At 42.8% G+C, this 144,179-nt stretch overlaps 1 protein-coding gene and 1 long non-coding RNA gene across 2 annotated transcripts; both read left to right on the forward strand.

Annotated features, from left to right (window-relative positions):
• The first annotated feature begins 48,821 nt into the window (after positions 1–48,821).
• LOC126177151 (uncharacterized) lies at positions 48,822–74,444 on the forward strand. The gene is made up of 3 exons (XR_007535758.1): positions 48,822–48,912; positions 62,784–62,876; positions 74,385–74,444. It is a non-coding gene; the product is annotated as an uncharacterized LOC126177151 (long non-coding RNA).
• A 24-nt stretch (positions 74,445–74,468) lies between these two features.
• LOC126176431 (serine/threonine-protein phosphatase 6 regulatory ankyrin repeat subunit B-like) lies at positions 74,469–116,732 on the forward strand. The gene is made up of 2 exons (XM_049923588.1): positions 74,469–74,582; positions 116,460–116,732. The coding sequence occupies exons 1-2, from the start codon at positions 74,469–74,471 to the stop codon at positions 116,730–116,732; spliced, it is 387 nt and encodes a 128-aa protein (XP_049779545.1).
• The last annotated feature ends 27,447 nt before the right edge of the window (positions 116,733–144,179 follow it).

Genomic DNA, 144,179 nt, shown 5'->3' on the forward strand with positions numbered 1-144,179 from the left:
TGGTATAACCCTGCCTCCTACAAAAAGAGTAAACAAATAATATGTATCAATATATTTTTGACTTTGGTTTGAATTTCGTGTTGTGAGATTATTCTTGTCCAGCAGAGAGTGAGTCTTTTTCCTACGTATGAGAAAAACCCGGTTGCCACACTGTCAAACGTCGCTGCTGAATCTACGTACGGTCCTAATACTGCTGACATCAAAAGTTCCTTCCGTTTTCTTTCCTTTCTCCCCCCCCATCACTTTCAATTAACATAATGCGTATCACTGCTGCGGATTCTACGTGGTGCTTGTTCTTTCGAACATGTCGGAAAGAACATTCTCCCAGTTATTAAGCCACACCACGTATACTTTAAACTTATGCCATCATACTGGAACCTCACCGATCGTACTTGGTATGGAAATAAAGAGCAACAATTCTAAATACTCATTTATTTTCGTTCGACAAGGTTCTATAAGGGGCGATCAAAAAATTTCCGTTCCAATGCCACTCTAATCCCTAGTGTACACGAAAGTGCTTATGTACGCGCATACCCGCACTGGAATCGCAGAAATCTTCAAATGTGTGTGAACTCCTAAGGGACCGAACTGCTAAGGTCATCGGTCCCTAGACTTACAAACTACTTAAACTAAAAGTAACTTATGCTAAAAACAACACACACACACACACACACACACACACACACACACACACACACACACACACCTATGCCCGGAGGACTCGAACCTCCGGCGGGAGAGGCAGCGCAGTCGATGACATGACGCCTCAAACCGCGCGGCCACTTCGCGCCGCACTGGAATCGCACTGGTTTGCATATAAGCTGCGGTAGCGTCCTCAGAGAGAAACTTTTTTGTCGTCCTGTATTACCATAATCAGACCAAGATCCTGAAATTCAGTATCGTCAAGACGGGTCACAGAAGCAACACTGAATTTTGGTCCGTCTCTTATGAAAACAACTGCTCTTTTTAAACACTCAAACATGTTCCAACATCATTGTGCCATCTTCCGTGAGCACTTATATTCAGGTGTGAAATCTACAAAATTCTTTAAGTAATTATTATTCTAACAAAAATAGCATTGAAAAATGTTTGTTTATTGTGATCATTACGATACTTCCTAGAATGTTAGTTTGTGTAGGAATGTTTTTACATATGTGGATACTGATAGCTTGCAATATGCAGACAGATTATGTTATTTGGGATTTGACTGGCAAGTTAATAAACCAGTTTATCTATAAATGCTATTTTGTTGCTCGGAAAGATTTGGTGACTATAGTTTGGATTTTTCTACTGTCATGTTTGCAATAACTGTACTCAGTATCTGTACTCATCTATACGCTCATGTGTTGGGAGAAACACACAGTAATACGATGTAGGTTTTGAAGGAACTCCACTCTCAAATTATAGTTTTGATCTTCAGAAAACACAAAACAAGATATTTATGTAGCTGCTCTTCTCTATAAACCATATATTTAATATCCCCTGTTAGTGCTATCTGGTACAAGTCGCATAATATAAGGTTGGTCGGATTAGTGCCTTGTAAGCAATCTCCCGTGTAGACTGATCACATTTTCCCAGTATGCTACCAAAGCATCGCCTACGACTTAGCATATGTGAACATTGCGTATCATATCCCTGCAAACTGTTTCGCCCTGGCATAGGCATGAGTTGACTGATTCCATTCGACACTCACGGATATATTCACATTAAACTAGGATTTTTGGGTTTGTAAAGTGCATAGTTTTACATTTATGAATATTTAAAGCCCATATTTGCACCAGATTGATATAATTTTCATAGTCTCAAATTTTTTGTTTTATTCTTCATGTTACATTACTTATGAAAGAAGATGGTGAGCAAATTTCTTTGATATCATCTTTTTATGTCGAAATCCAATTATCGCAATTCAAGGACATATCATTTATTCCTAACATACGATGACTGAACTGTGTTACTTCACACGGGATGCTAGAGCTACCATTTATCACGGTGTGGATACAAACCCCTGAAACACTTACGTAATTTGTAGGCTGTATTGCTTTTACAAGTATTTCATACACTCTGTATTTGTTGCCTGTCGGTACGAGAACAACAAGTTCGTTTTAGTTATCAATTGATTTACCAACACTTATGATTTTATCTTACAGGTCATAAGTGCACTGTTGGATGCTGGAGCGGAAGTTGATGCGCAGGACACAGAAGAGTCAACAGCACTGCATGTTGCTGCAGCCTACAACAAAGTTAAAGCTGTGAGGCTACTACTGCAACATGGCTGCAATGCGGATATCGAAGATTACAGAGGAGATACCCCACTTGCTGTAGCCGCCAGAGAGAAGCATTTCGAAGTGAGTTCCCTGTCACAGTAATCCAGGAAGTTTTGTATAGAATGAGAAAAAACTGGAAGCACATACAAATTCCCTTGTTTACTTACCAACTAATTTGCCTTGTTTCTTTACATATACGCCCACAGTTCAAAAATGGTTCAAATGGCTCTGAACACTATGGGACTTAACTTCTGAGGTCATCAGTCCCCTAGAACTTAGAACTACTTAAACCTAACTAACTTAAGGACATCACACACTGTATTTAGTGATATTTCCTGTTTGATACATTTAAAGGATGCTTCTTCTGTCTGATTTTGTGGAGAAACCCTCTAAAAATCCTGTAAAGGAAAGTCCACGTCTGCAGATGGTATCTATTTCGTACTCTCATTTCAGCAAGCATCTGTAGAGATGAAAATATATGTGCGAAATGTATTTTTGTATCTTTAATAACGGATATTTTACAAATGTTAAAGTATCCGTCCAAAGCTGGTGACATAAAAGCTGCGAGCGCACTAGAGAGTGATTTGTAACAATTTTAAAAGCAACCAGCAGGGTACATATGAAAAGTGATATACATTAGGACCCATGCAAAACAACCGTGGTGAGTGGCGCTGTGTCACTTGGGATTTTACAATTATCGGCGGACACAACTACCTATGAACCGCAAGGGTAAGATACACGCAACATCTATCTGTTGCCTAAAGATAAGGTCATGTGAAGAACGAACATAACCCTCCGGGCATCTCCGTCCGAATTCGATCAGTTAACAGTATCCTAAAGGGTGCCCACGCTGTGGGCCCTGTAGTCTTATATGGTGCCCAGAAGCGGTGTTTATCTTTCGTCTCACACTCCCACAGCAGCAACTGCCATTTCCATAACGTACTACTGATTTCCATATAAGTACATTAGAACCGCACTAACTTCGTGGAAGTAGTTGCCGACGTGTGTGGCCGAGCGGTTCTAGCCGCTTCAGTCTGGAACCGCGCGACCGCTACAGTCGCAGGTTTGAAACCTGCCTCGGGCATGGATGTGTGTGATGTCCTTAGGTTAGTTAGGTTTAAGTAGTTCTAAGTTCGAGGGACTGATGACCTCAGATGTTAAGTCCCATAGTGCTCAGAGCCATTTGAACCATTTGGAAATAGTTCCTTGGAACATTAACGAAGCAACAGCAAACGCAAATTGTCTGCCTGTGCGTCATGTTCATGACCATTTGCAATTTATTTATTTATTAGTGCTAAAATCTACTGAAACATCTTTTGTATCTATGAGAACCAAGAACTTTTCAAACCTGCATCTACTGCCTATTGCCCCTTCATTGCTGAGATACTGCTGATCTGGGAGTTTTCAACTAGGACACGCATCGAAATGGTAGAGAACTTGTCCGCGAAGGGCTAAGCTCCCGAGTCCGCTTCTCGGTCCGGCACACAGTTTTATTCTGTCAGGAAGTTTCATATCAGCGCATACTCCGCTGCAGAGTGAAAATATCATTCAGGACACACTTGGCTTGGTCTGTTCTTACATTTGTGTTTAACGTGGACATGCTGAACAGTAATGGCTCCGAATTTCTTATGTAAAAACTCTTAAGGTTTTGTTAAATATAGCAAATATTATTAAAATTCTACGTATTTATTCCTTATGTCTAAATATTTACTTAACAACATAGTCACCCTGGCGTTGAATACCTTTCTGTCAGCAAGAGATCAGTTTGTTGATACCGTCACTTCAGAATGCTGGACTTTCTTGACGGAGACACATTCTCGCCTGTGTTTGCACCGCTTCTTCACTATCTAAATGAAGTCACAGAAAGTGTTCTTTAAGTTTTGGAAACAGGTGAAAATCGAATGGGGCCAACTCGGGACTGTATAGAGGATGATCGACGATAGTGAACCCGAGGCATCACTTTGTACCAGATCTCGCTGCGCTCATATGCCGTCTGTCATTGTAATGATGAAGGAGAGGGTGCTCTATGTGTGGATGAAGTTTTCGAATTCGAAATTAGTTTACAACACGCTGTTTCTCACGAACCGACAAAAGCACGTCACACACCGCCATGTTACACGCAACAGTTCAGAGCCCTTCAGCGGCAGAGGGTTGCGGATATATGGACATAAAGAGTGAATATGTGGTATATTAATAACGTTTGTTTTTTTTAGGAGGAATTACACATCGAAAATTAGGAGGCATTAATTTTCAGCACACCTTCGTACACTGGAAACTATGTGCTTAATCATCTCATCTGTATAGCATCTAATTTATTCAAAGCATATTGCTATGAATTATATACGGTGTTTTCTTTCGGGTGGAAAGATTAATACGTTTCGTGTGGTCCAGTACTTAATCATGCTACGTATATCTGTTCGTATGAGAAGTGCGATTCTTTCAAACTCACTTCCCAGCACTGGAACGTTTTCCCTTGTGCTTTATTGATAGTTGCTCTGTACGCTAATCTTGACTGAAAATGGGGTCTTTTATATTTGAATATTAGTTGAAACGAGTAGAACCTGTGGTAACAATCCTGACTCTCATTTTTCTTTTCTGGTTAATAACTCCACTTCTGTGATGTTTTAGCAGTCTTTCTGCGATGGCATACCAGGAACATTGAGTGAATTTTGGAATTCTGTTGTGATGCTTACACCTTCTTTTTGGGTCAACGTTGTACCAATACATTTCTATATTTTTTATTCGTCTGGTATGAAAATCTGTATTTGCCGATTTGTTTGTTGACTTACGCCAATATTTATTTCTAAACTCGTTCGCTCACATAACAGTTCTTCATTTATGTAGTTTCTCTATATATGACTTTCGTATTTACTCTGTTGCGCAACCCACAAATTAAGACGATTGCGCTGGAATGCTGATCAATGCGACATCTGCCGTCTCCGAGTTGTAGACTACAACGTTCCAGTAAATTGTAGAATATTCGAAAACATTCGATGACATTCGAAAATATTCGTAAAATCTCGGGAACGTTATAGGAAAATCTCAATTTTTTCCCTTGAAATGTATGAGGAGCGCTGAACAAGTAATACACCAGGTTTTTTAAAAGCAGGTTCGTTTTATTCAGGATTCCAGTACACCATAATATTTGTCTCTCTTTTGACTATGTTTCAACATAATCTCATTTCATACGACGGCCTTACGTCACATTACTGGGAGGGAGATTTTTTTCTAACTGTTGCATCCTTGATCCCCCGGTTCGCGATGTACGCTCACCGGTTGATGGCTGACGCTACAGATTTCACTTTATTAATAATTATAGTACAGGGTTACATCACCAGTTAGAGTTACATTCTCAGCAAGTACACCAAGTCCTTTCATCCATATATGTATTTTTCATCATTACTAACTTTACGACAGGAGCGGGTATACGATGTAAAAGGCATATTACTATATACGTAACTAAGTCTAGACTGGGACTTAGCATCTATTCCACAATGGCAGGTCTTGTAAGCGATTACATCTCGGTCGGCGAAAGATTCGAGTCCAGGTAAAGACGCATTCTCACATCGGACGATAGCTAGAGTAAACCATCCACTTCCAGTACTCCCTGTGCCAGCGTCAAGACTGAAATTAACTCGACATCCACGGAAAAAAATTTGTCCATTCAGTATAACACTTTGTGCGGTTCCATTTGTGCCAAGTTTATTTTCGATGCTTGTTATGTGTTTGTAGACAGGCATGCGGTGGCGACGTTGACGATACACACATCGACGAGGCACAGTGCTTCAATGCTGTTGCAGATAGAGCTCACAGCGGAATGATTCCGCTGGCGTGCACTGCCCGCTTATATAGGGAGCGAACGACCTTGGTTACATAACGCCAGCTTCTTAGTGCATCTCGCCACCATCCACGTACTGCTTGCCACTTAGTGCATCCTTCATGCCAAGTTGGTTAAATAGGCGGAAGTCGGAAGGTACGAGGTCCTGACTGTGAGGCGGATGAGGAAGAACGGTTCAATGAAGTTTCGTAAGCTCCTCTGGGGTTCGCAGACTTGAGTGACGCCATGTGTTGTCATGGAGAAGGAGAAGTTCGTTTTAAGTTTTATGACAAGGAACACGCTTAAGTTGTTTCTTCAGTTCCCTGAGGGTAGCACAATACAAAACAGAGTTGATCGTTGGGCAATGAGGGAGAACATCAAAGGGAAGAAGTCCTTCAGAATCCCAGAAGATCGTCGTCTTGACTTTAGCGGTTGAGCGTGTGACTTTGAACGTTTTCTTGGTGGAGAGATGATGTGGCTCCACTCCATGGATTGCCATTTTGTTTCCGGTTCAAAGCGATTAACCCATTCTACAAAAAATTGTCACGATCTGCTTCGTAGCGCACAAGCAATTCCGCACAGGTGGTCCTCCGTTGCTCTCCGCGTTCTTCAATTAGGCTGCTGGGAGCCCAGTGGGCACACACCTCTGAGAACCCCGACTGGTGGACGAGTGTGTCAGCACTGCCAACAGCTGAGCTGCGAAGTTTATGACTGTGATCAGTCGATCAGGTCGATTAAGTGTGTGTGCACGTTCCAACACTGCACGTGTCGCAGTTCTTCGCGGCCGGCCGGTACGCGCGAGATCGGAGTGGATTGCGCGACCTTGATGCCTTGATGACAGACGCCTCTCCCAAGGACTGACCGTGCTTTTGTTGACTGACTACAGGCGCCTACGAATATCTGTGACATTCCAGTTTTCCGCCAAAAGAAACTGACGACAGAAAATAACACCTCTCTGTCTGGAAAGAAACCTACGTTACAGACGCCATTTTGAAGGCGACATATAGCGCCACCACATACCGGAAATGATGCTATAAGGGCTAAGATGGGAATATTCCACGATGTCTCATAAAAAATTCCGGATTTTTTCAATAGAAACTGGTGGATAAAAACATGTTGCATTACTTATCGAATGTCTCTCGTACATTGATTCGAAAGAGTCAGAAGATGTCCTGGTGACTTGTACGGTGTACTGCCAACCATATCAAACAATCGTACCATCGTAGACAGAATACCAACGACAGCATAATCACTGCACTGTACAAAGGAAGCACCAAGACCAGTACGAGACACAATAGCTAAGGATTTGAAGGTACATAAACTTCACCCACCCTTCATCCCTCTTCCGCTCTAGCTGTACTCCTCATTCTCGTTGCCACCTCTGAATCATGGAGTCACAGGGTCGATTTCCGGCTGGGTTGGGGATTTTCTGTAGCTGAGGACTGGGTGTTCCTGTTGTCCTCATCATCGTATCATCACTCATGAGTGGGGCTACACTGGACTGTGTATAGCTTGGAAATGTCCACGGACGCTGAAGACCGCGCAGTTGAGCGCCCCACGAACCAATCATCATCATCATAATCCACCCACTCTTTCAATCTATAGAGTTTATATCTAAAATCCTATCTGCTTGGTTGTTATAATTAAACTTTCCCAATTTAACATGTTAGAACACAGAAGGTAATTAATGTATGAGGACCAAACATGGTAGCATTAATGTCAAGGACACTAAGAAGAGAAATAATGCACAATCAATTAGATTGAAGCACCTTTAATTTGCTGCTACAGTACATCATACCATTACATACCGGTGCCATTAGTGCTACAAAATGGGCTCAATATTGCGCACATCAGTGCTCGGAAGGTCTGAAAGCGCAGGTTTGCATTCTGCAGAGCAAAGGGACGAATGTCCGTAGGTATGCTGGCTACCTCTCTTGATATGTTGTGCTTCAGACCAGCACATGTGTGAATGTTCCTTAGGTAAAACCTGTCCTTCAGGTAGTCCCACAAACAGAAATCACAGAGAGTGAGATCAGGTTATGGTGCCTGCCAAGCATTTCGAAACTATCGGCAGATAATTCGATCGTTTCGAAATCTGTTTCGGAGAAGCAGGTGAACTTCTCGAACGATGTGCGGTCTGGCTCATCTTGCATGAAAACTGACGAGTTTAATGCGTCTCTCTCCTGTGGGGTGGGTATAACGTGTGCCAACGCATACTGTGGTAACGTTGGCCAGTCACTCTGGACGTCTTTGGTCCCTGAGCTCCAATCTGTTCAAAAAAAGAATGGCTCAATGATGAATGTAGCCGTGCAGCCACACCGTACGGTGACACGTTCACCATACAGAGGAACGTCGTGCACAGTGACTGGCTGTGAAGATTTCCACTCTTGGCCATTCTGTGCGTTCACCTCACCCGTCATAGAAAAATGAGCTCCGTCTGACCGTAGGATGGACCAGGACCAGCCCTCGTCATCTCCAATCCTTGGGAGAAACTGGACAGCGAAGTCAACACTTCGTTGTACAGTACGATATGGGTCATGTACAAATACCATTTCAGAATGGTTCGAAGCACCTCCTGTACAGTGGACCACGGTATGTTCAACCGTGCACTGCCTGACGATCGGGAACTGCACGCAGCGTTGTCTGCCATAGCAACAGTGGTTTCATCAATCATCTGTGGCGCAACCGGTCGTCGGCCTCTTCCCGTGGCGACGCCCCGTTCTACAGTTGATTCGAACTTCATCATCATGCTCCGCACAACAGGTGGAGAGAGAGGACCCTTCCGTAATTCTTTCAGCTAGCGATATTCTCGAAGTGCAGCTGCCGCGTTACTGTTGTTTTGATAATGGAATTTTACCAATAATGCCCTGCACCTTTTGTCCAAGCTAATGTTAATACATCAACAAGCGCACTGCAACTGGTCAGATGTGTGAGACTATGAATCACGATTACTGATCACGGCACCTGGTGGCCATAGTTGTAACTTGGCAGTGGCGCTGTGACGCATGGGCATCAGGGACCCCATACGCTGGACATTAACTCTATCAAATCTGGTACTCGTACGGTATTTAGTTTACGTGTTATAATGTGTTAAATAGGGGTAGTTTAATGACACACATCAAAAAAGTTTTGCATCACCCCAGTTTCCAGAACTCCTACAGATAGATGTTGACTGTGGATACTTTATCACAGACACAGTCCCTTTGACTGTTCAGAGATGTAGCTAAACCCAAACAAAGATGTAAACAACCATACATGAGCAGCGCCTATTAGACGGAGGAGTCCGACAGCCGATCAGTCCCAGTCATTCCACCAGGAAGGATGTACACGGCTCGTGTTGTCTGTAATTCAACCATACGGTCAATACTGCAGGTCGATCGCGTCCGCAGTGAACCAAATCGATGTTGTTGGGACATAGAGGAGATACAGAAAGACAGGAACTGTCGATGAAATGTCTCGCTCAGGCCCCCCAAGGGCTACTACTGCAGTGGATGACCGCTACCTACTGGTTATGGGTCGGAGGAACCCTGACAGCAACGCCACCATGTTGAACAATGCTTTTCGTGCAGCCACAGGACATCGTGTAACGACTCAAAGTGCGCGCAATAGGCTGCATGATGCGCAAATTCACTCCCGAAGACCATGGCGAGGTCCATGCAGCGCGGTACAGATAGACCCTACAAAATGCTGAATGGACCGCTCAGGATTAGCATCACGTTCTCTCTACCGATGAGTGTCGCATATGCCTTCAACCAGACAATCGTCGGAGATGCGTTTGGAGGCAATCTGGTCAGGCTAAACACCTTAAACACACTGTCCAGCGAGTACAGTAAGGTGGAGGTTCCCTGCTGTTTTGAGGTGGCATTATGTGGGCACGACGTACGCCGCTGGTGGTCATGGAAGGCACCGTAGCGGCTGTACGATACGTGAATGCCATCCTCCTACTGATAGTGCAATCATATCGGCAGCATATTGACGAGGCATTTCTCTTCACGGACGACAATTAGCACACCTATCATGTACATCTTGTGAAATACTTCCTTCAGCAGACGGCCGAAGTGGCCGTGCGGTTCTAAGCGCTGCAGTCTGGAACCGCGAGACTGCTACGGTAGCAGGTTCGAATCCTGCCTCGGGCGTGGATGTGTGTGATGTCCTTAGTTAGGTTTAACTAGTTCGAAGTTCTAGGGGACTGATGACCTCAGCCCATAGTGCTCAGAGCCATTTGAACCATTTTGACCCACCAACCACTCTGAGAGATCTACTCCGAATCGCCGTTCAGGAGTGGGGCAAACTGGACAAACAGTGCCTTGATGAACTTGTGGATAGTATGTCATGACGAATACATGCATGCATCAATAAAAGAGGACGTGTTACTGGGTATTTGAAGTACTGGTGTGTACAGCAGTCTGGACCACCACCTCTGAAGGTCTCACTATGTGGTGGTACAACATGCAATGTGTGGTTTTCGTGAGGACTGGAAGGGTCGGAATCATGTTTATGTTGATCTCTAGTCCAATATTCTACACTCCTGGAAATTGAAATAAGAACACCGTGAATTCATTGTCCCAGGAAGGGGAAACTTTATTGACACATTCCTGGGGTCAGATACATCACATGATCACACTGACAGAACCACAGGCACATAGACACAGGCAACAGAGCATGCACAATGTCGGCACTAGTACAGTGTATATCCACCTTTCGCAGCAATGCAGGCTGCTATTCTCCCATGGAGACGATCGTAGAGATGCTGGATGTAGTCCTGTGGAACGGCTTGCCATGCCATTTCCACCTGGCGCCTCAGTTGGACCAGCGTTCGTGCTGGACGTGCAGACCGCGTGAGACGACGCTTCATCCAGTCCCAAACATGCTCAATGGGGGACAGATCCGGAGATCTTGCTGGCCAGGGTAGTTGACTTACACCTTCTAGAGCACGTTGGGTGGCACGGGATACATGCGGACGTGCGTTGTCCTGTTGGAACAGCAAGTTCCCTTGTCGGTCTAGGAATGGTAGAACGATGGGTTCGATGACGGTTTGGATGTACCATGCACTATTCAGTGTCCCCTCGACGATCACCAGTGGTGTACAGCCAGTGTAGGAGATCGCTCCCCACACCATGATGCCGGGTGTTGGCCCTGTGTGCCTCGGTCGTATGCAGTCCTGATTGTGGCGCTCACCTGCACGGCACCAAACACGCATACGACCATCATTGTCACCAAGGCAGAAGCGACTCTCATCGCTGAAGACGACACGTCTCCATTCGTCCCTCCATTCACGCCTGTCGCGACACCACTGGAGGCGGGCTGCACGATGTTGGGGCGTGAGCGGAAGACGGCCTAACGGTGTGCGGGACCGTAGCCCAGCTTCACGGAGACGGTTGCGAATGGTCCTCGCCGATACCCCAGGAGCAACAGTGTCCCTAATTTGCTGGGAAGTGACGGTGCGGTCCCCTACGGCACTGCGTAGGATCCTACGGTCTTAGCGTGCATCCGTGCGTCGCTGCGGTCCGGTCCCAGGTCGACGGGCACGTGCACCTTCCGCCGACCACTGGCGACAACATCGATGTACTGTGGAGACCTCACGCCCCACGTGTTGAGCAATTCGGCGGTACGTCCACCCGGCCTCCCGCATGCCCACTACATGCCCTCGCTCAAAGTCCGTCAACTGCACATACGGTTCACGTCCACGCTGTCGCGGCATGCTACCAGTGTTAAAGACTGCGATGGAGCTCCGTATGCCACGGCAAACTGGCTGACACTGACGGCGGCGGTGCACAAATGCTGCGCAGCTAGCGCCATTCGACGGCCAACACCGCGGTTCCTGGTGTGTCCGCTGTGCCGTGCGTGAGATCATTGCTTGTACAGCCCTCTCGCAGTGTCCGGAGCAAGTATGGTGGGTCTGACACACCGGTGTCAATGTGTTCTTTTTTCCATTTCCAGGAGTGTATAAGGGTTCCTCAATTCTCGGAACCGAGGTAATCCACAACTTTTTTGATGTGTGTATAACCACATGGTAGTACAAAGATGAAAATAACCTGCTTTAAAAGCGCCCTATATCTCTTACTACAGACGACGTTAGTGTTTCATAGTCATCAAAATTTTAACTCCAAAATGTTGGTTTTCGTAGCACCCGTTGCAGTAAAAGACGAAAGTAAAAAATAAGCACTGTCATTGACCTCACATCCATATATTCTAAATTTCACCATGAAACTGTTCCGACGTACCTTCACTCTCAAACTGTAGCAGACCACGTCTAGAGTCTGCAAGTTCTTTGTCAATCCACTTGTGAGGCACGTAAACAGCCAGTCAGCAGTCTAACGCCGATACACGTAGACCAGACTCGCTCATCCCAGACTAACTGAAAAACACTGGTCGTATCTTATTTATAGGTATCAAACGTGGGTATTTTCAGTAGTATACAGAAACAGAATAATAATTAAATAAACAGTTTAAGTACCTGCAAAATCTACAAGAAAACTCGAAATATAGCGCGTCTTTATGGTACAAGAGAGAAAAGATGAGAGTTCCATTTCAAAACACATACGTAAAGGTATAGTCAAAGTTTTAACTATCAAGTCAAGAACTTTGAATTATACGTAACTTTTAATTCACAAAACTACGATTAAATAATGGTTTTAACAACGAACAACATGAAGTCTACTTTATTTCATGTACTAAATTAAAATCAGAGGAATGATACAGTGATCTATCTTTGAGTAACAACAAATTCCCTAAAAGCTATGTCTATTGGCTTCAGTCTCCGGAGAAAAAAGGCTAGGTTCCACGGCTTTGTCCCAAATAGTTCCTTTCATTTCAGCTTGGAAGTTTATGAAGTTCTCAGTACTTGGTTGTTGTTACCGACCAGCCCCAACAAATGGCTCTGACGTGGTACCATTATAAAACCCGATATATGTGATGTATTCAGACTTCCATTTCTCATCCCGCAACATTTACCCGTACTACAACAAAATATCAACAAAGGTGTTAGTATTTTCACACAGAATACTGTAAAATAACATTGCGTTATTGTAACTTTTTTGTGACATACGTTTCACCCTTTCAGACCCACTGGCTACAATTATGTACATTAAATTTTACTTTCGCTTTGTTGAAACAGAAACATTTCTCCCCAGTGGAAAACTCATGTACACATTTCTGAATGTTCAGTATTTTTATCATGTACAAGTACTGCCAACTGTTGGGCTTCAGTAGAAAAATATCAGCTAGTCAGTGTAGCAGCACACAGCAGATTTTAAACGCCAGAATATACAAGAGTGGTTGGTTAGCTAGATTTCACTGTATGAATGAATATTATTATTATTGCTGTAGTGCATGATAATGAATGAACAGTTTACTTATTAAAACAATGAATATTTTAAAATAAGTTATTTTAGTCCATAAAAAGAATCCAAGTGTACAAGCATAGTTTGAGAACCGTTACATATTTTTTGTAGAAATCTAGCATCTAAAATTATTTAAAAAAATCACCCAAGGCAATTACAGCATGTAAGAAAAATTTTCTTCCTCCAGAAAAATTCAGGTCTGAAAGAGTTACAAAAATTTCAAAGCTCAATCAAGTGACTTACTCAACAGCTTCGGGGTGTCACAATTAGTCTGTCACAGTTGCGAGTATTATGGTTATTCTGGCATTCGAGAAATTCAGCCGGATGTCTTTTTCCAGTATAGCTGTTTCTCTTGCAGATTGTGGAAGCAATGGCCGCCGCAAACCTGCGAAGTCCGCGGAATGATGATTGGACATGTCTGCAGTGGGCCGCTGCCTGCGGAAGTACCAAGGTAAGTCGGCTTCGGCCCACTGCCTACCACTCTAGACAGGATTTCTTGAGACGCTGCGTCCTACTTCCGATTTATATTTTCGGTAAATTTCATAGTACATAACAACCTATCGCGTTCTGATGCGGCTGAATAAGAGGATGATGACAATATTGCCCTAGAGATACCAGGGCTTGGATGTGTTTAGTCCTCCCGTAATTTCGTCCCCGGCTAGAGAGTAGGATTTCAACAAGAATGCAAGAATGCGATGTTAGGATTTGGAAGTATGAGGCCGAGTAGATGGTAGTTCACCATAAATGCTCTTTACAATCATTTTGCAGTGAATATCACTAAATTTACTATTTCGCTTGAACTGCCCGTCGTAGCGGCTGGCTGTGAGAGTTGGCAGTTAAATTTTGCATTCAGGCAAAGCAACGGAAAAACTGTCTCGGTAACATTTCGGCAGTCAACAGTCGTGACGTCATTGGTTCACTCTCACAACTGCTGCTACTCGATCGCTGAAGGAGCTGTCTAGCAAACATGGCGACATACTGCTGCAATAAAATATTGTCAGCGTTATACCGTATTTGAATTACAATGCCAAATAGACATAAAAATCACCACTTCAGCTGTAGGGCTTATTACTTTTTAATTCACGACCGGATTCGGGCTTACAAATGCCCATCACCAAGTGCAATAAATGAAAGAAATAATGGAAGTGAGTAGTAGGTAGGGGGTTCCCACCCCAATTTTGATATCAAATTGATATGCTAATTAATTAAATTGACTAATTAATTACCCTCTCGCCCCAACTCCCACCCCCCGATGACGTCGTGTTTTTCCCTTAGCTGGTACGTGGGCGCCCACCCCGTTTCCCCCCACCCATATCCTTCCCCCTTCTCCACCTATCCTAGTGGCGGAAATTTCGAATTTTGGGGGGAATTCTTTGTCCCAGGACTGTGCTGATGTCCCGTCACATCCTTCCCCCGCCTCCCCCCACAACTGGGAATTGTCGGTAACTTGAAATTTCGGTGGTAATTTTTTTCCTCCGCTCACGTAACCAGAATTGGCGGCAGAGGTTCAGTCTATGATGTGCTGCTGTTGTGGAAGCATTGCGATGTGTTAGAGCAATGGCATGAATATGAGGGATAGAGCAGCTTTCAGTAGCTGTACCACACACACACATTTGAAGGAGGACTGTCTTCTAGGGGATGGAAGAAGTATTCAGTTCAGCATATTCTGACAATGCAGAGGGAAGGAGCCAAGATGCATGTTGCAACCTATGAATGCTTATGTGCATGCGCAAACTCCCGAGATTCCACATTAAGCTTTCATTCTTCCAAAATGCAAGAGGTGGGCAGTTGATGCTAATTCGCTTCAGTGGATGCATATTTGTATACATGATATGTACCATTGAAGAGCTCCGACTGCTCATCTCTATCCAGTTCTTCCTCCGGCAGCCCATCCTCGGTGCTGGGCGGAATGTGTTCTATTGAGGAGCTGTTGGTGTCTGACTGGGAGGACTTTAACAGATATGTTGCCCGTAAGCAAACAGCCGAGGACTGCACCGGCCATAACCTGATACTTGCAGAGTGGAAGGGAGTTACACTGGATGAGTGCATGGAAAAGAAGAGGATTACTCTTCAGCAGATAATGCTTATACAACGGAATGGTATCAAGGTGCATTCTGCAAGTTGGACAGACCGATGCTGCTGTTGTAACTGCCTGTCAGTTTTTAAATTCACAGTCGGCTTTCCACCTCACAAGAGACATCTGCCTCTGATCCAGAGGACCAAGCGACTGATCCTGTTCACAATTATGCTACCAGAGGCCCTTGAAATTGGCAGCAACCAATAGGAAAGCAGCATCTCATCACATTTGGGATACAAGGCGGCCCCGCAGCTCTGCAGTCTCAGTTGTAATCAGCATGAAGCTACAGCCAAGATCGTCCTGTGCTCCCCAGCCACAACAGGAGCAGAACAGCACGAAACCGCGGAAGCTTATGTACCTCTTGATTAATGTCTGTGTGAGGAAGATGAAATCTTTGTGCTGCTATTATCGCTTGTGACATTTTTATTCTTTGCTCATCAGTGGATGCGACGTCTTCCAGCCTGTCAGGGTCTGAAACAGCGACGTGTCCCAGCCAGTTGACACTCACAGCAGCAGCAGCAGTACCCTCTGATCCTGTCGCGCACCTGGTCAGCTTGATGGAACAGGACAATCAGCTGTTTTTGGCGGTTGAAGACACCCAGCCAACCCCTGACTCGCTGAAGTGCACTGGGGGTCCTAAACAGCATGACATAGGTCGGTACTGGACGCCATTATACGCGCCATCGCTGAATATTCCATTGATACTGCATGGGCAAAGTAATGATGCAGTGGAAGAGAAGATACCAATTAAGCTCTGTACACCACTGATCTTCACTTTTGTGTACAATTTAACTGCTAGTGGTTGTAAGCGTTTACGTACTGGTATAGAAGCAACCACAAACAGAGACTCGCATCTTCTGGTAGAGATCGAGAATGCAGCTGAAAGTGTTAAACTGCGTTTTATGGAGGTTGGATGGGTTGAACTGTGTTGGACAAAAGCTTTTATCAAACAGCAGGTGATCGCTGGGTGTCAACTGAGCTGTCCTCCTCCGGAGATTTACTGTGCTGCTCTAACCTTATCCATCGCAACAGTGTACACTGACTCTGCACTCTGTATGAAATTGGGTGACATATCCATTCATCTACAGTGCTCCACCTTTACTCACTTTTTCGGTCTACACATGGTGCTATCCATCCTGTTGGAAAGATTGAACAGATGGCTGCCTTGTGTTAAAACTGTGTGTAGAGACATTGCAGAGTGTCTAAGTATGAACAGTATGCATGTAGACGACTTCGAACAGGGGTCAGTATGGCACCAACGAAAACAAATGTACTGCCAATAAGTTTGAGAACAAAAATTGCTGAATTTTGTGCTAAGAAGAAGGCTTCATTTTCTATATTCTGTACTGGTGACAAGATCAGGAAAGAATCTGTTGTTTTAGTGCATCCAATCTATGATTATTGAATAAAAATGTATATAACTATGTACGGGTTTTTATTTCTTACCTCGCAATATACTGAAAGTACTAAAGCTACTGCAACCAGTCTTATCACTGCAAACATGCAACAACAGATAATTATCTCATTTAACTAAATTCTCTGAAAAAAAAAACATTACACACAAGTACCTGACCTATCAGTATCATGGTGGGGCGTATTGTTAATTATTTTATATAAAAACCCACTGATCGCCTGTACCTGACGTACGTAGTATGTATCGTGGCTGGGAGAGTGAAGCGTGAAGACTTTGTTGTAAGCGGCTGTAGCTGTGAAGGTGTCCAAGAAGACCGGAAGAACAATGGCGTTCTTCTTCCCAAACACATACGTGCAATAATTGTAGGTACATCCAACAGAAGCAAGACAAATGTTCTCATGTCGCTGCTAACAAATGCGGATGGAGTCTGCTTTGAGCAGAGTATTTTCAAAAGTGTTGCTTCAGCCCACCTATTACCTGAGATATTGCGGTATGTTGATGGTGTGACATACACGACATTCGATGATAGCAGTGATATCCCTCCACAGTAACAATAAAGCCAAACACACTGTTCATATTCGGCGATGTTGCTGCGGAAAATAAAGCTCAAATTCGACGATATTTCTGTATCGGGCTGTTGACGTATTTATCTGAGTCAGACATATCCCAGAATTGCAAAACAGCTGGTGAGTGGTAATGCAAACCTAATTATAGTATTCAAACGGGACAATCTGATTTTAAAACACATCAACCAGGCTCATGTAGGAACTGATATGTCGTTCAATGGTTTTGTAAAGACGTGTGCAGATTGCTGGAATTACTCAAAGTATGGGTTTCTCTTTATTGATAAAACAAGAAAACTGAACGACTGCAGGTACAGGCGGAGCTTCCAGGAGTTCCTATACACATAGCCATGGAAAGAGGTGAGTAAATCAGTGTAGGCATCACCATGTATAAATTTACATGCATGCAGAAAGCTTAGTATGATACGATGGGTGTGCATAGACAAAACACTCGCTTATACTTGGACGCGAAAGTTCAAACTCTCGAACGTATAGTTGGAGGCGAAAGCAAGGAACTAGAGACGTATTGTTACACTCTTCTGTGACTGAACAATACATTGAACGATCGGGTTGATGCAATTGAGAAGAAAGTAAACGAATTAACTGAAGGGGAAAATACCTGTTATGGAGAAGGTGACATTGTATGAACGGGTTAACGCAATTAAAAAGTAAGTACGTTACTTAAATGAAGGGAAAATAGCTGTTTTTCGAGGAGGGGGAGTCATACAAGAAGAAGAATAGCGGATATATAAGACCTCAAGCTGTACAGAAGTCCGATTAGTGTACAACGCGAAGAGGCACGCAAGGTCGTTCGAGAGAAGTTACAGTTGCTGAGGTCAGAGCATGTGAAGTAGGAGCAGACAGTGCGAGATACCTTTAAACAAGTTACTCAATCTCTCGATGAACTCTCAGCGAATTTCCACAACGACGAAGATGGTATTGCTGATTTCATTATTGCTGATTTCATTACCGTCACAGTATGATGGTAGTAATACAGTGGGATCAAAGCTTACACATGATGCTCTGGCATTCCTGTTCCAGCAAATACGATATGAACTTAATGGGGTAGAGATTGATCGTACACGTAATGTTGGCATAGCATCAACCGTTAAAACACATGTCTCATCTTCACACTCGGATACGAATGGCTTAGAAAATGCAGGATGCTCCATAGACGAGCCTTTGGACTGAACAGCAGAAGAGTACCGCAAACTTACGGCATGCATAGCTCTAAAATTTCTTATGGGGTACTTTGAGGACTTGCAGCGAATTAATATCAATGATAAATAGGAGATTATTCTGCTATGCAGTGCAACGGCTAACAACTTATGCATTCAAGGAGCTCAAGCGGAGAATCAGATCATTATAAATTAAATTATATGGAAAATACCACACATCACTGTGGCACACGAGACCATTTGAAGCATTTAAAAGTTTTGAATACTTGTACATATCTGCCATTAACTTTCCGCTCATGGGAGGTTTTTGAGTACCTGGTGCTACAGACAATGAGCAGACAAACAGCGACTATTAAAACCTCTGTGCAGCTGGAAACACCGAAGTTCATCATACTCGCATTTCAGACCAAAAGAAGGAGGAATTTATCAAATGACTTTACCGTATTTGACAACTGTAATTTAACTAACACCAGAGCCTACTTGAATTCAGAATTCTATACATACGACAATTTACTGCTGCAGTGGGGTCAGAATATACAAGGTGAGTCACTAACTACTGCCACCTAGAATAACTCTGAAAGTATGATAGTAGTTGCGAAGTTTGTGGGACAAATGTTGCATGGGACACCTGGGACCATAATATGACGTTGGTTTCTTGTTGCTAGGTGGGGTCACGTCAGAGATATCAAGGTCAACTTTGTTTTTTTAAATAAGATGCTACAGATTGGTCCTTGTTTTCTGATAGCGACAATCGAGACGAATCCAATGATGTGTAACAGTGAGGTCTTTGAAGGTCAATGAAGATCAAATAGGTGGCATGAACGTCCATTTACAGAAGGTGTTCGAGGTGATGACGAGTGGTATCAATGCAGTGCTACAATGTCCTTAATATGGACCGAGTGTTATTCCTAATAACTTCAGCACTTATCGAAGCACATGCTCTGACAATTCTCTCTCGTATATTGTGCAAATAGTAAATATTTGCCGAATATCCATCTAACATGCCATTGACATGTAAACACCATTCGATGGTTTTGCAATACAACACTAATAAGAACGGTAAGACTAGTATCGTCGAATCAAACGAATGTGAATGGTGTATTCCTTCGAGGAACAAGTCGATATGCTTCTCATTTACAGAGAATGCAACGAAATTCAGAGACTTATACGCTGAAAGATACCCTCGATGTACTCACACTACACGCCGTACATTTAAATATGTGTATGATAAATTGAGAACAACTGGATCATTAACGCATCGGAAACATATACTGCAAAGGAAAGTTACTAACGAGGAAACGGAAATTTGTACTCTTGCCACTGTGGTTAGAGGTCCTTGTGTTAGTTCACGTCAAATCTCAAGGGAATCTGGCATGAGCCAGATTAGTGTTGTTCTTGCTCGGCATCGCTGTATACGTCACCCTTACGGTACCAGTCTCCAAAAAAATTTGACTGGTACGGATTGTATGCATCGCATTGAATTCTGCCAATGGGCTCCACTTCAGATTCAGAGGGATGACACATCTATTAATTTGATTTTATTTACTGACAAGGCTACATTCAAGAACCATGGAAATGTTAATTTCCATAACATGCATTATTGTGCAACTGAATATCCATGCTGGCTGCAGCAAGTTGCACACCAAAAACTGTGTTCGGTCAGTGTATGGTGAAGGATTCTGGAGGACAGAATTATAGACCCCTATGTCATGGAAGTAAATCTTAATGGTAGGAAGTACATCACATTCCTGCAAGAAACATTAGGTTATGTTATTGGAAGAAATACCTTTACGAACAAGGAACAGAATGTGGTACCAACACTATGGGTACTCGGCACATTTTTCGCTGATGGCTAGAAATGAGTTGCAGAGACAATTCCCAAATCATTGGACTGGACGCGGAGGAGATGTGTTGTGGCCAGCTCGTTTGCCAGACTTGACGCCTATGGATTTTTTCTTGTGGGGATTTGCAAAAGACATTGTTTATAAAGACATTCCAACTACACCTGAAGATATGCGAGAGAGACTTGTCAGAACATGTGTTTCGATAAGTGCCGATGTGATAAGGAATACTACTTAATCCATGATAAGAAGATTGCAGCACTCTATTGATACCATTAGTCAGCACTTCGAACATCTTCCGTAAATGGATCCTTCAACTAATGGGACTGACTGAACGAGATAGACTGGGTGATTCTGCCTAGCTCCCTCCCTAAGCTGAGACACTGCTGGAGGTTATGCCTAGCTCACTCCCTAAGCCGAGACACTGATGGAGATTATGATAATTTCTACTTGTGTCCAACAGTGGTCACCTGTTTAGGGATAGTGCTTCCTCACCGAACTTGTTGCTCTGGACATAATGGCAAGTGCCCTGTCATTTCATGCATAATGGCAGGGCGTAGAAGGTCTGTATCTACCACATACCCTACATCAGAATCAGCCACCTGATCCATATTTTTCCACCTTATACCTCTAATTTATTTTCGGGCACCCATTGAAACCCACCAACGGCAGTGGCCACATCATGGCGTGCCTTTATAACCTATTTACATCCAAAATGGAATATTACTTGAATCAAGGGATGCAGTGAACTTCACACCCAAATGTGAATTATTTGCCTTGGCGTGTCTATAGACACATTGGGAAAGTCCTCCATGGATCCCGTGCTCAAAGAAAAGAAGAAATGTATCAGCATCAGTCAAAATTTTGATGCTGTACCTCGTTTTCTTGAGCACTGCGCCTCAGGACAATCCAGGTGGTGTGTAACAAAAGACAGGTTCCAGAGACTACGTGGCCATGCATACACTCCGAAACTTTTCAAAAATATCTGCAGGTAAGCAGACGTCAGTGTCTATCTATAGTCTTGTGTATTCGTCCAAATTGGGAATGTTTAATTCCCGTCATATATTCAAGGCATGCTAGTAATCTGCGGTAGTTGTGGCATCGCCTGTGAGAGTACTGGCAAATGTAGATATGTCAGGTAGCCTGATTTCGTCGAGTTTCGCCTTACTATCCAGATACTTATAAGGGAAAACTTCTTTCCTAGTCAAAATCTGAAACTTTTCCTCATCAGGGTATGCAGATTGGGTGATACGCATATCCTCCAGAGTTTCAACGAGTTTCTGAAATGGCGCCTGCATAAAACATAGGGTTTCAAGGAAGCAGAGCGTAATTTTTTGCCTCATTAGTTCGGAGAATGAAATTTATTCTCAACACTCTAGGGCGGGATAGTGACCTGATCTTCCTCGCCGCCGAAATTAATCAATTGCTTACGAGAAAATGAGTGTCATACTCACTTAAATTATGGAAGAATACGGGTATGTGCCTCGGTAACTGGTACTTCAAATTCCATGTGTTCTGTGTTTCACCACAGAACTTCCCCGTAAGATGACTATGATCTCTACAGGGAGTTTCAGCTTTTCTGTCTAACGACAGCCTACAAATATGACAGCTAACTGCATCGTGGTATAATTTTTTATCCTCCTCTGGGTTGGTCATGTGGATGTTGGTACGGTAAAGCCTGTCAACATTCCATGAGAGTTTTTCAAAACCAGGGAGCAGTCAAATCTCACAATTATCCCCGACATCACATTCTTAGCGGTTAAGACTTGAATCATAAGAATGTGCAATTTGGTACACTGCCGCATATGGTACGTGTTTTTGCATGAAGGTGGTATCTGACACTACAGGGTTTCCTTCACAGCAGGTGATAGAGGCAAGGAGACATTCGAAGCCTGTGTATACAACAAATGGATATCGTTCCTGGTAGTGAGCATTATTGAATTTAACAAGCTTGTTTTCTTGTGTGTGCATACAACATTTACCAGTTCCTTGGATTCACAGTCTGTCAAATGTCTTTTTAAATACTTTTTTGCGAGAAGTTATTTAGACACATGAAGCATATTTGCCATTTACATTTGTGTTCATTGAGTTGGGAGTTACAGAGGTGGGACATGTCTTTGATCATACATAATGCTGATTATCACCTTCAGGAAAGAGTAGCATGTTTACTTGAAAATCATGTTCACCTGCAAACAAAGTGGTGCAACTACAGTATGCTTGCCCTGCTCATCTGGCGTGCTTTCCTGCTTCTTCAGGACATAAATGTGAACCGATTTTCTGGGAATTTGTGCTTCAGATTTTGGTATTTTCTGAATCGACACCATCGAAATCATACCCTCTGGGGATTTTATTCTTTGGTACATAGTATGTTGTCGTGCGCTCGGAATTGTATCTGTGATGATAATTTCTCTCAGAAGTCACGACTGATCATGCAAAACAAGCATTATCTTTCTCATTTATGACATTAATACATGCCTTCTTAGCCAGCTTATGCTTCTGGAGTTTGATATAAATTGATCCTCCACTTAACTGAATACACACATGAATATGGATGTCGAGGTGCAGTATTTGGCTGAGTGCTGTAGCTGACCCTCTTACTTCCATTTCGAGAAACTGGGCCAGTATGGCACCCAAGGTGGACTTACGATACTACTCGGCGATTGATGTAGTTCGAGATATAGCGCCATTATCACCCCAGATGGTGGAGGCTTTACTCCTCAACACCACCCTGCTGTTTGGTGGGGCTGAGTCAACTCGGAGCAGAGTGCAGCATTACATTTAATAGAAATACATCTCAGATCAACTAGGGCTTTGAGGAGCTCTGTCTCCAGCACTGGGAGGCATGCTCCAAGAAACTTGGCTGGGTCACGACACCCCCTGGCCAGATTCTCAGTTCCAGTAAACAAGATACCCCCTTCAAAGGCTCTGACAACCACCAAGCATTCTATAGGGGTAAGATGCCTCTGATCTGATGTCCTTCACTGTCAGGACAGGTAGAGAGCACTGCCACTAGCCACAGTTTCATTATCATTAACACTGTAACAAGGAGTCGATTGTATTCACGCAGTGGATGATGCTGTTGGAGAGGAGGCGCCTTTAGGCACACATACTCTTCACTGACGGTGAGGGCGAGCAACCAAAATCGGAATTGGAGGAGGTGGCGATGGTGAGCTGGATGCTGCTGCATGTTGGAGGCCAACATCGCCAACCTGGGGGATGGCAGATCACTGCTCTGACTGAACCTCCCACAGACGCCAGGGGCTATGTGATGATGAGGGGGCTGGCACTGCAGCAGCTGCGCCTGCTTCGGCCACATCTTGCGTGGTAATGGGTGGCGTTTTGCATGGCACTGCTCATTGCTCGGGTGCATGTTTGATGCCTGCCTCCACAACCACTGCTCTAGGTGCACGTTCCACAGCAAGCTGTTGTTGAGGTGGGGTTGGGGACACCTCACTAACCTACTAATAATAGGAAAAATTAAGGACTATTTTTAAGTATTGGCTCTGAACAAATAAAAACAATAATGTCAGCAGCCCAAATTAATGATTATGCAATGTAACAATGACAGTTGCATTATGATCACCTTTTACACTCTGGGTCCCAGGATTGAGCAGTTCAGTGGATCTTTCTGCTAGTTCTTCCACCAAGTCAACTATCTTCACCTCCACTTGCAGAAGGGCGAAATCACACTGCCCTTCAGCAGGCACCATCTCACATTTCCACTCCGGTATTTCACCCTCGCTGGAATTGTTGCTATTATGGAGCCACTGATCCATCTCACATAAGTCGTCTATAACCAGATATTGATTGTAAGAAACAACAATAGAAAGGAATCTGTACTGAATTTACCTACAGTGAGATACTGACTACACATAACTACGAAAAACCAAAAATTCGTACTAGTTGGAAATGACTGCTGGTCGTCATTCTCGATGGACAACGCTACTACATTCTCATCCTCCTCTTGATCATTAGCAACATCTACAACAACGTAGAATGTATGCCTCACACAACTGCATGTGATAAAAAAAAGCCCAACGGCAATATATTACAAATGAACTTGTGTCGTTGCTGCATTTCGGCCTCCAACAGCTGCTCAATGTCCATCAGCTGCCGCTCTAATGCTAGAACAGTGATATCCAAAATTTTATAAACACTTGTTACGATCTGAATACATCAAGCGCTGTTTTCTGAACATGTAAACTATCAAACGAATTTGGAGATGTACTTACATGATGATAGCACAACCTCTTTGGATAGCTGGCGACTTTCGGCTTCCAACGGATGTTGTAATTCAGCCAACATTTCGTGAATGAATGCTGCAGTAGCAAGAAAAAAAAAAGAACTTGTATAACATAAAATAAATTTCCTTTGCTTTACGTGTGTGGTCACAAATTTTTTGTCATCAGACTACTGGTTTTGGTCTATAATGATCATATTCAAAGATGTTCTATAAAAAAGATTTTAGAATAGATTTGATGATGGTCAGATCTGAAGATGGTTATGTAGTGATAAACAATTTGTGACCACAACGCAAAGGAAATTTATTCTATATTCGGGTCACAGTTTTATTCGCGACCATGTCACAGCTTGTAAAACTTTTATAACCACTTGTTACGATAATGTATCACAATGTCCAAAAATCTGAATACTTTGATACGAAATTTTATAACTTTCGCTGTATGAACTGATATTTTTTTTTATAAACACATTCATGGCAATTGTCCCAAGTTTGGTCGTTTCCCATCACCATTGCTGCTGGCGTCACTAATGGCTGACGGTTTCATATTGCAATAATCACATGGACACAACTAGACACTGTAAAAGTCTGATGATGATTTTGGTGGGATTGGACTTTAAATACCTCCAGACTCCACACTCTATTTTGCAGAGGACCAATAGGAACACAGAATGCCATACCAGCAAGTTATAATTTGCCTTCTTTGCCTTCAAGCAAGCTTGGTGCAGGTGTCTGAGGAACAGAATACAGCTGTGAAGCAGAAAAAAATTCTGAGACTAACATACTTTGTTTGCTGGCTAATGGCTGGAAAATAGTATGCAGCTCCTAGTTTTAGAAAAACACTCTTTTATTTATTTTGAGTGAAACAGATAGCTTGATACTTCTGACATCAGCTACATGCCTCAAAATACATGTTGTTTTCGTTAGGGTTCAAATGGTTCAAATGACTCTGAGCACTATGGGACTTAACTTCTAAGGTCATCAGTCCCCTAGAACTTAGAACTACTTAAACCTCACTAACCTAAGGACATCACACACATCCATCCCCGAGGCAGGATTCGAACCTGCGACCGTAGCGGTCGCGCGGGTCCAGTCTGTAGCGCCTAGAACCGCTCGGCCACCTCGGCCGGCGGAAAATGTACTTTATGGTAGATGCCCACCACTGTATACTATGGGACTGATGGCCTTTTACACTCTAATCATGTGCCAATTTCCAACTGTTGGCTGCTGCCCCATGTGGTATGGAAGCTGAGTGCTGGAAGCCACTAGGTTGGGGGGCATCGGCAAATGGTCTCCGTGCAGACTGCCAGACATGCAGCCAAGTGGCGAGTGGGGTGTGTCACCTCCAGCTGCCAGAGTTATGAGCTCGTGTGGCACAGCGCCCTGTCATCTGAAGCTCCCAGAGCAGAGCAGGGAGTTGTAGGCAAGTGTGGTAATGTCCGCTGAGGAGATGCAGCTACAGCAGCCATCATCAATACGGTCTGGTGGGGGCAGACCGAGCCCCCAAAGTTATCCGATGGGACTGCAGTCTGAAGTGGGGAGGGGAGGGGGAGGCGACACGGAGCCGGGCACACCAGTAGGGTAGTCGCGCCCAGCAGTGCAGCAAGGAGAATCTTAATCACGCAGCGATCAGAAATTAAACAAAAGTAACCCTACCCTACGCACTGCAAATTATGTTCTTTTTAGAGCACAACTCACCGTTGTTCTGTTCTCTGAAATTTTTTTTCATTTCTTTCACATAGACCCGTTTTAAAACAATTTTTTTCAACATATTCAATTAATATTACATCCTCTGCACTGACCATTGAATTGTACAGCGAAAAGTCGAGATTGCCGCCGAAATTCGAAATTTCCACCAAAAGGATAGGTGAGGGAAGGGGAAGGGAACCCATGTTCAGGCTGAGGAAAAATATGACGTCATGTGGGGTGAGGGTGGGGTGAGCGTAGATTAGTGGTGGGGGTAGAGGTAATTAATTGATCTATTTAATTAATTTGCATGTCAATTTGAAATAGAAATTGGAGTAGGAGCCCTATTACTCTAATACCGAAGTGTGCTAAAAATAATTTTTACATACACTTGAATGCATAGACCAGCCGGTTCTAGGCGCTTCAGTCTGGAACCGCGCAGCCGCTACGGTCGCAGGTTCGAATCCTGCCTCGAGCATCGCTGTGTGTGCTGTCCTTAGGTTACTTAGGTTTAAGTAGTTCTAAGTCTAGGGGACTGATGACCTCAGTCACCCGGCCGGCAACAACCGCATCATCTGCGAATGTCTTAAAGAGCTTCCGATCCTGTCTACTGTATCACTTGTGTACATTCTAAACAGTAAAGGCTCAATCACACCTCCTGAGGTGCTCCGGAAATTACCGTTACACCTGTCGATTTTGTTCCTCTAAGAGCGACATGTTGAGTCCTATCTGCAAGAAAGTCTTGAATCGAGTCGCACATCTGCCCCGATACCTGGTGAGCTCGTATTTTTTTCACTAAACGGCTTTTGCGGGACAGTGTCAAATGCCGCCCTGAAGTCAGGGAACTCGGCGTCTACCTGAGCGCTGTTACCTCCAGCGCTGTGGATCTCACGGAGGAACAGAGCGAGCCGAGTTTCACAAGATCTGTTTGCAGAATCCAGGTCGATTTTTATAGAGGAGTTTTTCGTTCTCCAAATCAGTTTTGTCGGTGGTCCTCTGTATGGCTTCCCAGGCGAATCCTCACGATCTGAACGTGTTGTAACATCCTCTTCTGTGATGAACCTCACATGTAGCCTCTTCCGTCGAATGTAGGCTGGGATGTCAAGCGGTCATTTCCGTCCCATCATATCATATTTCCTCAGATACACTGTTCCGTTTGTTAACTGGAATCCTTTGATCATTTCCTCATTCTTCAAGGCTTCTACGGTTTCCAGCAATGCTGGATTTTTCTCTGCTTCAGCAGCAATATCAGTTAATGCAACAATGAGTGCATCAAAGGATTACTTGAAAGGCAGCCGCGTGGGGTAGCCGTGTCGTTTAGGGCGCTTTGCCACGCTTCGAGGGGCTCGGAGATCGGAGGTTCGCGTCCTCCCTCGGCCATGGGCGTGTATGTTGTCCTTGGCGTAAGTTAGATTAAGTAGTGTGTAAGCCTAGGGTCCCATGACTGCAGCAGTTTGGTCCCATAGAAACTTACCACAAATTTCCAGCTTTCCTTGAGAGGCAGTCAGCGACCTTCGGCTTTCATCCGTTATTGTGTGCCATTTTGACGTATTCCTCATTGAGCCTCAGTCCTGCATCTCGCTAGTAGACCCGACAGATTCTTCAGGCAAATAAACCATTTGCGACAATGGTGTCCATCACTACAATGATTGCTCTGCGAAATTAATACTGCCGGAAGTTGTTGAAGATCCAAACAACTTCAAAGCACTCTTTCTCGGTCGTAGAGTTTTGCAGCACGTTTGTTCTGGAACAGCCTCTGTCTCAAAACCTGGCGCTGGAGTGAATTTCTGTCTCAGCATTCTTATCGTTTGGACTTTTTTCTTTTCTTTTTGAGTCACCAGTTTTCTGATTGGTTTCATACGGTCCGCCTCGAATTCCTCTCCCGTACCAACCTCTTCATCTCCGAGTAGCACTTGAAATCTAAGTCCTCAGTTATTTGCTTGCTGTATTTCAATAACTTTCTTCCCCTACGGTTTATACCCTCTACAGTTCCCTCTAGTACCACAGAACTTATTCCCTGATGTCTTAACAGGTGTACTACCATTCGTTCCCTTCTTCTTGCCAGTATTTTCCATATATTCGTTTCTTTCCAATTTTGGGCAGAATCTCCTCATTCCTTACCTCATCAGTCCACGTAATTTTCAACATTCGTCTGTAGCACCAATCTCAAACTTTTGTTCTCTTCTGTTCCGGTTTTCCCAAAGCCTACGGTTCACTACCATACAATCCTATGCCCCAAACGTACATTCTCATAAATTTCATCCTTAAATTAAGGTCTATGTTTGATATTAGTAGTCTTCTCTTGGCCAAGAATGCCTTCTTTGCCAGTGCTATCGTGTTTTTGATGTCTTCTTTGCTCCATCTGTTAGCCTTAACTTCATCCACCTCGTGACCATAAATCTTGATGTTAACTTCCTCGCTGTTCTCATTTCTGCTACTTCTCCTTACTTTCGTCTTTCTTCGATTTACTCTCAATCTGTACTCTGTAATCATTAGATTGTTCATTCCGTTCAGCAGATAACGTAATTCTTGTTCACTTTCACTCAGGACAGCAATGTCATCAGCGAATTGTATAATTGATATCATTTCACCTTGAATTTTAATTCCACTCCTGAACTTTCCTTTTATTTCCATCATTGCTTCCTCGATGTACAGATTGAATAGTAGGGGAGAAAGGCTACATCCTTGACTTACACCCCTTTTAATATTAGCACTTCGTTCTTTGTCGTCCACTCTTTTTACTCCCTCTTGGCTCTTGTACATGTTGTGTATTCCCCGTTTCTCCCTATAGCTTACTCCTATTTTCATCAGAATTTCCAACACCTTGCACGCTTTTTCCAGATCGATAAATGCTATGAACGTGTCTTGATCTTTATTAATTTTGCTTGCGTTGTCAACAACAACGTCAGAACTGCCTCTCTGGTGCCTTTACTACTCCGAAAGTCAGACTGATCGTCATCTAGCAGATCCCCAATTTTCTTTTCAACTCTTCTGTATACAATTTTTGTCAGCAACCTGGATGCGTGCGCTGTTAAGCTGATTGTACGACAGTTCTTGCCCTTGTCAGCTCTTGTCGGATGGTATACAGCCAAACTCATACGTTCTACTCACCAACGTGAAAGCACACACTCCACTGCTGAGTGGACGTGGATAGAGTGCCACTTCCACCAGTGATTTTAGAATTTCTTATGGAATGTTACGTGTCCCTTCTGTCTTATTTGATCTTAAGTTTTTCCATGCTCTTTTAAAATCCAATACTGGATCCCCTATCGACTCCTTTTTCTTCTGTAAACACATAAAACAAGTCTTCCTCCTAATAGGGGCCTTCAATGTACTCTTTCCACCTACCTGCTCTCTCCTCTGCATTAAACAGGGTAGTCTTATTGTACTCTTAATAGTAACAGCGTTGCTTTTAATGTCACCAAAGATTATCATAATGAGTCAGTCCTTCCGATAATCGTATCTTTTTCGAATTATTCACATTCTTCATGCAGGAATTTTCTCTTCCCTGCATCCCTTATTTATTTCATTCCTAATTGACATGTATTTTTGCATTCCTGAATTTCCATTAAGATTTTTGTACTTACTTCTTTCATCTATCAAGTATTTTCTCTTTTGGCCATGGTTTCTTCGCAGTTACCTTCTTTGTACCCATGCTTTTCTTTGCGACGCAGCTATTCCTTGTCTGTTCTACAGCCTTACGGAATTTCTAGTGTACTTCTTCATACCTTAGTACTTCTGTAACCCACTTTTTGCGCATCGCTTCATCCCTACTACTCATTTGAATATCAGCTTACTCCTCATCATTTCTAAATTGTGATCTTAGTTTGTGTATGCTCCTGGGTGTGTCTTACAATCCAGTACTTGATTTCGAAATATCTGACGGTTATGTAATTTAACTGACATCTCCCCGTATCTCCCGGCCTTTTCCACTTATACCCCTTTCTCGTGTGATACTTGACTAGAGTATTCGCTATTACGAACTGACATTTGTCGCAGAACCAATTAGTCTTTCTCCTCTCTCATTTCTCTCGTAAACATTTCTGATACTCCTTCCCCAACAACCACATTCCAATCCCTCATACTACAAGCTATTCATCTCGCTTTATGTATAGAATTACCCGGTCAATATTTTCATATACTTTCTCTATCTCCTCATCCTCAGCTTGTGATGACGGCATGTATACCTGAACTATGCTTGTCGATGCTGGTTTCCTGTCTGTTCTGACGAGAACCAAACTATCACTGAAACGTTCACAGTAGTACACTCTCTGTCCTACTTTCGTATTCATAGCGAATCCTACTCCTGTGATACCATTTTCTGCCACTGTTGATGCTACAATATACTCACCTGAACAGAAATCCTTGTCTTCTTTCCATTTCACTTCACTGACCCCATTGTATGTAAACTGAGCTTTTGCATATTCCTTTTCACATTTTCTAGCTTCCCTACCACGTTCAAGTTTATGACATTACGCGCCTTGTTCTACAATGCTAGAATTGGAGAAGTTGTTAGCGCCTCTTTAAGGACGTGGACAGAATTTCCTCACACGTCATTCCAGGGAAATTTGATGCATCTCTGCTGTAATCTTGCAATCTGCATGTCCTGGTACACAAGTGCTTTATGAATCGCCAGTGCTACTAGCACATTCCGAGAAAATGTCTCACATCACATGAGCCAAGGAGTTGGGAAATCTGTGACTGGTATTATTTTCTCTGGGTCCGAATACGAGCCGACCGGTGTGGCCGTGCGGTTCTAGGCGCTTCAGTCTCGGAACCGCGTGACCGCTACGTTCGCAGGTTCGAATCCTGCCTCGGGCATGGATGTGTGTAATGTCCTTAGGTTAGTTAGGTTTAAGGAGTTCTAAGTTCTAGGGGGACTGGTGACCACAGATGTTAAGTCCCATAGTCCTCAGAGCCATTTGAACCATTTTTTTCCCAAATACGACTCCATTTACGTTTACCAGAAGCCTCAAGAGTTTTATTTCTTGGGTGCCAAAAGGGCACTTTTTTCGATTCAGGTGAAGGTCTGCAATCTGAACACACTTCAACATTTTTGTCAAACAGCATAGACGTTCTTCAATTGTCTACAAAAAGTCGCCGATGTCGTACAGATAGCAAAGACATATCGTTCATGTAAGGTATTGGAGCAAGTTTCCTATCACACATTCGAAGAGTACTGGAGAAGTACACAGTCCGGACAGCATCGCCTGAAAGTCATAGAGGACGTGAGGAGTTATGAAGGCACTTTATCAGTCATTCTCTTCATGAATTTGCCAGTAGCCGTCTCATGTCCACAGCTGAGAAATACTTTGCTGCTATCACGCAGTCTAGGCTGTCATCAAAATGATCTTTATGATTCCGTCGAGTCGTCGGTAGTCGACATAGAAATGCCATGTTCATCCTCCTCCTTCGTGAGGTCCACGCGACCCTTTAAAGCTGCAATGCTGTCACCTTGCAACATGTTCTGCACTTACTGCCAGATTATCGTTCGTTGAGCTAGTGACACTCTAAGGGAGCGCTGTCTAATTGGTGAATGGTCTACACATTGGCACGATTTTTTCCATATGCTACTAGGACTATCTTTTCTCCCCTACAGATCTAAAAGTATCAGAAAATTGACCCAGAATTGTTACTACTCGCCGACGTTGTCCTCGATAAGGCCAGCTCCTGTTCTCAGTTCGATAGTAGCTTCCTCCCCTGCGTTATCTCTAGTGGTAGCGGAGCACAATTCTTCAGCCAATGATAATAAAACTGCCTTTCCTTGACTGGTTCGGCCGCTCTTCCGCACATAACTTTAGGGGGATGAGTTGTAGCTGCTCTAGGCAGTTAGTGATCCAAAGATCTGCTTGACCATCTACTGGGGTTATAATCTTCACTGGCGTATAGATTTCTTTTGTGAACGTGAGTGGCACTTTGCAATCGATAGGAATTCACTCTTCAGTGAGCATCTACGCTGAAGGCCCACATAAACTGGCATAGGCATGCGTATTCAAATACAGAGATATGTAAACAGGCGGAATACGGCGCTGCGGTCGGAAACGCCTATATAAGTCAAGTGTCTGGCTTAGTTCTTAGCTCAGTTACTGTTGCTACAATAGCACGTTATCAGGATTTAAGTGAGTTTGGACGTCGTGTTATATTCAGCGCACGAACGGCGAGACTTACCATCTGCTAGGTAGCGATGAAGTGGGGATCTTCCCGTAGAACCATTTCACGAAAGTATCTTGAATATCAGGAATCCGGTAAAACATCATGTCTCCGACATCACTGCAGCCGTGAAAAGATCCAGCAAGACTTGGACCAACGGCGACTGAAGAGAACCGCTCAACATGACAGAAGTGCAACCCTTCCCAATTTGCGGCAGATTTCAATGCTAGGCCATCAACAAATGTCAGTGCGAGAACCATTCAACGAAACATCATCGACATACACTTTCGGAGTCGAAGGCCCACTCGTATACCTTTGATAAATGCACGACACGATGATTTATGCCTCGCCAGTACTGTTGATGAATGGAAACATGTCTGGTGGGACAAGCCTCGTTTCAAGTTGCATGGAGTGGATGGCCGTGTATGGGGATGGAGACAACTTCATGAATCCATGGACCCTGCATCTCAACAGGGGACTGTTAAAGCTGGTGGAGGCTCTGTAACTGTGTGGGGCGTGTGCAACTGGAGTGATGTGGGACCCTTGATACGACTCTGGCAGATGAAACGTGCGTGAGCATCCTGTCTTATCACCTGCATCCATTCATGTCCATTGTGCGTTCCGACCGACTTGGGCACTTCGAGCAGGACAATACGACACCCCACACATCCAGAGTGCTACAGAGTGGCTCCAGGAAACCTCTTCTGACTTTAAACACTTCGCTGGCCACCAGAAATTAACTCCCCAGAAATTAACATTATTGAGCATGTGTGGGATGCCTTGAAACTTGCTGTTCAGGAGAGATCTCCACCCCCCCCCCCCCCCTTTCTCTTACGGAGCTCCGATGATTTGTAGTATATGACTGTTTGTGGTGACTGCCAGAAATCCCATCTAAGGTAACAGCCTGACTACGTTCTGTTAAAATGGCAGATACGAAGTATGAGACTTTGTCGACTTCTATCATATTCAGATTCACAATGTTACATAGGGTCAGAACATTTTTTGTGTAAGTGTCCTTCTAATAAGCAGTCTTGCTACTTATTGTCAGTCAATGTTTCCTTCAGTTCAGCGTGGAATTTGTTTCAGTTATTGAGCTTCTCTGCCTTGTTCTGGAACCATTGTTGGGCTGTGCCATCCAAGTAAAAGTACACATTTGTCAAGCACGTCATGTCGGCTCACCTGTTGTATTTGGAAAATCAATCGAATCCTTTCGGCCATTTCGTCTTGTCTGACATGAGTCCCTGGAAAACACTGATGGGCGCCTAATGTGCAGCTGACTTGCTGCTGGCTTGGAATCCATATAGACAACTGGAACCATGTACTACTTGTATTGTGATTCCTGTCCGGGTACGCGTTAGGCTTTACTTTGCTTAATTGAAGCCTCGGCGATGCATATGTTATGAAGTACGCTGCGCTCCTTCAAACAATGTCACCTCGTAACCAGAATCGCGTCCACGTAGAAAAGCAAGATCGTAGATGCAATAATATACATGTCATTGAAAGGTCGTTTATTTCGAACTGACCTCCTAGGCGCAGAGTGAAGCTTAATTATACGAGTATCGAGTAGTTCAGGAAGCAGGCCTATAGACAAACATCGAATATTCCAGAATATACGAACATTACAAAAATAATATATTTCAATAATGTTCCGGAAATGGTAAACACTAAATAACCCACAATTGCTGGTTTGTATGAGCAAGACGGAGCATGCCATCCAGTGAGATTAAGCTTGATGCCACGTTTCATGCGACACAAATCGCAGCAGTATGAAGAAAAGGTCCAAGATGCAATAGGAAATGGTAGTAAATTTATTTACAGGCACTCATAAATTATGATACTGCGATACATTGTTTCTCAGTCTTCAGGTTTTAATAGCTGTTAATGGAAGTAACAATACGTTGTTACTGTTGCATTGCTAAACTTTGAGTTAGTTGCTTTCCCGGTTGTAATCATTGGTTTGTATGACCAATGAAATAATTCTTGTATGTACCTCGCACTTAAAACCCTTCAGCTTCGGAGATGCCTTCCCTTCGATAACACGGAGCAGTGTTTCGGTGTTAGTTGGTATCTGGATCAAGTTAATAAAACGGTTGTTTTCATTTCTCCAGATAGGTGCCTGTGAAAAAACTGTGTAGATGTAAAAAGCTGCAGCGAATTTATCGCAAGTGTGGAGTTCTAGATTCACTGCTACGTAAAATGCGCGATAAGCGTGACACAAAAATTAACAGAAACCGGTGCGTTGCCCTTCACGGCGAGTATCGTATCGTCAGTAGTGTGACAGGATCGCTGTTAATCTCTAAATGCATGATCGTCTGATGGAGAGGGTGAGCGGCAAAGTGAAGTTGTTGGCTGATGACGTTGTGGTGCACGGGAGGCTGATGAGAGACTGTAGGTCGATACAAGATGACATAGGAAAAATTTGTAGTTGGTGCGAAGAATGGCAGTTTTCTCTAAATATAGAAAAAACGTAAATCAATAGAGACGAGTAGGAAAATCAGTCCCGCAGTGTTTGAATGGACTGTAGCATTAGTAGTGTGCTGCGAGAGACAGTCAATTCCATGAAATATGTAGGCTTAACGCTACAAAGCAATATGAAATGAAACGAGTACTTAAGGACGGTAATAGAGAAGGCGAATGATCGACTTCAGTTTATTAGGAAAATATTAGGAAAGTGTGGTTAGACCATACATAGGCCGCATACAGAGCAGTAGTGGGACCCAGTTCTTGGCAACTGCTCGAGTGTTTGGGATCCCCACCAAGTCGGATTGAAGGAAGACATCGAAGCAATTCAGAGGCGGGCTGCAAGATTTGTTACGGTTAGCGTCGATGAATTTGCGGGTATTACGTTAACTCAGTTGGGAGTCTCTGGAGGGACAGCAGAGCTCTTTTCGCAACAGTACCGCCACCAATGTACATTTCGCTTGAGGACCACGAAGGTAATGGAAGTTAGGGCGCATAAGGAGGCATACACGAGTCGTTTTTCCCTCACTCTACTCGCGATTCGGACAGGAAAGGGAATGATCAGTAGTGGTACAAGGTGCCCTCCGCCCTACACCGTATGAGTGGCTTGCGGAATGTGTATGTAGATGTAGATATAGATAAGTTACTGCTCAGTATCATTCTCTCCTTTAACGACTTATTAAATATGCCACTGTCTGCCTGTTTCCCTTGTGAGCCGACATCTACGGAAACAAATTTAGACTAACCTAGTTAATGATACATGGAGAAGTAGCATTTTTTAATAAAATTTTTCAATTTTGCGGTCTTGGATTATAGTGTTAGAGCTTTATCTAATTAGCATAACAATGATATCTTCTCCTTCCTTCTCCAGCGAAATCTAGAATGACATCATAAACCGTGTTGTGAACTTGTGCGTATGTTTCTTTCGCGAACAGGGTTGTGTCAGAGCTGCAGTGAACAGTTTCAACGAAACACGCAAGCAGTAGCGAGTAGCAATCAAGTCTGGCAGTAATTGGCACTCGCTGTAGCGAGCAGTTAAAGCGAAATAGTACCTGAAAACGAAAGAGTACTTCTATTGAATTCACTGCCGTTACTAAACGCACACAGAAAATGCCCAATTGACTCGATTACAATGACCGCAGAATAAGTTCCATGAAATGTCGGGTGAACTGCCTGATGTTAGTAACTTGCTGCCATGCTATTTCGCCGAAGATTTTCAGATGAAAGGCGCCGTAAAAACGCGGCCTCGGCAGTCATTTATCGCTTGACAATGGCGGAGCAGAGCTCCGTGCAATGCTCGTGGGATTTTAACAATCTGACGAGGGAGGAATCCATGGATATTATTAATTCATATCGCTGTGACACTATGCATTCACACAGTATCATTGTTGATTGAAAGTCTGTATCCCCACCAGCTATGATGCGTCCTCACCTTACCAAACTGATCTCTGTACATGTCGTTACGAGAGATGAAAAAGTGTTGGGTCTCTTGCCTAGTGGCAGTGTAGAGATACAGCGTGTTTTCAGTGAGTGTCATGCTCATCAACGTCTCGCAAAGTCATTCACACATAGCAGTTACCACTTTTGTCTAAGCGGATTAGTGACGAGAATACGTACGCAAACTGAAGCGGGATGCACCAGTTCGCTCATCATCACAAAATTCATAGATCCCTCTAAACACTTCTGTGAATGGCTCATGCACTGTCGCATGTCTAACATAATACCAACACGAGCAACTTGGGCACGTTCGGCACCCAACTAAAACTCATGGTACAGTTGGACAATCGGCTCAGAATATTATAAAGGACTCTGTTGTGCATTTAAGGTCAGATAACGGTTTATAGTGAAGTGATGATTCTTAGTTGTTCATATTCGGTACTATGATAAATATATCTCATGTTTGGAGTGTTCTCTAATTTTATAAATGACACTTATTGCATATGTATTTCAATCTCCAATTTGTGTCCAATTTTCTTCAAAGAATTCTTAAATTTTACTCTTCAAAAAATAGGTACGAATGTCATCTTCTTGCCATTTTGAGTATAAGTCCTCATGAGAATAATTCAGATCAAAAGGGAAATACGGTTCAATAAGGATAACTGAATTGAGTGTAATATGTTCGTTCACACTTAATCTACAAATTTTTCACTGTGATATGGTAATTGTTTCGTGTATTAAGAATGACCTAAATGTTTAATTGATTATAAAAATGAAAAAATAGTCAATAGTTTGTTGATATTATTGGTTATGTGACTGCATAAAATAATATCCTCTACCTGTTTAACAAATTTTTCGTTGCCAACAAATGACACTGCGATACTTAGTCGAGTGGTGTGTATTTTATCAAGATATTTGCACATACTGAGTCCAGTTACACCAGAAAGTGTGTCCACATAAACCCTCAGCTACATTAACTTCAGAAAAGGGTAAGCCGGCCGCGGTGGTCTAGCGGTTCTGGCGCTGCAGTCCGGAACCGCGGGACTGCTACGGTCGCAGGTTCGAATCCTGTCTCGGGCATGGGTGTGTGTGATGTCCTTAGGTTAGTTAGGTTTAAGTAGTTCTAAGTTCTAGGGGACTTATGACCTAAGATGTTGAGTCCCATAGTGCTCAGAGCCATTTGAACCAGTTTTTTGAAAAGGGTAATACATGGTACGTGCATAATCATGAAACTTAACGGCACTAAAATCAGTGAGTAAGAAATGACACACACGTTGTCGTTGGTAAGTTCAAAAAGCTATTTGCTGGCAGGAGGATAACATGCAGGCTACACAGAAGCATGGAAAATGATGAGAATAGGATGTAAAACGTTTCCGATAATTGAAAAAAGAAGTAAATGTAATCATAGTACAAACACACACACGTTAGATACAAACTTTTAATACAGATGACTTGCTGGATTGAGGATAAGAGATGGCACTGAAGTGACAGAAGTACTAGAAAAAGTGTGGAGAACAAGTTAGCCTTTGAAAGACTGACTTACCTGCAATAATTCTGCTTCAGCCATCGTTGCAGACAATCCCAGGAAAGTGATCAGTCGGTACGTACACACAAAGAAAGGTGAAATATTTCATCTCCTTCAGGCACATGGATGGATGCAATATGGTGAAAATGTCTTATTTTAGTTGTAAGATTTTTCTTTCAATATTTGACTTGTAAATGCCAAATGAATAAATACCAAGAATAGTAGTAATAATCACAAATATTAGTAACCTAATTGTCAAAATGCGCTATTCTTTGTTATTAGGAAAAGAAGTCACAGAAATGAAGATGCTGCTGAGCATCGGAATTCACATGGACACATGTGAGTACTGAGAGAATGGCACGCAGTGGTGGGAACCATCGTGTAGTATTATCGTACGTGAGCATTTAAGACCTTATAAATCTTAGAATCAAGCAGCGGTCAGCTATCATTGTTTCGCTCCTGGGCAGGAGGTCAAAGGGCAAAACGCTCGTTCAGCCTACCACACCGTGCACATGGATCTCTGTACCACTGTAGCCTCCTTGCACTTGAATTTTCATGGAATTCTACCCTGAATAGAGAGTAGATACCTTTTTTTCACTTGCCGGCATAAAGTGCGCAAATTACATTACCTTTGAACTTCCTCACCAAGAACTTGTCGTCATCTTTGAGGTGCAAAACACGAGCGTCGATGTTGCTCATATTTTCTTGGTTTAGCGCTCTACTCGCAACTACCTGGCACACAATTATCGAACGCAACTTCCAAACTTAAACCAGCTTCCAAGCCGATAATGCCAAACTGTCGATGCGTAACGGCGCAGCAGTCGGATCGCCATGCTCCCGCTACCAACGATCACAAAGTGGTGCCGAATCATGCTGTGGAGCTCGTACAACAGAACGGGTAGCTTTGTTTGTTTTGTGTGGCACTGAGATCAATAACTTGTGAACTTCAGTTCTTCATCTATTCGGCTAGAGTTCTTTTTGAAACTTTATGTCTCTCTACTGGGTAACATAGTTTTATCAAAGTCCTATCATTACTATACTAGGATGGACACCGGGGTCATATAAATTCACAAACACAAAAATACCATTAATAGACGAGAACAGGACTGTAATCAGGTGGGTTGTTGGCCTTAGCTCTAAACAATGCTAACTGCTCCAGATCTTCTCCTGCACAATTTCAGTAGCAGACATCAGCGCAAATATGCAATATTCCGCAGCAGTTTTAATGGCCTTACAACCCGAAGGTTGAGTGGTTATCTATGAAAAATTCGATACTGTCGCCCTGCAGAGCTTGATGTTTGAAAATTAATTAACTTCGTCGTTATAGTCTCTGTGGGTGTGTCCAGCATTACGGGACGAAACATCAAGCAGAGAAGCGTGCCTTACAGCACAGCTTAACGCCCATAAAACTGAAAACTCAAGAGTGAAAAATATCGGCTGTGGAAGCCTGCATTATGTGATTGGGATTTTTTCAGACTCGGCTGCTGAGATCAGTAACTGTAAATCGTAGATCGCTCGCGCTCAGTGTGCTCGTCATCGATACTTCCTTCTGCGGTCTCCGATGCGAGTGTCTGTCCTAATAATGAACCATCTGATAGGGTCCGAGTCTAGTCTTTGAATGAAAAAAGACAAGGAGTGAGCTGATGGCGAATTTAGATCAGCGCTACGCTCTATGTTCTCCAACCCCGTATGACGGGTCCAACTTCACGTTTGTCTGTAGGAGAAATCAGTGCTGCTGTGTTCAGCCGCTGCTTCTGTGTGACACAGCGACCTGCCAAGAAGTCATCTGATGCGCTTTGAGGTCCTCGTTACGCATGTCTCATTAAGCACACTCGACTGTCTTAGTCTTTGACCAATTACATCTACGTGGAATAGAAACCGAGTAAGTGTTAGTAGTAGCTGGCGGTTATAGCTTTACTCGTAAGCCTGCGAGCGTGCCACAGTTTCTGTTTGATGCAGGTATTTTCAAAACGTGTTGCCTGACTTACGAGGGACTGCGAATATATGACGCGCACCTAATTGTATGCATTACATCCCTGGTTGTTGTTGAGGGATATTTACCACACAGACTGATTCATTGCAGTGCACTTTATGTTATCTTTTACTGGCATCGAAAGAAAGTACCGCCAAAGTATCCTTCAGCTGGACGAAAAACATTTTGTTAAATATATTACACACTCAGTGTTACAATAAAGCCGTTAGCGCTATGAATATTGTGTGAGCAAACTTATCTAAAAACTCAACAACAGAGCATGACTTGTCGTTTAATAGCCTTTTCTACCCTAAAATGCTATAATACAAGTGTTGGCTATTTTGTTTTGGCACAACATTACCGAACTATCAGTTTAATAAGTCATGGTAGCAAAATACTAACACGAATTCGTTACAGAAGAATGGAAACACTGGTGGAAGCTGACCTCGGGGAAGATCAGTTTGGATTCCAAAAAATGGAAGGAACACACGAGGCAATACTAGCCCTATGACTTATAAGATAGGTTAAGGAAAAACAAACATACATTTGCAGAATTTTTAGATTTAGAGAAAGGTTTTGACAATGTTGAGTGGAATACCCTGAAATTCTGAGGGTGCCAAGGCTAAAATGCAGGGATCGAAAGGCTATTAACAATTTCTACAGAAACCAGATGGCAGTAATAAGGGTCGAAAGGCATGAGGGGGAAGCCGTGGTTAAGAAGGGAGCGAGACAGGCAATCCCCGATGTTATTTAATCTGGTCCTTGAGCAAGCAGTAAAAGAAGCAAAAAAAGCTTTACAGTGGAAATTAATGTCCAGGTAGAATAAACGGAAACGGAAGGAAGGATGATTGGGTTTAACGTCCTGTCGACGTCGAGGTCATTAGACACAGAGCGAAAGCTAAGATGGTATCAAGGATTGGAAGGAAATTGGCCGTGCCGTTTCGAAGGAACCATATCTCTGGAGCGATTAAGGGAAATCACGCAAAACCTAAATCTGGACGACCGGACGCGAGGTTGAACCGTCGTCCTTCCGAATCGAGTCCAGTATGCTAATCACTGCGCCACATCGTTAGGTAAGAGATAGAAACTACCAGGTTTTCCGATGACTCGGAAATTCTGTTGGAGATAGCAAAGGACCTGTAAGAGCAATTGAACGGAATGGACAGTGTCTTGAAAAGAGGGTACAAGATGAGTATCTACAGACCGAAAACAAGATAAATGAAATGTCGCCGAATTAAAGTAGACGAGGCTGAGGGAATGAGATTAAGAAACGAGATATTTATGCTACCCCCCGGGGGGCAAGGGGCACACTAACATAAAGGTCAAAAAATGGTTCAAATGGCTCTTTGCACTATGGGAATTAACATCTGTGGTCATCAGTCCCCTAGAACTTAGAACTACTTAAACCTAACTAACCTAAGGACATCACACACATCCATGCCCGAAGCAGGATTCGAACCTGCGACCGTGTTGGTCACCGTAGTGGTGACCATAAATTTGCCCGCCCAGTTAGCCGTGAGGTATAAGGCACTGCTTTCTGAGCTGGAAGGCGTGCTGGTCCCCGGCACGAATCCTCCCGGTGGATTAGTGTCGAGGTCCGATGTGCCGGCCAGTCTGTGGATGCTATTTAAGGCGGTTTCCCATCTGCCTCGGTCAATGCGGGATGGTTCCCCTTATTCCGCCTCAGTTACCCTTTGTCGGCAGTTGCTGCGCAGGCACTTTCTCCACGTACGCGTACACCATTATTGCTCTACCGCGCTAACACTGGGGTTACACTCGTCTGGTGTGAGACGTTCCCAGGAGGATCCACTGGGGGTCATACCACAGAATAACCCTGGGTTCGATGTGGGGCAGCGGTGGTGTGAGTGGACTGCTGTAGCCTGTTATGAGGTTGTGTATCACTAAGGCTACGTCGAGGACGAAGCTTCTCCGTAGTTTCTAGGTCTCCAGTTCAATACCGTACAATACACTACAATACAAGCACAAATTTAAAATTTATCGAAAATACTCCTTCACTGCCACATTCAACCTGGCTTTCTCCCAACATCCTGCAGCCTACAGACATGCCCCATTCCACCACATGATCCACCGTCTCCTTTCCATCCCTATGTCCCGAGAAGACTTTGACCAGAAACTTAATACTATAAAAACAACAGCCACAAATAATGAATTTAACCCCAACATCACTGATAAAATTCTAAATAAAAAGATGAAGAAGCACACCAGGTCCCTACTGTCCCCAATGAAAAACACAGACAAACTGGAAAGAAAATTGTGCAGATTACCCTTTGTAGGGAAAACATCAAATAGGATAAGTAACTTTTTGAAGGCCAAAGGTTTCTCTGTATTTTTCTATGTCCTTCGGACAATATGTAGCTCCTTGGTCGATGCAAAAGACGAACAACCAGCCACCACAAAAACTGGATTTACAAAATCACATGGCATGAGTGTCAATCTTGCTACATTGGGCAGACGGGGAGGTCAATCTGCACCAGGCTTAAACAACATCATAGGAGCTGGAGATTGAAGAAGTCTGATTCAGCCTTTGCGGAACATTGCCTGAACAATAACCACAAATACATAATAGATATACAACCTAACACTCAGAGGAAAATTAGAAATTTTATAAATTAAAAGACAGATATCCCCACACCTATTATTAAACGAACAAACCCAATTCAATTGTTCACCTCGTTTAGACGAATGTCAACTCCAGGATAGAAGCAAAACTTTAGGAACTCAGTCCATCAGTAGATAAAACGTTCTTGGCTGATGCATAACTTTAATCCTGCCATGTTAGTGTAATTGCTGAACTGCGTAATTTCGTATGTAATTTGTTAAAAAAATTGTCATTGAAGTAATTTTGCATTAAGCCAGTTTTCAGAAGTTGAGATGACTATCTTTGCCTTATCATCATGATTGTCTGTGTATTATCATCTTTGGGAATCAGTAATGTACCTGAAATGGGCTTATGACACGAAACCTAGGTCGTGCAGAAACATTAAGAATAATATTTGTCAAATAAGGCAAAAAACAGTGTTTATTTAGTTAATGGACAGAGGTTAGGAAGTATTGTTTTGCTTAATTTCTGTCAGGAAATTAGACGGTATGGTTCACTCATATACCGAATCAACATCATTAACATTATTCAGATCATTTACCTACAGTTTACAGGAAGTTATAATTACTTAGAAAACTTGCCGGCCGCGGTGGTCTAGCGGTTCTAGGCGCTCAGTCCGGAACCGCGCGAGTGCTACGGTCGCAGGTTCGAATCCTGCCTCGGACATGGATGTGTGTGATGCCCTTAGGTTAGTTAGGTTTCATTAGTTCTAAGTTCTAGGGGACTGATGGCCACAGATGTGAAGTCCCATAGTGATTAGAGCCATTTGAACCATTTGAACTTAGAAAACTTGGTGTTGTGAATTAACATAATTTCACAAATTTCAGAAAAACGTATAATTTTATCTCGTGATTGCATTATTACATTCCCATAGAAATGTTAGGAGAAATATCTGTATTTTAATTAAACCAGTAATGAATTAGCAAGATTCGTAAATTTCAGCTTACCTAAAAACAGACTTTGGGAATATTTATCAGTCACCTGATGTATTTAACGTGACTTGCACACTTTGTGTATTATATCAACAAAGGAAAAACAGTTACATAATGTGTAATTAACTTTTTCATTAACGATTCTCGAACATTTTGTTGTAAAAACCATTGATTTTCAGTCATTTTGATACTATGAAATAATCGTGCAGAACTTTAACCTGAAATTCTGTTTTGGCGTTTTGTACTGTACCCCAATCAATGTCAGGAATAGAATCCACAGGGGCCGTTACCAACACCAGGATTCAAATCCCATCTACGGCAACAATGCGTTGTCATAAAAATGTTAGCCGATGTGAACTGGACTTTGGGATATTTGTCTGGTTCAAATGGCTCTAAGCACTATAGGACTTAACATCTGAGGTCATCAGTCCCCTACACTTAGAACTACGTATACCTAACTAACCTAAGGACATCACACACACCCATTCTCGAGGCAGGATTCGTACCTGCGACCGTAGCAGCCGCTTGGATCCGGAGTGAAGCCCCTAAAACCGCTCGGCCACCGCGGCCTACTTTTAGGGTATTTCATTAATGTCCTTCCGGAGAAAGGGTATTTGTTCGTTGGAATGAAAAGAGTATTGACACAGCCACATAGAGTTCATAGTGATGCACAGCCATTCGGGAAATACAACATTTCTCAGCTGTTTAGTAGAGACGCTATGCGCATATGAAAGCCCTGGACAAATCGAAATATCGCCATAGCATACAAACGCGACTCACCTTAGCATTAACGCCAGCACGTTACTGCGTAGGCCTCTCAGTCTCCAGCAGCGGTTTCTCCAGCGGAGGAAGCCGCACAGACAGCGCAGCACTGTTTCTGCCTTCGGCACAGCGTGCTACGTCATCGAGGCTCGCCCACGAATCCATGGAACAGCACCAGCTCCCCTGTCGTCGGTCTGCTACATAGGTTGCGTGCGCCTATGCACACAAAGCACGATCGGCGCCTATACAACCTGCGGCGGGTTGATTGGGCCGCTGCCCCGGCTACATTTAGCTTCGTCTGTTTGCACCGTTAGTACTACTCTGCGTACAAACTTGCCGCACCTTTAGCTGGACTCTGCTTTGGATTTTCTGTCATTGGATTACTAGTACAGTCTGTGATGGGACTATTGGTGTCAGTATAAGAAGTGCTTGTGTTGTAGCCACTACAACCTTTAGTCGGCCAATGATGGTCGGAAATCTCTGGAAAAAGCGAGAATTTATAGGATCCCATGTAGCTGTAGAGCTGTGGGGCTACTTACTACGTAAACAAAGGTCGAAAAGCAAATGGAAGAAAATGTGGGTAACGTTTGAAGGGCAGAGGCCGACACACCAGCTGCTGCTGAACGTGCTTTGCAGCCATGAAATCGAAATCGAAGACAGTTTTATAAGACTCAGGTCCTGGCTGCAATGAGCCTATACTAGAGTAAGCTTTGCATAGAGAGGGCAGACATTACTAAACACGCCAGTAATTTTAATCTGAAGGAGGAAGGTGTAGAATATCTAGATTCCTGTGCAGAAGAAGATGCGTACCAGACTTTCAGCATGGGTTAATAGCAATAGCAGACTACAGAAGCAGGCAAAGGTGCTCGAGTTTTTAAAGCACGAAGCATTATGCCTGTGGGCGGGAGCACCCAGATAAAAATAATTTACGTCAATAAGTAGCGAAACATAGTGTGAAATATCAGTCATACAAGCTGCATGTCCTCGTCAGACTGGGGACAAAACGTTGGGTTTCTTCCATGAACTCATTTGACCACGACACGATAGCCCAAAATAATTTAATTAGTATGCAAATGTAATTTTAGAACGTATATCATTACTTCGTTAGACAGTGTTAAATACTCAAATAAGACCTGTGGCCTTGGGACAAGGTCTTGGAAATGCAATGAAATCTTCCTGAGCCCAGCATTCTATCTCAGCTACTATTAAATTCTGAATAAAATTCGCCGTAATGGTAGCTAAAGGCTCACAGCATAGTAGTCATCCTCTTTCTACCAATGGCCGCATTTTCACAGAAGGCAGTAGAGTGGAGAGAGTTTCAGGGCAACCACTTACCTTTCGGAAAATGCCCCTAAAATGTGGAAGAATCAGCAATAATTAATGGCCTAAGGATTCACGAGGAGATGGAAACCACTGCAGTAATGACACATAACGTGTATCCATTGGACATGTGATTTGTAATCGAAAAATTATCATGATGATCTCTCCATTGAAAAAAAGATTGTAGATTAGTTACCCATTTGGACGTCTATGAGGAAACTAAAAGTGTCGAAGCAATAATGAGATAAAAATTTTAATAACTAAAATGAAGAGAAACATACTAAGAGTTGGAGCATGGAATGTCAGATGTCTGGATGTGGTAAGCAAGCTAAAAAGCCTGAAAAGGCAAATTCAAAATTTCAATTTAGATATTGTCATTGACAGTGAAGTGAAATAGAAAGAAGACAAAGATTTCTGGTTAGCCAAATGTTGGGTAATATCAACAGAAGCAGGAAAATGGCATAACACGAGTAGGACACGTTATGGACAGGAAAGTAGTACTGCGAGCGAGTTACTGCAAAGTTCTGTCATAGGGTTGTTTTCATTAGAACTGACAGCAAACCAATTCCATCAGATTCACAAGCTGCGACATCGTCGCGAAAAAACAGTGACCCGTATATGTAATAAGTTTCCTTTAATTTACGTCTATGGTCACAAACTGTTCGATAACAGATTACCGGTTTCGGTCTTTAATGACCATCATCAGATCTGTTTCATAGTGGCATCGTCAAATGTTAAATGCCACTATGGCTGCAGTACATTAGGACTTTGTTTTTATGAAACAGATCTGATGATGGTCATTAAAGACCGAAACCGGTAATCTGTTATCGAACAGTTTATGACCATAGACGTAAATTAAAGGAAACTAATTCCATCAGCTATAATTTGGGTATACAGGACGATGTCACAAGCATGTTACATAAAGAGGTAAAAGGACCAGGCCTGGAAGACGAAGCAATAGTGGACTAATCACCGTGCCTTCCTCATTAATTCAACAACAGAGGTGGTATGGAAGGGTATTGGGTCAGGTCACCACATTCCCAGCCACTGACGGCGATTCGACCTTGAGAAAGAAGACAGAGATATTAAACGGGTAGATCAGTATCTAAAGGTAGGTGACAATCTAATAATCATGGGGTATTCGAACAGTAGGAGGGTAAGGAATACAAAAACAAGTTATGGGAGAATATGGGCTTGGTAGTGGGAATGAGGGAGAAGAAATATCAGTAGAATTCTGCAGTAAACTCCAGCTGGTAATAGCGAATACTTCGTTCAAACATGGTACTTAGAGAATGTCTTGTGATATTGGATGTTTCCATCTGAATTACATAATGGTGAGACAGATTCAGAAATGAGATTATTAAATTGTAAGGCTTATCCAGGAGTAGGTAGTCTCAGATCAAAAGTTACTAAAGATGAAGCGTAGGCTGAAATTTAAGAGACCTGTCCAGAAGAATCAATGTATAAGGAACTAGGATACTGAACTGCTGAGAAATGATGAGATGTGTTTGTAGCTCTCTTCGGCCTTAGGTATTGCGGTGATGAGTACCACAGTGAGCAGTTCAGTCAAAGAGTAACAGACATCTCTAAAATCGGCCACCAGAGAGGTTGGAAAGACAATTATGGGATCAAAGAAGGTAACTGCATAGAAATATTTGGTAACATAATAAATTGAGGGACGAACAAAGGAAATACAAAAATAATTGAAATTCAGGAGTACAGAAATGTAAATCACTTAAGGATGAAATAAATAGAAATTGCAGAGAAGCTAAGGAAAAGTAGCAGCAGGAAAAATCTGATGAAATTGAAAAAGATATGGTGGAGGGAAGGACAGGTTCAGCGTACAAAAAAATCAAAACATCCAGCTAAATTAAAAGTAAGGACGCCGAAATTAAGAGTGAATGTAAATTCCACTGTTAATCGCAAAGAGAGAGCAGATAGGTGGAAGGAGTACTGTGAACGCCTATCAGAAGGGGAATACTTGTCTAAAGATGTGATTGAGGAAGAAACGGAAGTCGATATGGAAGACATAGTGGATCAATAATTACAGTCAGAGTTTACTAAAGTTTTGGGAGAGTTGTGGTCGAATATAGCAGAAGGGACAGGTAACGTTCCTTCGGAATTTATAAAATAATTATGAGAAAGTGGTAACCAAGTGACTCTTCAAATATTAATTATAAATGTTTAACCTTTCTCTTCATAATTAGAAGTCGAGAGTATTCTATTTTTCACAAAGGATTCAGATGTTTTGCTTCTGATATAATATAGGAAATGCTTAATGAGTCCTCTAGCATCGATTTCACCTGTCTCGTCCTTTGCTGTTGGTGCTGTCCTGTCAGCTGGGTGTTCGGGGGGGGGGGGGAGACGACTATATTTTGTTGTCTGTTGCCTTGAAATTTTACAGCCTTTACTCCCTGTGTAGTGCGTTTGTCCAAGTCAAATTAGTATAGATTCTCTTCTTTGGGACGCTAAAATCACAGCTATGTGCACTCAATGAATCAGCGTGTAAATGTATGGTAGCAAGCACTGTGAGGATCAGTTATTTAATATTGGTGATTTTCACCAAGTGGAATGATTAGTAGCCGGCCGGAGGGACCGTGTGGTTCTAGGCGCTACAGTCTAGAACCGAGCGACCGTTATGGTCGCAGGTTCGAATCCTGCCTCGAGCATGGATGTGTGTAATGTCCTTAGGTTAGTTAGGTTTAATTAGTTCTAAGTTATAGGCGACTGATGACCTCATAATTTAAGTCGCATAGTGCTCAGAGCCATTTGAACCAACGATTAGTTTTTCACATCGAGACGTCGACGTTTTTTCGGTAAATTATTTTCAGTACTGCATTATTAATCACTGTCACTATTATTTGTCATTGAATGTTAAAATCTTTGCCAGAGCAGATTGTGCATCTAATGAACTTAATTCATTGATGGTGTATGGTTCTATAAGCACCACACTGCCGAACTGGATGGGAAGGGATGAACACCAGGACATGTTTTTCCTACAGCTCAGTTTCGTGTATACCAATCTATTCTGGTAAAGAAAAGTGAAGTGATATCACGTTAGACGATTAATCGCTTCTCGTGTCATGTTTACGATGACACTCATTGTGTTTCAGATGCTGAGAGTGCTGGCGTCAACCGGTGGGGATATCTTTGCAGCGGATGTCGAAGGCTGCACGCCTCTCCATCTTGCTGCCAAGAATGGCCACGAAGAGGCCGTTAAGCTGCTGCTTGAACTTGGGGCCGAAGTGCGACCCGAGGACTGCCACGGACATACTGCTCTCGCTCTAGCTTGCATGTCAAAACACGAAAAGGTGAGGGACAGACATTAGTAATAGAGTAGTGACATATACTCCACACGTTTTGTTTCTAGAGTTCAATTTGAGATAGGACGTACAAACGTTTTCGAATTATTGTAACGTTAGTTGAACATCTGAAAGCTTTTCGACGATAGCTAGGTGGAGTCATTGACATTTTCGTACCAGAAATGAGCCAGAGTGCCCTTAATAAATCAGGTTCTTAACGGGTAAACTACCTTGGATTTAATGTATTTAAGTGACTACTTATCCATTAGTGTCCTGTATCTGCATTATTACACGCAGTTCCTCTCCTGTCCATCTAGCCACACAAGGATTGCGTGTAACTTAAACATATCTTTCAGGATATTCGCGTGTCAGCATGACATGTTTGTTGCCACTGTTATCTTGTCAGCCACAGGATTTAGCTACAGCAGCAGAACGAGATATAAATGAAGGTTTCCGCGATAAGGCTTTATTCCCATCGGCGGGCGTTGGCTGTACTGTCACCGTGATACTGACTTCCTGGCTCACATTTTTGGTGCTTATCCAGTGCTCCGTTGACGAGACAACCTTGGCTTCTTTCACTGATCATGAGTGGCGCGGAGTTCATACCCTGTTGCGTTTACTATGTTGTGTTCACCTTCGTTTCCTGTTAGTGGCTCACCAGTCAGCAGACACAGCAGCAGCTACAACAGCAATAGTTTGCGGCTCAGCAGGAAAGGCATTCCGCTCTTCTGCAGCTTCTGTCTCAGCAGCAACAGCAACAACCACGGCAGACCGATGTCGCAGCGGCATCACCACCGACGTTCGTTTCTTTCGACGACGCTTGGAGAGCTGGGGCGCCTACTAGTTTGACTAGCATTGTCTTGCGTAAGATGCGTGCAGTGAGTGGAAACGCGATTTACTCATGTCAATTTGTAGCTGTTTTTATTAATTTATGAGGAAACTGCAGCCACACTTGTGAGCTAGTGAACTGTCTTTTGTGATCTCTGTTCTGTTAACCGACTACTACGGTCTGCTGACACACACTGCCCCTAGGCTTCAGTTAGCCAGCATGGAGAACCGTACGCCGCTTGGGTCTCGCACGCAAGTATAGTTTTGGATGCCACAGCTGAGAGTTTCATATGAGAAATCATTGATTTATGATGTGATTGTGCGTCTTCCCCTAACAGGGAGATCAGAGATAAAGCTTTAGCCCAATCCAAACCTAGTCTTGCTGAATTTTTTATGCCTGTCAAATACTTCTAGGCTGCCATTTGTAGTGTCCTGTGATCGGCAGGAAAGAGCTAACAGTCAGTTTAAACACACATTATTACCATTAAGGAAAAAAAGCCTTCTTGGCATACACTTAGTTTTAAACGCAGAACAAACAAAGAAAACTCCAAAACACCAAAGAAAACAAGACAATGGAAGAAAATACTGACCAAAACTACTGTACAAAATACAACGTGCTACTACGACACCATGGTGAGTGAATACAAGGCGAGGGCCGGCGTAAGTACTGGCCGGAGTTGTTCCTAGCGGTTGGTAAACACTGCTGGTCTGACGGTGCTTATAAAGCTAGGTCGGCGGAGGGCTATAGCAGTCGTATGTGTTCCGATTGGTGGAACACTGTCAAATGTTTTCCGGCAAAATAGTTCCGTGTTTATTTGGAAAGTCTGTTACTGTTGGTCCGCTGGCGATGTTTCTCTCCGCGCTGCTGAAAGGGTGTTAGCAACCCATCTTGCGTGTCTGTTTCGCGGGCCCTGTAGCAATAAGAGGCCGCTACGACTTAACTCAGCCTCAGCACGTTTTTACAATTAATGACTTACAAGTTTTTCAGCTTGTTTGTTACTATCGTAAGCTGCAGTCTGATGACTCTGCCTCACAATACTCTGCCTCAGAAGTTCACGCTCATTCTGTCCGCCACCCCCCCCCACCCCCACCTCCAAATCAGCGTCGTGTACCTTTATTGTAACGCTAACCGGAGAGGTCAGAAACGCTCTCACTCCTCGCTGTCGCATGGTCAGTAACGCACTTCACAGATGCTAATGTTGTCCTGAGTGGGGCAGCGGGCATAGCACAAATTGATTCTCGCTGTTGCTGCGGAGGCTGGGCTTGTGGTAAGGGTGATCGTTTGGCTGTCATGTGCGAACATGGGGTCTGCCATTCGCGTACACTACTGCGACAAGTGGACAACGTAGCCGTCCACTCCATCACTGATTCGGGATCAGCAGTTGCCCTCCCCTCACGGGTGCTCACTTCAGACTTAACACTACTCGGCCTGTCCTTGAATCTCTGCAAGACACCTGCTCCGCCGTGACCTTAATAAACAACGAGACATTTTGCCAACTCGATTGGACTCTGCTGCAAATGGCCCTGTACTGCGTACTATCCTCCTGTCGCAGGACTATTCCTCAGCTCGGCGAACTGTCACTGTCGGTAAATACAAAAACATCGACATATATTAATCTTGTTAGATGTGCACTTCCTTACTGCTACAAACATATACTAGTTTTTGGTTCACCTGGAGGACCAGGTTAATTCTGTGCCCGCTTCAGCGCCTTTTTCTGCTCCTGACGCACAGTGAACGACTAATAAGGAGCTTTTGGAACAAACTCTTAGGTCTGCCCGTGACATTTTTGGTCAGATTTCCCCGCGGACTCCTGTGGTGCTTAAATTTTGTTGAGCTCGCCTGCTTCTCTTTGTGGTTTATCAGGAAATTATGAGGCTTCAGGGCCAAGGCATAATCTCCACATTTTCCATCAGTAAATGGGCGACACGTGTCATGGTCATGATCCACTTGGTATCTGTGGTGATTGTAAGTCCTTTGTTAACTCACACTCTAATATTGATTTATATCCACTGCCTCGTCCTAAGGAGCTGTAGTTTAAGCTGGCTGGAAGATTGGTTTAAAGGATGTGTGCCTCCAACTGCCGCTTGTTGAGTTCCCATCAGTTGTTGGTTTGAAATACACCTTTCGTCTTAATGAGGGTTTAATATTTCGGGTTACGAATGTACCTGCCATTTTCCAAAAGTACTTACAGCAATTGATTCAGGATGTTCCACACTGTGTAAGTTGGATGAAATTACTGTTGCGGAGGTGACTCATGCAGAACTTTACAATAATTATGAGTCCTGTTTTAAGCATCTCCAGAAAAATGGATTACACAGTCAGAAAAATGCTGTTTAACAATCAAGGACGCATATTGCCAATTCGAATCGACTCTGCTACAAGTGTCCCTGCACAGCTTACTGTCCTACTCTCGCAGGGCTATTTCTCCGCTCGGCGAATTGTCACTGGGTCCCAGAGTCAAGTAACTGGGCCACGTTAGGGTATTAGGATAGTTTTGCACTACAATGCAACAATAAGTCGCAGGAGGCTGATTGTTGCTGTGTTCTCAGAATACTTCATACTTGAATTGTAGCCTCTGAGCCAGGTGTATGGCACAGTCGTTCACTAGCAGGTTTAGGTTTAAGAGCTTGCTATGGCATCGCGGTCACGAAGTGAGATTCGGGCAGTTTTGCGGTACAACTTCGCGAGTGTTCTAAACACAGACCAGTGCTTTGAAGAAATGACTGTTGCGTTCGATTTAGAAATCTCTGAATATAGTTTAACGGTGTCCACTCCGTAACACTGTATTCAGAGAATTCTAAAGAGGGAATTTCACTAGGGAGAGTGCTTAGAGCACGGGAAGGCCACGACCATCGGTTACGGAGGAAAACGTTGATGCTGTGAGGAAAATGCTAGACAAAGACAGGCGAGTAACCTATTAGCAGATAGAGGATACCTTAGGGCTAAATGCACCAGCTATTCACTCGATTCTGGATGAAAATTTGCAAATAAAGAATTTTTGTTGTCTCTGGGTGCCCCACAGACTGATGGGAGATCAGATGACATGATGTGTGACTTGATGCCAGGAAATGTTAAAGAATTGTTCTCAGGGACAATAGCAGTATGTGAACATCATCGTGACCGGTGACGACACTAAGACTCAAAACAAAGTTCGTATCTTTGAAGATGACAACACACCCGTAGCTGTCAGAAAATCCCGATCAGTAAAGAAGAAAATGATAGTTTTTTTTTCAAATGGAGTGGAATTGTAGAGCATGTTGTTTTGGATACACATAAAATAGTCACAGTTAAGTGGTACACTGAGCAGTGCCTGCCAAAGTCATCCAGTCTTTGAAGAACCTGCGACTGAAGTAAAGAATGGACATTTGATTCCTACATCACGACAACGCTCCATCTCACCTTGCCAAAGCATGCACCGAATATTTGTGGGGTACAGGACTGTAACGTCTTGAGCACCATCCTTACAGTACAGTCTTTACTCCTTATGACTTTATGCTGCTATTTCATGTGAAAGTGAAGCTGAAAGGAGTGCAATTTTCAAGTGATGAGGATCTCCTGAGGGCTTGGGACGATGAGTGAGCCTTACTCCCTACAGAAACTTGGGAGAAGTGGTTTAGTATGTAAAGATATATTCAATGTAGTGGAAATTACTTCGAAAAAATTAAATAAATGAAACAGTATTGCCAAGCTTTCCTAGTAGTCCTTGGTATCAAAAAGTTTCATATGTATATTTGTTTGGCAGCAAAAGTCATCTGTTGACTGATCACAAACCCTTGATTTGATTAACTGGACATCAGTGTACGCTGTCAGATGAGATGGTACAGCGTCTGCACCGCTGGGCATTGTTTTCAAGTGGATATCATTACGATGTCTATTTTTGCTCCATTACCAAACATGCCAACACAGATACTCCGTTCCATCTCCCTCATGGCTCCAATATGTGATTCTATTGCCATGAAGCTGTCTGTTTTCACTGGATCAACAGCAGAAAACCATCTTGGACGAATTCCTACTGACGGAATGCAAGGTCGCCATGGCGATGTCGTACAAACAGGTCCTGTGAAAGATTTGTTGGTAGTCCATACAAGATGGCCAGAGCATGTTCCCCAACAGGTCGAAGCGGTTTCTCGAAACTTTTTCAGGCTGTTTTACTGGCTCAGTGCCTCTCAGCTCATCTTGACTTCAGCCACAGAGTATTCTGACTACTGGAGAGTCGTTTTGCCCCTGTTTTCGCAATGTATCCTCCCAGCTTCTTCATGTGTTCCATTGGAGGGTGATGCACATGAAGGCATTGACCAGGCGACACGTTTACAGTCCCAGCATCGATGTCTACATTGAAAACATGTGGTGTTTCTGCCATGTCTCCTGTCTCAATGAGGAAACCCCAGTGTAACATTTTTTGCCGTGTCCCAGGCTAACCTCCCGTAGGAGAGGGTTCACATTGATTTCTCTGGAACATTTCAGGGAGCTATGTGGTTGTTTGTTGTGGATGCCTTTTCCAGTTACCCTGGGCGTGATGCTCATGATGTCCATAATCATCCTCCCCACCATCCATGCCGTTCAAAGGATTGTCGCCAGTGAGTGGACACCTTGCACCCTGGTATATGACAATGGGCCCCAACTAACGCCAATTCAGTTCAAGATTTTCTGTCACGAAAACAGCATCGACCATCTGATCAACGCACTTTTCCACCCCACCTCCAAGATGTTTACTGAACGGATGGTCCACATCTTCAAGACTCAGGTGCATAAGCCCTTGAAAGTATAATGAATTGAGGATGCCTTCCACAACTTCCCTGTATCTTATCGTTCCATCCCTGTCAATGAGGTTTTTTTCGGCCAAACAGGCACATGCATCACATCCTATTAGATCTTATGTGTGCTGTTCAGCGTGGTCGTCTTCGGCACAGCTACTAGACATCTAGGTCTGGGCTACTTGCTGCTCCACCACCGTAACCATCCCACAGAACGGACAACTGGATCACCTCGTGCCAGGTCCCTCAACTATCTCTCACGCCCTCTTTCTCTCGCCTGCTGCGCAATGGTATGACTTTTGCCCCTGCAGCCCCACTCGCTCGTGGGTGGGTGACGGATCACAGTTTTAGAACTTTTGGAGATGTAGATGCTCCCTGTACCCAAACTGTTCCCCACCATGATGGTACCACATCTGTCTCAAGCTGCAGACGCACTGCTGCCTATTCTGTCCCCACAGCTCTCGACAGGGTCTCCTGCTGCTGTTGACCTCGAGCTAATGGTCCTTGTCTGCTGGCGGCGGAAGATACCTCTCCCGCCTTCTGCCCCCATTTCCGTCGCACCATCTGTTTTTTTTTCCCTATGTGCTGGTTTCTGGGGGAGAGCTGTAATATCCGTGCCCGGACATTTACCGATAGTCGCTCCGAGGCATCAAACTCAGTTATGGATCACCAGGGGCACGGTTGCTGAGACACATGGTCTGACCCATTGATGGTTAAGGGGTCAACTAGCTGCAGCGGCTTATTCTTACCTAGTACACTGCATAAGTAAACACTTGTTCCGCCTAGCTGTTATCGGATGTCGACCTCGCTTTATGCTTCGAATTTCTGGCTTACGTTCTTGGTGCTTATCCCATGCTTCGCTCACGATAACTTCGGTTTTGTTTATGGATCACGAGTATTATGTATCAGACGCCAGTTATTTAAAGTCAGTAAAATAAATCGACTCCGATTCTTCCCACGTCAAAACAAAGTGAGTGTGCGCCGTTTCGGAAAGCATATGCCCTCCGTCCATCTCTCAGGGAAGATATATAGGCATCACATTACACTTGCATAACGCAACTGGGTGTCTGCATTGCCCAGTAACAAGAGTCTGCTAAAGCCTGAATTTTTTGAGAAACATATAGAACGAAGCGTGAACCGCTGTTCCAAGTTGTAAGGAGTGATTAACATTTGTATGCAGAAGAGATCACCTGTATTAAAATTTTAATCAAGGTTTCCATTGAAAATTAATAGAAATTAATACGCTAATTTCTTGGCAAACGAAATGATAAAAATTTTACCAGCCAGTATCAGTATGCAACTAAAGAATAACACAACCATTTTATAGGCAGCTGCACTGCTCTCAAACCACTTTCACGTATTTAATGCATTAAGTAAGACGGCAGAGAGCTCACTCGAAAACTCTTGTCTCTCTTGGGCACACCAGAACACGACCAAAATTATTTTTGGGCGACGGGATCTCCAGGCATATTTCTGATAAACAGAGGTGGCGTGAGGTCCCCTAAGTAATCCGCAACCAGTCGGTCTGCCTTTGTGTTTCATATCTTTAGAAAGCAGATTCACCCGTACCCCATCTATATAAAGGAATGAGAGTGCAATTTCCTGCTGTTCGGCAGTTGCTTCAGAATCGGACACGATATACGAAAGGACTACTTACGTGACTCCTCCAGGATCGGGGTTTTGAAAGAACTAATTTCATTTGATTCTCCCTAATTTACCTCATTTGGCTTATTTACCTCTTTTGCCCCTTTTTTCTCATTTCGCTCATTACGTCTCAGCTCATGTTAGCGCACTCTGGGCCATGTACGTCCTGCGGGCCCGAATTTAACTTAGCAAACCAATCCACGGCGTTCCGAAACGCTTCGAGTATATAGAAGCGATCTTAAGCATTAAATTGGTATGTTACCTGCTTTATTGTGTCCTCAGGATACGAAATCCATGGACTGATATTTACGCTATCAAAGTCTTCCCTTGAGACCGGTAAGCGGTGCCCCGAGATATCGCATGGGCCGGGCCGCTGATGTCATGCAGGAAATAAAACTTCTTCCGTGCCAGCTTGAACACTCACTTTGTCTCATGCTTTGCTCTAGTGTCAATGTTGTTGATAGTCTACATACGTGGCTTGGTTACTAGTAGGATGTCACCTGAAGAAATCTTTGGATTGTAAATATTGGGTGGTCCACTGATAGTGACCGGGCCAAATATCTCACGAAATAAGCGTCAAACGCAAAAGGAACAAAGAACGAAACCTGTTTAGCTTGAACGGGGAAACCAGATAGTGCTATGGTTGGCCCGCTAGATGGCGTTACCATAGGTCAAATGGATATGAACTGCGTTTCTTTATATAGGAACTCCCATTTTTTATTACATATTCCTGTAGTACGTAAAGAAATATGAATGTTTTAGTTGGACCACTTTTTTCGCTTTGTGATAGATGGCGCTGTAATAGTCACAAACATATGACTCACAATTTTAGACGAACAGATGGTAACAGTTAGGTTTGTCAAATTAAAATATAGAACGTAGGTACGTTTGAACATTTTATTTCGGTTTTTCCAATGTGATACATGTGCCCTTGTGAACTTATCATTTCTGAGAACGCATGCTGTTACAGCGTGATTACCTGTAAATACCACATTAATGCAATAAATGCTCAAAATGATGTCCGTCAACCTCAATGCATTTGGCAATACGTGTAACGACGTTGCTCTCAACAACGAGTTGAGAGTGGATCACGAAAGCAAATATACTTCAAATTTCGCCACAGAAAGAAATCCGTGGGCGTCAGATCCGGTGAAGGTGCGGCCCATAGTATGGTCCTCCGACGACCAATCCACCTGTCATGAAATATGCTATTCAATACCGCTTCAACCGCACGCGACCTATGTGCCGGACATCCATCATGGTGGAAGTACATCGCCATTCTGTCTTGCAGTGGAACATCTTGTAGTAACATCGGTAGAATATTACGTAGGAAATCAGCATACATTGTACCATTTAGATTTCCATAGATAAAATGGGGGCCAATTATCCTTCCTCCCATAATGCCGCACCATACATTAACCCGCCAACGTCGCTGATGTACCACTTGTCACAGCCATCGTGGATTTTCCATTGCCCAATAGTGCATATTATGCCGGTTTACGTTACCGATGTTGGTGAATGACGCTTCGTCACTAAATAGAACGCGTGCAAAAAATCTGATTTCGTCCCGCAACTTCTCTTGTGCCCAGTGGCAGTAATGTACACGACGTTCAGAGTCGTCACCATGGAATTCCTGGTATATAGAAATATGGTACGGGTGCAATCGATGTTGATGTAGCATTCTCAACACCGACGTTTTTGAGATTCCCGATTCTCGCGCAGTTTGTCTGCTACCGATGTGCGGATTAGCCGCGACAGCAGCTAAAACACCTACTTGGGCATCATCATTTGTTGCAGGTCGTGGTTGAAGTTTCACATGTGGCTGAACACTTACAGTTTCCTTAAATAACGTAACTATCCGGCGAACGGTCCGGATACTTGGATGATGTCGTCCAGGATACCGAGCAGCATACATAGCACACGCCCGTTGGGCATTTTGATCACAATACCCATACAGCAACACGATATCTACCTTTTCTGCAATTGGTAAACGGTCCGTTTTAACACGGGTAATGTATCACGAAGCAAATACCGTCCGCACTGGCGGAATGTTACGTGATACCGCGTACTTACATGTTTGTGACTATTACAGCGCCATCTATCACCAAGCGAAAAAAGTGGTGCAACTAAAACATTCATATTTCTTTATGTACTACACGAATATGTAATAAAAATGGGAGTTCCTATATAAAGAAACGCAGTTGATATCCGTTTGACCTATGGTAGCGCCATATAGCGGGCCAACCATAGCACTGTCTGGTTTCCCCCTTCAAGCTAAATAGGTTTCGTTCTTTGTATCTTCTTCGTTTGACGCTTATTTCGTGAGATATTTGGCCCGGTCACTATCAATGGACCACCCTGTATATTGATGCTTATGGACTTGCTTGACCACAGGCTGTCTGGATTATTCCCTTATGTGTATGTCTACATGTACGATGACTCAGCACGTACTGGTTTTGTGAACTGTCAATCGATAATTTTGTATCCATCTTCACTGTCCAATAAAGACTCATTCCATCACATTAGAAGACGTAATAATGATGACAAGGAGGCGAAAATCACGTGTATGTTTCGACATAGTAAGTCCCTTGGTAATGGATCCAGAAATGATAAAACTGTCGCAGCAACAGCTATAACTTCAAATGCAACAACAACACAACAAGAACACCAACAAAGGCACGAAGTGCAAAATAATAAAAAGCAGAAGTTTGCGCCACTGCAGCTCATCGCGCCAGAACAAAATCCACCACCACCAATTGCTCCATTTAAGCCATAAAAGGAGGACTAGTACTTATGGAACAAACATCTGCTGCTCCACTTCCAGGTGACTACATAACCGACGTTATTAAACAGCATGCTTTTCTGCAGTCACCTAAGTCGTAAGTAATGCGTCATTTACAAGGGTAGGTCCCCTCAGACGTTTCCTGGAGCAGCTGCACCAAAATATTCTGAATCCTATCTAAACAGTACATTAGTGAGTAACGCTACAAAACACAAATATCGTAAACAAATACATCTAAATGTTGCAGACGCTACAACAAATTGCACTAAAGTCCAATCTACAAAAGTTTGAGTTCATTCAAGAGCAAGTGGTATACTCGGGCCACATATTGAGACGTCAAGGGTTGCAACTAATTTAGCAAAGTGTGGAAGTCAAAGAAAAGCTTCAAGTGTCTGATAATCTAAATAACAACCTTGTGACCTCTACCTTTACTATATGAAAACTCATACCTTTCGCCAACCGTGTTAATAACTTACGTAAGGTAGGCGCAAAATACGCTCTCTGCATTGTCCATTTTAAAGCTATATCTACCGTCCACGCTGCACCTGTCGGCCTGTGACACGTTAATACGCCTTCTGATAGCCACTAACGCGGCTGAACGTGGCATCGGGGTAATCGTTTCTCATAAAAACTCCGATGGGCATGAGCAACACGTTGCATACACATCTAAAACGCTAACTTTAACCCAAATAAAAATTCTGAAATTGAACAAGAATCCCTTCTAATCATATTTATCAATGTGAAATTTCATACATGTCGTTACGGAACTCTTATTTCATCTCATTTCTCGCTATTGAAAATTGAATTCCTGAATGAAAGACCAAACACCTCCAGGGCTATATCATCTTCGTAACCAATTATAGTTCATTATTGACAGACAGAACAACACGCTACATTGATGCTGTATCTATATAACGTATTCAGTACCTAAAATTTGTCTACCAGGAAACATTGTTTTCAAATCTATTACTCCCCACAAAATAGCCTACAGTATTTTCTCCTCACAGGATTTGTAAGTGGAAAGGACATATCTGGGGACCCTCTTACAGGCAAGTTACGAGACAAATTCGAAAATGTTTGCCAGAATGCCTCCCATCCCACCCTCTTCCATGGCTCTTCACATACAGCTGTCTCAAAAATAGGAGAGAACAGGGAGAACTAATGCTGACAAGAGACAACAATGAATGCCCAGTGGTCATCCCAATCCCACGTCGTCAGCGTGTCATAAACCTCTTGCATGCTGACCACCGGGGATGAAACATAGAAAGCAGTGCTCAAGGCAAATGTAACTGCTGAACAAGCGTCACACAGTACTCCAACGGACAGCTCGCTGCTGTGTGACCTGTGCAACTTGTACAGCAAACCAGTCAACACCTCTGCACCAGTTTGACGCCTAACCAACGCTGCATCTCCGGCATCTGAGGTCATCTGTCGCCTAGAACTAAGAACTACTTAAACCTAACTAACCTAAGGACATCACACACATCCATGCCCGAGGCGGGATTCGAACCTCCGACCGTAGCGGTCGTGCGGTTCCAGATTGAAGCGCCTAGAACCGCTCGGCCACAGAGGCCGGCTACACAAGGTGGTCCTTTCTCAGTATTACCTTAAAACCTGAAACAATAACAACCAACACAATATCGCGCCACAGACACAACCGAAACGAAAGTGAAGCCGACCGCAGCTCGGTTGGTAAGTAAAAGCGCAAACCACGCTCTGCTACCAGTGAAACGCCCGCTAAATGACGCAGGGATCGTGAAAGGGACCAAGGGAGTTTCGGTCGGATTCATTTCACAATTGTAATTTATTATCATTTAGTTCACAAATACACTTTAGAAATAATTAATTTTCTCGGTTGAAGGCCTCCAAACACATGCTTTAGAATAAGTTCAATTTTGAAAAGACATTACACACAGTTAAATTTACGATTAAGATAATTCATATACATATATGAGATCAGCTTGCTGAGCGGCTGAAGGCCGCCGGATTAAATCTTGAACATTCCAAATATACTACGATGATTACTGAAAGAAGAAGGACACATTGTTTTAAGATGCTAAAAGGGCTGATTGCCCGCAAGGAGCACAGAAAGAGATAAACAAACGCAATAAGATGGTTGAAGGCCGCAAAGTTAAATTCTGAAAATTAAGGAAATATGTATAGGCAACAATCGGTAAAACAATACAATAAGTTTACAAATTTCCTTTTGAAACAGCAACGGTGGAAGGCCCACAGTAACTTGTACAATCTTTCAGAAGAAATTACAATAATCTTTCAAGAGTAGAAGGCAATGATGTTTGGACTTGCAGGAAACTCTGAGAGCATGTTTCCAGGGCTGAAGGCTCTCGATTAACCTTGCCCAGTTGAAAATATAAAATACAGTAAAGCCCCAAAAAACCTTTTAAAATAAATTACAAAGAATGATTAAGGGAACAACACTCACGAAAAGACACTGCCTAAAAATTACGTTAGTGGCCAGGGCAGGTAACCAGAACACTAACGGCCACAAGGCAGGAAATTCCGTAGGTGAACTTAACTATGGATAAAGTAATGTAACGAAGTACACCTGACGACAGCTATCTCGAACACTTCACTCGTTGTTGCTCACAGGAAAACCTTGCAGGGTTCACTGCTGCTGCAAGCCAGCAACTGGCTGGCCCGGGCTGCGATCCAGACGCGTTACAACTCCCTGGCAGGGCCCAAATCTCGACCCGAACTGCCGCCGTGAACTCTCCTCCTCGTACGTTCCGACTCACTCAACGACGGATGACAACAGATGAAGTCATAGCAGCTGAGCAAAGATCCTATGAGAGGGGATATATCGGTACGCACTACTAGCGCCGATGACGGTCAGGCAAAACAGCAACTCAGTAACGCCAGTAATTTAAATCAACGTGGTGAGATGGAAATACGTTAAAACAGGGTGTAAAATACCAAATGGTGGGACGGCGGGCCATGCACGGCTTAGACTGCCATAAGCGAAGAATGACTTCTTAACAGAAGAACTCTAAAGTTGCAAAATGTTGGAAATGAGAGAAACAAGTTGCTTAATGTGCAAATTCCTGGAAGTATACTTTCTGAGCATAGAAGTGAATGGTAGCGAAACATGGACCTTAGTCAAAAAGTAACCAGAAACTCAAGAAACTTAAAAATTAAAGGGACAATTTATATACATTTGGAGATGAAGATTGTTATCCAGAATAGGCTAGCATAGACAGCTGCATCAGAGCAGTCTTCAGAATGAAGACCTCAACGACAAATAATACAGAATGGAGAAAGTCTGTAATGAATTGATGAAGAAACCCTTGTTAGTGAGCTGGAGGCAAGATTACGAATAAGAGACCTGTTGCTCTGCCTGAAGGTGTGACAGGTTAGTGAGATAGCTGCTACGGCACCAAAGGTTGGTTGGCCTGGGGCTGGAAGATCTGTAGACGGGAAATGTTCGTACTAATGGAGCAGGGCTAAAATACACTAAGCAGATTACACAGTAGATGGAGCACGGTACTAAACAAGTCGAAGGAAACATGACTTTGTAATATTAAAATAAACTGATGATATTAACAACATGCACAGAAAATATATCTAATCTAGAAACGGTTAAATTCTGGAGGAAGACTAACTTTCACACTCAGTAAGTGAAGTTAAGTACAAATACACAAATAAGAAGTACTTTGGAGATTAAATTTAGTGGAAAAGTAAAGTTTTATTCTGCAGCAGAGTGCAAAGATACCTAAATTAGCATAAAGTATTCACCTCACGTACCTTTGGTTAAATAACACAGTTCGTGGGAAAGATTACGCCTTTAACCGAATGTCTCATAATCGACTCTCCATAAGTACTGCCTAAAATTAATTAACTCGCTTTGTTACAGGTGGTGAGCTGTCTGGCAGAAGCAGCATTGGGAAAATCCCTTCACGATGGATGGAGTTACCTGCATCTCGCTGCTGAGTCAGGAGACACGCAGGTAATATGAATTATAAATTCAGTAGTTGTTGTCACATGCTAGAACAGAAATGGTATTCTCACATCTGAAACATGAAGAATCGTAGCGAAAGCTACCAGCTGTAAAATAAAAGTTTATTACTTGATAATAGGTCATCTGAAACGGTTTTTCGCTTTTTCCACACCTGTTCTGCTTGACACAATCATGTCTTCTAAATATTTTGGCGTAACGTTGTAAAGTGCCATGCGATGGAACGACGACGTGAGGATTGTGGTAGGAAGGGCGAAGGGTCGACTTCGTTTTATTGGAAGAATTATAGGAAAGTGTAGTTCCACTGTAAAGGAGAGCGCATATAGGACGTTAAAGCGACCTATTCCTGAGTACTGCTTGAACGTTTGGGATCCGCACCAAGTCGTTTTAAAGGTAGGCACCGAAGCAATTCAGAGGTTGGTTGCTAGACTTGTTACTGGTAGATTCGAACAACACGTAAGTATTACTGGGATGCTTCTAGAACTCAAATGGGAATTCCTGAAGAGAAAAAAAAATTGTTCAAATGGCTCTGAGCACTATGCGACGTAACTTCTAAGGTCATCAGTCGCCTAGAACTTAGAACTAATTAAACCTAACTAACCTAAGGACATCACACACATCCATGCCCGAGGCAGGATTCGAACCTGCGACCGTAGCGGTCGCCCGGCTCAAGACTGCAGCGCCTAGAACCGCACGGCCACTCCGGCCAGAACAATGTTGAGAAAATTGAGAGAACCGGCACTTGAAGCTGACAGCTGAAGGATTCTATTGCCTCCAACATACACTGCGCCTAAGGACCATGAGGATAAGATACAAGAAATTAAGGTTCATACGAAGGCATTCAGACAATCGTTTTTGCCTCGTTCTGTTTGCCAGTGGAACAGGAAAGGAAATGACTAGTAGTGATGCTGGCTATCCTCCGCCACGCGGCGTAAGACGTAAATAGAGATGAAGATCGCTGGATCTTAGAGTTTGATACCGTATTGCATGAGCTAATGTGCAGTTTCAACGGGATTTTTCCGGCGCTCATAACACGGGATGGGTCAAGTGTTTTTGATATCCCTTGGATTAGGGACCACTAGTATACCAGACAGAAGGAATGTCTTATTGCAACTATCCTACAGTGCAGGATCAAAGTTTGAATATCACACACTTCCTCCAGCTTAGGCAAATGGAGGAAATAGGTTGGTTCATTTTGCATTGGATGAGGTCTACGTTGCGCATTAAGGGGCTTGTGGAGGCATTATTTATTTAAGCTGGGGTTCGTGGAAAAAAAACGAAAAAAGCGGTCTTCACCAGTTTTTCGCCTACAGCCGTAGTTATCGAAATAATTAACTGCAGATCATTGTTCAAATTGTAATGGTGTATTGTCTAGGCATTTATGTAGGGGAGCCATCTTATGGTTTCCAAAACTCTGTATCTGCTGTCGTGAAACACTCCTGAAACGTGGTTGTTGGATATCAAAATCTAGCAGTTGATTTCGACATGTCTACTTACAGCAAGTGGCTGTAATTTGTGCGCGATGTTCCTAAGATCCACATCTCGGACAACCGTGAACATTTCCTGGGTATCTTTATCCGTTCCCGAGATACAAAGCTTCAATGTTACCCCATCTGTTCACGTTAAATACGCACGTAAAATCTAGTGCGAGGCGAAAACATAGTTTACAAACTGACGCAGCTGTTAAGTATCTTCTCTGTCATCAGAAGATTTCTGTTAACACCATGTTGTTGAAGTACCTTTCTCTGCCTCGTGAGGACTGAGTGTTGTGTGATGTTCTTAGGTTAGTTAGGTTTAAGTAGTTCTATGAGACTGATGACCATAGATGTTAAGTTCCATAGTGCTCAGAGCCATTTGAACCATTTTTGTTGAAGTACTGATGCTCTTGTAAAATTTTAGTGCACGTAAAATCCGCTCTGAGATATAAAATTAGCTGTGTATTATTTCAATTGTACTTAACTAAACTATCAAAATTTTACTGAAGTTTAGTTCATATGAATGAAATACCATGCTGTAACTGGGCAAAGAACGGAATTATCAAAAAAATATTCTCATCGGAGCTAAAAATGGCAATTCGTCCTATTTAATAGAGGGACTGGAAAGTGGTACCAGCTGCCTCATTCTACTTTTCAGAAAAATTTTACATGCGAAAACATTCGCACTTTTTTATGCTCAGGGGAAAAGGATACAGTGGCACTGGGAAGGAATCAGTAAGATAGACGGAGTAACGGAGGGCACAGGGATACGCTGATAATCAATGGAGATACTAGTTGTAGGACAGCGTGAAGCAGACTAGCTGTGAGAGAGGAGACAGTGAAAGTTAAAAAGAGACAAAGAGAGCCGAAAGGAGTTGGGCGGAATGAATGAGGAAATGGGAAAGTGGAAAAGGATGGGTATGAATCAGTGGTGTATACAGAAAAACCTCAAGGATGGGGCCCTAAAGATATCTTAAGCTACCTTTAGTTTTACCATAATAAAATATAATCAAGTCACACGCAGAGTTTAAAAAGTTTTATTTAATCTGATTACACACATACACAAGACAATGCCGTCTTAGGATATAAAAAAGTTACAATTGTAGTTCTCTTCCTTAAATGATGAATTTTATGCGCCTATTCTTCCTGGCAGATTGGTTAATTACATCGACAATAGGACAGTCAATGTCAGGGTGAGCGTTCTATAGAGCTAGCAATTAAGTCGATCCTCCTCCATTGTCGACATCAGCCATGTCTTTGTACGCCGCAACTGTGAAAAACTTCTTTCTACTGTAGCAATAGATGCAGGTAGACAAGCAAATATTTTGTACAGCGTGTGCAAAGTAGGACAGTCAGATCCAGGACAGACAGACAACGCTTGCATAACAGAATCACGATCATTAAGGGCACTTATGCTCGTTATCTTGTATTGAAGAAACTCTCGCACTAGTCTCTTTTTAATCACAAAACTTTTCTCGAACAAATGCCAGACAGAGTAACGTATCGAGTTCACACCAGAACGGCCGCTACTTTCCTCTTAGGTATGTGTTAGCTATCTATGTGCCAAATAGAAACGTATAAAATATGACGTCGTGGTCGCACGTGCTACATAGGAAAGTACAAGCACTCCATAACTCAATTCAGTGGAGCCGGCTGACGAAAGAAACGAGCGATTAGCTTGCGGGCTGACTGGCGGGGGCGGCGCGGATGGCAATGCGGGTGGCCCCGCAAGAACGGGAGGGGGGGGGGGTGCACCCCCCATATGCATCCGCTACTAGTATGAACGAATAATGGGTATGAGCGAGTTACAGGTAGAGGAGCTTGCAGGGATGAGAGGTGAGACGCATGTTAAAAAAAGAGCGCGAATATGATCGCACGCCGAAATTTTTAGCAAAATTTTTAAAGGTGTTGAGGAAGGTAGGATGAGGAAGGTGATACCCCACTTTCCAATCGGAGTCTTTTATGCAGGCGCATACTGACCTTCTTGTGCTACGATAGGATCATTTTTCCGCTGGTTCATAATTTATGTGCAGTTTCTGGTTGTGAACGATATATATACATGTTTAATAAATGCAAATATTGACCTCCTCCGTGGGTGAGTGGCAACTAAAAAAATAATTTAATGATCTCGTCGTCTGTAGAGCATCGACCCACCGCCCCCTTTTCCCAAAGAAATAAATATGCTTACAAACTTATTGAAAAATCTTTCAGAAGATATGGAACACAATCAACTGGATTTTACGCCAACTTTGTCTAATCTGAGTCTGGGCTCCAGTACTCCTAATTTAATCATCGACAGGACACCTAACCCTAGTCGTCTTTCCTTCCCTCCTTCCTTGAAAACAAATCTCTGCTTAGTTTAAATATTATGCAGCACTATTTAACACAAACGCTAAGGACCACCACCGTGAGCTCTTTTACTTCATCGCCAAACCTCCTCAACACACCATGACAGGCACTTAATTTTTTTAGTATTTTGGATCTGCGACGAAACCACCGTAGGGTGAAAACCTCGAAGCAAAAGACTGATGACTGGCAGACGTTTCCATTTCCGATTAAAACCCCGGGCATACAGCGATTTGTAGGTAAAGATGAGATTCAACACACGGGGAGAAAATGCACCAAAGATTAGTCCCGTAGAATTGGGAAAAGATGTTTGTGTATCAAGTTATATAAAATATGTGTACATCCATGATCAAGTAGAAAAATACAAGCATAGTTTTTTTGTTGTTGTAATTTTTGACTTCAGAATGAGTGACGTATAAGCAAGCGAACATTATGTAAGTAAACGTGATTAATCAGAATGAAAACGAAAAGGGAATGAGTCAATCAGAACGCATTTGACAATGTCTCCTACAGGCGAGGAAACCTAAGCAGGTCTCATTAATAGTCGCGGGGAGAAGTCTGGTTGTTATGGCAAGTGTCCTTTTCGATGGAGCCATTCCGACTCATACGTTAATCGGTTTTGGAAAATTAGAAAAGCTGGTAGGGGAATTAAACCTTGCTGCTTACGATCGCGAATACTGTGCCACAACCACTGTGACGTCTACTTGAGTGGGGCTCTGTAAGTACATCCTCAGCCTAGTCCAGTACGCTGTGCAACAAGAAAGAAAACGTCTTACATGAATCTGTAGAAAATTTAACGAAACCTCAAGTCTGTGTTCCCATGCACAAGTGACAGCCTGAGGACGACAAAATATGAGTATAAGGTTATGTGAATACAAGTCTTTCAAAGAGATGAGGAAGCTGGTGACACATTTATCTTAGTTTCTACGAGCCTAGAAATCTTCATGCTGTGTGGTATTTACGTAATTCCAAGATATCACGTGATCATGTATAAGAAATCAGACCTCTAGTTTTTAGTGGTGCGGTTGTTAAGATCACTGTGAGAAGCTAATTTATTTGGTCATGGCTTCATTATACACATTCGGTGGAGGTAGTTGATGATTGAAATTGCATAGGAAGATCTTGCCCCAAGGAAAACCGTATGAGTTTTTATGATTGCGACATCACTTTGCTTGTCGTATCCGTGGCACTGTCTCTCTTATGTCGCGATGATACAAAAGAATCAGACCTTCTGTGAATTATTTATATGTACTCCGTCAAGCCTACCTGGCGCTGATCTCACACTGCGTAGCAGTGCTTCAGAAGATGGGGGACTAATTTAATGTAGGCAGTCTCTTTAGTAGACCTGTTGAATCTTCTAAGTGTTTTATCAATAACGTGCAGTCTTTGGTTCGTTTTCCCTACGACAGGTTGCTATTCGAGAATCATCTATCACTGACATTGAAGTTAGCTGAGACTGACTGGGACAAAGGCGACAAAATAACGTACAAGCAAGCCAACATGTCGAATGAAGCAGTAAAGAGCCGCACTGGAGAAACGGAGTACTCAGCCAAAATTGGACACGTCTCGCACTCTGGTGAGGTCGTTAACACATACCATAAGCAAGGCAGCTACAACTGTGCTGTGTAAGGGTTTCAGCTTTTCTGTGACGCCCCATCGCCTATCGGCAGAGGAAATTCTACAGGGCATTGAAATGTCGCTTGGAAAATGCGTCAAGTAGAAGCAAAAGGATTCGCCAAGAAACAGAATCCTACAGCATACGAAGTCTCCGCAGCAGAATATCTCACATGAAGAAAGTGCCGCCTTAAGTAAACTCAGGAATAACAAAGACATTACAATTCTACAGGTGGAATACTGGGAACTACATCATATGAAGCCAAAATGAGCGAGTTGCTGAATGACCTCGTATAAAAAGAACTGAAAAGAGACCCTACTGCGAAGATAATGAGACTCAAACCCTGCTTAAGAGTTATAGAATCGATTTAGATGCAGGTAGGGGACTCAAATCGAAAGCTGCAGTGTCACCAGGAACATATTGAGTACCTAATGTCCAGAAGGAAGGCTGTCACTTACACCAGTTGTCAATGGGATCAAGTCACCCACATATCATCTGGTAAAATATATGGCCCAAAAATTACGCTTCCTTGTTGGCCATACGGAGTCTTGTGTTAAAGATTCTGCGCATTTCATCCAGTGCGTAATGGAGCAGCAAGTGGTAGCTACATATCTCATAGCCAACGTTAAGATAAAATACCAAAATACTTGTAGCTGAAACCATTGGTATCACAAAGGAGCAAATAGCGCCAGGCATCTGCAACCTGGTGCAGTTGTGCGTGTCATCAAGATTTTTAGTTGGTAGGGAAAATTTTATGAGCAGAAAGACGGAAAGGCTATGGGTTATGGGCTTTACAGCAGCTGACGTAGTCATGGAAGCTTTCGAACAAACCGAGCTAAATTCCGCGCCATTGCACCCACGCTGCTGGCTGAGGTACGTGGACGACACATTCGTCATATGACAGCATGGAGAAGTAGAACTATGTACATTTGATGAACGCTTCAACTGCTTACGTAAGAAGGTACGGTACACGCTGGAAATGGGGTACCACGGAGTCAGACCATCAAGTGGCAAACTAGGCCATAAAGTTCACTGGAAGCCGACGCTCACTAACAGACAGCTGCACGCTGATTCGCACCACCATCCAGCGTAAAAGAATGCATTGCTACGTATGCTGACAGGCTGAACTCAGCGGATTACTGACGCCAACCAAATACAGGCTGCACTAAACAAGCTTAGTACAACATTCCGGGAAAATGGGTACAAAGACAGATACGAGCAAGGAGGTACAGTGAAGACAAGATATAGGTAAGGAACAGACTCTTCCTGTTGCTTAAATACCCTATGTGAGAGCTTCAGCGAACCGTGTAGGGAAAGTGTGCGTCGCGGAAGAATCAAACCCGTATTTCAAAGTGGCCGCAACATGCGTGATCTATTGAGCCACACTAAGAATGCCATGAATGCTCTCCTCACTGTACACAACTTCGATGTGAATGCGGTGAAGTCTACCTTGGTGAAACCGGGAGAACTATTATCACTGATTCGTCGGAACATAAACGCTACGTACGACTGGGACAGAAAAACAATTCAGTCGTAGCAGAATATCACCAGGAAGAGGAGATTCTGTCAGGTTTCAAGAACCTCATGCGCTTGCTCGACAGTCGTAGATGCAGTAACGTAAGGAATTAGATATTACTGAAAAATTAAACGCCCGATTATGAATAGGGAAGATGGCTAACAGTTACATACCGCCTCGATGTCAGCCATTCCACTCCGGCGGACCATGCGCGTTCCTCAAACTGCAGCACGCTTTTACCGGATTTGACAACATAAACAGCGGCCACAAGAGAAATACTGCGCGACCTTAACACTTCACTGATGGAAAACGCTTCCCTCTGGGCACAAGCTGCAGATATGGTACTGACTTACATTCACCAAGGAGAGACTGCCTACCAATCAGCAGAGTGACACAGACTAGAGCCAGTCGATACGCTACATGCTACCAGTTACCTACTAGAGTTGTCTTCCAATCAGTCAGCAGTAAATAGACCACCGTACGCCACCCCCTCAGTAACATCCTGTCTTCAAATTGTGCAGTGACATGCAAGATATGTAACGTCGGTAGCCAAAATATAAACGGAATGGACAGTATATAACGGAAGAACCCAGCAGTGAATCGATACGAAGAAGACTGCAGCAAGTCTGTCGAAATGTTGACAAGTTAGTGCTTTAGCAGTTTATAATTGAACAATCCCCCTCTTTAATAACCAAAGGATTTAAAAAACTATATATACACTCCTGGAAATTGAAATAAGAACACCGTGAATTCATTGTCCCAGGAAGGGGAAACTTTATTGACACATTCCTGGGGTCAGATACATCACATGATCACACTGACAGAACCACAGGCACATAGACACAGGCAACAGAGCATGCACAATGTCGGCACTAGTACAGTGTATATCCACCTTTCGCAGCAATGCAGGCTGCTATTCTCCCATGGAGACGATCGTAGAGATGCTGGATGTAGTCCTGTGGAACGGCTTGCCATGCCATTTCCACCTGGCGCCTCAGTTGAACCAGCGTTCGTGCTGGACGTGCAGACCGCGTGAGACGACGCTTCATCCAGTCCCAAACATGCTCAATGGAGGACAGATCCGGAGATCTTGCTGGCCAGGGTAGTTGACTTACACCTTCTAGAGCACGTTGGGTGGCACGGGATACATGCGGACGTGCATTGTCCTGTTGGAACAGCAAGTTCCCTTGCCGGTCTAGGAATGGTAGAACGATGGGTTCGATGACGGTTTGGATGTACCGTGCACTATTCAGTGTCCCCTCGACGATCACCAGTGGTGTACGGCCAGTGTAGGAGATCGCTCCCCACACCATGATGCCGGGTGTTGGCCCTGTGTGCCTCGGTCGTATGCAGTCCTGATTGTGGCGCTCACCTGCACGGCGCCAAACACGCATACGACCATCATTGGCACCAAGGCAGAAGCGACTCTCATCGCTGAAGACGACACGTCTCCATTCGTCCCTCCATTCACGCCTGTCGCGACACCACTGGAGGCGGGCTGCACGATGTTGGGGCGTGAGCGGAAGACGGCCTAACGGTGTGCGGGACCGTAGCCCAGCTTCATGGAGACGGTTGCGAATGGTCCTCGCCGATACCCCAGGAGCAACAGTGTCCCTAATTTGCTGGGAAGTGGCGGTGCGGTCCCCTACGGCACTGCGTAGGATCCTACGGTCTTGGCGTGCATCCGTGCGTCGCTGCGGTCCGGTCCCAGGTCGACGGGCACGTGCACCTTCCGCCAACCACTGGCGACAACATCGATGTACTGTGGAGACCTCACGCCCCACGTGTTGAGCAATTCGGCGGTACGTCCACCCGGCCTCCCGCATGCCCACTATACGCCCTCGCTCAAAGTCCGTCAACTGCACATAGGGTTCACGTCCACGCTGTCGCGGCATGCTACCAGTGTTAAAGACTGCGATGGAGCTCCGTATGCCACGGCAAACTGGCTGACACTGACGGCGGCGGTGCACAAATGCTGCGCAGCTAGCGCCATTCGACGGCCAACACCGCGGTTCCTGGTGTGTCCGCTGTGCCGTGCGTGTGATCATTGCTTGTACAGCCCTCTCGCAGTGTCCGGAGCAAGTATGGTGGGTCTGACACGCCGGTGTCAATGTGTTCTTTTTTCCATTTCCAGGAGTGTATATATATATATATATATATATATATATATATATATATATATATTCTCTGTGCAGCAGAATAAGCTAACAATAACTCACACAGTTAAAAGGCATTTCATGAAGTAATTATCAAAACAGGAGAAAGACAACGTTCGAAATCATGAGCACTAGGACCATAATCCGGGGGCCAAAAGATTCCCAAGCGGTTCAAATGGCTCTAAGCAATATGATATCATCAGCAAAATGAGGTCATCAGTCACCTAGACATATAACTACTTAAAACTAACTAACCTAAGGACGTCACACATGTCCATGCCCGAGGCAGGATTCAAACCTGCCACCGTAGCAGCAGCGCGGTTCCAGAATGAAGCGCCTACAACCGCTCGCCTACAGCGGCAGGCTATTGGTTTTCTGCCCTTCATGAAGCCATGGTGAAACCGAAACAGAAGACTAGCCTCTAAAGTATCGCATCTATCTTCAGGCTGATACTGGTACAGAACAACATGATGACAAAGCAGAACTAACACAGTTGGATATAATACTTACTTCTACACAGTGCCACGAACTGAAATACAAACTCTAAGCTAGCAGGTGAACACGCTTTTCACTATGTAGACCGCACTGCAGTAATACACTGTAAGTTCACTAGCAGAGCAGATAACATATATGATTACACGTGGAGTTGCCCACAGTACCTCAAGGCTACCACTGAACAATCTACCAGGCGAGTTCCATCAATTTCACTTTCCCGTCTGAACACCGAATGCTTCGAGACATTCCACGTCCCTTCGCTTTAAGCCTGCGAGCGCTATCCCCATCACCTAATGGCAAGCACACCTTGTACACAAGCGGTAAACTATTTGTAATCGACAACGACCATGTCAATAATGAAGCTGCCCAGTACCCTGAATTATTTTATTCAAGATGACACTATCCATGGAAGCTTATGGACGCATAGTTGTGTTTATGTTTTATTTCATTGTGATGGTGAATCGCTCCTGCATCTGACACCAACGCTATCTCCCTATTCTTGTTGTGGCGCTCAGTATTTAGCACCTCATTTTGAGAAAGTGCGCAAAAGAATACCTGCTATTCTCTTTTGAATAGTTATAGGTTATATGTCAAAACTAATGTTTTGTAGCGGCTAGTCACCTCACAAAACAATCGCCTACTGTTATGTAGAGAACACATTTGATTAAGTAAACCATGATGTAGCAAATTAGAATGAGAAAACTACTTTGAGACATTAGGGCAATAAAAAGGGTGACTGTTTAGTCCATTAGCTGGAGGTACGCTGTTCAATCCTGACAGCCCGGCGCCAGGACCATAAGCAAAATACTGCTGTGCTGCTTTTGACACTACATAACCACATTTTGCCCAGTTTTGGGGATGAACACCCTGGTTTAGGCTAGGGAAGAGACCAGATTCGTTTTCTCCGGCCATTCTCATTACAGTTTGTATGTGGAGCCATTTGGTGGGGGGTCTACGTCAAAGGATAAATTGAAACTGCAAATCTATAAAACCATGAGCATCCGTTGTTCTCTCTCACCTTTGCCCAATTTTTTACAGTCGTTAGTTAAATCACATGATCGTCTGTGCTTCATGTTTCAGACTGCTGGCGCATCGACTCTACAGGTACTCCTACATGATAACCGTTTCATCATTAATCGCCACTGTGGCATACTGTAGCATCAATCCTAGCGTTAGGTCCGTCTTAAACTGGTTCCTTTGGAGACTAGCTGTAGTAGATCAATGTGCTGCATCTACGTTTGATGTATAATGTGAGCATGCGTGCTTCTTGGTTTTGTTTCACGTAATTTCAAGGCAACCTTTATTCAGGGCTAGGCGTTAGTTTGAAAATCCTGAACATGGGTCTGATAGTCCAACGATATGTTCCGCTAAACTCAGTAATAAAATTTCGGTACACGTGTATCAATGACAAATTTATTCTATTATTGTGTTCAGTAACAGTATTAGGGAGGAGTTCCATATTCCTTACCAGACACAGTCACCATCAATAAAACTGCTGAAGACGAACTTTTGATGCAAGTACGAAAAGAAATACAAATTGAGTGTCCAAGGCATAACTTTACTCGTAAAACGTCTCCAGCTGTCCCCTCATCATCCCTTTCCGCTTAATAAAAATGGTTCAAATGGCTCTGAGCACTATGGGACTTAACATCTATGGTCATCAGTCCCCTAGAACTTAGAACTACTTAAACCTAACTAACCGAAGGACGTCACACAACACCCAGTCATCACGAGGAAGAGAATTTCCGCTTAATACAATTACGATTCTAATCATAATGCAAGCCTAGAATAAAGAATAAATAAAGCCATTTAGCTACCAGTGATAGAGTCATTAGCAGCTTAAGCAAAGTGATCTTGCTGGATAAATGTTGGGTATCAGCGGTGTATGGTTCGCAGGTGCTGAGAGACTTGATGTGCGGCTTTGCGGACCCGGCCGCCACGGACGACTGTGGCTGCAGCCCGCTGCACACGGCAGCGGCCATGGGGCAGCTGGAGTGCGCCGCTCTGCTGGTGGACGCCGGGGCAAGCCTTGAGGCAAGGAACAACCAAGGCGCGACGCCACTGCTCATGGCAGCCACTCAAGGAAGGGACACGGTAAGCCCGAAGAATTAAGTAGCACACAAAAGTGATCTTCATACACGTTCATCAAGAAACGAAAATGACTCACCTAATGCCTATTATATACTAGGAGGCAAATGGTGATCACACTGAAATTTGTAGGACTTTATATTGGAGCTGCTTTTTTCAAGGCTACTCATCCTATTAGACAGCTGGTTGGCGTGAAAGATATTTTTGCAATTAAGGGATATCTTTATAATTAATCTGAATATGGGGAGTAAAGTGTGGTCTCCTTACAAATGTCGCGCAAACGGAATTCAGTAGGATGTGCCGTACATCAATGCTGGGTGAAGCATGGAGTACACAAAAATTCTGGCAAAACAACACTTATTATGTTGGTAAATTTAATTGCACACATGAACGTTTGTAGTGAGTAATATGATGGTTGCTGTTGCCAGCAATCCATTACGTCGCATAATTAACCCTCGTACTTTGGAGTCCCCAGCAAGGTCTGTGATCTATGGAAGAGGATGATTTAATCATAAACACTTACATTCACACGCACTTGAGAGACTAACACGAAAGAAAAGAGCTAAATACCTTGACCGCAGCACACATGGGTAGCAAGAGGGACTGTTCCATTGATTTGAAGGTGCAGGAAAACAGAACCAAATTTCTGTTATAGTGAATTGCTGTAAAAATGAAGCATAAATAAGGGTCCCAAGTAATTCAAATATTCTATAGCGGAAGATTACTGTGGCCTTGGCACTATAGACTCCCTCATTATATCATGACCACGTGGTCATGACAAACAAAAGCGTGCACAAATAAAGTTATCAAGTGAGACGAATTGCACAAAATTCAGTCATACAACCATGGAAATCATAGGCAATATACACTCCTGGAAATTGAAATAAGAACACCGTGAATTCATTGTCCCAGGAAGGGGGAAACTTTATTGACACATTCCTGGGGTCAGATACATCACATGATCACACTGACAGAACCACAGGCACATAGACACAGGCAACAGAGCATGCACAATGTCGGCACTAGTACAGTGTATATCCACCTTTCGCAGCAATGCAGGCTGCTATTCTCCCTTGGAGACGATCGTAGAGATGCTGGATGTAGTCCTGTGGAACGGCTTGCCACGCCATTTCCACCTGGCGCCTCAGTTGGACCAGCGTTCGTGCTGGACGTGCAGACCGCGTGAGACGACGCTTCATCCAGTCCCAAACATGCTCAATGGAGGACAGATCCGGAGATCTTGCTGGCCAGGGTAGTTGACTTACACCTTCTAGAGCACGTTGGGTGGCACGGGATACATGCGGACGTGCATTGTCCTGTTGGAACAGCAAGTTCCCTTGCCGGTCTAGGAATGGTAGAACGATGGGTTCGATGACGGTTTGGATGTACCGTGCACTATTCAGTGTCCCCTCGACGATCACCAGTGGTGTACGGCCAGTGTAGGAGATCGCTCCCCACACCGTGATGCCGGGTGTTGGCCCTGTGTGCCTCGGTCGTATGCAGTCCTGACTGTGGCGCTCACCTGCACGGCGCCAAACACGCATACGACCATCATTGGCACCAAGGCAGAAGCGATTCTCATCGCTGAAGACGACACGTCTCCATTCGTCCCTCCATTCACGCCTGTCGCGACACCACTGGAGGCGGGCTGCACGATGTTGGGGCGTGAGCGGAAGACGGCCTAACGGTGTGCGGGACCGTAGCCCAGCTTCATGGAGACGGTTGCGAATGGTCCTCGCCGATACCCCAGGAGCAACAGTGTCCCTAATTTGCTGGGAAGTGGCGGTGCGGTCCCCTACGGCACTGCGTAGGATCCTACGGTCTTGGCGTGCATCCGTGCGTCGCTGCGGTCCGGTCGCAGGTCGACGGGCATGTGCACCTTCCGCCGACCACTGGCGACAACATCGATGTACTGTGGAGACCTCACGCCCCACGTGTTGAGCAATTCGGCGGTACGTCCACCCGGCCTCCCGCATGCCCACTATACGCCCTCGCTCAAAGTCCGTCAACTGCACATACGGTTCACGTCCACGCTGTCGCGGCATGCTACCAGTGTTAAAGACTGCTATGGAGCTCCGTATGCTACGGCAAACTGGCTGACACTGACGGCGGCGGTGCACAAATGCTGCGCAGCTAGCGCCATTCGACGGCCAACACCGTGGTTCCTGGTGTGTCCGCTGTGCCGTGCGTGTGATCATTGCTTGTGCAGCCCTCTCGCAGTGTCCGGAGCAAGTATGGTGGGTCTGACACACCGGTGTCAATGTGTTCTTTTTTCCATTTCCAGAAGTGTACATGTTCTCGCGAAAGGGATACTAAACAAAATGAACTGAATCACAATAAGCTCAACACGGCTCCAAGTGTTTGATTGACAGTTGGACAGAACAATAGCCCACATCGTCCTTGGATTTTAACGCATTTAACACTCTCAAATTAGCAAGTAAAATTTGTCACACACGATAATAAACTATGAGCGATGAAATGAATCATCTACTTTGACTAACTTTGAAAAACCTACATTAAACACAACATTAACTTCTCATCAAAAAGACACACTTACAGCCAGTAGGTCTCACCCATCTCGCGTCACTCTGAACGCACCGCAAGCATTCGCTCTCCAACCAGATCCGTTCCCTGTGCCTACGGAAGTGGCCAGAGGAAACCTTATTGTGGTGCCAAACAACACAAAAGGTTCGTCCAAAGCAAAGAGAAACCTCTTTGCTACTTGGTACTTGTTTCCTACAGTTGCTTGTTCTGACACAGTATCAGACTACTACAATCCCACAGATCTACTCACTGAAATCTGTGCATACTATCTTTCATACAGTCAATTGATCGGACAAGAAGAGGAAAGGAAAGATACATTGAAGTACGGCACTTAAATGTATCAGACATGTGGGTGGGGCTCCGACAAGCACCAGCAACCTAATGAAATATTAAAACGAAATATGGATAGTATGCTCTGTCAACCAAAAACACACTCAGTTCCTCAGTTCTTTCCCTTTTCTTCTTTACATCTAGGGCAATGGAGCATTTGCACCACCAATTGAGGTCCCAGAGACAAACAAATGAAGCTGTGTAGTATGAGAAAATCATGAAGAGGCTCATGCAGAGACCCAACATAAAAGGCTGTGCAGTGTTTTGCAGCAGAGTTAGTATGTGACATGGCCATTTTCACAGGTGGCACGGCCTCTATTTGGGTAGGATAAGCCTGGATAGGAGGTACTGAGTGAGTTGACTTGGTAGGCCTCACGCTCTGTGGTAAGCGGTTATGAGTGGGGGTGGCCTAGTTCTGGACTAGGATGTTATATATATTGGGTGGACATTGGAATACCACTTTAGGAGGGCTGGGATGGGTCTTGGATAGGGTGCCCCTCAGGGCAATATGAGAGGTAATCAAAGCCCTGGTGAAGGACATGGTTCATTTGTCTCGGACCAGGGTGATATTTGGTGAAGAGGGGTGCTGCCTTGTTATCTGATTCTTGGAGATGATGGGAGGAGTGGGGTATGTGAAGATACAGAATGGGAAACCTGTTTGTGGACTACGTTTTCGGATGAGGGGTGTATTTAGTGTCTGTGAACGCCCTTGTGATGCCTTCTGCGTACTAGGGAAGGGAGTTCTCGTCACTGCAGGCCTGTCATCCATAGGTGGCTGTACTGTACGGGTGGGATTTTTTGGTGCGAGAGAGATGGCAGCCCTTGAAATACATGTTGTACCATTTTGCTGGTCAATTGTATTATCATATATACGTAGCTGGTAACTATCTGCATGTCTGTTATTGTGTCACGAAGTTTTTTGAACTGACTTCATCACAATAATTGATTGAAAATTTCTGTCTCATACACAGACGTCTGCATGACCACAGAATCTCAACACTTTACTTTATTAGTCAAATTTTATTTGCACCCACTCGATTGTATTGCTATTGGCGGATGTTAGCTTTGCAGTGATGTCAGCAGTAATTCTGATACCTCTCTTCACTGTGTGAGTGTTGGACTGCTATAGGCAGATGAGCGCTGCATAGTGGTGTTAGCGGTACCTCCCGTAGTTGAAGTCTCTGCGTACTGGAAGCGTCTCTGCATACCAATTAGTTGAACTACAACTGTGTTTCCTATTGGCAACTTGTGCTCAGTTGTTCGAAATACACGCTGTGTTGCACCGTAGTGTTGTCAGTTTATGATTTGATTGTGCATACTATTAGTGGGGTAGCACTAGCTCTTTTGTACCGTACTGGGTTACTTCTTATTAGTCTCTTCTTTTAACGACTCAGATTAGTGTCGAAAGGTCTCAGTTCTGCTTTTATGTTCCACTTCTTTTAATAAATCATTGTGATATGTTACCATTTCGTTACAGTCTGTTTGCTTATTCTCTCAGAAAAGATTTCGTTTATTACGTTGCTAAACAAAATCTCCTCTCGATTTAACTTCCAAGTGAATTGTAAGTATCACATAAACTGTATAATTCTTGTAAATAGTCTTTAGGGGTTTGCCGACGGATCACGTTGTGCAAATTTCACAATATTTCCTGGGAGCAACTGTCTCACATTTTCAGGTGGTTCAACCTTGCTGGTATCTAGGTGCGCCTGACGCGATTCGCACGTCGACGCTGCGTTTCTAGAACATGCGCGCGAAGAGTGCGTAGGCGCGGAAACTGCACATGCGCAAATATTTGCAGGTGGATAATGCCAAACTCAAAGTCTCTCTGCCGAAACTCAAAGAGCGGCTCTCCTGCGCGTGCGCTGAACGCTGCGTTTACTAAAGTTACGTTGTGCAAGACGCGACAGTTGGCTGCGACTGCGACGCTGCCCCCTCCTCTTTTCCCACCATGGCAGACGGCGACACGGCCGCAATACGACAGGAGTCGTCGCTGTTTCCCAAGCTCCGGTCGGCGGCGGCGGATTCAAATACATAAGAAAAATAAGAATTCCGATTTTCTTGCTGTAAAATATACTGTATGTAAATGCAACAAAGTTACATCGGCTCCCAGAGTTAGTTTTCCGATACAGATTCTCCTTTTACTTTAAAAAATTGAAAATTATTTCTTCCGGTTTTGCGTGTGTTTTTCGCTGTATATTACTTCTCTATCAATTGTGAGGAAAGTAAAAGGCACAAAACATTGATGTTTGCGTATCTTACAGTTTCACATCGCAGCTTGATAATGAGGTGTCTATTTTTCCGATATTCGTCACAGTTATTCCGATACTTAATTTACAAGTAACCTACTGCATAAAATTTGAATTGTGTATAGTGAAAAATGTGGTGGCTGGCTACTTTACATCGTTGCCGATGAAAAGAAGCTAACATATCGAAATTATTTTTAAAGTTGAGATCAGAATGATATCGATCTCCGTTTCCGAGATTTGGGCTCATATATCTCCGGGAGCGTCGCGACTAGGCGCCAGTTCTGTCGACGCGCAACGAGAATCGTGTGGTCATCACACGATAGAGAATGCATTTGTTTTGTTTCGCTGACACATTTGGATCTAATGAAACCATTTTATGTCATATATTTCTCCGGTATGAGTTACTAATATTTCTCCATATGCTCTTGACAATTTCATTTAAAATGCCACGAAATGTAGGTTTCTTAAAGCCAAGTGATCAAGCAGAACCCATTTTCTTGGTTTTGCTGAGGCATCTGAACCTGTTCCAAGCTTTCTTTTTCGTTTATTTCTCTTATACGAGTCCAGAATATTCCTCCATCTGTTTTTGCACATTTCACCTAAAATTTCAATGAAAGATAAGTTTATTAACAATAAGCGCATGCTAGCGTCATTACATTGTTTCAAGTTCTTGGCAACAAGATAGGGTTACACCTTAAACATCTCTAGAATTTTCATTCTGAACGTCTACAGTATACAGTATACAGTATAGTATGGAAGAAATAATGTCTGTGCTTGTTCACAAAATTTCCCCAAATTATACTTGTCAGTTTCTCCCATGCAGAAACTTTTGGAAGGCAACTTTCATAGCCGACTGACTCTTTATTCCCATCCAAATGAACTTTCACATTCTTATATTCTGACAGCATACATCGTTATGGATGACATGAACATTTAATCTTGCCAAGCTGCACTCAAAAGATGACTCCAGGATTTACAAAAGACGAATTTCAATTGTGAACTGTGTCAGAAGGGCCTTGTAAAACAGTAGTGCACTTTTGGCACAAGTTTTTTGAGCAACATCTTCTACCAATGAATTGAAGTGAATGTGACAAATTATTTATTGCAGCATACTGTTTGCGCAATCTGTTGAGAAACGCCTTCCTCAAAAACGAACATCTGTTGATTACAGAAAGCTGTACAACAATCTGGTGGTGGTTTTTCACAACTAGAAGGTATCATCAAGACACCAATCTACCGTTTACTTTCAAAGTGAAGGTATTGTAAAATGTAACTTTCTCGTTGTACTTTAGATTGTTTATTTTATAATGTACTTGCCTTTTCAATTTTTATCGTCACAGAAAAGAGTAATGCGAAAATTGACCTTCAAGTTCATTTTCATCATTCTAATTCTATATCTGTATGGATTATACTGATTTTCATAACAGGCCTGAAAAATTTGCATTAATGGGAAAATATTATATATTTCACTCACCTGCCAGTTTCAATTGTGCACCAATTTCTTCCCAAATTCTGTCTCTGAACATAGTGTCTCTATATTTAGGGTTCTTCAAATCGTAAAGGCAAGGATGTTGCGAGACCAGCTCACAGAGCATCACATCCTGTGAGTGGCTCATTTCAGTTTTCCTTGACTGGCTCGACATCTCGACTGCTCACTGGTGCAGTGCTGCGGCAGCTGCCGCAACAGTCGCGCGTCGCATCCCAAACTCGAACTGCGCATGCGCCAGCAAGCAACTTCTGACGTCACGTAGCGACCCGTCGCAGTCGCTAGTGTGCGTCGCGTCTTGGACAACGTACCTTAACAGTGCGGCCAGACGTTACTCATCAAAGATCGTACTAGACAATGTTATGATTTTCACGTCGTGATTCAATAGCAGCCAATGCAGGCTTCCAGGCTGTGCTCAGTTGAAACCCCGCATCCCTGCTGATGAGATTATCTGCTGTACCAATATGTATTGCTTCCTTAATGACGCACACCCAGAAAGATGATGCCGGGGATAAAACTTCCGTCTTTTCATAAATCATGCAATGTCCTGTATTCAGACAGTGTTCCGCAATTGCCGAATTTTCCGGTTGACGAAGGCGTGTATGACGCTGATGTTCATCGTAGCGTTCTTGTACCGTGCGACACGTCTGGCCTATATAAATATATGCTGCCCCACGCTGACAAGGAATCGTGTACACACCACATTTCCTCAGGCTAAATTCGTCCTTAACCTGAAACATCCCCTTAGAGGGATTTATACGTACGAAACGTCCACTTTGAACAACTTGTACAAGACTGTGCTTAAACTGACACACAGTATTATTTAGCGCAACGCAATCTGACTTTCAATAACCCCTACAAAACAATGGCCCTGACTAACTTTAAACTATACCTTTTACAAATCACTTACCTCACAAAAATCTTCGCTACTCAAGCTACTGCAAAACAGCGAGCGCCACTACTGCCAGCTAAATAAAAGATTCAAACTACTGAAGGCACTAACTACTGATAGGGATAGTTAGCAAATGAAAGATATTAATAGAGAACAAACACTGTATTTACCTTAATAGTCATCAATAGTCATAATATATACAGCAGCTCATGACATCAATTTTTACAAATTTCAAACTCCGCCATCTCTGTCCTCACATCCGCCACTGCTGGCGGCTCCCCTCCAACTGCCCAGCGCTATGCGCTGTTCGCATCCAGCTATAGCAGTTCATGACAACAATGGCAGACAACAATTCAAACTAGCCACATACTGCACACAGCACAGCCAGTGATTTTCATACAGAGTGCTATGTAACGTTGCCAATAAAAAACATAAACAGCAAACTTACATAAAGAAAACATAAACAGCCTACTTACATAGCCCCCATGCTCCCCACAAAAAATTTTACATAATATTTTTGGGCAGTGGCCAATACATATTTGTTAAATTTTTTTTCACAATTACAATAACAAAGAAATCAAATGCACACACTTATTTATACAATGTTGGTCAAAAGCTAAAATTTTCTCACCGTCCATAAAGACAGTCCAGATTGTTCATCATAATAGTAATTACAGTTTTTGTTTTTCACAAAGTCTCATTAGTAAAAGAAATTGCACATAGAAGTAGTGAATTTCCATGCAGTCTTGAAGAAGTAGTGTTGTCCTTCCAACGTTAAGACAGTGCTGACTCTTGAAATGCTGACAGGTAATGGGCCACAACAGAGCAAACCCACAGCAGAGTCATTCGACGTTTGGAAGAAGATTGTTAGGTAGGTCATCACAGAGTAGACCCACTGTAGTCCTGGTAGAGAGTATTGGTGGGCCACCAGAGGTGCAGACCCACTGCAGTCCTCGTAGAAATAATGGTACTGGTGAGTCAGCAAAGGTGTAGACCCACTGTAGTCCTGTTAGAGATGGCCAGCAGCCATCTGGTGCGACAGTGCAGGTGCACAATCACCATTGAAGAGTCTTGCGTATAATAGAGCAAGTCCATGAACCACCACTTGTGCACTCACAAAGTTTTTTGGAATTGTCCTTAGAACCAGCAATGCTGTTATCCAGTCCCTTGCTGAATTATTAACACACGTGCAAACACTATCAGTCCCTACTTCTCACATATTGTCCATATACTATGACCAACAGAAATGTGTGCAGTGAAATGTAACATACAAGTTACTTAATGTGATAAACTGGTGTCAATTACAATTATATAACATAAGAATACAATTACAAAGATACAAAATACATCATTAAAAACATAACAATACAGATAATATTTGTAGTAATAGGGGCTTTACAAAAGAATAGAAATAAACATATACATCAGTGTTACAGGAATGATGACATGAGTACAAAAATAAAAGATCAGAATCACTTTCGAAACATCAATTTCACACATGAGCATTAAAACAAAACAGAATAAATAATGTCTAAGCATCATTACAAAGAAAATAACAGAGTATTAGAAAAATTCTACAACATAGCTCTCATCAGCTAAACACATAAAGACAGAAAAAAAACACAAATACACAAGGGTACACAAACACATAGTGGGATAACACCAAAAGGAAAGGACAACACACAATTACATATTGGGAAAAAGCAGCAAAGAGGAAAGGACAGCGTTTGTTTTCAGTGTAACATTTGGTACTGCAGTCCACCCCACAACTTCATTCGATAGATCTTTCGTCTTATTTCAACATTTGTTTCCACCAAAAAAAATCCTATCCAAGCATGCTTTCTGTATTCTGTTCACATCCTCTTTCAAAAAATAGATTTTCTCCACTGTGCACTACTTTTTTTGGCCAAACTATTTTCTTATAGCTTCTTAATGCATTTCTTCCAATTCATCATAGTTAGTTTCTTATATGGTCTACCCCCTCTTAAGCTAACTTAAATCTACTGAGCTCAGATATATATACCAAGGGACGAGGCAATGCAGCATCACAACAAATCAACACAAACAGAAATGACAAAAAATGCAAATTGGCAAAGCTAGCAGCATAAATTAGCAAAGCAAGTGCAATATTACAACTAATATAAGGCACTGTGCAGGAAACAAGAAAAACTAGCTTAGAAGAGTAACACAAAGTCAAATTCAGTAACACTATGCACGGCAAACAGCAGCAACTTATACCTAAACATGACATAGCTCAAGCAGAAAAAATATTACAGTAAAAACAACAATGCAGACAAGGGAAATGCATATTCACATCTTAATGTCTATGTAATTAAAGTGGTGCACCATAACAATTTATTGTAAAAAAAAATATTACCATATACCTGAAAAGAAAATTAAGTGTTACTGTTACGAGTTACTTCTTATTGTTCTTTCCTTTCCAAGTGCTCCTTTTTTAAAGAATGTGGATTACAAAATTATCATTTAATAGATCTGTTGACAGAAAGAGTTCACATTAGCAAATGCATCTCATTTTATCAAAGCAATGCTGTAACACAGCTGGAAACCAGATATCAAATGAAATAAGCAACTACGAAAAGCAAAGCATAAAAATATCATTCAATAGTCATGTGGCATTTCGTTTCATAAGTTAATGGCTCTCAACTCTCGTAGAAAGACACTTGTCATAATCAGGTGTGCAGATGTAAAAATATTTCTTGTCATTTCGTTAGGCATTTCAGTAAATATCATAAATTTTTAAGTAACGAGGGTGTCGCATTAGCGATGAAAGGCACATCCTAATGGCTTATTCTCCAGGTGTTTGACACAGCTGTGTGCCCACAACGCATTACAAAAATCATATGTTTTCAAGTAACGAGCGTGTCGCATTAGCGATGCCCTCTACAAAGAAATGTCATTAACAGAGGTATAGGCCTCTCTTTGTCCTTCTCTTCCACCTGTGCCTCTGGCACACCCTAATGGCTTTCTTTTCTACCTGAGCGTCTGAAAAGGCTTGTTCTCCAGGTGTCTCACACACCTGGGTGCCCACGTCACATTATGTGCAGGTGGTCACTTAACTTTCTTACGGAAATATTTACGACAGTAGTTTCCGCTACAGTGACAGTCTCATATAAAAACATTTCACAGGTCAAGAATTTTATTGACATAAACATACCTCAACAGCATAATACACATCGTCGTCGTAAAAATAACATCATAACACCTCAGTCAAATGTCAAAAACGTCGTAGCTTCCTCCAATGATTTCAAAACCTAAAGAAAATTCTCTGCTCATTTCAGTAGTGTCATCTACCTCAAACGTACTTTAAAAATCATGATCTCATACCAAATACATCATTCAAAACTCTCATAGTATCACAATGGTTCCAAAAAAATATGAACAGTGCAAAAAGTACAGACAAAATACAATTTCTTAAGTGTGAAGTAATCCAACTCTGTAATTGCGTAAACATGTGTCACTGACGTAGTAAAAAGATGTTTGTTTCTCTGTTAAATGATCAGATAGCTGTGTAATTTATGTGTTAGAGAAATATGGTACCGATGTGTTAAGTTGTATAAGCAAATACCATATTAGCTAGGGCTCCTTGTGCTTGCCAAACACATGGTACACAAAGTAGGCGTGTACCCCCTGAGGTTTATTGTAATTGTATCCTCAGGTATTACAGCTTACAGCAATGAAATGAAATGTGTCACGAAAAACTTTCTTTGTAATTCAAAAATCTCTAAAAGTAAATGTCTTAAGTACAAAATTAATCACTCAAATACGTGTCCAGTAGCGCTAAATGTGCGTCTTGCTCTAAGATAATCTCTGGGAAGTGTCGTAGTTATTGTCCTCCGAAAGCTAAGTTCTGCAGAAGTCAATGTACTTACCTCATGATACACAAAAGTGAAATGCTTTGCGTATAGATATCATACTTATTACGCTTATTGCCGTGATGAGGAAAGTACTGTGCTGTAACGTTTTGTTGTCCTACGGAAAAGGCTGTCTCCTTGTAGCAATAGCACAAAAGTCACCACTAAAACATGTTTTACTTTACAGAAGAATTCAGAAAAACTGTGCAGATATCAAACAGATACACCGCAAAAGCAACATTGTAAATTGTCACTCATTAGTAACGTCGTGATATAATCGTGTAGCTGTCACACAAACCAACCGCTGTGTCATCTGGCATTTCACAGAAAGCACCTCAAATCCAGAATCCACTCGTAAGCAAACCAAAATGTTGCATGTTAACAGTTTCTTAAGTCTGACAAATTGTACAAGTAGCGTGAAGTGAAAATTGCAAAGACTAAGTTAAAAAGCAAATTATCTGTCAATAAATGGTTTGACATGAGAAATGTGGTGTAAACCTTTACTCTTCCTAGTACGCAGAGTTTCAACTTCAATGCAATTATCATGTGGTATACGTCGGATTCTGTAAGGTCCATTGTAAACTAGAAAGAATTTGTGACTCAAGTGTTTCTTCTTATGTGACAATGAATGAGCTTTAATGAGAACTTTCTGACCAATATATAATTTCTTTGCATTTGCTTTACCGTGTAGTTTTCTCCTTTTCTCTGCTGCAGATTTTATATTTTTAAGAGCCAAATCAATTATGTCTTTGTGTCGAAGTTTACGTGTATTCGGGAAAGGTACAAGCTCTCTGATTCTGTTCGGAGGTTCTACATTCTTCAGTACAAGAGTAGGTGGTAAAGCAGTGGAATCATGAGGCATTTCATTCAGCACATTTTGAAATAAGTGTAAATATCTGTCCCAATGCTGATGCTTTCTGTGACAATAAAGTCTGCAAAGCTTATTGATTTCTTTCATAATCCGTTCAGACGGGTTACAATGTGGTGAATACAATGAAATAAAAACAGGTTTGATTTTATGATTCCGAAGCATGCGTGACCAAACAGCAGATCTGAATTGCGGTCCGTTATCTGAAATGACTTTACTAACGTGTCCAACTTCACGTAAGAAATTTTTAACAAAGGCGTTGGATACAGACCGTCCAGTGGCTTTACGTAACGGAGTGAAAGAAACAAATTTTGAAGTAAGTTCAACAGCGACTAGAACGTATGCAAATCCATTAGATGTTCTGACAAGCGGTCCCAAGAGATCAACAGCAGCAAATTCTTTTAATTTAGAAGGAATGATAGGAAACAGCGGAGCACGATGTGAGATAGTAGACGGTTTCGCCTTTTGACAAAGTTTACAAATAGACAAGACTCTTCGAATTCGCTTTTCCATATTGTTAAAATAACAAGTCGTTCGAAGAATATGAAAACATTTTCGTGGGCCAAAATGTGCATAGCTGAAATGAATGTACCAAATGAGCTTATTAACAAAATCGTCTGGAATGCAAAGTACCCATAGCTTGTCATCAACAGTGCAGCGTTTGAAGAGTATGTTGTTTCTAACCAGGTAATAATGCCGAATCTGAGTGTGTGTCTTTTCATGCCATTTACTTTTGATATCTTTCCAAATCGGATCTTTATCTTGTTCATGAGCAATGTCCTTTAAAAATGTGGTGATGAAGTTTTCAAAGGCGACTTTCTGAATGTAAAGAATACTGAAATTTTTCTCGAGGTTGCCTTCTGTCTTACTTTTCTCAAGCCCAGCCGGTGCGCGTGACAGTGCGTCCGCAACAATGTTCTCCTTGCCGGGAATGTAGACTATTGTGAAGCGGAATTCTTGCAGAAACAATGCCCAACGTTTTAACCTATCATGATTTAATTTTGAAGACATAAGAAATTGTAATGCACGGTGATCACTGTATACTTTTACGTGCTTACCAGAAAGAAAGAAACGGAATTTGTTAAATGCCCAAACGATAGCTAAAGCTTCTAATTCAGTAACGGAATAATTTTTTTCAGATTTTGTTAGCACTCGGCTAGCAAAAGCAATGGTTTTCTGAACAGTAATGTCATCTTCTATGGCTTCTTGAAATAAATGGGCACCAAGACCAACTTTGGAAGAATCAGTGCTAAGGCAGAAATCTTGTGACAGATCTGGATGAGCTAGTATTGGCGCGTGAAGTAACGCTTCTTTCAAAGAATTGAATTCCAACTGTGCTTGTTCGTCCCAGTTCCAAATAGTATTTTTTCCAGTGAGAGAACAAAGTTTTGGTGTAACTAGAATTTGCATATTCAGAAAACGACGGTAAAAATTTACGAGACCTAGAAAACTGCGGACTTGTCTTTTTGTGGATGGAACTGGAATGGCTCTGATTGCTTCTAACTTTTCAGGATCCGGCTGAATGCCTTCAGAAGAAATAATATGTCCTAAAAACTTCACCTTTGACCTACCGAATTCAGACTTTTCCAAGTTAACTGTAATTCCAGATTCTGCAAAAATACGTAACAAACTGTTGAGGATGCGGTTATGTTGTTCCCATGAGGCTTCTGCTATTAGAATATCGTCCACATATAAGGTGATGTGACGTTTTAAGAACTCAGGTAATATGGAATTTAACCCGCGAATGAATGCTGCTGAAGAAATGTTCAAACCAAAAGGAAGTTTCCGAAACTGATAACAAACGCCGAAACAAAGGAAAGCTGTGTATTTTCTACATTCTGGATGTAGTTCGATCTGATAAAAGCTTGATCTGAGATCAATGGAAGATAACACTTTTACACCATTAAAATTTTGAAGAAGTTCTTCCATCGTCTGCGGCCTGTCTGTTTCAGGAATAATGATAGTATTGATTTGTCTCGAATCTAAGACAAGTCTGATCGATCCATTTTTCTTCTCAACAACATGTAACGGATTGTTGTATGAGCTTACTGCAGGCTTAATAATGCCCTCGTCAAGCATAGATTGTATTTCTGTTCTAACACGGTCCCTATAATGTGCTGGAATTACGTATGGTCTTACACAAAATTTAGTATGCTCACGAACACGAAATAGGTATTGAAATCCCCTGATTGTTCCTGTTTTGTGAGTAAAAACTGTGGAATGTGCTTGTAAAATCTCAAAAAGGTCCTGCCTATCAGTGTCATTACAATTCTCAATTGTTTGAATTTTATTCTGAATTAACTCATTAATTTCAAATATGCCGTCGATATCATCCCTTTCAGTACTTGCAGAGTGATTGTTAGTGTCTAGTTCCGTAGAAAATTCCGAACTGTTATCTAACAGAAGGTAAATCCGATTAATTTCCTCATCATGGTTTGAGAGCCAGTCTTCAAATTTCAAAGCTATTGACTTACCTTCTTTCTCTAAACTTATTTCAGCATCGTGAAAGCTTAAGATTGCTTTGTATTCATTCAAAAAGTCTACTCCCAGTATAATTTCCGTCGACAATAATGGAACAATAAGAAAGTTCATAGAGAAGCTGTGGCTTTGACAAAAGAATTCTAAGTTGGTTTGTTGGCGTACATCTACACTTTTTCTAAAGATTGCACCTTGTAATTTTAATCTTACGTAACGGAAGTGTGGGGCAATCGTTCGATTTGTTGCATTTGCTAAAAGCTGTTTCACTAATTACTGAAATGGGACTGCCAGAGTCAAGTACTGCCGTAAATTTTACGTCATTTACAGTAATATGAATCACAGGATATGCAATGTTGTTATGTTTTACGTCGTGTTCCTGGAGTAAGATGTCTCTAATGTCTTCCATTTTTACGTAATTACTAGCTACGGCAGCTGCGTCGTCAGTTTCATAAGTACGTATTGTGGCTGCCAGCGGAGTGAGTCATTGCCTATTGTCTCTTTGTTGGCGCGCGTCGTTATTGGGATTTGGAGACCTAACTTCTACAAATTCATCGTGACGAGAGTGCTCTGCTCTATTTAAATCTCGCCAGTTCTGATGCAATTCAGGTCCGTCGTTACGATCATATCGTCTGTCGTCATGTCGGTAGTTTCCATAGTTTCTTTCTTGTCGGTCACATGGTGGAGAATTTCTCCTTGAATCGTAACTACGCGCTGGACCGTTGCGTCTAAAGTTATTCTGTCTCCCTTGATAATAGTTATTTTGGGTCCCATATTGTCTGTTTCTCTGATTGTCTCTGTGATAGTCATTACCGCGGAAAGGTGATCTTTCCCTGTAACTATTACTCTGCCAGTGGTTATCATATGGGTGGTGTCTGTTTTGGTCACGATTTACGTTGTAAGAATAGGTTTGTCGTGGCCATTTATTGTTTCTGTCGTCACGGAATTGTGACGGATGTGACCTGTAGTGATTGTTTTCCTGTTTTCGCATCCCGCGACTGTCTGTGTCAATTTCCAGTTCTTGTAACAGTCCCCGAAAAGCTTTAATGTCGTCTTTGCAACGTCCTGCCAAAATAATGTGTCGTAAATGTTCAGGCAGTTTGATTAAGCAAATGCGGATGAGTTCTGAGGGGCTGTATGGGTTTGATAGGTACTGATTCTTGTGCAACATGTCTTCAAAATATTTGACAAGACTGGAAAATTCAGATTGTTCAAAGTGTTTCATCATCATGATGCTATGTTTTACGCGGTCTTGTGTAGCTCGAGACCAATATGCTGAGAGGAAGGCATGGTAAAATTCTCCTTCACTGTGGCAATCGTGAATGACCGATCGCATTCTTACAGCTGGTTCATTCTCCAAGTAGCCACACATAAATTCTAATCTGTGTTCTAATGACCAGTTGGGAGGAAAACAATGAGAGAATTGATGGAGCCACGCTTGTGGATGAATGTCGTTGCCAGAATTCTTAAATGTTTTGAATTTACGTGTAGTAATGAACAGCTTATAGTCAAAATCATCATGTCGGCGAGTCACATATCGGTCATTGTTACGTCGTTTCGGTGGTTCCATCTCAAAATTCGGTGTACCTTGCCAATTTCTTTCATAATTACCGAAATGCCCTGTGCTATTATTTTGTGGCTTTTCCGTATTTCTATGTCCCTCTTCCAGTATTGGGGCGCGAGTGTCCTCTGAAATACGTAATTCTTGTATCACCTGCGTCAACTGATCTTGTACTTCCCGGATTTCTCTTTTATACTGTGTATTAATTTGATTTTGATTTTGTTTGAATTTTCTTATTTGTTCATAGTCTTCTGTGTCAGTGAAGGCTACGGGTCTTGTGTCATTCAGATCATCATCTACCTTTGTAGATAAGTTAGTGACCTGATCCGAAAGTTCAGCTACTTTCTCCGATAGTGAACACATTTCCTCAGTGTGTTTTTCTGAACCAAGTTTCAGAGTGTCCATTTGTGTTGAAATCGAATCTACTGTGTTCTTTAAGTTTTCCTGAGTTTTTGCCAGTTGCGTAACCGAATCGGTAGATGCAACTGAGTCAATTTTAGCCCACAAGGTCTCATGATTTTCATGAACAATGGTTTGCAGTTCTTTTATGGCTGCTTCGTGATTCTGTAATGCATTTTCATGCAGCGAAAAAATAGGTTGGAAATGCTCACAAATTTGTGTTTTTACGTCATTACAGACTTTTTGACATTTCGATTCGATTTTATGTAACTCAGTAGTTAAATCTTCACGCGTTTGTTCAAGCGTTTGTTCCAATGAGTCTAACTTTTGAAGCTTTTGCTGTGTTTGTCTCTGATTTTGTTCCACTGTGTCTAACTGTTGCTGTGTTCGTCTCTGATGTTGTTCCATTTTTTGCATTAATTGCAATAATAATGTATTAGTGTCTGGAATCTGTTTCTCTATGCTCTTTGGCAGTGCGTTTTCACCGGCAGCATTCACATTTTGACAAGCAGAAAATGTGTCTTGACTCATTTGAGAAACCGGTGAGGACCCAAAACCTAAGTCTACAGTATTTGCCATATTGTGTTCTGTCATTTCGGATTCCTGAGGCGAGCTGTTGCCGACCGATCGATCGATAATGCTTCCCTGTTCACTACCTGTTTCACTGCCTACGCCATTGTTTGACGCCCGCTCCATTTCCCTATGCACAGTTACCAAATTACTACTTTGAATATTAGTTAATTCATTACATGGTGGCGCTAACAAATTGCTTTCGTCTTCACTGTCGTTTCTTAGTTTACTTTGGAGCCGAGTGTTACGTTTTTCACACGCCATTATTGAGACAATATTTCACACGATAACACACAAAAACACAATTTGAAGAGCAAAATAAGAGAACACATTAACATAGCACTGAAAATAATATCTAGTTAATTGCAGCTGCGAAATACTTGGCGCAAAGCTACATGCATGCCACAACTGTTTTACTGTACAACAATGAAAGACTGCAACTACAAAGGAGATTCTCTCTACAATTACGCACTATCAATAAACAAAAGCTACACTAAATACACAAACTACAAGAAAAAATCAGAAGATTTCAGTGAGGTATCCTGGCAGGGTCGCCATATGAAACATCCCCTTAGAGGGATTTATACGTACGAAACGTCCACTTTGAACAACTTGTACAAGACTGTGCTTAAACTGACACACAGTATTATTTAGCGCAACGCAATCTGACTTTCAATAACCCCTACAAAACAATGGCCCTGACTAACTTTAAACTATACCTTTTACAAATCACTTACCTCACAAAAATCTTCGCTACTCAAGCTACTGCAAAACAGCGAGCGCCACTACTGCCAGCTAAATAAAAGATTCAAACTACTGAAGGCACTAACTACTGATAGGGATAGTTAGCAAATGAAAGATATTAATAGAGAACAAACACTGTATTTACCTTAATAGTCATCAATAGTCATAATATATACAGCAGCTCATGACATCAATTTTTACAAATTTCAAACTCCGCCATCTCTGTCCTCACATCCGCCACTGCTGGCGGCTCCCCTCCAACTGCCCAGCGCTATGCGCTGTTCGCATCCAGCTATAGCAGTTCATGACAACAATGGCAGACAACAATTCAAACTAGCCACATACTGCACACAGCACAGCCAGTGATTTTCATACAGAGTGCTATGTAACGTTGCCAATAAAAAACATAAACAGCAAACTTACATAAAGAAAACATAAACAGCCTACTTACAAACCGAACCCAACATGTTTCCCCAGTTTTGCAGGTGACTGAAAAACACTCTTAAATCTCTATTGTCCTAGGACTGTACTCTTCCGATTGTTGGCGACATGGCACCAAAATACGGCAAAAAGGCCAAAATGGCGGGTGTCTTCGTTTCTTCATTCTGTTCCATAGAGTGAACTCCCGGGCCTGAATGCATTACATACCTGTCTCTCAGAATAACCATTTTGTCGGAAGACTGTCTTCAAATATTGTATATCACTCTATAGGCTTTCAGGACAAGATGCTGCAAGTGCTCTATGAACTAACGTACGTAATGCACTACCGCACTGTGCATGATGGTGGCAGCTTGTGACCTGCAGATATAGATCTGTATGCATTGGCTTGCGATAGACGCTGTGTCCCAAAGTTCCCCCTGGTTTCCTTTGTACCAAAACTTCAAGAAAATGTAAAGTACCATATTTCTCCACTTCCACTGTGAAGTTTATAATCGGATGGAGATATTTCAGATGCTGAAGGAATGTGGGTAAAGTATCAAGTGCATGTGGCCACACCACAAGTGTGTCATCCACATACACAGAAAACAAGGGGGTTTGAGAGTGGCTGACTCTAATGCCTTTTCTTCAAAGTCCTCCATAAAATAATTAGCAATCACAGGAGGGAGGGCTTACCATGGGGACACCGTCCACGTGTTCAAAATATTGGTCATGAATTAAGAAGTATGTTGAAGTAAGCACATGTTTAAATAATGCTACTATGTCCTCTTCAAACCTGTTGCTAATGAACTCCAAATAAACCTGGAAGGACACTTTTGTAAATAAATACACAACATCGAAACTTATTAAGTGATCCGACGATTACGATTTAAGAGTTTTCAGGCGATCTATGAAATCTTTAGAGTTTCAAATATGATGGTCGCACTTGCCTACGAGAGGTCCCAATAGTCATGTCAGATATTTGGCAACGAAATAAATAGGTGCTCCTATGTTACTTACAATGGGACGGAGAGGCACCCCATTCTTCTGGATCTTGGGTAGGCCATAGAATCTAGGAGGCACTGCAGCCTGTTGACGCAAACCCTTAGCGACTTGCGCTGGAATCGATCTCTTCCTGATTAGTTCCAAAGTCTTTCTCTGGGACCTACCCGTCGAATCATTTTTTAATTTACTGTATGCAGGGTCGTCGAGCAGTTTGTATATCTTGCTGTTATTTCTGTGCGTGAGAGAAGCCCGTCTTCTCTCAATTCTCGTAGAGCATTCCTTTCAGCTGAGGTGATGTTAAAGTTGGACCTCTTAGGTGAAGCTTAAGTTGCGGCATGTGTCACGCCTAATATCTTCGGCAGCATCCTTAGGACGTTTCGAAAAAGCCTGCTCTATTCCACTAATCATATCTCGGATGGGAATGGTCCCTGGAGTAGTTGCAAAATTCCGACTCTCCTCTAGTACCGAAACTTTTGCGTCTTCCAAAGTCTTCTGCGTGAGATTAAACATGCTACGTCTTCCTGGCATGTCTTCTTGCGTTCAGTCTTCGAATCGGCGTGTTTAGTCATTTGACGAACCTTAGTTTGTCGTTCAGTCCGGTCAGCCAGTTCCAAAGTGGCGCTGTCTACCCAGTTCCAGGATACCGCTGAAAGATTCTCTGTAATATCTGGATGGAGTGATAGTAATTGTCTGGACACTAAGGACAGTTTATACAATTTTTGAACTCAGCGACATCAGTAGTCATTACACATCGTGAGAGAGCTGAATGGGGCGCTCTGCAGAACTCACTGACTTCGAGCAGTGTTCAGGTTGTAACGCTGGAAATGCATATCCTCCTATTTCTTTCCATCTATTGTACTATAAATATTTTTCCTTATTTTGTTACCTGAAGATATGACATTTCTGTGTCTTTATATATTGTAATTGGTTTACTATTTGTATATATATATATATATATATATATATATATATATATATATATATATATATATATTTATGTCGATGTATAGTTGGTTTGTTTCGTAAATATTATTTGTATTTTTACACTGGGTCTGGCCTAGGGAAAACTATGCTATCGAACGATTACATCGGTAGGTCGTGTGGAGAACCAAAGTGTTTAGGATCTTTGGTAGTGTTAACTCTGCCGCATGGAGCGCGGGCAGAGCAGGGTCTGGCTGGAGTAGGGCGGTGGAGCAGGTGTGTTGTGTGACGCTCCCGCGAGTTGCCGCGCTTTCGGGGTTTGGCAGCATGTGATTGCGCTCGACTTGCTGTGATAGTTTCCGACACGGTGTCGCGGGCGGGAAGCATTAGCTGGCGCACATCAAGAGCCCGTTTCGCCTGGTGACCGTGTCGAGAAGAAGGCGTGCCAACATCCAGCTTCTGCAACAGCGTTGGCCGACAATGACTGACTGTCGCCACCTCCTCGATCGACGACTTCAAACCTTCAGTCAACCATCAAGGAAGACTGAAAGCACGTAACGTTTTAGAACTGTATGGCAGACCTCAGCTTTTAAAATTGTTCCATTTGCCTCACAAAATTACAGCAACTTAGCATAAACCTTTGTTGCTCATTGTCCCAATTGCATTACCAAGCAGGGTCCCTTCATTTCCGGAATGAACCCGAGTGTCGTTGATATTCAAAGTAATATTAAAGTAATATCATTCCATTTCACTGCTTTAATTTCAAAGTTCAGTTAAAGTATTCATAGCTGGCTACAATATTTAGATTACGCAAGCACAAATTCAGAGTGCGAGTTTTGTTACCATATTTTAGCTTACCAGTGACTGCAGCTCAGCTTGGTACGTACTAAATTTTACTATTGTTAATTGTTCAGAATCATTTAATTCAAGTTCAAAGTTAAATCTCTTATTTCTAAATTGCGTAGATTGAAGTAGCTTTTGAAATGATTGTTGAGGTAGCCCAAGACTAACCGTATTTCATTGGATTTCGTAGTGCTTCAGAAACAAAGTTCACTATTAATTTCAGTCACTAAATTAACTCTCAATTTTACACTTTTATTAATTCTTTTGCTAAATTAAGGCAGAGGGTAGCGAAATTTATTACTTCTGACAAACATTCAGTTTTCACACAACAGGTCTCAGCCTTCAGTTGCCACGCTTTTAGCGCTAATTATATACGCATTCAGTTATTATAGTAGTTGTCCATAGGACTGGCGACCGTAATTATCCCCAAATCTCAAATACCTAATTAACGCCCATTAATTGTTAACGTAAAGACCGCACATTTACTTTCGTTATTAACTTTACCCCTTTTCAAAATTAATTTCCACCAATTTCATTCGCATTTTTCCTTTCATTTAGATGTAACACTTTCCTCCCTCTTTACTGACAGATTAACTTCGGTGACGATTGCTTTTCCCAAATTTCCATTAGGTGCATGCGGTTAAATTTTTACTGTCATTAAGATCGATAAGTGAGGGGGAGGTTACAAGGTGACTGGGTGTCACTTGTGTCATACCTCTGTTTCCGAGATTTCCACACTCCTAAACATCCCTATTTATTTATTTATTTATCTATTTATTGTTCTGTGGGACCAAATTAAGGAGAAATCTCCATGGTCCTGGAACGAGTCAATACATGAAATTATAACACGATATTAGAAACAGATAAAATGAAATATAAAAAAACATATTCAGGTGACAAGTCGTAAGTTTAAATAAAGAAAATCAAGAATGTAACACTGGAATTTGCTTACTTTTTTAGCTCTTCCAGGAGCTCCTCGACAGAATAGAAGGAGTGAGCCATGAGGAAACTCTTCAGTTTAGACTTAAAAGAGTTTGGGCTTCTGCTAAGATTTTCGAGTTCTTGTGGTAGCTTATTGAAAATGGATGCAGCAGAATACTGCACTCCTTTCTGCATAAGAGTCAAGGAAGTGCATTACACATGAGATTGGATTTCTGCCTAGTATTAACTGACTGAAATCTGCTAACTCTTGGGAATAGGCTAATATTGCTAACAACAAACGACATTAGAGAAAATATATACTATGAGGGCAATGTCAGAATTCCCAGACTACTGAATACGGGTCGACAAGAGGGTCTCGAAGTTACACCACATATAGCTCGAACAGCCCGTTTTTGAGCCAAAAATACCCTTTTTGAATCAGAAGAATTACCCCAAAAAATAATACCATACGACATAAGCACATGAAAATATGCAAAGTAGACTACTTTTCGTGTTGAAGTGTCACTTATTTCAGATACTGTTCTAATGGTAAATAAAGCAGCATTTAGTTTCTGAACAAGATCCTGGACATGGGCTTTCCACAACAGCTTACTATCTATCCGAACGCCTAGGAATTTTAACTGTTCCGTCTCGCTTATAATATGCCCATTCTGTCTGATCAAAATATGGGTTCTTGTTGAATTGTGAGTTAGAAACTGTAAAAAATGAGTCTTACTGTGATTTAGCATCAAGTTATTTTCCACAAGCCACGAACTTATTTCATGAACTACATTATTTGATACTGTTTCAATATTACATACAAGATCCTTAGCTATCAAGCTGGTGTCATCAACAAACAGTAATATTTTTGAATCACTTGTAATACTGGAAAGCATATCATTTATATAAATAAGAAACAGCAGTGGCCCCAGCACCGACCCTTGGGGAACGCCCCACTTAACAGTGCCCCATTGGGACTGAACATCACTACCACTCTCAATATTTTGGAGAATTACCTTCTGCTTTCTGTTCTTAAAGTAAGAGGCGAACCCATTGTAAGCTACTCCCCTTACTCCATAATTGTCTAACTAAGGCAGTAATATTTTGTGGTTAACACAGTCAAAAGCCTTCGTTAAAGAAAACACATAGCTTTCGCAACCCTTTATTTAATCCGTCCAAAACCTCACAGAGAAAAGAGAGTATAGCATTTTCAGTTGTTAAACCATTTCTAAACCCAAACTGAACATTTGACAACAAATTATGTGAATTTAAATGCTCCAGTAACCTTGTATATACAACCTTCTCGATAACTTTAGCAAACATCGATGGCATAGAAATAGGTCTAAAATTGTCAACATTATCAATTGTCAACATACATAGAACAATGCTTCAGTATTGTGCTGTATACCCTGTCATATCCATGAGAGTTCTTGGTCATTAGTGATTTAATTATTAATTCAATCTCCCTCTTGTCAGTATCATGGAGGAGCATTTCAGGTAACAGTCTCGGAACACTTTCTTCTAAGAGCGCTATATGATTCCCTGTTGGGACTAGGTTTCTATTTAGTTCACCTGCTATATTCAGAAAGTGATTATTAAATACTCTACATATATGCGACTTATCAGTAACACGGACATTCCCACTACACACTGATTCTATATCCTCGACCCTTCTCTGCAGACCAGCCACTTCCTTTACGACTGACCATATGGATTTAATTTTATCCTGAGTCTTAGCTATTCTATCTGCATACCACATACTTTTTGTCTTCGTAATAACAATTTTAAACAGCTTACAATACTGTTTGTAATGGGCTGCTGCATTTAGATTTTGACTGTTTCTTACGTTTTGATAAAATTGCCACTTTGTTCTACAAGATATTCTTATCCCTCTAGTCAGCCACCCAGGCTGTCTGTTTGTGCTAGTACCCTGTTTTGAACGTTCTAACGGAAAACAACTTTCAAAGAGCACAAGAAAAGTCTTGAGAAAAGCATTATATTTATCATCTACTGTATCAGCGCTATAAACATCTTGCCACACTTGTTCCTTGATAAGGTTTACAAAGGTCTCATCAGCAACTGGATCAGCTTTCCTAAACAGCGTGTTGCAGCACAAAAATCTTTTAGAATTAAAATTTGTGCATCATGATCTGAAAGGCCGTTCACCTTTTTGCTAACAAAATTCTCTTCTAGTAATGTGGAATGAACAAAAATGTTGTCTATGGTTGTTCTACTGTTCCCTTGCACTCTCGTTGGAAAGAATACGATTTGCATAAGATTATATTAATTAAGGAGGTCTACCAGCATCCTCTTCCTTGCACAATCACTTATACAATTAATATTGAAGTCACCACATATAACAAACTTTTTGTATTTCCCATAAAGTGAACCAAGAACCTCCTCTAGCTTTAGCAAAAATGTTGTGAAATCGGAGTCTGGGAATCTATAAATAACAACAGTTAGAAGTTTAGCTCTGTTAAATTTAACCACACCTGCACAACATTCAAACACCTTTTCAGTGCAATACTTTGAAACATCAATTGACTCAAATGGGATGCCGTTTTTCACATACATGGCTACTCCCCCACACCGCAAAGAGCTCCTCGAAAAGCTGCCAGCCAACCTGTATCCTGGTAAAGGAAGTCTCTGAATTATCTCCTTATTTATGAGGTGTTCAGATATACCGATAATTTCAGAGTCAACATCTATAAGCAGTTCACTAACTTTATCTCTAATACCTTGTATATTTTAATGAAATATACTAATTCCCTCATTACTCGGATACCTAAGCTTTGTCAAAAGTTGTTCCTTTGTTAGAGAGACTTCCCTTCATGAATACCTATCAGGTGATTTCAATCTAAAAAAGGTGCAGCTCTAACACCCACTACTCCAGGAATTTTCCCATGAGTGATCCCACCACCCCACCTATGCTGTCACCTATAAGCTTTGCCAACCTCCCCTTCCCATACCTGTTGAGATGCAGGCCATGTCTAGTGAAACCCGTCCTGCTGATAGACTCCACTGACACCACTGAAATGTGACCCATGCTTTCTGTCATTAGCGCACCCTCAAGTCTCATGTTATTACGCCTGACGGCTGTATTAAGATGAGGCCGATCGTGACGCTGAAACAGTTCCACGAAATGCACATTCGTGTTGCCAGTCTGAGTGGCTATCTTTTCCAGGTCACCATCTATGTCATACTCCCCATCCCTATCAATACTATTACCAGCCCCAACCACAATCACTACCTGATCCTCTTTAGTAAAAACCCTACATAACCCCCCTATGTTAACAGTCACCTGAGCCAATCCTGCATTAGGCTGCACAATGCTGGTGACCTGGTACTCACTCCCCAACGCTTCCTGCAACTGCTGGCCTACACCTCTGCCATGAGAACTACCTAACAGCAGAACCTTCTTCTTCGACTTTGCAACTGTTCTAGCCACCGTAACTACTGAGGTCTGCTGCATACTTCCTACATCTACAGCTACTAGAGATTCGTCTCCACTAGACTCTGACAGTTGGTCATATCTATTGTAGACACCTAACTATCTGAAAATCTTCTTCTCCCAGCAGATCTCTTGCCAACAGCCAGCTCCCATTCCCCAACCCCCTTCTCCCTCCTCGTCCTATCTAGCTCCTCCTGTGCGTTTTTCAACTGCACGTGAAGGGCACAGATCTTAGGCTCCTGGTCCTCTATCAACTTACTCTTGCTACATAACCTGCAGTTCCAGTAGAGGATCTCACCAGAATGCCCACTGGCTTCCCCACTGCATTCCCCCCCCCCCCCCCCCAGTGAAAATACTTCGAACAAGCCTCACACCGCAATCCACTACTCACGAACCTATGGCAAAGCCCTCACCTCTCACTCATGTTAAAATTTTACTTTTTCTAAGTTTCGCTACTACAATAAGAAGATGTTAAAAACCTGACTACAATAATCACAAACTTACTCTACAAGGGAAGTAACTACTATTATTAACAGTATTAACAAACAACAAATGTGAATATAACAAAAGTCTAACACAGAAAGAGAATCAAACGTCTAATCACACAGTAATGAAGCTGTAAACAGTTCCCAAAAGGTTCTTCTGAAATTATTTCATCAGAAAACACAAAAAAACTCCGGTTGAACACTACTAAAGTTCCTAAATAAACCACTATACACAAACAATTAATTAGTACTTAGCTTTCGATGCGCCGCTACAGCTGCAATTGGTCAGCGCGGAATGTAAACACAGGTAAGAGGTTACGTTGCTCGATACGAAACACTCACAATTATCAGGTCACAACACAAGAAAGGCAGAGGTGAATGAAGAAACCACTAATAAGTCACTTATATAGTAAATATTATCACAAAAACCGTTAAAATATGTATCTGAAACCTAAAAATATATAAAATCTTGGAGAACGATCTCACACGCAGTCACTCGCTTATGACGTCACACCGAAGACCCCAAGGTCCACTGTTTCAGATGCGATAGTGAAATGGAAACGTGAAGGGACACGTACAACACAAAAGCGTACAAGCCGACCTCTTCTTTTGACTGACAGAGACCGCCGACAGTTGAAGAGGGTCGTAACGTGTAATAGGCAGACGTCTGTCCAGACCATCACACAGGAATCCCAAACTGCATCAGGATCCACTGCAAGTAAATGGCAGTTAGGCAGGAGGTGAGAAAACCTGGATTTCACTGTCGAGGGGTTGCTCATAAGCCACACATCACGCCAGTAAATGCCAAACAACACCTAGCTTGGTATAAGGAGCATAAACATTGGACGACTGAACAGTGGAAAAACGTTATGTGCAGTGACGAATCAATGTACACAATGTTGCGATCCTATGACAGGCTGTGGGTATGAGGAATGCCCGGTGAACGTCATCTGCCAGCGTGTGTAGTGCCAACAGTAAAATTCGGAGCCCGTGTTATTATGGTGTGGTCGTGTTTTTCATGAAGGGGGCTTGCACCCCATGTTGTTTTGCGAGGAACTATCACAGCACAGGCCTACACTGATGTTTTAAGCACCATCTTGCTTTCCACTTTTGAAGAGCAATTCGTGGATGGTGATTGCATCTTTCAACACGATCGAGCACCTGTCCATGATGCCCCGCTTGTGGCTGAGGGATTAGACTGCAATACCATCCCTGTAATCAAATGGCCTGGACAGAATCCTTAACTGAATCCTATAGAACAACTTTGGGATGTTTTGGAACGCCGACTTCGCACCAGGCCTCACCGACCGACATCAATACCTCTCGTCAGTGCAGCACTCCGTGAAGAATGTGGTGCCATTCTGCAAGAAACCTTTCAGCAACCGATTGAACATATGTCTGCGAGAGTGGAAGCTGTCATTAAAGCTAAGTGTGGACCAACACCATAGTGAATTCCAGCATTACCGATGGAGGGCACCACGAACTTGTAAGTCATTTTCAGGCAGGTATCCGGATATTTTTGATCACATAGAGTATTATTTCTTCGTGACAACGATTTGTTGTGGTATTAACATTGAAGTATAATTTCTTGGCATTCGCGAATCATTAGAAATTCAGATGCCACAAATTACCTCATGGTTCCGACTACTTCTCCTTGCACGGTTTCCTTCTAAATGACGGTCTACATGCTTGATGGTGTTACATAAATTTGTAACAGTTGAACCGTGAGCATGGCCGGTCGTGCAGTACACTACTGCATATTTGATTATTCAATCCATTTAAATTAGTAGGCTAATTTATTCCGAGAATTACGTACACAAAGAATGATGTCTCATAGTATGCTGCTGTAGACGTTTATCTAAGGTCTTCAGATAAGAGACTGAGGAGCTATTACTTTAAAGTTTGTGTTTTCTTCTTGCCGGCCGCGGTGGTCTAGCGGTTCTAGGCGCGCAGTCCGGAACCGCGCGGCTGCTACCGTCGCAGGTTCGAATCCTGCCTCGGGCATGGATGTGTGTGATGTCCTTAGTTTAGTTAGGTTTAAGTAGTTTGACGTTCTAGGGGACTGACGACCACAGATGTTAAGTCCCATAGTGCTCATAGCCATTTTTTTGTTTTCTTCTTCTTCTCCCTTGTTAATTGGGGTTCAAGGAATCTTCCATGTGCCTTATTCCTTGAAGATGCAGTTGGCGATGGCGACTCCCTGCCGCAGCTGCGCCTATGTCATACCATCGACTGCCTCGAACGCAACACCGCCTGCAGCCTAGTGAATACCTCAAACAAAATACACATAAATACAATCAGACACAAATGTAGTATACAATAGCCAAATAAAATATGGATTTGCAGAATAACATATAACATTAATAAATACCAAAACAACACCAGAAAACGGCATGTTTACTTATTCATACACGATATTGAGGGAGCAGATATTTTATCGTGATATCTTTCATGCACATTCCGGATATTAAGTCTCAAAATTTTGGCATCCTTTCAAGTAATTGGTCAATATAATTAAAGTGTCGTGTTTCCGCTAATTCGCGGTTTTTTAGTAGCTCATCTGAAAGAGCAGTATGTTAGTACACGAGGTTGTTTCACATTCTCAAGCAATCTTTTGGAGACAACTGTTCAGGTCAGAAACATACGACTGGTATATGCGTTTCCAAAATGGCTAGATTTTGACTGATTACGACGACCATTCCGGAATGGTTGAAAATGACTGGCATTACACCAGATATGTCTAGAAAGGGAAGATTCTGATCCTACAAGATAGTAGAGATAGCACGTGAGAACGCATTCTGTCGGAAGAACTGAGCACGAGGAAGATTGCAGCGGAGTTTCCAACGACAGCTTCAAGTCGATCAGAAGCTGCATCACGTGTGAGACTGCCAGCGCAAAAATGCTCCTATCGAAGCTTAAAAAAGGCGAATAAAGTTTTGATAGTTTACTTGTGTGAAACAGAAATAACGCAAAACTAATTTTACACATCAGACCGGATTTTACGTACAAAAAAGTGACACATGTGCACACCATCACTACAGCATAGGTTTCCAGAACCTTTCTGATAATAAAAGAGACACTTTACGCCACTTTACAAACTACGTTTTCGCCCCACATTATATTATTTTACGTGTAAAAGTAGGGTAAGTTTGGAACTCTTCATCTCCGAAACGTGTACGGATATCAAACAAACTTTCAAGGTTGTTCGAATTGCCGTCTTAGGAATATATCGTATAAATTGCAGCCATTCACTGTGCAGCCGTCTAGGAGACCGCGGCTGGGGTTTGATACCCAAGAACTATCTTTTAGTGTTTTCTCGATAAATGATAAAGATTTTTGGGAACGAGAAGTTAGTACTTCTAGATAAATGCCTAGAGAACATACCGTTGAAATTTGAGCACTTCGCTGCAGCTAGTTGTTCAGATACCCGCTGCTGATGGCGAAGTAACGGTGAAAAACACCTTTTTCGTCTTTCCTCAGCAACCGTGCATGAACAAAATTGTGTTTCTATAAGCCCCTTAAAGTGCTCCGTAGACAACATCTAATGCAAAAAGAAGCAACCGATTTTCTCCATTTGCCTAAACTGGACGAACTATGTAATATTCAAACTTTGATCTTGCACTATAAGATAGTTACAGTAAGATGATCCTTCTTTTGGGTATAAAAATGGTTCGTGACGGACGTCCAGAACACTTGATCCTACCTATCTATCGCCAATGAAACCCGAGTTATGAGCTCCGGAAAAATCCTATTTTTAAAAGCGGCGTTTTGGAACATATTAGCAAGGCTTGCTGTCGACTGCATACCGATTTACACAAGAGCTGAATTTCAAAGGTTGGCACTGGGGATGAAAATTTGGTTTCTGACTACAAAGGTGAAACTAAGCAGCAGTCGTCTCAGTGAAAGTGTCCATCTTTATTGAGACGACAGTTATATTTTTTACAAATTTTCATTCAGTGCTTTGTAATAAATTTGTGGCTTCTGATTTGACCTTCAGTTGCACATGCTATCGTTATGTTCTAAGACGTTTTAGGCTCATTATGAGGATGTGATGGCGAGAAAAGTGGAATATATGAAAATCAATATGACATTATTCGCATCCACCGTAAGAACTAGAATTACCAATTGCTGTATTCTGCTTGTACGAGTGGATTCCGTAACCTGCAGAAACCAGCGGACTGAAATCTGTATTGTACTGGTCACACTCAATTGACCCCCACGTATATCTTCACCTGTGTGCCCTGTCACGCAACGGATACACCCAACATTCTACAGTCAGCGTGTGAAGCAACATCAGCAAAAGCTAATGAAAATTTCAAGATCGCCACTGGGTTACCAACCCAGAAATAACAAATCTAAGTCAAGAATTTATTACAATTATAAGACACCACCTACAATACAGTTTAGTTAACTCTTTGGAAGGAGTGTTTATACCATTAATTACAATTATACGCACCAAATTGTTAGACTGGGCATTCGTTCCAGATATGAGAAAGCAGCGTCAATAACACAAGGGAGTTGATAAAAAAGGTCTCACCATTGTAGGCATCACTATAGTCAAACCTAACTGCCAGCTGGCGAGTGTGGAAGAAGAAGTCTTACGCGTCCAGCGCTCTCGAGTCCCAGGATGAAGTGCTTTCCAAAGTGGTATCCTGTTTCATAAAGCCATTTTATATAATCAGTACTTTTGAAAATGTAATTCATCTTTTCCGATGGCTTGGCGGGAGACCGACTATCTAGGAATAAATTTTTATATTACGTGACATATGACTAACTTAAATGCAGGGGTGTTATTAGTCGGCTCAGCTTTTGGCGGATCTAGTATATTTTAGGCTGGCCCGTCGACTCTCTCCTAGAACGGTCAAGGACTTTGCCTGGTCTCGGCTCGTCACCTGTCTCACTCGGGACTGCATTCTATCCAGCCAGTCATGAACAGCTAATCAGGATCTCCAGATCTTAAGATTCTTTACTTTCCACTTCTGCACCAACACTTCATTTTTAAGCATACCCACAGCACCTAATATTGAACTTATTTCCGTAGATATGTGCACTACTCCATTACAGATCCCATGCCGATGAAGCAAATTAAGATCTTGTTAGTAAATAGTATTAAAGAACAGATTTCATGAATTTGTGGTCTGACGAAAAAGATAGAACAGTGCCTGTGACAGAACTTGTTTCTCGGTTTTGCAAATTTTTATGGTGACCCGAATATTCAAATAGGTTTCATATTTCGCAGCTAGTCGCAGTTCGCTAAGACTGAACAATATTTTGACTGGACCACTGCTAGTTACTCTCTGGTGAGTCATTAACGTCTGACAAAGATTTCCTCCAAACGATAATGAATTAGTATGCTGTGTATGTTCCTCACATGGGCGAGGATGATGGAGACCGGCTGCCTACACTACAGGGTTGGCAGCGAAATCACTGGTGGCATTAGCTGTCCTCAGCGTTGCTTCTCGCGGTACCTATCAGCATACACTAACATCTTCTCTTAGAACATTTTGCGGCAATAACAGGGTTCCACACATTGTCCAGCTAGTATCTACTATCACGGTTCATCACATTTTCCACCATGCACATTCTTTAATGATTTGTCAGTCACAAAAAGATGTTTCTCTGGCCACAATTTTGTTGTATCTTAGTCGTCCAGTGGAGATACAATGTTTGGCAATTGCAGACTTGGTTGGTTACAGAATGTGAGTGCAGCATTGATGTTTGAGGGAGCATCACTCGATGGTGCACTTAGTATGACATCTAAGGTATGCAACATTGAACGTAGCATATTGTATGTAGGGCATCAACAGCCGAAATATTCCAAGTTGAATTAGGAAGTCCGCTGCGATTGTAAAAAGTCTTCCTTTAAAGACAAGACCGGATTCGCAAACTATATTTGCATCATTATGTGTTTATCGCCAAGCCATGGAAGCAATTGTTTTTTTAAAAAAAACGGGAACAGAGGGTTCCTGTCCGCAGCTCGTGGTCGTGCGGTAGCGTTCTCGCTTCCCGCGCCCGGGTTTCCGGGTTCGATTCCCGGCGGGGTCAGGGATTTTCTCTGCCTCGTGATGGCTGGGTGTTGTGTGATGTCCTTAGGTTAGTTAGGTTTAGGTAGTTCTAAGCTCTAGGGGCCTGATGACCATAGATGTTAAGTCCCATAGTGCTCAGAGCACCAACATCTGAAAGATGACATCTATTCCGACTTCACTCCAGTCGCTCAAGAGTGACGCTGGTAGCACCACTATAATGATGAAAATAAGATTTGCTTTAATACACGCTGCGACAGTCGTGAGCGTTAGTTACCTTTCAAATTGGACGTTTAGTTACCTTTCAAATTGGACGTACTGAGCTGATGTTAGTCAAGAGTATCTTCCAGACGACCAAGACGCCATTTCCAAGAGTTCATTGAGGTTGACGAGGTTGACTAAGAGGGCAACGAGAAGCTGGATGTTCCGTTTGTGATACTGTAGAAGGCTATGCCAGAAATATAACCGCTATATACCATGGCTCGCAGCGGTTGTCACGGGAAGGTAGTCCGGTCTCAGATCGACCACATGGCACTACTGAGAGGAAAGACATTCGTGTTAATCCAGTAGCTGTGGGGCATCGTACTGCGCCTGCAACAGCAAATCGAACAGCAGTTTGAACCACAGCGATAATACGATACAGATTGGTTACTTCAAGGACAGTGAGACGCCCACTAAACCCGCTGGACGGATCAGGTGATTAGGATCGTGGAAACGGTCCAAATAATGTGTCCGTCGGTTTCACTCCAAAATTGTAATTTATTGTAATTTAATATCACATTTACAACCAAAGTGGCAATAAAGACGAACTTTTACAACTATGAGTTTCAAACCCTAAACCTGTCACGGCTGAAGGCCTCCAAACAAGAAATCTTAAAAATCAACAAGGTAAATTTCTAGTGACTCAAAACACGCAGTTACAATTACAAATAAAATAATTAAAATATACATATATATATCACAGCTAGGCTGAAAGCCTCAAGGCAAGGGTGGACAGGCAAACATAAACAAGGTGCAATACAAACGGCTGAAGGCCCATAATAAAATTTTCAAGATATTAAAATAAATTACCATAATCTTTCAAAGGCAGAAGGCTCCAATGTTTATGTTTGAATGGTAATTTTAAGAGTAAAGTTCCAAGCCGCAATGTTTAAACTTGACGGGTAATTTTAAGAATAAGTTTCCAAGGCTAAAGTACACAATTAATTTTCCAAAATTTTAAAAACATATAACCACAAGCCTTAAGTTTTAAGTAGCTGAAACCACACTTAAAGAAAAGACAACACAACTTTCATCAAATATCCACTTGCCGAAATTCAAACTTACTCATACGAAGACGGGGACCTTTAGTTTACATAAAACACAGTAAAACGAAGACGGAGACCTTTAGTTTACATAAAACACAGTAAAACGAAGAATTTTTTTTAGTCATTGGCTGTGATAGATTATAAACAGACAATTAAACACTGGTGAGAAAGACAGTTAAGACAACGGCACTCAGATTCCTCCAATGGGTCGGTCTGCCCTCGTTCACTTAGGTGAGAGAGGTAGTGTGCCTAGCTATACTTGATCTGTCGGTAACCCAACCAAGGGACAGCCACGGACCGACCGACAAAACGACTTGCTTGACACCAATCGGTACATGAGAACTCAAGCACAAAATGTTACGGACGTAATTATCCACAATGAAATGTGTGTATGTATTAAGCTGTAAAAACTACACAACGCGTTAGACAGTGACAACAGGTGAGGAATGAACACTGCCTGAAGTTACGTTAGTGGCCAGGGCAGATAACCGGTACACTAACGGCCACAAGGCAGAAAATTCCGCTGGTGCACTTGAATTGTAGTCAACCAATATAGTTAATTCCACCACATGGCGGCTAAATGTCACCACTACAAATACTCAGTGTGTCTCACTGGAAAAGATCCCCAACAGCGAACCAATGAAAAGAATGACACACCATGAACTGGCGTGGCTTGAGTACTTAACACACCACTCAACTTTACGTTCTGGGTCGGTGATCCACGAAGCTCGTAGCGATTAGACAGCTCCACACACGCTCCTACAGACCCATCTGTCTGCACCGCACGTAGATATCCTTCCTGGTCTGCACTAACTGTGCGACTGCCCGCCGATCCTCTAGCCGGAAACGATATGCACAAGACCAAAGATGGTACACGGTGCAAATATCGATACACATCACTGCTGCTACACGTAGAAGGACGAAGAACCATGGTCTAACCGCAACAATGGCGGGAAACCAAACACAGATAGGCAGCGAAGTTCAAGAAAACTCATAGTTCGGAGAGAACACGGCTCAACCACCCTCCTCAAACTTAACCCAGGAAGGGGTTAATTTGAGCCCCGAGCTACCTGAACTTAACTTGTTTAAGGTGAACGCGATATTGCTTACTTGAGCTGTCTCTTTAACCAAGAGCTCAAAGGCGGCCTCCTGGGCAGGCCCCATTCAAAACACACCCTTCTACGGCGTAACTGAATTAAGGGTGCCGCCAGCTGAGCAAAATTGGGCACAAAACGCCTAAAGTAATATGCCATGCCTATAAATCTAGCGATTCCCCGCTTATCAACAGGTGGAGGCAATGCCCGCAGGGATTTCGTCTGCTCTTGGTCAATGCGAATTCTCTGACCCGAGACTATATGGCCTAAAAAGATACCTACCTCCTAGCTAGCATAATTTTACTGGGTTTAACAATTAGACCAGCTCGCTGTAACCTCAAAAGAACTTGCCCGATATGCTCAAAATGATCCTGAAACGAATGACTATAGATAACCAAGTCGTCCAAATATTTATAGACACAGATTAACTTCAAGTCCGCAAGAATATTATCCAATAAACGAGCAAGCACCGCCGCTCCGGTAGCTAACCAAAGGGGACTCTGTTGAACAAGTTCCAATCAGTACAGTGACATGTGTACATTCTTCAGCCAACGGAATTTCATAATAGTCCTGATTGAAATCAAGAACAGTAAACCAATTAGCGCCGGCAAACTAAGTAAAAGAATTATGCAAATCCGCCAAAGGTACTGATTCGAGTACAACCTTGGCGTTCAAACGCCCAGCCAGCCGGAGTGGCCGTGCGGTTCTAGGCGCTACAGTCCGGAACCGAGCGACCGCTCCGGTCGCAGGTTCGAATCCTGCCTGGGCATGGATATGTGTGATGCCCTTAGGTTAGTTAGGTTTAATTAGTTCTAAGTTCTAGGCGACTGATGACCTCTGAAGTTAAGTCGCATAGTGCTCAGAGCCATTTGAACCAGCCATTTTTTAAACGCCGGTAGTCAACGACACGTCTGAAATCCCGCCCCTGATCCTTAGGTACAAGAAAAATTGGAGAATCATAAGCAGAAGTAGAGAGTCTGATGACTCCTTGTTCCAGCATCTGAAATATCCTAGTCCTGAGTATCTTAACGGTTGGTGAGAGGCGGTACAGAGATTCCCTAATGGGGGTGTCATCGGTTTAACTGATATTATGTTCAAGAACGCTGGTGACACCCGGGTTATCGCTAAGCAGTTGAGAAAAACTGTGCAACAAATCGCGTAGCTGAGACGCTGATTGTGCAGGAGATGGGCCAGATCAAATTCATTAGCTGCAACCTCTACGCCGAAGGTCCCGGCACTTCGCCATACATCAGGTTTAGCGCACTCGCAAAGGCCCAATTTCTCACCAGGAGAGAACTTAAAGGAAAAGGTGCTCCCAGAATAATCCAAGATGAGCCCGGTTTTATAAATGAAATCACACTCCAATATTAGATTAACAGGCAGTCCCTTAACCAAGGCTAAAGATACAGGCCAGAAAAAAAATCAGCAACCGATACAGTCCCCCAGACCCAACCCTGCAAAGGTAACACCTGGCCGTTGGCCACCCGACATCTCCTTCCCGGGGACGGGACCGAACTAATTCTAGTAAGATTCCCAAATTCCAAAAACCACTCAAAACTCAATCATCACAAGGAACTACCGGAATCGAAGACAGCGCAAAAGGGCTCGCTACCTACCCGAGTACAAACATAAGGCAAAGGGGATGATGCGGGGGTGACACACGAGTACACCAAGGCCTAAAGGTTTGAACCCGGGTTCGCGTACCAACCCGGCGTCGTCTATTAGCTCTAAGAGCACGAGGTTGATCACAAGAGCGTACCAAATGAGCTGTACTGCTGCAACTGAAACAACGCTCGGGTTCCATTTTGCTAACTTCAACGGATGTGGATAATCTGGAATCGGTCACTATGTCGCGCCCTGCAACTTCCCGACGCCCGTGGCTCTCAAGGGGCTATGCGGATGCTGCTACAACCACATCACGGGGTTCTTCCCAGGTCTCAGGCTGCTTATGGAGGATGTTCTGCATCTCGCCTCTAGCTAGTGGGTATATCCACTACAGGATCACGTGGTGCGGAGCGCGAAAAGCGTCCGCGTGCTGTTCGAGACGAACCAACAACCACAACAGATTTTCTGCAGGATCAATTCGCTCTACTATCAATTCGGTCAGACCCTGGAAGAAGTAAGTCAGAGGGTTAGGCAACTTAGCAGCAACTTAACAGCCACTGGAACAGTGCCACCCCCGGCCTGGCCCCAATGTTCCCCCTGATTGCGCAAGTCACTATCTTCGAACTTCCTCCCATCCAACTCCAAGCATGTAAGCTTAAACTGCAACACGCTCACCAGAGTTGTTAACTCAGCGGCCAACTTTTTGTGATGCTCTCCCAAATCTAACGCACTCAAATCAGCCAACCGATTAGTTAAATACACCAGCTGTGCCCACAACCGACCCAAATTGACTGTCACTAGATTGCGTTTCTTCTAGGAGACCAATAGTATCCTCAATGCCTCTAAGGGCCTCAAAAAGAAATCGGATGGCCGCACCTGTCTCACTGATCACTGCTGAGGTGCAAGACCGCGCGCAAACGGGCTACCAATTCTGGAACACTACCCTCCGTCGGTTGACGCCTTACTGCCAACTCGTAAATGAGATGGTCTCTTGTTAGCAGGCAAATCCCCAGATACTGTGACTGCCGTAATATTAACACCTGAAACGATAACAAGCTAAATAATACTATGCCACACACACTATCGAAACAAGAGTGAAACTGAGAGCAACTAGGTTGGTAAGCAGAAGCGTAACGACGCTCTGGTACCAGTGAGTTGCCCGCTATACCCGCTAAGCAGAACAGGTGATTAGGATTGTGGAAAGGGCCAAATAAGGTGTCGGTTGGTTTCACTCCAAAATTGTAATTTATTGTAATTTAATAACACATTTACAACCAAAGTGGCAATAAAGACGAACTTTTACACCTATGAGTTTCAAACTCCAAATCTGTCATGGCTGAAGGCCTCCAAACAAGAAATCTTAAAAATCAACAAGGTAAATTTCTAGTGACTGAAAACACGCAGTTACAATTACAAATAAAATAATTAAAATATACATATATATCACAGCTAGGCTGAAAGCCTCAAGGCAAGGGTGGACAGGCAAACATAAACAAGGTGCAATACAAACGGCTGAAGACCAATAATAAAATTTTCAAGATTTTAAAATAAATTACCATAACCTTTGAATGGCAGAAGGCTCCAATTTTTATGTTTGAATGGTAATTTTAAGAGTAAGGTTCCAAGCCGCAATGTTTAAGCTTGACAGGTAATTTTAAGAATAAGTTTCCAAGGCTAAAGGACCATAGTTAATTTTCCAAAATTTTAAAAACATATAACCACAAGCCTTAAGTTTTAAGTAGCTGAAACCACACTTAAAGAAAAGACAACACAACTTTCATCAAATACCCACTTGCCGAAATTCGAACATACGAAGATGGAGACCTTTAGTTTACATAAAACACAGTAAAACGAAGAATTTTTTTTTTAGTCATTGGCTATGATAGATTATAAACAGACAATTAAACACTGGTGAGAAAGACAGTTAAGACAACGGCACTCAGAATCCTCCAATGGGTCGGTCTGCCCTCGTTCAGTTAGGTGAGAGAGGTAGTGTGCCTAGCTATACTTGATCTGTCGGTAACCCAACCAAGGGACAGCCACGGACCGAGCGACAAAACGAGTTGCTTGACACCAATCGGTACATAAGAACTCAAGCACAAAATGTTACGGACGTAATTATCCACAATCAAATATGTGTATGTATTAAGCTGTAAAAACTACACAACGCGTTAGACAGCGACAACAGGTGAGGAAAGAACACTGCCTGAAGTTACGTTAGTGGCCAGGGCAGATAACCGGTACACTAACGGCCACAAGGCAGAAAATTCCGCTGGTGCACTTGAATTGTAGTCAACCAATATAGTTAATTCCACCACATGGCGGCTAAATGTCACCACTACAAATACTCAGTGTGTCTCACTGGAAAAGATCCCCAACAGCGAACCAATGAAAAGAATGACACACCATGAACTGGCGTGGCTTGAGTACTTAACACACCACTCGACTTTGACGTCCTGGGTCAGTGAGCCACGAAGCTCGTAGCGATTAGACAGCTCCACACACGCTCCGACACTGCGCAGGGACCTCCTGCAGACCCAGCTGTCTGCACCGCACGTAGATATCCCCACCAACCGACCGACTGCCCTCAGTCCCCCTAGCCGGAAACTATATGCACAAGACCAAAGATGGTTCACAGTGCAAATATCGATACACATCACTGCTGCCGCACGTAGAAGGGGAAAGAAACTTGGAATAACTGCTACAACAGCGGGAAACCAAACACAGATAGAGAGCGACGTTCAAGAAAACTCATAGTTCGAAGTGATCACGGCTCAGACAGCTCTTAGCCAGATGTTCCGTAGCGTACATTCCACTTACCCCAAACCACTGCCGTTTGAGACCTCAGTGTGTCATTTGAGAGCCCACTGGAAGGAATAATGGAGGTCAGTTGTGTTTTCTGATGAAAGCTGGTTCTATAATGATAGCTGTGGTTAGAAGGAGCCCTGTTGAGGACCTGCAACTGGTCTGTCTGTGGCCTGCTCAATCACAAAATCTGTCTCCAATCGAGCATATTTGGGACATCAGTGGAGGTCAACTTCACGGTCATCCACAACCAGCATTAGCCGTCTATCTGTTGACACACCATGTGCAACAGGCACGGAACTCCATCTCACAAAATGACATCCGGTACTTGTATGACACGATGCATGCACGTTTGCAAGCTTGCATTCAACGTTCTGGCGGTTACACCCTTTTTATATTTATGGACATTCGCACATTTGCGAGTTAGAAATTTTAATTTCCTTGATGAGAATATTAGGAAATTAGAGTCCCCAGCATTGAAACAGATCGTTTCTGTGGATTGACTATGAACACTTGATGATGAAAATATATACATACATACACAACAGGGAAGCCACCATATTGTGCGTGTCTGTAGGTACCCTGTATTACTACTAGTCATTTACTTTCCGGTTCTACGCACAAACTGAGCAAGGAAAACCCGCCTGTACTCCTCCATACGACCCCTATCTCTGTAATCTTACCTTCATGGTCGTTACGCGAAATGTGAACTGGCAGCAGTAGAATTGTTCATCAGTCAGACTCACATCCCATAACTAAATTTTCTCAATAGTGTTCCTCAAGAAGGATGTCGTGCTCTCTGCAATGATTCCCATTTTAGTTCCTGAAGCGTCTTCATAATACCTGCGTGTTGTTCAAACCTACTAGCAGCAAATCTAGCTTTGAAGGCTTCCTTTTATTCGAACTGTTGCCGAACTCAAACACTTTAACAGGACTCAACAGTGGGTCGCACTAGTGACCTACAAGCTGTCTGCTTTACAGATGAACTACACTTTTCTCAAATTCTCCCAATATACGGTAGTCAACCATTCGTCTTCCCTACTAGAATCCTTATATGTTCATTCCCATTTCAAACTGGCTTGCAACGTTATGCTTGGACAATCGACGTCATTACGTCAGTGAGCATGTTACTAATGCTCTACTTCCACATTATGGGTTTGCCTTTCCTCCTTATCTGCATTCTTACATTTTTCTAGATTTAGAGCTAGCTGCCATTCATGATAACCACTAATATCTACAGTCTCTCAGCTACAAGCCTTCCCATACGTCACTGCTGCTTACCCTGTATGTCAGATCATTTATGTATAAAGAAAATAACAAAAAATGGTTCAAATGGCTCTGAGCACTATGGTCATCAGTCTCCTGGAACTTTGAACTACTTAAACCTAGGTCACCTAAGGACATCACACACATCCATGCCCGAGGCAGGATTCGAACCTGCGACCGTAGCGGTCGCGCGGTTCCACACTGTAGCGCCTAGAACCGCTGGGCCACTCCGGCTGGCAAAAAAATAACGGTTGGTCCTTCCACACTTCCCAGGGGAACTCCTGACTATCTCTGGTGAACACTCGCCGTCGTGGAAACGTAGAAATCTTCGAACCACACTCATACCTGGAAACTTATTCTATATGATTTCAACTTCATTAATAGTTGGCAGTGTAGCACTGTGTCAAACATTTTACGGAAATCTAGGCATATGGAATTCGCCTCTTGCCCTTCATGCTTGGTTGACAGGATCTCATGTAAGAAAATGACAAGCTGAGTTTCGCACGAGCGATGCCTTCTAAAACCGTACTCACTTTTGGACAGAAGCTTTTCGCTCACCAGAAAATCTATTATAAAAAACGTTCAAATGTGTGAATTCCTAAGGGACCAAACTGCTGAGGTCATCGTCCCTAGAGTTACACACTACTGAAACAAACTTAAACTTTCGCTAAGGACAACACACACACACCCATGCCCGAGAAAGGACTCGAACGTCCGGCGGGAGGGGCCACGCGATTAGTGACATGGCGCCTCTAACTACGCGGTCAGATATTTATTATTTTCGAATTGGCTCAAAGCGATGTTAAAGATAATGGTCTGTAATTTTTCAGGGCCAGTCTTTTACTGTTCATATACATAGAAGTTATCCGCACTTTTTTTATTAGCTTGGGCTCTGCAGTGGGAGAGAGATCCACGATAAACGCAAGCTAAGTAAGGAGTCCATGCCATATAATACAGTTTGTAAAATCCAACTGGATTTCCATCAGGACATGGCAACTCTTTTGCTTTCAACTATCGCATTTGTTTCGTTACACCAGATGTGCTCATTACTGCGTTCTCCGTACGGGAGTCTGTCTGATAGTCAAACTTTTTTATGTTGGCGCCATCCTCCTGCATGGACGATATATTAAGTGCGAAATTTAAAACTCGGGTTTGGTATGGAAATTCGTCCATGTCTTTGAATAACGATGTTTAACAGTCACAGCGTTCCTTCTTATTCAACTTATACTGTATTGATATAGTATTTTGTAAGTTCCAACCGTATGTGTAACGGATCATCTGTCACTGAATCCAGAAGGGCTGCGTTTCGCGTAACGACCATGAAGATAAGATTATGGAGACGGAGGCGCATAGACGATTTTTCCTTGTTCAGTTTGTGCGTAGAACAGGAAAGTAAATGACTAATAGTAATACAGGGTATCCACCGAAATCCGCAATATGGTGGCTTCCCTGTTGTGTATGTACATGTGTATTTTCATCATCAAGTGTTCATAGTCAACCCATAGAAACGACCTGTTTCGTGCTGGGAGACTCTAATTGGCGCTGCCCACGAAGTAGTCTGGTAATGTACCACCCCTTTCACAGATGCAAAATACACGCAGCATTCTAATTAAGCGGTGTAAAGATAAAGTCTTCGTTAGTCTTCTGTGAGTAAACTGAGGATGACTGGCAGATAACCTGTGGAAATAATGTGACTATCTCCTTGGAGAGCCACACTGGCAGGGTCCTTGAGAGTGACTTTTGTTCGTGTTAGGTGCTGAGGGAGCTGCTCGCTCGGGGAGCGGATGCGACGGCCTCGGACAGCTACGGTAGGACGGCGCTGCACCTGGCGGCCGAGGGGGACCACGCGGAGTGCGTCAGGGCGCTGCTGGAGGTACTGAAGAGGGGCGACCGCGAGCGCGCCACCCAGGGGGGCGCGACCGCCCTGCTGGCGGCGGCGGCGGCCGGCAGCCGCGCAGTAAGTCCTCCCCACCTGCTGCGCACTGCTGCTCTGCGCTCCCCGGCACACTGTGCAGTTAGCGTCTAGGTAACCCTGTATTGCTGGACACAGCCAGTGCAGGTCTGATCACGGGGTAGACCTCGCTTCATCTGCAGTCTGGACTTTACAGTATAAAGTAGCTTAGTACTCAGAATTGCTTGGGTATGTGTTTATCCCAATCTTCTCTTAGTCCTTCGCATACTTCACCCTCCTTCTGTCAATTTCCACCATCCTTTCCATTGGAACTTAATTCCACTCTTGAACCTCCTTTATCTCCGTCATTGCTTCTTCGATGTGTAAGGCGAAAGACTACGTCCCTGCCTTACACACTTTTCAAACCGAGCACTTCGGTCTTAGGTTTCCACTCTTATTGTTCTCTCTTTGCTCTTATATATGTTGTATGTTAGCCATCTTTTCCTATAGGTGCCACTGACTCCGAAATGTATTGTAAATAGAGTAAGTAGTAAACAAGAAATGTATGAAAACTTCATGCACGATGCGACAGTTTCTCATCGCATCTCAGTGTCTATGACGTCATGTCTCCGTGCCGTCATATTTCCTGAATGTGTCGTACATTATACAGGGTGAGTCACTAAATATTGTCACCTTGAATGCCTCCGAAATTATAATACACTCCTGGAAATTGAAATAAGAACACCGTGAATTCATTGTCCCAGGAAGGGGAAACTTTATTGACACATTCCTGGGGTCAGATACATCACATGGTCACACTGACAGAACCACAGGCACATAGACACAGGCAACAGAGCATGCACAATGTCGGCACTAGTACAGTGTATATCCACCTTTCGCAGCAATGCAGGCTGCTATTCTCCCATGGAGACGATCGTAGAGATGCTGGATGTAGTTTTCGCGTAACTCGTAAATTACTCTTTTCTATTTATTTTGTTTTTGTTTTATTATTATTGTGATTATTATTATTTGCGTGACAACGCATATACGAAAAGAGCCGCGAAATACCTTTTAGTAATGCTGTGCCAAGAATTTCTTTATAATCATTAATTTTCAACAAAACAGAATATATTGGGTTCTTATTGTTCTGTATCTGGCCTTCTATTGAAGGAACATTTTTGGTTACTGTAACTCACTATAAAAAATCAACATATCTTCCCTACTTTATAGTTATTGAAAAATGAAAATTACTTTGTTATGAAATACTGATGTTACAGTTCGCAAAGATTGTTCAACATTTTAATTTTGCAGTGGATTTTTGTTAATAGTAAGACAACAATAAGTATCACGGCTAACCCGAGAACATGAGACTATTATCGGAGAAAAATGATGTTTTTACTATAAGGTTGCCAGACCAGAACTACGCACAGCAAGATTTCTTTCATGTGATGAAAATAAATTATCTCTTTTCACTATTAGTACTATATTATCATCAGCCCGCGTCAGCCTGTAAAACACATCATAAAATCTGCTGCTCTGCTCTGCAACTTCGAAAGCTGAAAGAAATAATTTTTCACTTCACTGTTACCTGACCGTTTCTTTGCGGTATGATAGGTTTCATGTACTGCAATTTAAATGAACCGCGGCAGCGGCTGGCTCGTTCGTAGCGCCGCTCTGCACCACGAATAATATTTAAACAACTGAAAACATCTTAAAGGGATGGGATAAAATACCAGGCAAGCTTGACATGAATCATAATGCAAGGTTTCACTAAATAACTCTATTCAAACATTTAAACAATTTGAGTAGTACACACCTTTTTAACAATCTTGCCTAATGGCGTCCTCTTACAAACTTGACAAAAGAATGCTACGCTAGCATACAATATCACGTCACAGGCTATCCTTCTCACGTAAATCCAAGAAGAAGACAAAGAAATTACTGTTCGTTCTGTATTATTTATACTAGGGATACTTTTCATCTCTGTATGATATTTATCGTCTGTGCGGTTTCAGTACTCGCCGACACAGATATTATCTAATATAAATAATAATAAAAAAAATACATAATTCCATACAATAACTGAATACAATGCACAATATTTTCTCTTTACTGCAAAATATGTCTTTTACTAAGGGCCGTTACAATGCCCCCTGGCAGCAATTGACTAACGTTAAGAATGTTCGGCAATATGCTGCCACTAACGTCCGTTTTGTCATTGTCTATCACCTTGTTTGGAATATTCACTGTTCACTTCTTTGCTCTTTTACATTATAGTTTTAATTACACTTTTTATAGTTTTTTCACACTTTGCGAGGTGACCGTAAACCTAGTCCCAGGGTCATTACAGTTTTCTGGCTCCCCCATTTGGGCTACGTGCGATCAGAAAACCTGGGAAAACTGCGCCGGAGCCATGGTCATCTCGCCTGGTTTGTCTTAACGCACGGTTTTGTTCATCAAACAAGGGTGGACTTTGTCGAATGTTGACAGATAACAATGATTATTTATGTCAAAATGTTAAACCTTTTAGCCTCTCTATTAAAAATGTACCTTCTACACTCTTTCACATTTGTTTTCTGTGTCACAATTAAGGTCAATCATTAAACAGTTCGATAACAATGTAATGGATTGTCTCTACACTTACGACAAATGTTCTACCATTGTATGGCATTCGTGTCAGTTTGTGTCACTAATATGACGAAAACATATGACATATATCCTCGAAAAAGTGAATGTTTTGAGTTATACTCAGCAAAAAAAATGTTTGTCACGTAATTTCGTGTTCAATAAATCATTTTCATATTAGTACATGAACAACGTAGTTGGTAATGTTCGGTTGAACGTCAACAATGTCGTACGGAGCGGGCGGCACGAAGCAATTGTTGCGTAGCGTCGTCTGGAGCGCGGCGTGCCAACGACCGCTGAGGTCGACGACCTGCTAGCAGCAACATCGACGGCGTGCTGCGGTGGCGCCCGAGCAGTCGCGAACCGCGCCGAACCATTCACCAATGTCGGCGTGTTGCAGTGGTTTCCTGCGACCGGCTGGCTGGCGGCACGGCACCCGTCTCTGCTTCTCCGCATGGCTCCCCGTCGTAACGCATGAAACAAATATTCCACAACGGTGTACTGTCTTTAAGGATACAACTTATTAGCTGTGGAAGAAAATGCACTTTGGTTAAAAGGGTTTATTGTTCATTACACCGTCGCTTCGCTGGTATGCACAGGACGTTTTGGCGTGATAACAGGTTTCTTGTGGCATTGTGACACTGGTATTCAGGGTTCGTCACACGCACATTGTACTACACACTTTCACTTGTTCTCACAGTTGATACACTGCCGGAGCGTCTTTCAACACGCGAAAATATTTCGGCACACACCTACTAAATGTCTCCGTCGAGCGATGTTTGTTTGAATCGACTCCGAACGGATCACTAACTACCGTTTTTACTCACAGTGTACTGTTCGTTGAGCACTGCACTATGACAGTTAGTCACTCAACACTTAACTTATAGCGACGTATATATTGGTGCAGGTACAACAGTCATTTTCTGTCCCTACTACACACAATATTCCGTCCTTTCCTAGATTGTTTATGCACACAGTTTATTTTTAATGCATAACAACTGTTCTTAGCATAATCACTCTCATCTACATTGAGTCCATTGTGTTACCTTCTCATTACACACTTTTAATACTATTACTAGGCATATATTGCTTTTTTGTAATTATTTAAAGGTGTGTGATTTTTTTTTTGTACATAGCTTCCTTTTCCTCTTTTAGTGTAGCTTGCCAGGTTATCACCCATCTAGCAAACAGATTTTACCATGTGCATGACAGCTTGACTTGGGCATATTGTTCAATAAATACTTCATTTAGTACTAGTATTATTTCTAACGGTCCATCCTACAGGACTACAGTGTAGTTTCCGCGTAACTTGATTCGCGTACCGCGTAATTAATATTCAAGAACGTGTACCAAGTACACAGGCTTCAATTGAAGCATTAATACATACAAAGCATAGGTTACACGGAACGGTTTTGTTTTTTATTGGATTCTGCTCCAGTGTCGTTCTCATATCACTATTGGCAGTAAACATTACATCACATAATTATTTCGTACCACAAAGTCAATTTTTGGCTAGTATAGACTCTCTCTCAGGGTTCCTTAATTCTAACACAATTACATCTGCTACATATTTATATAAGAGTTCATCATTAATTGTACTTACTACAAAATGATTCAAGAAATTAATCATTATTTTATCAACAAAAGATTATTCATTGCTTGAAGAGCATGTAGTATTTTAATGACACTAACTGTCTGTAAACAAAGTCTTCCATTTGCATATTATTGCTCAGTTTACTGATTCTACTTCCTCAAAATTGTAACTATACATAAATTCTTTCTTAAATCTAACATACTTATACTCTAAAACACAATTGAAATCTTCTTACCACTACTCTTTACATCAGACATGTCACTGAATAAATAACTTTACATCTTTACGTGGATACAGTCCTTTTATTTTCCCCATCTGTGGATGTGCTAACAAATAGCTACATTCGTGTGGCACCTTTATTACTTCAAAGGGCCCTGAATATACCATTTGCACTTACTATTTCGCTTTAGGGTGGCTGAGGATTTGGGGTGGTTACGAATAAGCACCATGTCCCCTACATTGTATTTCTGTTTGTTAGTTACACCTCGGTCGTACTTCTTTTTTCTCTTTGCAGCACAGCTGGTTAGGTTGTCCCATATCTTTTTTCTCTTTTCCTCTCTTGTTTCTACCCTGGCTGGTAGTCTCGGTAAAGGTGTCAGACATTCATTCTGTGTATCATTAACCCCTTTCAATATCTCTACTGGTGGGTATCCTGTACTTGAGTGGGGTGTTAAATTGTGGATTTCTACAAATTTAGGTACCAACTTAGGCCATCTTGTGTGTCGGTTCCCTATGTAAATTCTAGGGAACTTATTCAATTCTCTGAACGTTCTTTCGACTAAACTTGCTTCCGGATGGAACTGGGATACTAGAATATGCTGTATACCTTGTTCCATTAGGTAATTTTTCCAAGTGTGACCCGTGAAATAAGTGGCATTGTCAGTCGTTATGGCTTCAGGTTTCCCCACTTGAGGCAAGTATTCTTGATTGATCCGTCTGACTATGGTTTTGGCAGTAGCTGATTTTATACAATAAATTGCCAAGTATTTGGAAAAAATATCGTACATGGCCAGTATATATTTCATACCTCCTCTGGCCGTGGGGTTGGGACCTGCTACATCCACAGATACTAATTGAAGCGGCCGGAGTGGAACTATGGGATGAAGTTCAAATTTGGTAGACCTATTATAGTGTTTTGCTTTCTGGCATATAGTGCAAGTCCTAACTGTTACCTGAATTTGGTGTTTCATTCGGGGAAAGTGGCAGTATCTCGCCATGATTTCTGCACACTTCCCGATTCCTGCATGGCCCCATGCCAAGTGCGTGTACCATATTATGACATTGACAGACTGGTTAGGTATGCATACTGCCCAGCCGTCTTCTTTGGTGCTAAGTTTATAATACAAAATATTGTCCACAATTTTAAAACCTTGCTCGTCTCTATTGTTGACACCATTTTCAATATTGTTAATGATTTTTGCCCACATCGGATCTGACCTCTGTAGTTCAGACATATTTTGACATATATATAGAAAATCCTTCCTGTAAGCATTGTCTCGTACTAAAAGCACTTTATATTCGGCGGATTGTTCTAGCATCTCGGCTAACTCCGGTAATCCTACCGGCAGTCGCGACAAAGCATCCGCTACTATGTTGTCTTGTCCTTTTATATACATAATCTTTATTCGGTATTCTTGTAATGTAAGCATCCATCTCCTTAGTCGGGTATGGAATAGCTTGCATGACATCAAAAAGCTTAATGCCTGGTGGTCACTATACACTTTAATCTCCTTCCCATATAGGTAGTAATTAAACTTTCTTACAGCCCAGACTACGGCGAGAGCTTCCAGTTCCGTTGCGGAGTAGGCTCTCTCGCAGCTAGTTAAAGTCCTACTGGCAAAGCCGATAATCTTTATTGTTGCCGGGTCGTTGCCTTCCTCCCACTGGAACAGGCACGCTCCCAAACCATAGGAACACGAGTCTGTCGCAAGACAAAAATTTTTTGATAGGTCCGGGTGCTGCAAAATATTTGCATTCAGCAGGGCGGTTTTAATTGCTTCGAAAGCTTGCTGACATTTGTCAGTCCAAACCCACTGCACATTTTTTCGCAGTAGATTTAACAATGACGCGTCATTTAACAACTGATTAGGTACGAACCTTCTGAAAAAAGACGTAAGTCCAATGAATGCTTTCAAATGCCTCTTAGTTCGGGGGCTCGGAAATTCTCGGATCGCCTCTAGTTTTTTGTTGTCTGGGCTGATACCAAGCGGCGTGATAAGGTGTCCTACGAATTTAATTTTATTGCGTCCGAATTTTGACTTTTATAAATTTGCTGTCACACCTGCTTGCTTAAATTTCTCTAATACTCTATGCAGCAATTCCATATGTTCGTCCCAAGTAGCAGTAGCGATTACAAGGTCATCAACATATACTGTGATTTTTTTCTAACAAGTCTGGACCCAGTACCGTGTCTAGAGCAGTAATAAATACTCCAGCACTTACATTCAATCCGAAGGGAAGTACCTTGAATTGGTAACTTCGCCCTCCGAATATAAAGGCTGTGTACTTCCTTGATTCTGGTGTAAGTGGGATTTGCCAGTACGAACTTTTAAGATCAACCGAGGTCAAGTACTGCACTCCGTGGAATTTTTGTATCTGCTCATCTAAATTTTCTGGGCGAGTTCTGACGGGTATAATGATTTTATTGATATCCCGTGCATCTAACACTAGCCGGATTTTTCCGTTGGCTTTCGCCACTGCTACAAGAGGACTACTATATGCAGAGAGAGAGGGCTCAATGATATCCCATTCTAACATCTTCCTAATCTCCTTAGCCACTACCTCCCTCCTCGACCAAGGGATGGAGTAAGATGCGCGACAGTATGTTTTGTGAGGCATCACCTCTATGTGATAGTGGTACCCTTTGACTATTCCTGGTCGGTCGGTAAATACCATGTTATATTCTGATAACAGCTGCGTCAACTGTTGCTTTTGTATGTTGCTTAAACTTTCAGATTCCTGTACTTTGGTTCGAAATTCATCAACATTTGGTTCAAAATTTCTATCTCCTATATTCGGATAATAGAGATCCGTCACAGGTGAATAATCATTAAAGTGTAGTACCCAGGGGTTCCTACCTTTGATATTAATTCGATTACAACATGGCACAAGTACCTCCTTCGATTTCATCATAGACAACTCAATCCTCCTACCTTTATTAACTATACTTAGTTTTCCCGAGGAGAGGTCGATCACTGCGTCCCTCTCACGGAGAAAATCTACTCCCAGAATGCAGGCCACCTTTAACCCTTTAACAATGAGGAACGAGCTCACTATGGCTTCGCCCTCCTTACAAATCTCCACCTGCACCTGGTGCTTAACTAACTGGCTCTGTGCACTTATAGCTCCAGACACATTGCAATTATTAACCGGGAAAGTCGGTATACTACGTCCCTTCCCTAGCGCTTTAAACAACTCTGTACTCATTACACTCACTGAGGCACCTGTGTCGATGATTATGTTCACTGCAACATCATTGATTTTCGCTTCTATTATGGCTTGCACATTCTCGTTGCTATCTTTCTTACATTCATGCGGTTCGGTCAGTAGATCTTTATCCATACTGATCCCGTCGTTGTATCGCAGCATACGTATTCCAGGGGTACTATTGTTATTCGTGTTGCTCTCACTCCACCCCTCGGCCAGCGATGGAGAGCATATCGAGGCCGATTCTAGTTTGTCAGGTGGCTTGCTTGCGAGGTACTTGGACGGCTATTATCCGCGACCTCTACTATGTTTACGCTTTGGTTTGTGGGCCGTCACGACTGCGCAATAGGCGCGTTCTGCAGTGGTGGTCTGTTGTTATCGTACCGGTCATTACCCTGCCGCTCTGGGCTTGGTCGCTGATTCTGATTCCAATTACGATTACCGTCATTGTAATTGCTATGCCACTGACCTCGCGCATTTTTCCAGCGGTTGGTCTCTGGCAATCCGGAATCGTACCGGTCGTCAAATCTACGCTTTTTATTGTGAGACGGTTGCCCATACCCGTTTTGATTTCTACCATTATTACAATTTTGCGAATGCTCTAGCCGCTTGTTACCACCCCCACCATTTCCATGGTTGTGGTTTTGTGTACTATTATTTCTGTCATGTTTACACCCTGATCCATTATTCCGCGAGTGATCACACGCTGCTTTTGCGTCTTCCTGGATTAAGTCTATTGAATCTAGAACAGACAGGAAATGTTCCATGTCGCTTTCTGGTACGTGTATTAATTTCTCTTTGATATGAATGGGTAAATGTGATTTTAGAAGTCTTATTATGTCTCTTGGTGAGATCGGCTCGTCCCAGTAACGCGTTTTGTTTATGTACTTCTCGAAATACCGTCTCAGATTCCCAAGACGGGGTGAGTACGGTTCGGGATTGTATACTTCTTTTCTTAGCCGCTCTTGTATACAAGGCGACCAGTATTTCGACAACAACGCCCTCTCGAACTGTTCATACGTCATGCAGCTGTCTGCTACTTCCGTAGCCCACAACGCTGCATCACCCTGAATGTATGACATTACGTATTGAATTTTCTGTGCTTCGTTCCACACACTAGGCAAGATATTTTTAAAGCTTTTTATGAATACCACTGGGTGTACTGACTTCCGTTCAGTAGTAAACGTTTGAAACTGCCTATTTTTTTATCAAACTTTCTTCAACTAATATTTTTGGGCTATACTGGTTTGCTCCTGGGACATAGGCTGTGTGCTCCGAACAGAAGCTACATCTCTTCGCATTATCGCCTAAAGATTCACCATTGTTGCGTCGCGTATAAGTTTGTGCGTTGCCAAAAACATTGGCTGTTGGCGACATAGTGTCATGTTCAAGATGTTTGCTAGTTTGTGTTAAACCCTTTTCTAAGTCGGATATCCGTTTGTTAATATTCACTTGCCACTGCGGAATATCCTCACTGAGTATTTGTTTGATGGTTTGGACGTCGTTCTGTACCTGACTATTTACTGCGGTACTGAACGATTCGGAATCTCTATCCGCTATGGCTGCTTGTACCTTAGAATTAATATTTTTGTCAATCTCACTCTCCTTCGCTTCTAGCCATGAGTAGAATTCGGTTTCAATTTTAGTCGCTTGTTCGTTCCACTTCTGCACTACAAGCTGTGTGGAATCTATTTCTAGCTTTTCTACTCGGCTGGCTAAGACACCTATTTCGTCTACCCTGTTAGTGTTTGCTACTTGCAGGTTGTTGACCTGTACCGTCAACTCCTGCACAGCCTTAGGTATCGACTCATAATTCTGTTTCATACTGGCAATCTCTTTTTTCATATTTTCTAACGATTGCACAAGTTGCTGGTCCCGCTCAGCTTGCTGACGATCTCTCTCAGCTTGCTGGCGATCTCTCTCGGCTTGCTGTTGCGCAAATTTTACCTGGTAATCCAGCACGCGCTCTAATATCGCCTGAAGTGAATACCCACCAGGCAGATTACCACTCTTTGGTTCCTGCTCTTCTGGAGGTGGTGCAATTTCTTTATCTACCTCTCCTTGAGCCCTGGTGGGCGGTGGCACCACTTCCTGTGTCTCTGCCCCCACATTTTCGCATGGTATATCCTCAAAGAGAGTACTTGTACTGCTTAATGCACCCGTTTCTACATTTCCTGCACTAACTAATGGCTGTTCCTCAGTATCCATATTGCTCGGACGTTGACTACGCAATTTAACCATATTCATAAATTACCTACTCGAACACAAGACCTAACAGTTTTTTCACTTGCACACAAAATATGTTAGTTTATCTACAGTACACTGCACACAAAAAATTACTATTTACAACCAACTTTGTCCTGTCATAAACACTAACATCAAACTACACACCACTAGCGATATGAGATCACTTCACTGGAGTTAAGCTTCTACAAACAGGACAACTACACTGTAGTCTTACCTTTAATTTATCTGATCTCGGGGATCGGCTGCCCCCGGATTATGTAGTCGTTACAGTTTCTCAGTACTATCAGGATCGTTTCCTCTAACTTGCTTGCAGTGGTGCGGTTTTTCATGAAAAATTTTTGTACATTCATTAATACATAGCATTAATCATGACACACATACATACATTTATCACTAAATACATACATATATATATAACAATAAACACTGAAAGAAAGTACATAAAATATTCTTATTTTCGTGGCCACTGCAAATTCGGGCCCCGCGTTTTTGGGCGACGGGATACATGCGGACGTGCATTGTCCTGTTGGAACAGCAAGTTCCCTTGCCGGTCTAGGAATGGTAGAACGATGGGTTCGATGACGGTTTGGATGTACCGTGCACTATTCAGTGTCCCCTCGACGATCACCAGTGGTGTACGGCCAGTGTAGGAGATCGCTCCCCACACCATGATGCCGGGTGTTGGCCCTGTGTGCCTCGGTCGTATGCAGTCCTGATTGTGGCGCTCACCTGCACGGCGCCAAACACGCATACGACCATCATTGGCACCAAGGCAGAAGCGACTCTCATCGCTGAAGACGACACGTCTCCATTCGTCCCTCCATTCACGCTTGTCGCGACACCACTGGAGGCGGGCTGCACGATGTTGGGGCGTGAGCGGAAGACGGCCTAACGGTGTGCAGGACCGTAGCCCAGCTTCATAGAGACGGTTGCGAATGGTCCTCGCCGATACCCCAGGAGCAACAGTGTCCCTAATTTGCTGGGAAGTGGCGGTGCGGTCCCCTACGGCACTGCGTAGGATCCTACGGTCTTGGCGTGCATCCGTGCGTCGCTGCGGTCCGGTCCCAGGTCGACGGGCACGTGCACCTTCCGCCGACCACTGGCGACAACATCGATGTACTGTGGAGACCTCACGCCCCAAGTGTTGAGCAATTCGGCGGTACGTCCACCCGGCCTCCCGCATGCCCACTATACGCCCTCGCTCAAAGTCCATCAACTGCACATACGGTTCACGTCCACGCTGTCGCGGCATGCTACCAGTGTTAAAGACTGTGCTGGAGCTCCGTATGCTACGGCAAACTGGCTGACACTGACGGCGGCGGTGCACAAATGCTGCGCAGCTAGCGCCATTCGACGGCCAACACCGCGGTTCCTGGTGTGTCCGCTGTGCCGTGCGTGTGATCATTGCTTGTACAGCCCTCTCGCAGTGTCCGAAGCAAGTATGGTGGGTCTGACACACCGGTGTCAATGTGTTCTTTTTTCCATTTCCAGGAGTGTATTAGCTGGAAAGTTTGTGGGACAAAAGTTGCATTGGGCAATGGAGACGTTAATAACACGTTGGTTTTTTTGTTACTAGGTGGGGTCGGGTCAGAGATATAAAGGTCAACTTTGTTTTTCTAAATGGGATGCTATAGTCTGGTACTTATTTTCTGATAGCGGCTATCGAGACGAATCCAGTGAGGGGTAACAGTAAGGTCTCTGAAGGTCAACGTAGGTCACAAAGGTGGCATGAAGTCCATTTAATGGTGTTCAAAGTGATGACCATTGAAATCAATAAAGTGCTGCAATCTTCTTATGATGGATTGAGTGGTATTCCTTATCGCTTCGGCACTTATCGAAGCACATGCTCTGACAATTCTCTCTCGTATATTTTGCAAATAGTAAATATTCGCCGATTGCGACGTATCCATCTAACGTGCCATTGACATGTAAACACCATTCGACGGTTTCGCAATATGACACTAATAGGAATGGTAAGCTAGTATCGTCGAATCAAACGAATGTCAATGATGTATTCCTTCGAAGAACACGTCCATATGCTTCTCATTTACGGAGAATGCCAAGGAAAGTCAGTGACTTAAACGCTGAAAGATATCTTCAACGAACTCACCCTACATGTCGTACATTTAAATGTGTGTATGATAAATTGAGAACAACTGGATCTTTATTGGTACTCTTCCCACTGTGGTTAGAGATCCTTGTCATAGTTCGCGTCAAATCGCAAGGAAATCTGATATGAGCCAGAGCAGCTTTGTTCGTGTTCCGTTTCGCCATAAATATCATCCTTACCATATCAGCATCCACAAAGAATTAACTGGTACGGATTGTATATGTCGCATTGAATTCTGCCAATGGGCTCAACTTCAGATTCAGAGGGATGACACATTTATTAATTTGATTATATTTGCTGACGAGGCTACATTCACGACCCATGGAAATGTCATTCTGCATAACATGCATTATTGGGAAACTGAAAATCCATGTCGGCTGCGGCAAGCTCCACACCAAAAACCGTGGTTGGTGAATGCATGGTGGGGATTTTGGAGGACAGAATTATAGGCCCCTATTTCATCGGCGAAAATCTTAATGGTAGGAAGTACACCACATTCGAGCAAGAAACAGCAGGTCTGTTATTGGAAGAAATGCCTTTAGGAACAAGGAACAGAATGTGGTACCAATACGATTGGCGTCCGGCATAGTTTTCGCTGATGGCAGAGGCAATTCCCAAATCGTTGGATTGGACGCGGAGGGGATGTGTCATGGCGTGATTTTTTTTTTGTGGGGATTCGTAAGAGACATTGTTTATAAAGACGTTCCAACTACACCTGAAGATATGCGAGAGAGGATTGTCAGAGCATGTGCTTTGGTAAGTGCCGATGTGATAAGGAATACCACTGAATTCACGATAAGAAGATTGCAGCGCCGCATTGACAGCAATGGTCATCACTTCAAACACCTTCGCCGGCCGCTGTGGCCGAGCGATTCTGGGTGCTTCAGTCCGGAACCGCACTGCTGCTACGGTCGCAGGTTCGAGTCCTGCCTCGAGCATGGTTGTGTGTGATAGGGTAGTAAGGATTAAGTAGTTCTAAGTCTAGGGGACTGATGACCTCAGATACTAAGTCCCTTAGAGCTCAGAGCCACTTGAACCATTTGAACATGAAACACCTTCCGTAATTGGACGTTCATTCCACCATTTTAACCGTAGTTGACCTTCAAAGACGCTACTGTTACACATCACTGGATTAATCTCGATAGCCGGTATTCAGAAAATAAGTACCAAACTATTGCATTCGATTAAAAAAAAAGTTGACCTTCATATCTATGAAGCGACCCCACCTAGCAACAAAAAAACCGACGTCATATTACAGCCCCCGTTGTCTCATGCAACTTATGTACCACAAACCTTGCAGCTCCTATCATACTTTGGGAGTTATTCATAGTGCCAATACTTAGTGACTCACTCTGTATATTTTTGTAGTTGTCTGCGAAATGTGTTGCGAACAGAGTAAGTAGTCACAAAGTAACAAATTAAAACGCAGCAGTTTTTTCTCGCGTCTCAGTATTTGACGCCCTATCTCCAAAACTATGTACCATACAATGACATATTTTTGTAGACACATTCAGCGGTGATTTGGATACTGCCTGCGAATAATGTTGCGAACATAGTTAAACGTCTTAAACGTCTTGATTGACACGGTAGCTTTCCATGTATCTGATTGTTTATGATGTTATATCTCCTGAACTAAGTACCATACAATGAGGTAATTTTTCAGGTATATGTGAATATTTTTCAGATATATGTGAATTATGTTTACAAAATATGTCGCCCATACTTTTAGCAATAAAGAAGTAATAAATTAGAACATCGTACTTCATGTGGCAGCTTTACCGCATGAACTGCAAAAATGTAGTAAGCGATTATTCTGCGCATGCAGTCAACGCGAAACAGTTTCATGAAGATCTGAAACGGCGTGTAAAGAATATTGCAAGTCTCTTAGTGCTCATTCTCAAGTACTGGATCACAGAAGTATGGGTTCTAGCCCACCTGTGGGCTATACTGCATTTTCACCCCCACTCCTTTGAAAGGTGGGTGGTTGTTACCCCCACAGTGAATCTTTCCAGACTGGAAACGATATGTGTACCAATGTTTTTTGAAATCCGCTCATTGTTTAAGGGGGAGGTGTATAACATAAATACATACTTATATACATACATTTTTACAATTTTTAGGCTTATGGAAAGTTAACAGAGTAAACACATACAGAAATACACTCCTGGAAATTGAAATAAGAACACCGTGAATTCATTGTCCCAGGAAGGGGAAACTTTATTGACACATTCCTGGGGTCAGATACATCACATGATCACACTGACAGAACCACAGGCACATAGACACAGGCAACAGAGCATGCACAATGTCGGCATTAGTACAGTGTATATCCACCTTTCGCAGCAATGCAGGCTGCTATTCTCCCATGGAGACGATCGTAGAGATGCTGGATGTAGTCCTGTGGAACGGCTTGCCATGCCATTTCCACCTGGCGCCTCAGTTGGACCAGCGTTCGTGCTGGACGTGCAGACCGCGTGAGACGACGCTTCATCCAGTCCCAAACATGCTCAATGGGGGACAGATCCGGAGATCTTGCTGGCCAGGGTAGTTGACTTACACCTTCTAGAGCACTTGGGTGGCACGGGATACATGCGGACGTGCATTGTCCTGTTGGAACAGCAAGTTCCCTTGCCGGTCTAGGAATGGTAGAACGATGGGTTCGATGACGGTTTGGATGTACCGTGCACTATTCAGTGTCCCCTCGACGATCACCAGTGGTGTACGGCCAGTGTAGGAGATCGCTCCCCACACCATGATGCCGGGTGTTGGCCCTGTGTGCCTCGGTCGTATGCAGTCCTGATTGTGGCGCTCACCTGCACGGCGCCAAACACGCATACGACCATCATTGGCACCAAGGCAGAAGCGACTCTCGTCGCTGAAGACGACACGTCTCCATTCGTCCCTCCATTCACGCCTGTCGCGACACCACTGGAGGCGGGCTGCACGATGTTGGGGCGTGAGCGGAAGACGGCCTAACGGTGTGCGGGACCGTAGCCCAGCTTCATGGAGACGGTTGCGAATGGTCCTCGCCGATACCCCAGGAGCAACAGTGTCCCTAATTTGCTGGGAAGTGGCGGTGCGGTCCCCTACGGCACTGCGTAGGATCCTACGGTCTTGGCGTGCATCCGTGCGTCGCTGCGGTCCGGTCCCAGGTCGACGGGCACGTGCACCTTCCGCCGACCACTGGCGACAACATCGATGTACTGTGGAGACCTCACGCCCCACGTGTTGAGCAATTCGGCGGTACGTCCACCCGGCCTCCCGCATGCCCACTATACGCCCTCGCTCAAAGTCCGTCAACTGCACATACGGTTCACGTCCACGCTGTCGCGGCATGCTACCAGTGTTAAAGACTGCGATGGAGCTCCGTATGCCACGGCAAACTGGCTGACACTGACGGCGGCGGTGCACAAATGCTGCGCAGCTAGCGCCATTCGACGGCCAACACCGCGGTTCCTGGTGTGTCCGCTGTGCCGTGCGTGTGATCATTGCTTGTACAGCCCTCTCGCAGTGTCCGGAGCAAGTATGGTGGGTCTGACACACCGGTGTCAATGTGTTCTTTTTTCCATTTCCAGGAGTGTATATATGACGCCTTTCTGTTAACAATATTGACTAATTGATGACTGGAAGAACAAATGTCAACAGTAAGTGCTTTTAAGTTTTTAAAAATGATCGTAAGCCAGTGTTTTTGACATAATGTAACATGACGGAATTGTTCGCTGAATGAGAGTTAATCTACGGAGATCATTCGCTTGATACGTCTGGACCGTTGGCTCGGCCAAGTGCAGGATAGGCTGGTAAACTTTGTATGGTGACATGGTGCACTAAGATGACATTTAGGCTTCTGGTTGCACGGACCATTGAACATAAGCACGAAGCATCACCATAGCAGTGACATAGCAGAAGATCTAATCGGTGCCATGAGTTCAGGATGGATAATGATTTCCTTCCTGAGAACCGTCAGTACGGCAGGTCACGGCGAATAAACCTGTGGAGAGGGAGTAGTCTATGCTAGCCGTTTCTAAATCACTTTATTGCGTCCACGTAGGTATCATAAAGGTCCATCACCTCTCCTTTCACATTCTTTCTCATTTCCTCTTTACCACCTTCTGTCCCATCTCTCAAGCATAGCCGAAGTGTTGTGAATTCGATACCGATCCTTTTTTATTTTCTTTAATTACTGTGCATTCTCTGTGAAATTTAGTATCTTGGACTGTGGGATTTTGGGCAGCAGACTCGTTCATTATCTAGACTATTCAAGTTTCTGCTTTGTTATTATTTAAACCATTTGGCAACACTGTTACATAGTCTCTTTGGACGTTCGAGTTAACTGATTAGAGTGAGATACGTGCACTAGCTGGTACTTGTATCACTGGAATCATTGGGCGGTAAGGTAGAGCACTATACACCGAGGTGACAAAAGTGATGGGATAGTGATGTGCGCATGTAGGGTGATTCACGAAGATATGCAAATATTTTAATATGATTTTCTGTAAGTAAAACTAAAGAAAAGGTTAGTGTAAACATAGGTCCCCAAATGTTTAGTTACGGAGTTATGGCTAATAAAAATTTTTGCCTGATATTTAGCAACTTTCCTGATATGTTGCAATCTGTACGAAGTTAAAGTAAAGCACGATTTCCATTTATTTTGTTGTTATTGGGCTGGTGAATCTAATAAAACATGTCCCAGATGTTTATCTGCAGTAGTTTTTCAGAACATCCAGAGAAGTAAAGTTCATTATACAAATAAATTTGTTTACTTTCTATTAAGAACGTAGAAACGTTTATGTCTTTGTTGAAAACCGTTAGTGAGCTGTTTAAGTCGTTTCCTAACCTTGAAACGAGTTAGTTTTCTGTATTGTTAAGTGAAAAAATACAATAACTACAGTATTTAAGTGAAACCACGTAGTAACTGTTGTAGTTTGTTGATTATCTATTTTACGACAGAGGAATACGCCGATATGATGTTTATTTATGGCAAATGTGATGGGAATGCTACGGCTACAGATAACGAATATCACGTACGTTGTCCAACTTTGAGGATTCCGAATGCACGAACCATTAGTGGAGTATTTCGAATATTACGGGTGACATGTTCACTAACTAGCGTTCATAATCATTACGAGCGCTCTATACGTGAAGACGATGATGAGGATATTATGGATGCTGTTCAACTTAGGCCGGGTACCAGTACACCACGTATCTTTCAACGATTTGCGTACTCTGAAGTACAATAATCAATACAGTGCATAATTTACATGCTGGAGATCCTGCCCTTCGCTTGTAGTTGTGCACCTGGTTAAATACTGATCAGCAGTTACACAAGTACAATTTATTTACTGATGAGGCACAGTTTACTCGAGATAGTGTAAACAATTTACATAACGAGCATGCATGGCCTGAAGCATACCCACATGCAACAGTGAAACGTAATTTCCAGCAGCGATTTAGTATATGTGTGTGGTGTGGTATAATCAACACACACTTTATTGCACCATTCTTTTTGCCAGGACGCCTAACTGGCGAGATGTACTTACTATGCTATGTGATTGCAAATGTATTTTCGACATGACGGCGTGCCTCCACATTCCACCAACTTCGTTACTATACATTTAAATGAACGTTTCCCCCAGAAATGGATTGGTCGTGGTGCCACACGTCTGTGGCCACCCATATCACCCTATTTAACACCAATCGATTTCTTTGTATGGGGATGGAAGAGAGACATAGTTTTTGAGGACAGAATCAATACACATGAGCATTACCTGCTCGCGTTATGAATGCAATAGACGAAATTAAGAACAACCCTGTGAAACTGAAACAAGCAACAAAATCTGTTCATACACGTGCATCTAAATTCATTGAAGTCAGTGGAGACATTTTTGAACATTTATTGTGAATGTATTGTGAAATTGTCTGTATACTGTACAACTTTCTTAACACTGAGACAATTTTTTCCGGTTTAACATGAATTCACGTGCGCTATGGTATTAATAAAAGCAGATTATCTGATAACATTAATAAATTTTCAGTTAAAGCTATTACCTTTATTTCTCCAAAATTAAATTCCTTACAACTACTGTTGAAACCTTCATGCAATTGTCTGGAATTTAAAAAACAAATTGGGCCAAGCAGTTAATAAATCAAAAATTTTACGAAATTACTTCTTTGCTTCTCTGAATGTTCGGGAAAACTACTGCAGAAACTTATCTGAGACATGTCTTATTAGATTCACCAGATTAATAAAAAAGAAGTGGAAATCGTGCTTTTCTTTAACCCTGTTCAGTTTTGCGATGGCTTCGTATTAGCAAAGTTGCTAAATATTAGGTAAAATTTTTTATTACCGGTAACTCCATAAATAAACATTGCGGATCCATGTTTATATGAACTTTTTTCTTTAGTTTTACTTGTAGACTAACATATTAAAATATTTGCATATCTTAGTGTATCACCCTGTATACTGACCTCGGTAGTATCAAGTACAGAAGGTATAAAAGAGCAGTTCGTAGACGGATCTGTCATTGTACTCACGTGATTGATGCAGAAAGGTTTCTGACGTTGTTATGGCCACAGAACAGGAAATAACAGACTTGGTACGTGGGATGGTAATTGGAGCTGGATGCAAGGGACAGTCCATTTCGGAAATCGTTAGGAAATTTATTCTGAGATACACAGTATCAAGGGTGAGCCTAGAATGCCACATTTCAGGCTCTGCCTCTCACCACGGCCAACGCAGTGGCCGGCGACCTTCACTTAACGACCAAGAGCAGCAGTGCTTGCATAAAATTGTCATTGCTAACAGACCAGCAACACTGCGTGAAATAACCGCAGAAATCAAATCAGACCTACAATTAACGTATTCGTTAAGACAGTGTGACGAAATTTGGGGTTATTTGGCTATGGATGCCGACTAGCGATGCCAGTGTCTTTGCTAAAAGCACCCATCGCATGCAGCACCTCTCCTGGCCTCGAGATAACATCGGTTGAACTCTACCCGACTGGAAAAGCGTGGCCTGGTCATGTGAGTCCCAATTTCAGTTGGTCAGAGCTGATGGTAGCGTTCGAGTACGGTGTAGACCCTACGAAGCCATGGATCCAGCCGGCCTGACTGGCCGTGCGGTTCTAGGTGCTACAGTCGGGAGCCGAGCGACCGCTACGGTCGCAAGTTCGAATCCTGCCTCGGGCTTGGATGTGTGTGATGTCCTTAGGTTAGTTACGTTTAATTAGTTCTGAGTTCTAGGCGACTGATGACCTCAGAAGTTAAGTAGCATAGTGCTCAGAGCCATTTGAACCATGGATCCAGGTTGTCAACAAGGCACTGTGAAAGCTGGTGGTGGCTCCATGAGGGTGTCGACTCTGTTTACATAGAACTGATTGTGTTCTCTGGTCCAGCTGAACCGATCGTTGACTGGAAATGGTTATGTTCAGTTCCCTGGAGACTGTCTGCAGCCATTCATGAAAATCCTGTTCCGAAACAACGATGCAATTTTTATGGGTGAGAAAGTGCCCTGTCGCCAGGTCACAGTCGTTCACGATTGGTTTGAAGAATATTCTGGACAGCTGCAACGGATGATTTCGCCATTCAGCTCTCGCGATACGCTTCCTCTGCATATTTATGGGACATAATGGTGAGGTTAATTTGTGCACAAAATCCTGCACAGTTAACACTTTTGCAATTATGGGTGGCTATAGAGGCATTACTTCTCCTGAGGACTTACAATAACGAGTAGCTGCACTAGGCTGGGTAAAAGATCTCACACGATATTAGGAGGTATCCCGTGACGGCGTGACTTTTGTCATCTTGGTGCAGAACTTACAGGACTTAAAGCATTGTTTTATTTTGATTTATACTATTCATTACTTCTTACTTGATCAACTGAGTTTCATAAGATTATACACAGGTGGTACATGAATGTGAAAAAACACAATCCAATATCCTTTGGAATTAGTGACACAAAATGTCATAATCTTTCATGTGGGGCCACAAGGAGGAGTAAGTGACGGAAAAGAATTTAAGTATATCCCTTCTAATAAATTGAGTGAAAAGGCTTGTATATTCCGGCTCTGCAAAAAGCAATAGCACTCATCAACATACTAAGATTGAAATTCGATAATCATGCACACCAAAGGGATCAATACCACCAAGTTGGCATTTGCATGAGCAGTTCATTCAAAGTGAGCCTATTCCGTTTCTCTATATGTTCTCAATAGAGCTCCTTGAAAAAAAAAATTACTTGTTGTTTGAACCAACCGGTAACGAAGTCTAACAGCCTGTCTCTGAATTGCTTCAATGTCTTTCTTTAATCCGTCCTGATTCGGATCACAAACACTCGAGCAGTTCTCAAGAATAAGTCTCACAAGCTCCTACTGCGGCTCTGCTTTGACAGATGAACTACTCTTTCCTAAAATTCTTCCAAGAGACCAACGTCGACCACCCGTCTTTCCACACAATCCTCACACTCTCCTTCCAGTTCAATATCGCTTTTCAGCGTCACGCCCAGTTATTTAAACGTCGTGACTGTGTCAAGCGGAACACTGCAGATGATTCACTCAACATTACGGGTTTGTGTTTCTTACTTATCCGCATTAACTTACATTTTTCTACATTTAGAGGTAGATGCCATGCAAAACATGAGCCAGAAACCTTGTATCACCCTACAGTCATTCATCTTTGACACCTTCCCGTACCACATAGCATCATCAGCGAACAACGGGAGACTGGTGCTCAACCTACCCGCCAGGTCATTTATGTCTGTAGAAAATACATGTAACAGAAGTCCTAACACATATCCATGGGCACTCCTGGCGATACACTTATATCTGATGAATCGAGGACAACGTACTGGTTGTGTTAGTTAAAAAGTCTTCGAGCCACTCACACATCTGAGAACTTATTCCATCTGCTCGTACCTTCTTTAACAATCTGCACTGGGGTACCGTGTCAAATGCAGTCCTGAAATATGGCATCTGCCTGTTGCCTTTCATCCATAGTTCACAGTGTATCTTGTGCGAAAGGGGCAATCTGAATTTAATAGGAGTTACGCTTTCTGAAAGCGTACTGATTCGAGGACAAAAACTATCTGGTCTCTATGAACATTATTATATTCGAACTCAAAATATATTAAACCACGGTGGGTCTTTTCCGTCGTTCCTCCACTTACTAGGCACATACTTGTCGAGATCACGCTTTATAGTCTGTTAGAACTTTGCCCATAAATCCTTTATGTCCACCATGCAGAAACCAAGAGTAAATGATTGCAATTCACTGTGTAAATGAGATGCTAACAACTGTTTATCTGGTGTTTCTAGCTGAAACACTCTCCTAGTCTTCTTTGATAATGTATTGACTTTCATAACCGTTGTCTCTTTGATGACACAGGGTCCAGTCTGTTTATAGCTATAAGGGTTTAAGACATTTCATTAAGGGCTGCCTTACTAGCTGCCCAAGGCAATTTTCGGAAAACATATTCAAAAGAACATTGCAAGAATTTCTCTCTGCACCCCTGAAATGCATCCATAGACGCCCCAGTCTATACTCGGTATATGATCTGGTATTACGCAGTACAGACTGTAGACATACTTTGAATGAATCGAGTGGGCGGTAAAAACATCGAACAATTAACTTAGTTTTTATACGGGAACAGATAACTTCCCTCTCACACTGAGTTTCAACCTCAATAGAGACAATATCTTTGTCAACTGCAATTAACACTCCCCCTGCTATGCTGTCTAATCTGTACTTCCGATAAATATTCTACGTCCTGCTAAAAGGTTGTGGACAAAATGATTAAAAAATTCGGAAAGATAGGTTCTTTTAAAGTGCAATGTGGCAGAGGGGGAAAAGCAGTTGATCCGACGTCTGTCGAAGATGTAGCCACAGAATTGCAGGAGACTTCTAGCGGTGGTGTGCAAACATGCAGCGCACAGGGAATTGTCCGAACGTTGGAGAAGCCTGCGAGCACGATGCATAAAACCCTACGAAATATCCTGAAATATTATACGTACAAAATCATCCCTATACAAGTGTTGTTTCCTGTTGAACTGCGAGCAAGACGAATGTTCGCTCTGAAAGTTCTTGCTCACACAGAAGTGGACAATGAACAGTCAAGGAACATTCTATGTACGGAAGAAGTCCATTTCCATTTCCAGGAACATGTATACGTGGAGAACTGCAGAACATAAAAAAAAAATGCTAACAGACGTCGAAACACCCAGTTCTTCCGACCAACTGCAGTGCCATCTTCAGCCGAGAGGCGTCACTGGATGCGGACATGGAGAGTGGTGTGGTCAGGCAGATTGCTCTCCCAGCCGTTGTCTGTTTTCGTGACCGGAGCCGCCGCCTCTCAGTCTAGTACCTCCTCAGTTGAACTCACAAGGAATGTATGCATCCCGCTTGCCAACAGCACTTGGTAGACCAGAATGGTCACCCGTCCGAATGGTAGCCAAGCACCGATAGTGCTTAACTTCCATGTTACCACTGCGGCAAGGCCGTTGACAATTACAGAATAAAGGTAACGGAAAATTGGCATGCACGTCAAGCGGTGCAGAGGTCACTGTGTGGTGCGCGTTGACTGCATCGTTTATCGCAGAGCCGTATCTTTTTGAGGAGATAAATCCTATGTGTCCTGTAACTTGAATCGTCATTCGTAAATATAGTGAGATTCTTTTGCTCACCGACCTTCCGACCCTTCAAAAGTGTGGATGTGTGTTCAAAATTAATTTGATGCGTCGCAATCCTCATCATATTGCACAGCCAGTAAAGCAGTTTCTGCAGAGGCATTTCGGAAATGCTAGCATTGTCAGCCGATATTTCTCTACAGCCAAGCCATCTAGCTCATCTGATCTTAGTCCTTGTGACTTCTGACTGTGAGGTTATCTGAAAGACGTTGTTTTTAGTGCTCCAATCGCGAACGTAGCTGAATTGAAGGCACACATTGCGCAAACTATTCTGAACTGAGTCCCGAGACACTCTGTCCTGTTGTGGAACATGCTGCTTCTTGATTTCAACTTGTAACAGAAAACGGTAGATAGCATATCGGACATTTCTTGCGCCAGTCTCACCACAATTAGGTATCAATGTCATTTTGTTTTTTATGCGGTTTTTGGCCTCAAGTCAGTTAAAAACTGATTTTTCACAGCCGATGTGGTACAACCTTGCTTAGGTGTACGGACGGATGGAGTAATCTCTAAGCCAAACAATAGCCGCCGTATTGCGATTCATTTGTCATTTATAACCGACGCGGTTTACGTTAAGACACTTCCAGCGTCACCTATTTGTAAAATTTCGCTGTTTTTTGTGTCATGACGTTTCCCCATTAGTGAAAAATATGCTGTTCTAATTTTACGTCATTCTGAACAGTGGTTCCCCTTCTGCAGCGTTTTAAAACTAGAACTTCTGATTTCTGCCATCACACAGTTTAGGGAAGTCAATACGCTTCTAGAAAGGTTCAAGTACTCAGCTGCTAAGTCTGGATCATCAATCACGCTTCTATCCTTGACTTTGATTCTACTCCACAATCTTTTTCACTCCTTTCCATGGTGGTATGGAACAGCTCTTCTCGTGTTTCCTGTAGTGGTGGTCGTAATTTCAAGAGGTTTTTAGTGTCAGGTCCGTGTGTATAGGAACATTTCGGGTTGACAGTATTTTACTATGTTCTGTGAATATTAACTGAGTTCTGATGTTGCTGTATTAACTAGTATGGGCAGCCAATCGATAGCTGTAGGTCAGAGCGTTCCATATATTACTTTCATAGCTTCTTTCAGTTGAATATCGAGTTTCGATACAAGTGCACTTCTGGCCCTTACAGGCACACTATACTCAGCCAAGCTAGATACCAATTCCGAGGATGAAGCATAAAGTGTATATACACAGTTGGTCCACGGAGTTTGGAAAGGACATTGCTTCTAGGTTTCAGTTTATCTTTTGTGTCGTCTGTATGGGCACTATGCATTAGAGTCCGATCAAGCTTTACCGATGGTTATCTTCATGTTTAATGATCTGGTTATTCTTGTAGACGTTCAAATTTCTTCTCTGTTATTAAGATGCATGTTTACGCTGGCCGTCTTATTTGGACTGGGCTGTAGATGCAAAAAGAGGTAGTATAGGTGCAGAAGGACAGGAACTTGGGAAAGAAATACAGTAGAAGAAGAATGGGTAGCTTTGAGGGATGAAGTAGTGAAGGCAGCAGAGGATCAAGTAGGTAAAAAGACGAGGGCTAGTAGAAATCCTTGGGTAACAGAAGAAATATTGAATTTAATTGATGAAAGGAGAAAATATAAAAATGAAGTAAACGAAACAGGCAAAAAGGAATACAAACGTTTCAAAAATGAGATCGACAGGAAGTGCAAAATGGCGAAGCAGGGATAACTAGAGGACAAAAGTAAGGATGTAGACGCTTATCTCACTAGGGGTAAGATAGACACTGCCTACAGGAAAATTAAAGAGACCTTTGGAGATAAGAGAACCACTTGTATGAACATCAAGAGCTCATATGGAAACGCAGTTCTAAGCAAAGAAGGGAAAGCAGAAAGGTGGGAGGAGTATATAGAGGGTCTATACAAGAGCGATTTACTTGAGGACAATATTATAGAAAAGGAAGAGGATGTAGATGAAGATGAAATGGGAGATACGATACTGCGTGAAGAGTTTCACAGAGCACTGAAAGACCTGAGTAGAAACAAGGAACCCGGAGTAGACAACATCCCATTGGAACTACAAAACACTATCATCTGGTGAGAAATATGTATGAAACAGGCGAAATACCCTCAGACTTCAAGAAGAATATAATAATTCCAATCCCAAAGAAAGCAGGTGTTGACAGATGTGAAAATTACCGAACTATCAGTTTAATAAGTCACAGCTGCAAAATACTAACGCGAATTCTTTACAGATGAATGGAAAACCTAGTAGAAGCCGACCTCGAGGAAGATCAGTTTGGATTCCGTAGAAATGTTGGAACACGTGAGGCAATACTGACCCTATGACTCATCTTAGAAGAAAGATTAAGGGAAGGCAAACCTACGTTTCTAGCATTTGTAGACTTAGAGAAAGCTTTTGACAATGTTGACTGGAATACTCTCTTTCAAATTCTGAAGGTGGCAGGGGTAAAATACAGGGAGCGAAAGGCTATTTACAATTTGTACAGAAACCAGATGGCAGTTATAAGAGTCGAGGGGCATGAAAGGGAAGCAGTGGTTGGAAAGGGAGTGAGACAGGGTTGTAGCCTCTCCCAGATGTTCTTCAATCTGTGTATTGAGCAAGCAGTGAAGGAAAGAAAAGAAAAATTCGGAGTAGGTATTAAAATCCATGGAGAAGAAATAAAAACTTTGAGGTTTGCCGATGACATTAAAATTCTGCCAGAGACAGCAAAGGACTTGGAAGAACAGTTGAACGGAAACAAAAGCAAAACGAGGATAATGGAATGTAGTCGAATCAAGTCGGGTGATGCTGAGGGAATTAGATTAGGAAATGAGACACTTAAAGTTGTATAGGTGTTTTGCTATTTGGGGAGCAAAATAACTGATGATGGTCGAAGTAAAGAAGATATAAAATGTAGACTGGCAATGGCAAGGAAAGCGTTTCTGAAGAAGAGAAATTTGCTAACATCGAGTATAGATTTGAGTGTCAGGAAGTCATTTCTGAAAGTATTTGTATGGAGGGTAGCCATGTATGGAAGTGAAACATGGACGATAAATAGTTTAGACAAGAAGAGAATAGAAGCTTTTGAAATGTGGTGCTACAGAAGAATGCTGAAGATTAGATGGGTCGATCACATAACTAATGAGGAAGTATTGAATAGGATTGGGGAGAAGAGAAGTTTGTGGCACAACTTGACCAGAAGAAGGGATCGGTTGGTAGGACATGTTCTGAGGCATCCAGGGATCTCCAATTTAGTATTGGAGGGCAGTGTGGAGGGTAAAAATCGTAGAGGGAGACCAAGAGATGAATACACTAAACAGATTCAGAAGGATGTAGGTTGCAGTAGGTACTGGGAGATGAAGAAGCTGGCACAGGATAGAGTAGCATGGAGAGCTGCATCAAACCAGTCTCAGGACTGAAGACCATAACAACAACAACAGGTGCAGAAGGTTTAGTTTTTAGTAGTGTTTCTGCTCTATTTTTGGAAAGATTTACTTTGGCAAGTTATTGCCATATCGTCCACGTATACAACCTTCCAGGACTTTGTATTTGCAACATCGCCAGTATACAAGTTAAGTAATAAGGGGGACCAATACTGGGCCCTGTGGGAGTCCATTTCTGAGCGCTACGAATCTGGTGGCTTGCCGTTAAATGCTACTCTAATTTTTCTTCCGTTCCAAATATTCTTCATCAGTTTATAAATCTGGCTGCATTGAGTTTATTTCTATCGATTCATATATGCTGTTGTCATATCCATTGGCACAAGGCCCGTTTTCTTCTTATCCTGGTCGCTCTTTCCGATGAAAGTTGTGAGGGGAAGCACTTGATTACAGCAACTTCTTTTAGGCCTGAAACTACTTGCTTCATAAGTAGGGAAGTTCCTATATATGGAGAGACTGATCATCTAAATTCTTCCAAATATTTACTATCAAAAATAGTCTTGATCACAAATTACTTATTCTGGTGACCGGTTTCGGCCACAACTGTGGTCATCTTCATACCTACAAGTTAAATAACACCAAGCTGAGGGTCCCATGCAAAAATGAAATTGACTGGCAGCTCTTAAACGAAAGTAAGACAATGGCTGAGCAAGCCGCAAGCGAAACACTCGCTCAGACCCACCCTGGTAGAGGTAATACCGACACGCCGGCAGACCGGCATCCCTGCACCAGCAAGGGACCGACCTAAGTCCCGCAAGATGACCAACCCAAAATCATTGCTAGGTCAGCAACGAAAGAAGCGAGATACCCGCTCGGACTTCACCTATGCAGAGGAAACACATGCCCCTAGGCAACCTGACATCCCTACACGGAAGAAGGTACCGAGTTAAGCCATACAAGATGACCAACTTCAAGGATAATCCGAAGCTGAACAACGAAGAGGGGCTACATGAACTTAAGAGGCCATCAAATGTTGGCCCCCTAATCAAAAACGCACTAACTGTGCCCACACCCTATGCAATTGACTGTCTCCAGGTGAAGTGCCTTCCTAAAACACAAATGGGTCCTCAAGGCCTCTAACAGCCTGAAACAAAATTCAATGACCGCTCCTGTCTCACCCACCACCGTTGGCGTGACGTCAACCGGATGAAGAATGGCAACGCGCAAACGGCCACCAAATCCAGAACACTGGCCTCAACCGGTTGGCGCCTTAGTGCCAACTCGTAAACAAGATGGTTCTTCCTGAGCAGGGGGATGCCCGGACACTGACAGACTGCCATTACAATAAGCACTTGAAGCAAGCAACAGCCAAAAAACTACAACGGAACAGAACAGAAATAAAATTGCAACTAACAGTAACCGGAATGGCAAGCACAAATGTAACCACTCTCTGCTACCAGTGAAATGCCTGACCTAGCAGGCCAGAGATGATTAGCTTGTGGAAAGAAGCCAAAATTAAATTCCTGTCAGTTGCAGTCAACATACAAACTTTATTTATCAA

This window comes from Schistocerca cancellata, chromosome 3, assembly GCF_023864275.1.
Source record: "Schistocerca cancellata isolate TAMUIC-IGC-003103 chromosome 3, iqSchCanc2.1, whole genome shotgun sequence".
NCBI lineage: Eukaryota > Metazoa > Arthropoda > Insecta > Orthoptera > Acrididae > Schistocerca > Schistocerca cancellata.

Bases quoted from the DNA above. Each gene is read 5' to 3' on its own strand.
- LOC126176431 (XM_049923588.1), top strand. From the start codon at position 74,469: ATGGGGCAGCTGGAGTGCGCCGCTCTGCTGGTGGACGCCGGGGCAAGC. The intron at 74,583-116,459 runs GTAAGCCCGAAG...TGTTCGTGTTAG, and splicing joins CCACTCAAGGAAGGGACACG to GTGCTGAGGGAGCTGCTCGC.